A 144,179-nucleotide genomic window follows, 5' to 3' on the forward strand; every position below is an offset into this window, starting at 1 on the left:
ACTCTCTGCAGCAGGTGGGCCCTTCTTGGCATGGCTGGCTACTGTTGCTCTGGTCGTAGAGCTTCACAGGCAGGTGCAGCTGCCTCTTGGCCCTCCCTCCATCAGAGGCACCGCATCATACCACGGGGGTCCAAAAAGACAGGGTATATGAGACCCATGCCAGGTGACCAGTCTGCCTGCAGATTGCTGTTGATGCAGAGACAACCCTGCCTTGGCAACTGAGCTTTTGACAGTTCTCCCGGCAGAGTCCCTGATGCTCTTCAGTACCCACCCTTGCTGATAACCAACCCTCTCTTTCAGCAGTATGAGCGACCAAACATCTCACATAGCCGTTTGGTAACCCAATCCCACACCTCCAAACCCACGCAAATCCCTTGCTAATCCTCGGGGACCCCAAAACTACTTGCTGAGACTCTGAACCCCCTCTCAGACCCCCAGAGATCCAAACCCTGAAATTCCTTGCTGAGACCCTGAATCCCCTCTCAGACCCCCAGAGACCCTGACCACCCTTGCAGAGCCCCCGAGACCCTGAGATTCCTTGCTGAGACCTTGATCCCCCTTGCAGAGCCTCCAAGACCCAAACCCCCTTGAAGAGACCCTGAGACCCTGAAATTCCTTGCTGAGGCCTTGAACCCCCTTGCAGAGACCCCGAGACCTCACAGAGCAGAGCACAGCACACAGCAGTATAGTATGACAATGGCCTCTGAGCCCCCTCTTGCTCTATGCAGAAATGCTCAGGGCTTTCTCCCCATCACGGCACTGAAAACTTTCACCTTGGTGCTGCCAGGTTTTAACGGGCATGAACCTGAAGGCAAGTGAGTGCCGCCCACTGTCCACTAAATCAAGAGCCAACCATTTAATTGAGGATAATTAGATGTAAATGCATTAAAAACAACTGCTCAACAATTTAAAATAGCTTCCTGTCACAACAGGGCAGCAATACTGCCTTGGTGCTTTCCCACCGCTGATAAAATCCGGAACCGATGTCATGATGTTGGATGTCCGGGCGGATGGCTCTAACGTGATTTGCCATCCTCCCACGCCACTATTCCTGCTTTAAATAGCTACATTTAATTCTGCACAACTGCAGGGCTCTTTTAAATGGAATTCCCACAGGCAGCCTGATTAAAAGCCTTGTGGGTGAGGAGTCTGCTTCACAGGGCCAAAGTCTACAAGAGTAGATAGGTGTATTGGGGCAGTGAGAGAGATCATGGGGGTGAGGGGCAGAGGGAGGTGTCCCAATTGTTTGGTGCGGGTTGTTGGATGGTTGTCCGGGCAGCCTGGTGCTTGTGGAATGTCAGATGGTAATTTTGGTGGCCTGCCCATTGGGGGAGGGTCTGATGTTGGTCCGGACAGTCCCGATTCTGGGGGGCACGGGAGGAGTTGGGGTGGCGCAGACAGATCACAGGAAGGGGGCGGTTTACTGGATGGTTTGTTGGGCCTTGGGGAAGGACTCCTGCTTCTCCAGGCCCACAAGCACTGCTGTGAAGGCACTTACTGAAGAGATTCAGCCCCCTCACTTCCTTTAAGCTGCCGAGTTTCCCAACCGCCTGTGGGTAAAATTAGAATGGCTGTGAAAATGAAGGCATGTAGCTTCGTTATAATATTTAAATGATCAACCTGCTTCTTGCGAGTGGGTTGGTTGCCTGCCTCTCGCCTGCTTAAAACTGGAAGTGGGCCGGTTAGAAATTAGTTTGTTTCCTGTTCCAGATTTTTGCATTTTAACCTCTGACAGCCCTCCACCCAAGCATGAAGAAGCAATGGTTGTTGGCAGGCCATTTGACTACAGGGGTTTGTGGGGATGGGGTGGTGGTTACCACAGCTGAGCCCAATTCTGCTCTTATCCAATGGGCACACACACTTGCAGGTAGGAGTCAGGAACAGTAACACTAACTGATTTTTTTCTCATCTGAAGGGCACTGAGACCAATTGTAACATCATCTTGGCTGAGATCAGCCAACTCAGCACAGTCCAGTAATTAAATTTGGGACGTTTGTTACACTTTACGCTGCATTACACTGAATACTGTCTTTTACCCATTAGCCCATTGAGGAGTCTTACCTCAGCTTATTCTATTCTTTCCATTGCATATGTCTTCCATTTTATGATAGGTAATAAATGAATGAAGAAATCTCCAACTGGCATCACAAAGTTATGTACAAACGCAGTAGCTAAGCCTAGTAGGATTTATTTATTACCAATCCCTGGTACTGTATTGGCAGTGGGAGTTATGCTACTTCATAGTAATTGTCCATCTGTATGAATATTGTCAGTATGTGGTGGAAAATGATAAGACAGTCTCTTGGTGGCACTGAATCAATTGATTTCTGGTTGTCTATAACGAGAATGTCAGTAGATGCCTTCATGGTAGAGCTACATTTGTATGGAACACAGCTTGGGATTTCGATAAATAAATAGCTTTGTGAAAACCTATATTTTTCACCTTCTAAACCAAACTTTAACTCAAATGCCATAGAAAATTAGATTACCATCGTTGGACCTTGCAGCATATAATTAGATTCCATTCATGACTGGATAGACAAACAAATATTATTTCTTGTAAACCTTCAGAAAATAGACTAGGCTATTAAAATTCCCTTCCAGGCCTGTTAGATATCTGCCTACTCATTTGTCTGGTTTATCTCTGGTGTTAAGATGAAATAGTTTCAACTTAATCTCCCTGATTTGTACCTCCCTGGAGCTAATGTAGGTACAGCTAGAATATTCACACATTGTTAACTGTCTCTGCTTGTGGAAGATTGTGATGTAGAGCTAAAGAATAAGGAAGATTGCTAACATAGACAGTAAAACTTGGATACATTTTTGGCACATTTCCTTTCCTGTTTTATATTGGGCTAGAAATTGGTTAGTCCCGTTTTTTGGGCATGGGAGGTCATGATTCGCGACCTGCCTGCTCCTGTTCTGATTGAACTGGTCAACACGCATACTTCGTGTTCCCAGTTCATCAAAATAATTGTAGCATTGGCCCAAGTGGCCTTCTACTCCTGAACACTGCCTGCAGCCCTTGTGCACAGCAGGAGGGCCCAGCAGTATTGTTTGAAGACCCCATGTGGTACAGACAGCCTGCTCTTCGTAAAGGGAGGCTGCATCTTAAAGGGAAGCTACACAAAAATATTGCTGCAATGCAAGTTATTGCAATGTGAACATCAGTACAGACACATCATGATGGATGCAGTGCTGGTGGTGTTAGTGATGCAGGTGGGCATGAGGAATTACATCATGGATCTCTGGGTGGCTAGGAGGCCCTCAAGGACCACCCTCTAAAGGGAGTGGGGAGCAGGCAGTCAAGACGGTCAACTCCCGGAGTCTGGACCCGTGGCAGCTGTACCAGAAGAAGTTTAATGACCTCACGCAGGTGGTCAATGTCAGTGAATGCATCTTCACATGACACCTCCTACACACCACAACACCTGCCTCTTACGCTGCACCTCACCCCATCACTCACCCAGCAGCACTCCCTGGCATTCAGGACAGATGCCTAACATTCAAACACTCCACATCACCCTCACGCGCCTACCAGTGCTGTCAGCTTCACACCCACCCATCACTGCTCCACATACCTCCAATTTTTCAGCTATGGCAGGCAGATTGCCCAAACACAGAGCTACACAACCATTGCTTTCTGCCTTCCTTCTTGTAGGACAAGGTGGCACATAATAGAAGGGAACAGAGCAGAACTGGTGGGGTCAAGGATGCCTGCATCTTCTGAGCCCGTCGGAGGAGATGGTTCTCCGCATCATTGGGCCAGCCATGGCAGAGCCCCTGGCATGCGGCGTTGCTGAGAACAGTGAGAATGATGGCATGTTCCTGCCTTAAACCCCTTCCCAACTCCAGTAGACCCTCATCCTGCTATCTGGCATGATGAGCAAGTTGCTGTTGGTGTGACCATGGACCTCTAGCTCCCCATCCCACCCCCCCTTCCCTAACCCCAACCTTCCTCTTCTGATTTCTGCTTTCATTCACCAAGAACTGCCACCTGCCCAGCCACAGGAGTCCCAGGAGGAATAAAGAGAGCAACAGCACAACACCGTCATTTAATCTGTCACTCGCTGCCAGCTCAGATACTGGCACTGCACGTACCTTGGAGGCTACTATAAAGTTGAGATTAGCACATGGTGAGTCACAAGGCACAAGTAAGCTGCCGCCAGGCTAGGGGTAAAAGATGGCTCGTTTCCCAGCTCATCGGAAGGTGAGGTGGGAGACGAGTACTACTGGTGAGGACTTATGTGAGGACCTCAATGGGGCGGCATTGGTATCTGAAAGCATAAAATCAGCGAGGTAATGTTGGGGTAAAGTGGAGGGGAGAGGGCAGGAGGAGGGGGCAGGGGGTGTGAGATGTAAAGCAAGAGGTCCATGGTTGCATCATCGGCAGCTTGCACATCATGGCAGAAGCAGGGAGTTAGAAATGACATAAGGCAGTAAGGTACGATTATCCTGAATGTTGTCAGTGACGCTGGATGCTACAGGCTTTGTTGCAGCTGGTCCCATGATGCGCAGCACCATCTCCTCCATTGGCCTCGGGGGATGAAGAAGTGCCTGATCTCTCCCAGATCAGCTTTGCACCCTTCTATTGTGGGCTGCCCTGTCGTGCAAGAGAGGGAAGGATGTCAGTGATTGTGTTACACTTTGTTTGGATAATGTGCCTGCCATAGCTGAATAACTGGAGGTATGTGGGAGCAGTGGGAGGTGGGTGTGAGGCTGGCATCATTGGAATGTCTGTGAGGGTGAGGTAGAGTATGTGAATGTTAGTCCTGTGTCCTTAGTGCGAGGGATTGCTGAAAGGTGAGTAATGGCGTGTGGTGCCTTGAGCAGCGTGAGAAATTGTTGGAGCAGTGGGTATGGGATGTCCTATGAAGATGCATTCACAGACCTTGACCACCCGCCTGAGGTCATTGAACTTCTTGCAGTAATGCTGCCAAGTCTTCAGAGCCAGACTCCTTGCATTGATCTCCCTGCTGCTAGCTCCCATTCCCTTCAGAGGGTGTTCCTTGAGGGCCTTCCTGCACCCTGTGGAAACATGATCTCACTCCTCCTTTTGACCTCCACTGCTAAGGCCTCCAGCACCGCATCTGTGAACTTAGGAGCCCTTGTTTTTCTCTGGTGCTCTATTTGTGCAGCTCTTACTTGCAGCCAGTGTCTGTACAGGAATTCCACAGCAGCTTCCTTCCAATGAGTGCAGCTTTCTTTTAAGACAGACAGGCTGCCTTTAGGAGGAGTAAGCTAGCTGCACTACGTGCTATTAGCTCACACTGCTAGGCCCCCTGCTGAGCACGTAGGCAGGCAGCAACACAGGCCTGCTCACCCCAATGCTACAATCATTTAAATAAGAAGGCAGCATAAGGTTTGCATGCTGTCTGCCTCAATGGGAATGGGTATGGGCAGATAGTTGAAGCACAAATCCTACACCTAAAAATGGACCGGAACAAATTTTTAGCCCTATGGACTTACTGCATTGAATTATGAAATGGAGACTCCAAATTCAACTTGTTTTAATTAAAGGAAAGAAACTAATTTTCTAAATTCACACTCCAGGCGTTGAATGAATGTAAAATCATGGCGAGCACACCTCCAATTTCCTGATAAGTGCTCAGAGCTGCCAAGGTTCCGCACTGGGAATTCCACCCACTAGGACAATCATTCCACAATGTGTACGGCACTGGAAAATAGGAACATAGGAGCAGGAGGAGGACATTCAGCCTGTTTGATCATGGCCAATCATCTACCTCAACACTACTTTCCCACACTATCCTCATATCCCTTGATGTCATTAGTATTCAGATATCTATCCATTTCTGTCTTGAACATGCTCAATCATTGAGCTTCCACAGCCCTCTGGGGTAGAGAATTTCAAAGATTCCCCATCCTCTGAGTGAAGAAATTTATCTTCATCTCAGTCTTAAATGGCCTACCCCTTATTCTCAGACTATGTCCCTTGGTTCTAGACCCACCAGCCATCCTGACATGCTCTGTAAAAATTTTGTAAATTTCAATGAGTTGCCCTCTCATTCTTCAAAAGTCTAGAGAATACAGGCCCAGTTTCCTCAATCTCTCCTCATAAAACAATCCCACCATCCCAGGGATTAGTCAGCTGAACATCCTTAGCACTCCCTCAATGGCAAGTATATCCTTCCTTAGATGAGGGGACCGAACTATACACAATACTCCAGGTGTGGTCTCACCAGGCTCTATACAATTGCAGCAAGACTTCTTTACTCCTGTACTCAAATCCCCTTGGGATGAAGCCCAACATACCATTTGCCTTCCTAATTGCATGCTGCACCTGCATGTTAGCTTTTAAGTGACTCAAAAACAAGGACACCCAGGCCCCTTTGGACATCAACACTTCCCAACCTCTCACCTTTTAAAAAATACTCTGGGCCAGATTTTGCGAGATCGAAGGTGGGGGGAGGAGGGATGGCATGGAGTATCGCGATGGGTGGTGGTGGCGGGGGTGGTGCGTGGGTGCGGAGGGCCCGTCACCTCCCCGTGATGGCCTCATGATCTTCCTGGGTTCAGGATAGGCTGATGATGGCCTTCCTGCCTAGAGGCCAGTTGAGGGCCTTAAGTGGCCTAGGAACAGCCAACAAAGGGGCTCTTCCCGCCGCCACTGGGAACTTGCCAACAGCAGGTGGTAGGAGGAGTGGCCTCTGCCACGTTGGGAGGTCATCTTGTAACATGAGGTGCTGTCCCTCTGGGCTTGGGGGGAGGTCCCTCCTCCATGGGCAGTTTATGGCCCACGGAAGATCCCCACCAGGAACCAATTCATCCTCCGGGATCCACCTCCACCTGGACTGTAAGACCATCACCCAGCACCCCCTTCTGGACTGATCCCGGTGACCCCACCTCTTGTCTGGTGTTCCAACACTGGGCCTGGGTCTGAGGCCTCTGCAGTAGTGGCCACCACTCCTGCCAATACTACTGAGCTGCTGGTCCTCTGACTGGCTGGTAGCTCAGGGAGGCAGGATCCCTGTCTTTAAAGGGACAGGGAACCTGCCTTCTAAAACTTTGATGTAAAAAGCTCCGGTCGGTGCAAAAAAACAGAGGCGAGGTATCCTTGCCTTTTCGGCTTGGCACCAGGAGCCCTGCATCCAGCACAAAATCCAGCCCTCTGTGTATCTGTTTTTTCTACCAAAGTGGATCACTTCACACTTATTCACATTATATTCCATCTGCCATGTTCTTGCCCATTCACTTAACCTGTCCAAGTCCCTTTGAAATCTCCTTGCATCTTCCTCACAACTTACATTCCTGCCTAGTTTTGTGACATCAGCAAATTTGAAAATATTCCATTTGATCCCCACATCCACATCATTTATATAGATTGTCAACAGCTGTGGCCCAAGCACTGATCCTTGCGGTACCCCACTGTAACAGCCTGCCATCCTGAGAATGACCCGTTTATTCCTACTCTCTGTTTTCTGTCTGTTAACCAATTCTCAATCCATTGCCTTATATTACCCCTAATCCCATGTGCTCTAATTTTGTGGGACCTTATCAAAAGCTTTCTGAAAATCCAAATACACCACATCCACTGGTTTTCCTTATCTATAAGTAACATCCACAAAAAACTCCAACAGGTTTGTCAAACATGATTTCCGTTTCATAAATCCATGTTGACTCTGCCCAATCATATCATTATTTTCTAAGTTTCTCATTATCACATCCTTTATAACAGATTCCAACATTTTCCCTATTACTGACATCAAATTAACAGATCTGTAGATCCATGTTTTCTCGCTCCCTCCTTTCTTAAATAGTGGGATTACATTTGCTACTTTCCAATCTTCAGGAACCTTTCCAGAATTTATAGAATTTTGAAAGATAACCACCAATGCATCCACTATCTCTATAGCCACCTCCTTCAACACTCTGGGATGTAGCTCATCTGGTCCAGGGGATTTATCAACCTTCTATCCAGTTAATTTTTCAAGTACTATCTCTTTATTAATACTAATTTCTTTCAGTTCCTCAGTTTCACAAGTCCCTTGGATCCCTAGTATTTCTGGGAGATTTTCTGTATCTTCCTCCATGAAGACAGACACAAAGTAATTGTTTAGTTTCTCCGCCATTTCCCTATTTTCTATTCTGATGGTAGGAATGTGCAGCAGGACCACCAGCTATCTGTAGAGATCCTCCCTGAACTTCCAAGATGGATTATAATTATTTAAAGAGGAAGAATTGCATGTATATAGCGCCTTTCATGTACTCAGTACATCCTAGCATGTTTTACATCCAATTAATTACTTTGGAAGTACTTTGGAAGTGTAACCACTGTTGTAATATAGGAAATGCGGCAGCCACTTTGCGTATAACAAGGTCCCACAACTAGAAATGTGATATTGACCAGATAATCTGATTTATTGACATTGGTTGAGGGATAAATATCAGCTGGGACACCAGGGAGATCTCCACAGCTCTTCTTTTACTTATGCCAAGGGATCCTTTACATCCACCTGACAGGGCAGATGGGACCTTGGTTTAATGTCTTGTCCTAAAGGCCATCACATATGAATGACAAATTACCGCATAAACAGTGGGTTGCTTCTGGGAACTCACATACATGGAGGAAGGATGTATGAGCCCTGCTTCAAATGTTTAATTGATTGCAGCAGCCATCTAAAGATGAACACAGCTACTTCTGAAAAGATTTCTGTAGAAGAAACTTGAGGTTGCTGCAAAATTATAGAGCACCACAGCGCAATATTTACAATAAGTACTGACGCAGTGGAGGATAGTGATGCAGAATGTCTGGAAGAAGTGGAGATTAGAGTGAATGCTGTCTCTAATGCCAAAAGGACTTGGAAACAAATGTGAAAGAAGGTGGAAGACCTGAGCAAAGCTAAGTATACCTAACTGTTCCTTATAGGGAAAAATGGTTTAAAAAAAAAGCAGAATTAAAGGCTCTTTATCTGAATGCAAGCAGCATTTGTAACAAGATGGATAAATTGATAGCACAAATAAATGAGTATGATATGATAGCCATGACAGAGACTTGGTTGCAAGATGACCAAGGGTGCGAACTAAATAGTCAAGGGTATTTGACATTTCGGAAGGATAGGAAAAAAGGAAAAGGAGGTAAGGCAGCTCTGTTAACAAAGGATGAGATCTGTACAGTAGTGAGAAATGATTTTGGCTCAGAAGATCAAACTGCAGAACAAATTTGGGTGGAGATAAGAAATAACAAAGAAAAGACGTCATTGGTGGGAGTAGTTAATAGGCCCCTTAACAGTAGCTACACTGTAGGAGAGAGTATAAATCAAGAAATAATGGGGGCTTGTGGGAAAGGTACAGCAATAGTTGTGGTTGATTTTAATCTTCATGTCAATTGGATGAATTAAATTGGCAAAGGTAGCCTGGAGGATGAGTTCATAGCATGTATTCTGGACAGTTTCTTAGAACAATATGTTCTGGAATCAACCAGGGAGCAGTCTATTTTATGTCTGGTGCGTAATGAAACAGGATTAATTCATGACCTCATAGTAAAGGATCCTTAAGGCAAGAGTGATCATAGCATGATAGAATTCCACATTCAGTTTGTGGGTGAGAAATTTTGGTCTGAAACTAATATTTTAAACTTAAATAAAGGCAATTACAAGGGTATGAAGACAGAGTTGGCTAAAGTGGATGGGGAAAATATGTTTAAAGGTAAGACGGTAGAGAAGCAGTGGCAGACATTTAAGGAGACATCTCATAACCCTCAGCAAAGAAATAGTCCATTGACAAAGAAAGACGCTGTGGGAAGAATGAACCATCCATGGCTAACAAAGGCAGTTAAAGATGGTATCAAATTGAAAGAAAAGGCATACAATGCTGCAAAGATTAGTGGTAGGCCAGAAGTATGCGAAAAGTTTAGAAGCCAGCAAATAATGGCTAAGAAATAAACAGAAAAAATTAGAGTATGAGAATAAACTAGCAACAAATATAAAAACACATAGTAAAAGCTTCTGCAAATATATGAAAAGGAAAAGAGTAACTAAAGTAAAGATTGGTCGCTCAGAGAATCACACTGGGGAATTAATAATGGGAAACAAGGAAATGGCAGAGACCTTGAACAACTATTTTGTATCTGTCTTCACAGTAGAAGACACAAAAAGCATCCCAAGAATAGTAGAAAATGAAAAGGCAAAAGGGAGGGAGGGCCTTAAAACAATCGCAATCATTCGAGAAAAATTACGAAGAAAACCAATAGAACAAAAGCTGACAAGTCCCCTAGACTTGCATCCTAGGCATTAAATTCTGGAATAGTTCCAGCAGATTGGAAAACTGCAAATGTAACACCTTGTTCAAAAAAGGAGGGAGACAGAAAGCAGGAAACTATAAGCTAGTTAGCCTAACATCTGTCAATAGGAAAATGCTGGAATCCATTATTAAGGAAGTAGCAGCAGGACATTTAGAAAATCATAATGCAATCAGGCAGAGTTAATATGGTTTTATTAAAGGGAAATCGTGTTTGACAATTTTTTTGGAGTTCTTTGAGGATGCAACGCGCAGGGTAGATAAAGGGGAACCAGGAGATGTAGTGTATTTGGATTTCTAAAAAGCATTTGATAAGGTGCCAACATAAAAGGTTACTACACAAGATAAGAATTCATGGTTTTGGGGCTAATATATTAACATGGATAGAGGATTGGTTAACCAACAGAAAACAGAGAGTCGGGATAAATGAAGTATCTTCAGGTTGGCAAATTCCAGCTAGTGGAGAGCAACAGGGATCTTGGATGAAGGGACCGAGTGTGTTGTAGGCAAATTTGCTGACGATACAAAGACAGGTAGGAAAGCAAGTTGTGAAGAAGACACCTTGTGTCTCCAAAGAAATATAGCTAGGCTAAGTGAGTGGGCAAAAATTTCACAGATGAATTATAATGTGAGAAAATGTGAGGTTGTCTACTTTGGCAGGAAAAATAGTAAAGCAGAATATTATTTAAATGGAGAGAGATTGCAGAATTTTGTGGTACAGAGGGATCTTGGTGTCCTTATACATGAATCACAAAAAATTAGTGTGCAGGTACAGCAACAAGTTAGGAAGGCAAATAGAATGTTGGCATTTATTGCAAGGGGAATGGAATATAAAAGTAGGGAAGTCTTGCTATAACTGTACAGGGCATTGGGAGGACTGCATCTAGAGTACTGTGTAAAGGTTTGGTCTCCTTACTTAAGCAGGGATATTCTTGCTTTGGAAGCAGTTCAGAGAAGACTCACTTAGCTGATTCCCGGGATGAAGGTGTTGTCTTATGAGGAAAGGTTGAGCAGATTGGACCTATACCCCTTGGAGTTTAGAAGGAGAGATGAACTATTGAAATATATAAGATTCTGAGGGGGCTTGGCAGGGTAGATACCAAGAAGATATTCCCCCTTGTGGTGGAATCTAGAACTAGAGGGGTACAGTTTCAAAATAAGGGGTGTCCAATTTAAGATGCAGATGAGGAGGAATTTCTTCTCTCAGAGTGTTGGTAATCTTTGGAATTCTCTTTCCCAGATGTTATGATCAGGTGAGGAGGGGTTGAAAGGTGCCCCTCTTGTCCCTCTCCTTGTTTGACCACAACAGGGTTTATTTTTTTAAACAGTGGATATGTTTACCAATTCAATGAGTGTTTAATCCTTTTAGATGCTAAGATCATAAAAGAACCAATTGCACAGGTTTTCTTGAGTTTAAACAAGAGGTTAGTTTTTGTACTTAAAACCAAAACCCAATCTAAGAAAAATAATAAACTATGCTCTAACTTACACACACACACACACACACACACACACACACACACACACACACACACACACACACACACACACACACAAACAAATATGTTACAGAGTGAGGAAGAATTTATTGTTTGGATTAGAGTCTAGAACAATAAAATAGAATATACAGTCTGTGGAGTCTGGTAATTCAGTTGTCTTTCAGATGAACTCGTGGTCCTGAAGTTTCTGGCTAGTAGAGATGGCCACCTGGTTCAGGGTTTTCTCGGAGACAATGATGTAGATGATTTTCTCCCTGCAGTCTGTCTGGCACAATGATATACTTGGATATTTTACAGCCCACAGGAGGGTTTAAAACTTACAGTGTTGGCTGGAGAAAGATAGAGAGAGAGAGACAGACCCCCACTTGGGTCCTGCACTATTTAAAACTCAGATGCTGTCTGATATAGCCAAAAGAAACTCTAAGCTTTCACACAGATGGGGAGATTGTCACGTGATTGTCGCAGTGTATTGTCTTTTGCACTTTAATGAGATCCAAGTCTAAGAATTCCAATCTCTTTCCAATCCTATTGTTTCAGTTTTTACTCTTTGAGGTCCATCTCCGCTAGTGTTAATGTTCCAAGATGGCTTTGAATGTTTTGCTATGGAAGGCGATACCAGGTAGCTCATTCAAACTGCTCAAGCCATTGTTCAGGATGAGGGCTATTCAGACATGCGTCTCCACCTTGATACCTTGGAATGTGAGGTATTTCAATGCAAATTACGGTGGCCATCTTAGCTGCTTTCTCTTGAAAGGTTGAATTTACGTTTCCAGCTTTCTTTTAAAAGTTTAATTTAGGTTTCCAACCGATGGATTAAAACTCATCATTCAGCAAAGTATGGTTTTGTGACACAGTGGATGCTGAATATATTCAAGACTGATATAAATTTTTGTTCTACAAGGGAGTCAAAGGTTATGGGGGTGCAGGCAAAAAAGTGGAGTTAAAACCAAAACCCAATCTAAGAAAAATAAGCAGATCAGCCATGATCTTATTGAATGGAGGAGCAGGCTCGAGAGGCCAAAAGGCCTACTGCTGCTCCTATTTCTAATGATCTTACAAAATAAATGCCTTTCGTTACATGGTATAAAGTCTTCCACTAAGCTTGCTGAACCGTTATGCACAACCAAACACTTAACATGAATGTTATACTGCAGTACCACACACAGTCAAGCTACAACTTAGACTCGAATCTCTTGTTGCAGCAACAATTTTAAAAAACTTCATGAAAAATTCCTAAGAAAACCTAGCTGTGGCCAATTTTCATCTTCAGGTGTGAGTTTTTTTTATTCATGGGATGTGGGCATTGTTGGCTGGGACAGCATTTATCGCCCATCCCATCTTCCTGAACTGCTGCTGTCCCTGTGGGGTAGGTACAACCACAGCGCTGTTAGGAAGGGAGTTCCAGTGACAGTGAAGGAAAGGTGATATAGTTCCAAGTCAGGATGGTGTGTGGCTTGGAGAGGAACTTGCAGGTGGTGGTATTCCTGTGCATCTGCTGCTCTTGTCCTTATAGGTGGTAGAGGTCGTGGGTTTGGAAGATGCTGTCTGAGGAGCCTTGGTGCGTTGCTGCAGCGCATCTGCGTGGTTTGGCACTACTTCTGCAGCCACCTGAATCTCAAATGTAAATTGTACTTCATTCTTTAGTACTTAATTCACAACTCCAGGCGCAAACTCAGGTGAATCTAAGGATGGCACAATAATAGAAAAGGAAGATTTCATGTTCAGTGATAAAAAAGTGGAGACATTAACAGGGAGCATTACAATGGGGGTGGGGGTTGGGGGATAAAAATTCAGAACACTTCAGGGAAAGTTTTAACAGTTATCTCATACATCAACATCATTAACTGAGGCTGAAGGCAAGAAAATTAAGAAATACTTGGCATGAATGAATGAAGAGGAACTCTAGGTGCGTGTTTAGTTCTGCAGACAAATGACAGAGCAGTCCAGCACCCAGCCCACTGTTTGGAAGCTGTGAAGTTGGGTGATGTTGCATGAGCTGCTTGAGATGATGGCTGACCTCAATGTTGTCTCAGAGCACCTTCCATAGGTCAGCCCTGCAGCATTGGTTTAACATTTTTTCTCCTTCATGGCTGAAGCTAAAGTATTATCAAGGGTTAGGCTGAAGCCTCTTATGCATTCCCTTTGTGTTGGGCTGTACATACTCTGAAAGATTTTTGAATCATAATCACAGTCCCAGAATCCTGAAGCACGAATGGCATCCAACAGAGCTGTCCACACCTGCTCAGTGAGCAGGGCAAGCTGGATAATAACAGACAGGCTGTTCTGTACAATAAAATGTGCAAATGTCATGTGATCAAATGTCATGTGACTAAATAACGTAATCAAATATCACTTGGTCGAACCTCCAAGAATACCTCCAACCAGTGTAGGCTACCCATTCTCCAGCCGCCTGCTAACACAGCTCAGCTGTAAAAATCGGCTGGGCCTCCACACTGTCACTCCTGGATGTGCTGATCTCTCGCTAGGTTGCATTCCCACCTGGAACTTATGATCGACCCCTATGTCTTAAGCATACTAAGTTTATTGTGACAAATCCCATTTTGGATGTTTGTGATTTTATCTTTCCATGTGTAGTCGTGCAACGCAGAATAGATGGAAAATGTGATCATGAGCGAATATGTTGAAATCCCAGGTGAAATATGTAACTCACTACCTGGATGAGGAAACATTTTTAAACAACACAAGGGAAATGTTGACATTTTAGGTATTGATTTCTGAGCTGTGTCCAAATAGCGTGGCAATAGATAAATTTTGCTCTCTGGCACCTCAAATATTTACAACAATGCAATTCTCTAAAATTACAAGGCTGTGTTCTAACAAACAAAAAGAAAAGTGAAAACTAAATAAGGTAGGTTGCTCACTGAAGGCGTGCTATTGCTTTGAATAAAATTCTCTATGATGTACCATAACAACCAGAAGGGAACATTTAAATGAACACAAAACCTCCTGCTGCATCTGATACAAGTGCCTTTTTATCTTGAAGAAACTGCTAAACTGCTATTATAGACATGACAGTACAAAGTCTATTATTATTTTTCAAAATTAGCTCAAAGGATTTGTTTAAATTCCTTATTTTCTTGCAGTCAGTTTACTTTCTTAATAGTGATCTATTTATAAAGCCTTTAGCTATTTGCAGTTGAATCTATTGCAGCTGCATCAACATACCTTTGATCAAGGTCAATCTTACTTAGCTGAAGGCTAGGAATATTCTTTATTCTCTCAGAAGGACTCTGTATCTTTATGTGAGATAAGTGCCTGGTGTGTATACTTAACAATAAATGTGGAAAAGCTGCTACACTGGCACAGCTATGAGAGCTATCAGCCCATAGAGAAAAGTAATAGGGCAGGTGAGGGGGCAGGAAATTGAGCAGGACACATTATACCAGATTCCTTGCTCAATTTAATCTGTGTAGAGATTTTCCAGTGTTACTTCCAATAGGCACCAGACAGGTGGCAAGGTGACATCATGCATTAGATGCTCCATCATTACTATCTTGTTAATTCAAGTTGCTATTTATGCCTATACACAAAAAGTGTCCAGCATTGATAGATGATGAGCAACACATTAAACCATGTTAATGGCCTTAACAGTCAGTAAAATTAATGTAGGGGACAATCAGTCAATAATTCCACAGTTACAATTTTTCACATGTTTTTCAGAAGGACCAAATTATTTAATTCAGGGATGCGACGTGGCCATCAACCATTTCCTGCCCCATCCTGAGTGACAACCTCTGAATTGCACCAGGACTCCTAGACAATTATGGCAATGGACTTGATGGCAGAAAATTCACTTGGGTCAGCACCAATTACCTTGTGTTGATGGAACATCTGCCTCTTCACACATCTGTTGGTTATCGGGCTGGCACAGAAAACATGCTTTGTTTTACAGAGCTTAATGCAAGGCACAGAGGCATCATGACTGCTGCATTTCAGATGCCTCTGCCCCTGTGCTCCACTGAGCAGAGGTAGTGCAACAATGTGAGGTAAACCAATTCTCAATCATTCTCAAGCCTGGTAACTGACACATGTTGGCAGGGTGTGAATACCCAGTGTGAACTGTTCTTAAAGGAGGCTGGTTGTCCTTAAAAAGGAACTGCCTGCAAAATTAAAAATAGCAGAAGCAAGGCACAGAGCAATAAACAGAAAATTTCAATATGCTGTATTTCTGCCTCAGGGTGCATTTGCTCTGTGGTCCATAGGCAATGGTAAACAACAAGTACCAAGCATGCTACCCACACAAGATGCCTGTTACATGACGACACTCTCACATGAGGTGGTTGCATTTCTAGGCACTTAGGTCATACACACACACTTCTCGTAGATTCTCTAATGCAACATATGCCCGCTTTCTACCTAATTACCAGAGATGGCCATACATAAATGATGACAGTGAATGCAAACAGGATAGAGGTCACCTAAGCTGTGATCCTTGACTCCAAATGAATATAGGGCCCTGGAAAATTCTGGGCATGGAAATATCAGAGGTAGCCAGAGAAGGGGAAGTTGGGTGCCTCTTCCAAAAGCTCATGGCTAGTATCATCTTTTACTTTTCAATCTAATACTCACTCACTTACAGACCTCTTCACACCCTGAAATAGCCTGCAGCCTAATTCATGATAATGATGTCCTGTATATTAAAGCTAAATATAATAAAGCGAAATTTCAAGTGGTGTCTCTTTCTCTGTTTCTTTAGGTGGTAAAAGGTAGATGATGTCAAAGCTTAATGTGTAGTTTCAACTGAGCACCTCAGTTGCATCATCTACTCTAACAGTGGCAAGTAGCATCTGGGTGTTCAGTCACTGAGTTGCAAGAAGGAGCACTTAATGAAACAGTAAGTACAAGTGAGGAACAAATACAGGTAGAATTGTAAGAGATGCAACTTGCTAGCTGGAGAGTCAGCTCAAGGTTTCAATGCCTGCTGAGCCTACAAATTCCAAGGAGAGCCTGCCTGTGAGTGTAATTTGAAAGCTCAGCATCATCTGATGATGAAGCCATTTGAAAGTGTACCCAACAGGCTGTTTTGTGGTTTCTATTGAGGAATCCACATTCTGCATCTTTGCAGTGCTGCATGATCACTTGACCACCTGACCATAATGGACAGTGTAGTCACTTTAGGGACCCCCGTTGTGAAACTTCCCCCCTTTTCCCAGGTCCTAAGCTCAGATGTGGCTTTCTTCATGAATGCTTTGATTGTGCCCTAGAGACTTTGGGCTGCAATCCACAGCAGTCTGGATTGATCATGTTGGGGAGTCATAGGAACATAGGAACAAGAGTAAATCATTCAGCCTCTCAAGCCTGTTTCACCATCCAATTAGATCCTTAACTCCATCTACCAGCCTTGGTTCCATATCCCTTAATACTGTTGCCTAGCAAAAATCTATCAATCTTAGTTTTGAAATTTTCTATTGACCTAGCCGCAACAGCTTATTCGAGGAGAGACTTCATAATTTCTACAACTCTTTATGTGAAGAAGGTCTTCCTGACATCACTTCTGAATGGCCTAGCTCTAATTTTAAGATTATATGCCCTTGTCTTGGGCTCCCAGGTCATAGGAAATTGTTTCTCTCTATCTAGCCTATCAACACCTTCAATCACCTTAAACACCTCAATTAGACCATGCCCTATGCTTCTACACACAAGGGAATACAAGCCTAATCAATACAACGTAGCCTGATAACTGAACGCTTTTAGCCCTGGTATCATTCTGGTGGATCTGCACTGCAAAACTGAATACAGTACTCCAAATGCGGTCTAACCAGAGCGTTATATAACTGTAACATAACCTCCACCTCTTTGCATTCCAGTCCTCTTGAGATAAAGTCTAATATTCCGTTAGCCTTTTTAATTATTTTTGTACCTGTCCACGAGCTTTTAGTGATTTGGGTGCTTGGACCTCAAAGTTTCTTTGCTCATCCAGAGTTCTTCACTTCTTGCCAGTTCGAAAATGCTCTGATTTATTGTTCATAGGTCCAGAGTAGATGAGCTCAAACATTGATCTTTTAAAGCCCTTTGTATTCCAGCCCCCTTTTGAGACAGCTTAAACACAAAGGCTTCAAGAGCCTCACTGTTGCCTAGCAACTTCCTTCCAGGTAGATCTCTTCCCTTGTTGAGGGAATTCCTAGCAGAATGCAATTGCTTGACAGCATGGATGATAGAACTGATGCAACAGTCAAGCATGTTCAGGAAGAAGGCTGTTTAAACATGCAAATCGGGGTCCTATGCCAGTTGCAGGATCTTGACTGAAAAATTCAAGTACAAATGGGTCGAGGTACATTCTGCAAACTCTGCCCAGTTATAACAGGAGTACTTTGGCTAACCTGCATGAGACCGCTGGAGGCCACTCGGAAAATGAGCAAGAATATTTTGAGTTTTTATTTTTGTGGGCCCAGCAGAAGCAAGACTGCTGATGGCCCATTAAAGACCACCCCCTAACCCCATGGGATTACCTCCCCACTGCAGACCTGACCTAGCTGGTTTAGCATGGGAGCTGGCTGATTTCCTGTTTTCTCAGAACCAGTGATCTATAGCAGGGTGCACGTTTGGCACCTGCAATTCATCAATGGCATTTGAATCATTTGAATTTGGACTTCACTCCAGCACAAGGGGGTGGGTAAAGAGACTATTCTGCCAATTTGTACCCATTTGGGGCACAAGTTGAATTTTTTGGCCTATGCTTTTCTAAATACAGCCTGCAGTGCTTCCAATAGACCAGTGGGGGTAGAGGGAGAGATGTGTGATGGTGGGACGAAGGGTGGAAATCTCTTGCACAGGCAGAATTTAGGCTAAATAGCCCCCTTGTTCTTAAAAATAAATGATACAAGGATATTTCCAGTGGAAAACCCATTGCAATCTTATCCGAATGGGGAAGGGACCGAAATGGAAGCCCCAGAGTAGTCAGTGCATCATTAAATATTGAAGCTGTAGTCAATTATGATCAGATAGCTCTTTTAGGGAGACAGCATAGATGAATGGTCTGAACGGCCTCCTTGTGTGCTGTAAAATTCCATCATTCCATGATACAAAAAAACTGACAATAGAAATAAAGATTCTCACAAAAGATTTTGACAGTACCTGATGTGGCCCTTTAACTCAGTCACTGCCTAACAACACTGGATGTTTACTTAATAGGAGAGTGGCTATCTAGCATAAATAAGGTGGTGGAATGATGGAAGATGGGATTTTGTCACCACCTTATTACTGCATTTATTTACTTAAATGTGACAAATCACTTCCGCTACCAGGTGGAAGTTGATGCCAAAAAAATAGGCAAGTGGGAAAAAAGGGGATGTGTGTAATGGGTCCCTGCCCTGCCTGCCTTAATATCACCCAAAAAGTGGGTGATAGGAAGAGGACAATCCAGCCTTATGGTGATTGATATGATCTAAAGTTCCTAATTTTCAGGCAAGTAGAACTATACCAATCCCAGAAATAAATCATTTAATAACTTCACAATGCAGGTGGGCAGTTGGTTGTGTGACATCTCTAATGGGCTTTAAGTGAATATGACATTTTAAACTTACTTCATACCTAATACGATCTGACAGCACAAAGCATCCCTAATTCCACTTTAATTTCCCTGAAACAGGACGAGTTTAGAATTGGAAATGTAATATGGGTGCATTGATTGCACAATGCTCAGCAGCACTCGTGACTCCTCAGATACTGAGGCAGTCCGTGACCAAATGCAGTAAGATTTGGACAACATCCAGGCTTGGGCTGATAAGTGGCAAGTTACATTCGCCCCACACAAGTGCCAGGCAATGACCATCTCCAACAAGAGAGAATCCAAACATCTCCCGTTGACGTTCAATGACATTACCATCGCTGAATCCCCCACTATGAACATCCTGGGGGTTACCATTGACCAGAAACTGAACTGGAGTAGCCATATAAATATGGCTGCAAGAGCAGGTCAGAGGCTGAGAATTCTGTGGTGAGTAACTCACCTCCTGACTCCCCAAAGCCTGCCAACTAGCTACAAGGCAAGAGTCAGGAGCGTGATGGAATACTCTCCACTTGTCTAGATGAGTGCAGCTCCAACAACACTCAAGAACACCAGCCAGGATAAAGCAGCCCACTTGATTGGCATCCCATCCACCACCTTCAACATCCACTCCCTGTACCACCAACGCACAGTGGCAGCAGTGTGTACCATCTGCAAGATGCACTGCAACAACTCACCAAGGCTCCTTTGACAGCATCTTTCAAACCCACATAGAAGGACAGGGCAGCAGGTGCACGGGAACATCACCACCACTTGCAAGTTCCCATCCAGGCCACACACCTTCCTGACTTGGAAATATATCACCGTTCCTTCAATGTCACTGGGTCAAAATCCTGGAACTCCCGTCCTAACAGCACTGTGGGTGTATAACTAGACTGCAGCGGTTCAAGAAGGCAGCTTTTCAAGGCAATTAGAGATGGGAAATAAATGCCAGTGATGCCCACATCCCATGAAAGAATTTAAAAAAAAGATCTATCCCTGGTACTGGTTTGTAGGTAAACTTGTAGGAGCAACATAAAAGGACTTCATTCTACGTAAACCTCTACTGGGCCTGGAATCCATAATGTGGACACTGGTGGATGAATAAATAATAGGAAAGTGGCTGGAACTTTACCCTCGGCGGACAGGAGCCGTCCACTGACTGAAAAGTCAGACGAACCCTCCTCCGCCTGGCCTGAGGATCTGGCCCGCATTTTGTGGTCCCCAGACCTTTATTTTAACAGGTGGCTTTTCTTGCACCTGGGCCGCCTGACTGGCCAAGGGTAAAATCCTCGTGCCCACGGGCAGAGGCCCTTAAGTGGCCATTAATTGGCCACTTAAGGGCCTTGATTGGCCTGGGGCAGGTGGGCCGTTTTTCGCTGCCGCCGCCCTGCATGGGCCTCTTAATCCATTTTATGCTCCCCTCCACCACCCCCCCCACCCCGCCCCCTCCACCATCCTGCTCTTGCGGGGGGTTGTAAAATTCCAGCCAGTGTTTTGGATCCATTTATCCTGGTGAGTGCTGACTGCAGCAGATCTTCATATATGGCACCTGGCAGTATTTGTGTTGCCACCAGATTTGCCACCTCTGATGGGGGGTTGGAGGTGGGGGGAATGGCTGTAATGCCTGCAAAAAATGGTATAGCCAACAGCATTGGCAGAAGACACTTTTTTTTTTAATCCCCTGCATTGCCTAGTGCAGCCAGTCACAGAGTGCACTATACAAGACAGCCTTTTAAAATTCAATCCTCCCATCTGCAGCCTTGGTGTTACTGCACATTAGGACCACAAGACACTCTTGAGATCCAGCGTTGCTAAGGTATTAATGACATGATATCTGTCGAATTATATTTTGCCATCATTAACCTCTAATTTGAATACGCCCACCTATATATGGGCCAATGTGTTCAACGTTCCCCTGCATCTCTGGTGGGAAATGGCAAAAAGTACTGGTAGCCATGGAGTAGACAGTTGAACAGTGTCGTGATCCATCTTTTGCCTTTGATTTGGGATAGATGTATCAATATCTGCATTGTGATATAATTTGTAATTTTGCAAAGTGAATTGGAATTGGACCAACTTGGATTACCTTGGAGTTTAAATTCAATTTGAGCTCATCTCACACAGTATCTAGTCAGCACTTGCATTAAGTCACCGACATGCTAATATTGTTGGATACTAATGTGCATGCATTTTCTAAAATGTATCTGAACTGCAATTACGGGGCCCTGTTCTTCCATCATGCATGACACACAAGGGAAAATTGTGCCAATGTGTTCTCTATCAATGAGAACAAACTGTTCCAAAAATATAGCACCATGCTTTGATCCAGTACAAAGGCTTTCAGCTGAAGATGCGTGGGAAGTGGCCATAGTAACCAATGCAATTAAAAGCATTTGAAAAATAATTTGTCCTTCAACTGAAAACTGTCTCGGGTGACTGCAAGAGCAGACTTGGCCTTTGCGTGGCTGATCTAAGAATATCGCCTGAGAACACAGTGTGGTTAATGAACTAGTGTAACTGAGGACACACCAGCTTTCGAGCCTCAGCAGTTCAGTAAATTTACTTAAAATGATTTACACAATTCTCTTTAAAATTTATTTTTCTTTGTTATGTTCATGGTCTGGGTAAGGCTGCATTACAGTAGTATACAGCACAGTAAATTACCCATGTAAACCACAATACAGCTTACACCTGATACTGGACTGTGCTATCACTAGTGTCAATTAATCTGAACATTTTAATGAGAATTCATTGGTTTGGCACTACCAGTTGGAAGTAACACTTGGTAGTGCTGATTCTGTAACCTGCAGTCCCTTTGAATGTGGCTCTCCACTGGGAGAATAGAATTGGTGAATGATTACTGTATTTGTATAGAGGTAGAATTTCAGCATAAGTCCAGAAAAACAACATAAACAGCTGTTTTGATATCTGCAAGGTTTCTGCTGATCTTATGCTGAAATTCAGCAAAAGATTGGGATTTTACCCTGTAGAGTTTTGGAGTGATATGTTTGTGCTGTACATTGAGCATCAATGCCCTGAATTATACAGTGCAGTGATTAGAGGCCATCTAAGTATCTGATGTACACGAGTATGTCACCATCAAGCATACTTGAAAAATTGCCTCAAATACTTTTCATTTGTGACTGTTTCCTCAATGAATAAACGTTGTGCTTTACTTTGAGCAGAATTATGGGCATTTCTAAAGTAACACTTCTCTATTTGGAGGAGGAGAATAAAAAGGCAGAGGAGAATTGCAGAATGCGTAACATATCGGTACTTTTGCATCTTAGACACACAATAAGTGCTCATTTTACACCATCATCTATGTTACATGGCCAATATAGAAATTGAAAATGCTGGAAAGACTCAGCAGGTCAATCAATATCAGATAAACTGATATTTCAGGTGTAATGTTTCAGCAGAAACCAAGTGATTGTACCTGGACAAGTCTGAAGACACCTGTATGCAAAGACTGCAGGTCCTAAAGAGACCATTACAGAACTATGCACACTCCTGCAACCAGATTTAGGAAATCCTTCCAGAAGGGGGGCAACTTAATCACTGGCTGTGACAGTAACTGTTGCATTTAACTTAATATGGCAGACTCATTTCTAGCAACCATGGGCAGCTGCTACCACATCTCCCAACATTCAGCACACACTTACATAGCACAGATCAAATGATGCATTGTTTATCTGTCCAGTACATCATCAGCTTTCATTTGAAAGGCAGCACCAACATTAAAGACCTCTCTACTTCTACCATGTGGCAGGATTTTCCAGCGTGTACAGTGTTATTGGCTGCACCCATGTGGCTATCATGTCTTTACCAGTCCATTCATGAACAGAAAGGGGGGCAACTTAATCAATGGCTGTGACAGTAACTGTTGCATTTAACTTAGCATTGCAGACTCATTTCATGAACATGCAGCTGGCCTGAGACCATGAGAGCTAAAGTATGTATGTGAGTGTGCATTACTCCAGCAGCTGCCACGATTCATTTACACTGCAGCAGTTAAGTGCCACCATTCTTTGAAAGGCCATGCAGACTGCAGGGGTGCTGTTCATGGACCAAAGTTATGCAATATAGCTCTGGCTCACAACACCACTTATAATATCCAAGAGCATACCTTGAGGGCAAGTACAATGAGGCACACAAGATCTTAGTGAATACAGGGCTGGCATCCTAAAGGAATGATTCATATGCCTGAACAGATCTGGGGCAGTACTATAGTCTGCTGAGGTATCAAAGAGTATTTTATTCATTCATGAGCTGTGAGCGCTGCTGGTGAGTCCAGAAATTATTTCCCTTGAGAGATGGCGGTGAGCCTCTGTTTTGAATCACTGTAGCCCATGTAGTGATGGTACGCCAGGATTCCAGGGAGTTCCAGGATTTTGACCCAGTGACAGTGAAGGAATGGCGATATATTTCCAAGTCAGGTTGGTGTGTGACTTGGAGGGGAATGTGAAGATGGTGATGTTCCCATAAGCCTGTGGCCCTTGTTCATCTAGGTGGAAAAGGTCGTGGGTTTGGGAGGTGCTGTTGAAGAAGCCTTGGCGAGTTGCTGCAGTGCATCTTGTAGATGGTACACGCTGTTGCCACTTTGCACCAGTGGTTGAGATTGTGAATATTTAAGGTAGTAGATGGGGTGCCTATCAAGGGGGTTGCTTTGTCCTGAATAGTGTCGAGCTTCTTGAGTGTTGTTGAAGCTGTACCCATCCAGGAAAGTGGAGAGTATTCCATCACACTTCTCAAGAGCCTGTGAATAGCATTCATTAAGGAACCGATAACAAACCTTAAGGCCTCAGCCAAAGGGGCTCTGCTGCAGAGCGTCCTGGAATGACCACGCTCTCCAACCCTCCATGGTGGTCAGCAGCTTGGCCAGTTATGTAGCATGGTGCACATGCAGGACGTAGACTTCTCCATGGACATCCCCAAACCGCACATGCTACTTGGCAAATCAGTGAATTAACTGATGACAGTGAGCTAACAAATGTTTACAGGAAGGTTCTATGAGTTCAGCAACCTCAGGTACGTTTGAGTTGGCTTTCCAGCCAGAAGGTTGCAGCTCCTCCAAACCCACCTGCATTGGTTATCCTCACATCTTCTGAAATGAAAATTAAAAAATGCCAATAAAATATACAAACTGGGTGGTTTTATTTTAATAAAAAAAAGTCAACAGATGAAACTCTCCGCCGAACAAAGGTGTGAGGAGATATGCTTCTCCTTGCTGCATTAACTGAGCCTCACAGTGTAAATGTATCAGTGCTTTGAGGCACTTGGTAGAGGCTGAAGCTTGGGCTCTGATTCTGCTTCCTTTTGTGCATTTAGGGGAGTAGAAGAAGAACGTCTTTTAGAATGTTTGCAGTAAAATGCCATTGGAAACACAGCTTATTTGACAACATTATGGTGTGTTAGATTGCAATGCTGCAGCATCTCAGTGAATGTGTAAACAAATAAGCTAAGAAAGCATTAAAAAAGGATGATATTAGCTTCAAGCATCTCGGATATTTCACCCTGTCTCACTACCTCTATTGCTTTCATAACCTGACTCTTCATTGTGCTTTTTATTAAAGGAGTCAATGGTCACAGCTTAGATTATCCTGTGCTCTGTCTGCATTCATTGGTGTCAGTTATGTGTTAGCTGCAAACAAATAGAATAGGGATGTAATAAAAACAGAAGATGCTGTAAATACTCAATATGTTTAGCAGCATCTGTTGTTATGACCAGGTGAGAAAGTTGTCTCGGGGTCTGTTACTATCTTCATCTGGTCTTCTTGTAACAGGGTTTAATTTTAAACATACTGTGTTTTGAGCTCCCCCTTTGTGAATCCTTGTTCACAACTTGCCAATTATAAGGCAAAGAAATGAGCACAAACAGGCTTTCTTTGGTTTAAAGAAGAAAGATGAAATTTATTAAACCTTAAACCTACTCTCTTAGACGGTTAATGCCTACGTATATATGACGTGCCCACGCTAGCATGCACACATGCAAATAGAGACAGAAAAGATAAGTAGAACAGATTGAGGCAATATTTTGTCACTGTTTAATGAGCTCGCTGTAGTCCTTGTTTGAAGATATGGTCTTGCGTTTCGTTAGGGCCCAGTATTCTGCTTAAACCTTGCTCATGTAGGAGATTTTTCTCTCTTTGAGTTTACGTGTTTTCACAAGATTCAATTCCATGGGAAAGAGATGGAGGCTGACAGACAGGAGAGGAGATGTTCTCAGTCCATGAGCACACGGCTTTCTGATTTCAAAATCTGCTTTTCCAGTTTAAAACTCCCCTAGCTGGCCAGCAGGTGGTCATGTGACTGACTGGTGTGACCAGGTCTCTTCTGTGTATTGGGGGCAGGGACTGGTTCCCTTTGTTTCCACATTGTCTGGTACTATGTAAATGTCTTTCCAGTCAGGGGTTTGCAATTTTTAAGTTTTAATGTTCATATGGCGAAGTAATGTATGCCTCAGTCTTGGCAAGTGGCAGGTTTGCCTAGCACTGTGAAGGGAGAAACAAAGTTAATTTTAGGTTGATGCCCTTTCATCAGAACTGGAAAAAGTTAGAGATGTAACAGGTTTTAAGCAAGTGCAGAGGCAGGGGAAGGGGGAGGGGAAGAAAGAACAAAAGGGAAGGGTCTCTGATTGGTGGAAGGCAGGAGAGATTAAATGACAAAAGGGATGACGGTGCAAGGTTAAAGTGGGTGGTAACGGGACAAGTAAAGAAACAACAGATGGTTTAGAGGAGGTGTGAATAACAGCATCAATACTATTACCAGCATCTCCTGTCTGAAAAAAATGGGAGGCGTGGTTATAATCTGAAATTGTTAAACTCGATGTTGAGTCTGGAAGGTTGTAAACTGCCTAATCAAAAGATGAGGTGATGTTCCTTGAGTTTTCCTTGAGTTTCACAAGAACATGTAGGAGGCAAGGAACAGAGAGATCAGTGTGGGAGTGGGAGGAGAATTAAAATGGCAGCAACCGCAAACTCAAAGTCTGTTGTATATTTGGTTAGGTTAGCTAGGAGAGATTACTGAGTCTTCGGTAGGTTTAAACAATAGCTAGTTTATTACAAACTTAAGAACTATATACAGCTTTATTCAAGTATGACTGACTCCTCTGATGCCATGCTGCTTCTTCTCCAAAGTCTCTCTTATGTGTTCTCTTACATCATCACAGTGGGAGGCGTTACTCACACTGTCCCAGACATTAACCTTTTCAAACCTTTATACTACATCTTCCCCCAAGTCTTTGTCCATATGTTTTTTATACATTAATTTTTACTTTTACGTACTACCCATCTCCCCCCAAGTCTCTGACATCACAGATTCAATGTCAGGAGGCTTCACAACTCTCCCTGATCGTGTTGCTGTCAGGCACAGAAGATCAGTAGTCTTTGTCTAAACTCTTGTTTCTTGACTTGGACGGCCTTCATTGAGGTTTGTAGTATTCGGTGCTTTCTGAATTTCAGGTTCAACTTCTGGTTCGTCCGAATGTATGACTGATTGACGTCTTTGATGAATAAAAATAAGATTTTTTCTGTTTCTTCTTATTGTACTTTCTGAAGTATGTACTAAATAAGATCTCTGTTGTTTATCATCTCTCTGGATGATTACTCCTTCTCTGCTTTGGTCCCTTACCCATACCTTTTCTCCTTCCATCAGCTTGGGTAGCTTCCTGGTACGATATCTCCTGTTATATTTATAAGCTCGTTGTTTTCGATAAGACTTTTCTCTGTCTTGAACTCTCTGATAATCCTGGACCTCTAGCCCTGGAAGTAATTTTTTGGGTAGGATGGGAAGTTGTGTTTTGAGCTTCCTTCTCATCAACAGTTCTGATGGTGCTAATCCACATAGCAATGGAGTAGATCTGTAGTTTAGGAGTGCTATTTGGAAATCTTTGTTCTTCTTTAAGAGTGCATTGATAGTTTTGACTCCTCTTTCAGCCTCACCATTTGATTGAGGATATCTAGGGGAACTTGTAAGATGTTCAAATCCAAAGTTTTCAGCGAAGTGCATGAAGTAGTCGTTGGCAAACTGTGGACCATTGTCGGAAACAACCTGGTCAGGAATATCATGTGCTGCAAAGATCTCCATTAAAGCTCGAATGACTGTCTCAGTAGTCGTTGTGACAAACATTTGACATAGATCCACCTGGAAAATAATAAATAACAATCAGGTAGGATTTTCCATTAAACATGAATAGATCCATCCCCAGATGTTCCCACGGTCTGGTTGGAAATTGACTCGAGATAAGGGGTTTCCTCTGGTCTTGTCTGTGCACTGATCATACCTGGCAATTAGAAATCATTTATTCTATATTTCTCAATATTCCCGGCCACCACACTGACAACTGAACACTTGCTCTGCATTTGGAGATATCCATGTTGCCCTAGTGTATTTTTTCCAAGATGTCTGCAAGGAGTGAGACTGGAATCACCGGCCTCTCATTATATACCAGCAAATCATCTACAATAGTAAAGTGCTTTCTGTGCTCAAAGAAGATGTTCATCACCATGTCATTGGGACGCGCTGTGGCCAACCTTGCGTACAATATTGGTGGATACCTCATTCCTCGTCTTGCATCTGAGCATGACGAATTTCTTGGAGGCTTTTTGAACTTGCCGGCCATTGTGATGCAGTGAACTGAGAATATAACTCAATGTCATTAATAAAGTTAACATCCTGTTGTGTGGGATTGTCAACAGTAGCTCTAGACAATGCATCTGCTGTCATTTGCAGCTTGCCCTGTACATAATGCATTTCATGCATAAATCTCATTCGTCTCAACCAGAATCTCTGGATTCTTGGAGGCATTCTCATGAGTTCCATTTCATCACGGATGGAAACTACGGGTTTGTGGTCTGTCTCTATGACAACCTTTAAGCCGATGATATAATCTGAGTATTTTTCACAAGCCCACATGACTGCGAGAGGTTCTTTCTCTATGATGGGGTATCTCGTCTCAGACTCAGACAATGCTCAGGTTGCATAATAAACCGGTCTTTGACATCCATCTGCCTGTTCTTGACAAAGGACTGACCCTACTCCTGTAGATGAGGCATCTGCTGCAATTGTGGTCAGTAGTGAGAGGTTATAATGTGCTAAGATATCTTGCGAAATCAGCATTTCCTTGATCCTTTGAAATGCCTGCTCCTGATGTATATTCCAATACCATGCTTGAACTTTTCTTAATAGTTGTTTTAAGGGTTCAGTAACTTGCGCTAGATTGGGCAGAAATTTTGCCAGCTGATTAACCATTCCAAGGGATCATTGAAGATCTTGGACAGAAGTAGAAATTGGGAATTCAGTAATGGCTCTCGTCTTTTGCATGTCTGTCATTATGCCCTTACAACTGACAAAGTGCTCTAGGAAACAAATAGACGTTTTTGAGAATTCACACTTTTCATTAAGTGTTAGGCCTTCTTCTTGTAGACGATTCAGAACCACTCTAAACCTCAGGCCATGTTCTTCGATGGATTCACCATGGACTGAGGATGTCATCCATATAGCATATTACTCCTTTAAGGCTCTGTAGAATGTTTGACATAGTCCTTTGGAATATTTTCGGTGCTGATGTTATACCAAATGGTGAATGATTAAAACAAAATCTTCCGATCGGAGTGATGAAAGTTGTCAATGATCTTGACTTCTTGTCCAAAGGAATGTGCCAAAAGCCACTATTTGCATCCAGCTTTGTGAACATAGTACTTTTGGATAACTTTGCCATGCTTTCGTCTATTGAGGACATCAGATGAACTTCCCTTGCCATAGCCTTGTTAAGTTGAATTAAGTCAACACAAATGTGAAGAGTACTGTTAGGTTTAGGAACTGGAACCATTCCAGAGCACTATTCTGTAGGTTTAATGACAGGAGAAATGACTCCCATCCTGGTCATCTCTTCTAACTGAAACTGGACTTAGTGGGTGTGGTATTTTCCTAGGCATGAAAAGACATATAGGTTCAGCATCTTTCAGCAAAGTAATACTATGTTCGGACTTAAATCTTCCTAGACCAGTAAATAATTTTGGAAAGTCTTTTTGGAAGTGACTCCTGGATTCTTGCTGCCTACCTTCCTCCACTTCCCTGATAAGATTAAGGTCCATACAAGCTCTTCTACTTAAAAGAGAAAATTCTTGATTTTGTAGAACATACAGTGTTTCCAATATCTGCTTTCCCTTGTACTGGAGTGTTGCCTGGAGCTTTCCCTTGACTTTCAGTTCAATCCCACCTGGACCGTGTAACTGAGTTTCTGTTGGTTGCAGGCAATGCATTGATAACCATGGTTCGTTGTCTGATAAAACTGTTATATTTGCTCCAGTGTCTAGTTTAAAGTTGGTGATATATATATCTGCAGTACAGAATGCATTATTAGGGTCATTGATCTCACCAATAAGTTTTCTGATTTCTCTTCTGATGGAGATTGTTCAACTTCATTAATAGCTCTATGCATGAAAATGTTTCCTTTAGAACCTGTTAGAGGTTTTACTTTGGCACATCTTCCCAAAATAGCCAGCTTTCTTGCAGTGAAAGCATTCTGCTTTGTTTGCAGGACACTGTTCGCACCTGTGGGACTTTTTGGCACCACAGCAATGGCAGGGTTTCATGGCGTCTTGCACTTTCCCTTCTTTTCTGGCGCTTCTTTTAAGGAACTGCATGGTCATTGGAGGTTTCCTGAACCAAGGTTTTTCTTCACCTCTCAGAATTACTCTGTTCTGCTTTTGGACCTCTGCTTGTCTTACCAGTTGTATTGCTTTTTCTAGGGTGAGGTCTTCCTTAGACTGCAATAGGAATTCATCAGCAATACCTACTACAATGCGGTCTTGTATTAATTCTGATTTTAGGTCTCCATATTCCCATCCTTCCACTAGCCTGCAAAGGTCGTTAATAAAAGCATCTATCGGTTCTCCTGGTATCTGGACCCTTCTGTTGAATTTGACTCTTTCTAGAATCTTGTTATGCCTCAGGTTAAAATAATTATCAAAGGCTTTTAAGACTTCTTCAAGTGTATCTGATGTCTTATTAATGTCTTGTCTTGCAGTAACATCATCTGCTATTGCTCCAATGGAATAAAGTCATATGTTGACTTGTTCTGCTTCAGGCTTGCTAATTTTGAAGTCATTCTGTGCCACGAAAATCTTTTTCTCTAAAGTGACCAGTTTTGAGTTTGATCTGGTCCTTCCAAATGCCTCTGGTAGCATAAATTTAAGATCCTTGGCTTTCCTCAGCTTCGTAGGTAGTTTTTTTTGTTTTAAAATTTACTTCCAGTATTGAAAGTCTTCCAGCACTTCAGCCTTGCTCTGACTCCCATTGCAGTCACTATCTTTCCCGAGAAGTCTCTCTACTCGACTAGGAATTTAGTGTTATTTGAATAATCTCTTCACTCCCTTCCCCGGAGTATCAAATATTGGTGCCGCTTTTTTCTTTTTTGCCTCGCGGTTGCCACATGTAATGGTGACGACCTTAGATCTGCCCTTGTTAGGTATTTGGTTTTCCTGGTGCTGCCTGCCTAGTGTGCCATTAGAAACAATTTGCTATCCCTTTTAAGGGTTGTTCACCAGATCCCCAACCATTGCTTGGTTCTCTGACCCGAAACCTGCGATCGCTGGACCGGGATTTTTTCACAGATTACCATGCCTTGGTGTTGCAACCTGAATGCCTCTACAAGCTGCTTCCCTGACTCTCCATGCCTCCTTAGTCCACAAAGCAGCTCTGCAGCTCCTCACAGCCTCCTCTCGAGTTCTGCAGTTTGGGAGTTTTGCCGCCAGTTTTCTCAGGTCTGACTTTCCAAACTTTTTTTTTCCAAAGTTTTCTGGGTGTTGTATGGCAAGAACCACCACTGTTCACCATATTGTATGTTTGGTTAGTCTAGCAAGGAAAGATTATTGAGTCTTCGGTGGGTTTAAACAATAGCTAATTTATTACATACTATAGAACTATATACAGCTTCATTCAAGTATGACTGACTCCTCTGATGTCATGCTGCTTCTTCTTCAAAGTCTCTCTCATGTAATCTCTTACATCATCACAGTGGGAGGTATTACTCACACTGTCCCAGACATTGACCCTTTCAAACACTTATACTACAGGGTCAAGCTTGCAGATTGAATGGAGGTATTCAGCAAAGTGATCACACAGCCTGTGCTTGGTTTCTCCAATGTACAGGAGAACTCATTGTGCTCATTGTGATCAGTCAATACATTATACCAAATTGAAGGAGATACAAGTACATCGCTGTTTCACCTGGAAGGAGTGTTTGCGACCCTGGATGGTGGGAATGGAGAAGGTGAAAGAAAAGGTGTTTCATCTCCTGCACTTGCACAGGTAGGTGAAGTGGGAAGGTGAGTGGGTGTTGGGGCTGATTAAGGAGTTGACCATGAAATTGTGGAATGGTCCCTTTGGAATGGGAAAAAGGGAGGGGAAGATGTGTTTGCTGCTGGCATCGCGCAGGAGGTGGTGGAAATGGTAGAGGATGATCATTTGAATATGAAGGCTGGTGGAGTGGAAAGTGTGGACAGGGGAGCCCTATCATGGTTCTAGGAGGGAGGGGAATGTCTGAGCATATGTTTAGGAAATAGGACTGACATGATTTAGAGACCCGTGAACCATAGTGGAAGGGAATCCTCGATGGAAGAAACACTGGCATGGAAGCTGGCATTGTCAAAAGAGATGCAACCGAGGCAGATAAACGGGGCAAATGGGGTAGAGAAATTACATGAAGTGGGATGGGAGGAAATGTAATCCAGGTATCTGTGGAAGTCAGTGGGCTTACAGTAGGTATTTGTTGACAACCTACTCCCAGAAATTGAGATAGAGAAGTCGAGGAAGGGAAGGGTAGAGTGAGAGATGGACCATGTGAGCGTGAGGGAGTGGTGGAAATTGGAAACAAAGTTGATGAAATCTACCAGTTTGGGGCAAGAGCAGGAAGCAATGTACAGAATGAAGAGGTGGGTTGGGGGGAGACATCCCATGAAAAAACAGACATAACTAGCACCCACATTGATTCCCATAGCAACACCTTTGATTTGGAGGAAGTGAGAGGAGGCAAAGGAAAAGTTGTTCAATGTAACTAGTTCAGCTAAGTGGAGGGTGGTGGTGAATGGGAACATGCTGGGCCTCCATTCAAGGAAGAAGCAGAGGGCCTGCAGGCTGTTCTTGTGGGAGATGGAAGTGTAGAGGGACTGGACATCCATGCTGAAAGGGAGACGGTTAAGGCTAGGAAACTATAACGTGGTGGCAGAGTCACGATGTGGTTGGGAAGAGACAGGACAAAGGAAGAGAAAACAGTATCAGGGTAGTGTCATGAAGGGTGCTTCCATTACTAATATTTTTTGAGGACTCATGTTTAAAAGATTGTGAAAATTGGTTCATATGAAACACTGAGGATTTGTTTTTTTTAAAGGTTACTGGAAAGACACTGGATTTTTTTAATAAAACACTTACTGGAAGAGACAATAAAGGGCTAAATAAACATAAGGAGCTTTGCTGGCTATTGGAGTTGTTTACAGAGAAGTCACATGACCAGGTTTATGGTTGCCAGGAGCTTTTGCCTTTCTGATTTGGGTGTGGACTGTTTGAATGTTCAGTTGGTGTGTATCCTGCTAAGAGAGAAGCCACCCAACTCATCCTTCTCCATCTGCTTTGGAAAATCTTCTGAGAATCCAATATGATAGCTAAAATCACTCATACAGTAATTCTCCCAAAAAGCCTGCAAGATTACTGCTCGATGTCTCCTGAACAGAACTGCTCCAGATGTATCATAGTGACAGTGTCTACGTCTACCAGAGACCAGACCGAAAGTCATCTGGAACATTCCATATCTCATCCTTTTCCTTCAAGAATTGACAATAACTTGGCCAAAGTATTTTTTTTTAATTGATCTCTGCAGAGCCAGTTTTCTCATTTTTCTTTATTTGTTTCTTTGTTAGTGTGATTGTGTGTTGGTTATTTTAGAAGGGTAGATATTAAGACTTCCATATTTCAAACTCTGTGTTAATAAACTTTGCATCTTTATTGAATAAGTCTTGTTTTATAATAAATCAACACTTTCATTGTTTATGAAAGAAACCTGGTTGGTGGATTTTTATTCTGTAACTAATGTAGATAAAGTGGATAGAATGAAGGTGAAGGGCCTATTCACCTTTGCAGAGAGGTCAGTGACTAAGGGGCATAGATTTAAAGTGATTAGTAGAAAGCTTAGAGGGGAGATGAGGAAAACTTTTTCACTCAGAGGGTGGTGATGGTCCGGACCTCACTGCCTGCCGGATAGTTGAGGCAGAAACCCTCAACTCATTTTAAAGGAGTCTGGATAAGCATCTCAAGTGCCATAATTTGCAGGGCTATGGACCAAATGCTGGAAGGTGGGATTAGAATGGGTGGATCATTTTTCAGCCGGCACAGACATGATGGGCCTCTTTCTGTGCCTTAAACTTTCTATGATTATAAGTATATAATTGGCCTTATCGGTAACTGGGTAAAACATTTAAATATATGTTGTGACCAGTGGAGTAGTGGAACTAGAGAAAGATAGTGCATTCCTCCAACCTCGGTCTATAACAATAAGAAGAAATAAGTTCCATGGGGCAAGAACAGGCTGAAATGATGGGTCCACAAGGGCAGTCCTACTTGTGGATCTTGGGAAGGAGGTAGAAGCTGCTATATGGGGTTGAGGGACTATGGTGCTGAAGGTGTGGCTGGAAAATCTCCAGTGGAGATAAGGTGACAATCTGGAAAATGATGGCTTGGTTTTCAGTGGTGGGATTATGGACCAGGGGAGGTAGGAGGAGGTGTTGGAGCATTGGTGTTCATATTCTGCAAGGTGGAGGTCCATTTTCTAAACAGCAAGTCCACCCCTTGTCAGTAGGTTGAGTGACAATGTCACAGTTGGACTTGAGAGAACAGAATGCTCCAAGTTCAGAGGGAGGTAAGTTAGAGTGAGCCAGAGGATTAGAGGATTATGGCATTTAGGAAGGACAGGAAGCTAGGAAAAGGTGGAGGGGTAGTTCTGTTAATTAATGATGGTATTAGCGCAATAGAAAGGGATGACCTAAGTTCAGGAGACCAGGATGTAGAAGCAGTTTGGGTAGAGATGAGAAATCATAAAAGCAAGAAGTCACTTGTGGGAGTGGTGTACAGGCCACCTAACATTAACCACACTGTAGGACGGGGTAAAGGAAGAAATAATGGCAGCTTGTCAGAAAGGAAAAGCGATAATTATGGGGGATTTTAACCTACGTATAGACTGGAAAAATCAGATGGGCAGAGGTAGCCTAGATGAGGAGTAGATAGAATGTTTTTGGGATAATTTCTTGGAACTGTACATTCTGGAGCCAGCCAGAGAGCAGGCTATACTAGACCTGCTATTGTGCAACGAGATAGGATTAATTAATGACCTCATAGTTAAGGCACCCCTAGGTAGCAGCAATCATAATATGAATGAGTTTTACATTCAGTTTCAGGGAGAGAAGAGTGGGTCCAAGACTAGTATTTTAAACTTAAATAAGGGCAATTATGAGGGCATGAAAGCAGAGCTAGCTAAAGTGAACTGGCAAATTAGGTTAAGGGATAGGTCAATAGAGATGCAGTGGCAGATATTTAAGGGGATATTTCAGAATACACAGAATAGATACATTTCAACAAGAACTAAAAATTCCAAGGGTGGGACCCGCAATCCGTAGTTAACTAAAACAGTTAAAGATAGTGTCAAACTTAATGGTGGGAGGCAGGTCAGAAGATTGGACAGAATATAAAAACAGCAAAGAATGACTAAAAGATTGCTAAGGAAGGTAAAATTAGAGTATGAGAGAAAGCTAGCTAGAAATATAAAGACAGTAAGAGTTTCTATAGATATTTTTTAAAAGTAGAGTTAACAAAGTAAGCGTTGGTCCTACAGAAAGTGAGTCTGGGGAATTAATAATGGATAATAAGGAGATGGCAGATGAATTGAAAAGGCATTTTGCATTGGTCTTCACCATTGAGGATAAAAGTAACATCCTAGTATTAGCTGTAAGTCAGGAAATGGAAGGGAGGGAAGAACTCAAGAAATTTACAATCACCAAGGAAGTGGTACTGCACAAATTGTTGGAGCTGCGAGCTGACAAGTCCTCGGGTCCTGATGGAGTTCATCTTAAGGTGTTAAAAGTAGTGGCTAGTGAGATAGATGATGTGTTAGTTTTAATTTTCCAAAATTCCCTAGATTCGGGGAAGGTTCCGTTAGATTGGAAAATAGTGAAAGTAATTCCTTTACTCAAAAAAGGAGGGAGACAGAAAGCAGGAAACTACAGACCAGTTAGCTTAACATCTGTCTTAGGGAAAAAGTTAGAAGCTATTATTAAAGACATTATAGCAGGGCATTTAGAAAAAATCAAGGTAATCAGGCAGAGTCAACAGTTAAAGGGAAATGATGTTTAACTAATTTATTGGAGTTAGAACATAGAACATAGAACATAGAACAGTACAGCACAGTACAGGCCCTTCAGCCCACGATGTTGTGCCAAACCTTTAACGTACTCTAAGATCAAACTAACTACCTACCCTTCATTCTACTATCATCCATGTACCTATCCAAGAGTCACTTAAATGCCCCTAATGTATCTGCTTCTACGACCACCGCTGGCAGCACATTCCACGCACCCACCACTCTCTGTGTAAAGAACCTACTTCTGACATCTCCCCGAAACCTTCCTCTAATCACCTTAAAATTATGCCCCCTGGTGATAGCCCTTTCCACCCTGGGAAAAAGTCTCTGACTATCCACTCTATCTATGCCTCTCATCATCTTGTACCCCTCTATCAAGTCACCTCTCATCCTTCTTCGCTCCAATGAGAAAAGCCCCAGCTCCCTCAATCTTTCTTCGTAGGACATGCCCTCCAGTCCAGGCAGCATCCTGGTAAATCTCCTCTGCACCCTCTCTAAAGCTTCCACATCCTTCCTATAATGAGGCGACCAGAACTGAACACAATATTCCAAGTGTGGTCGAACCAGGGCCTTATAGAGCTGCAGCATAACCTCGCGGCTCTTAAACTCAATCCCCCTGTTAATGAAAGCCAACACACCATACGCCTTCTTAACAACCCTATCAACTTGGGTGGCAACTTTGAGCGATCTATGGACATGGACCCCAAGATCCCTCTGTTCCTCCACACTACCAAGAATCCTGTCTTTAAGCCTGTATTCCGCATTCAAATCCGACCTTCCAAAATGAATCACTTCACACTTTTCCAGGTTGAACTCCATCTGCCACTTCTCAGCCCAGCTCTGCATCCTGTCAATGTCCCGTTGCAACCTACAACAGCCTTCCACACTATCCACAACTCCAGCAACCTTAGTGTCATCGGCAAACTTGCTAACCCAGCCTTCCACTTCCTCATCCAACTCATTTATAAAAATCACAAAGAGCAGAGGTCCCAGAACAGATCCTTGTGGAACACCACTGGTCACCGAGCTCCATGCTGAATACTTTCCATCTACTACCACCCTCTGTCTTCTATGGGCCAGCCAATTTTGTATCCAGACAGCCAACTTTCCCTGAATCCCATGCCTCCTTACTTTCTGAATGAGCCTACCATGGGGAACCTTATCAAACGCCTTGCTAAAATCCATATACACCACATCCACTGCTCTTCTTTCATCAATGTGTTTTGTCATATCTTCAAAGAATTCAATAAGGCTTGTGAGACATGACCTGCCCCTCACAAAGCCATGCTGACTGTCTCTAATCAAACCATGCTTTTCCAAATAATCATAAATCCTGTCTCTCAGAATCCTCTCCAATAATTTGCCCACTACCGACGTAAGACTGACTGGTCTATAATTCCCAGGGTTATCCCTATTCCCTTTCTTGAACAAGGGAACAACATTTGCCACCCTCCAATCATCTGGTACTACTCCAGTGGACAGTGAAGACGCAAAGATCATCGCCAAAGGCGCAGCAATCTCTTCCCTCGCTTCCCGTAATATCCTTGGGTATATCCCGTCTGGCCCCGGGGACTTATCTGTCCTCATATCATTCAAAATTTCTAGCACATCTCCCTCTTAACCTCAACCTGTTCAAGCATATCAGCCTGTTCCACGCTGTCCTCACAAACGACCAGGTCCCTCTCACTACTGAATACTGAAGCAAAGTATTCATTTAGGACCTCCCCTACCTCCTCCGACTCCAGGCACAAGTTCCCTCCACTATCCCTGATCGGCCCTACCCTCACTCTAGCCATCCTCTTGTTCCTCACATAAGTAAAGAGTTCTTTGAGGGAGTTACATGTGCTGTGGATCAAGGGGAACTGGTGGAGGTATTGTACTTAGATTTACAGAAGGCATTTGATAAGGTTCCATATTAAAAGTTATTGCAGAAAATAAAAGCTCATGTTGTAGGGGGTAACATATTGGCATGGGTAGAAGCTTGGCTAGCTAACAGGAAACAGAGAGTAGGCATAAATGGGTTGGCAAGATGTAATGAGTGGTGTGCCACAGGGATCAGTGCTGGGGCCTCAACTTTTTACAATTTATATAAATGACTTAGATGAAGGGACCGAAGGTATGATTGCTAAACTTGCTGATGACACAAAGATAGGTCGGAAAGTAAGTTATGAAGAGGACATAAGGAGGCTACAAAGAGATATAGATAGGTTAAGTGAGTGGGCAGAGACCTGGCAAATGGAGTATAATGTAGGAAAGTGTGACATTGTCCTCTTTGGCAGGAAGAATAAAAAATAAGTATATTGTCTAAATGGTGAGAGATTGCAGAGCTCTGAGATGAGGGATCTGGGTGTCCTAGTGCATGAATTGCAAAAGGTTAGTATGCAGGTACAGCATGTAATTAGGAAAGCTAATAAAATATTATTGTTTATCGCAAGGAGAATTGAATACAAAAGCAGGGAGATTATGCTTCAGCTATACAGGGCATTGGTGAGACAACATCTGGAGTACTGTGTACAGTATTGGTCTCCTTTTTTACAGAACGATGCAAATGCGTTGGAAGCAGTACAGAGAATGTTTACTAGACTAATACCTGGAATGAATGGGCTGTCATACAAGGAAAGGTTGGACAGGCTAAGCTTGTATCTGCTGGAATTTAGAAGAGTAAGAAGCGACTTGATTGAAACATATAAGATCCTGAGGGGTCTTGACAGGGTGGATGTGGAAAGGATGTTTTCCCTTGTGGGAGAATCTAGAACTAGGGGTCACTATTTAAAAATAAGTGTTCGCCCATTTAAGACAGAGATGAGGAGAAATTGTTTCTCTCAGAGGGTCGTGAGTCTTTGGAATTCTCTTTCTCAAAAGGTGGTGGAAGCAGAGTCTTTGAATATTTTTAAGGCAGAGGTAGATAGATTCTTGATAAGCAAGGGGGTGAAAGGTTATCAGGTGTAGACGGGAATGTGGTGTAATAAGTTCAGCCATGAACATATTGAATGGCGGAGAAGGCTCGAAGGGCCGAGTGGCCTACTCCTGCCCCTAATTCGTATGTTCGTATGTTCATATGTCGAGAAGGTGCGATGGCCGATGTCATGCCAACAGCTTCCAGTGAAAAGATCTAGAGAAGGTAAGAGGCCAGAGGGAGGGGTCCAGGTGGAACAAGAATTCTGAAGACGGGAGAAAGGGTTCACTGGTAGAGAGAAGACACTTCAAAGAAGTGGGTGCGAAGATTAAGTCAGTTGAAAAAGAGTTCAGCAATGTGCCGAGCTTGAAATTCATTGAGGTGCACGCTGAAGGGAATGAAGCTAAGGCCTTTGCCAAGGACTAATAATTTGGAGTTAGAAGAGGAAAATATCAGAGGAGATAGTGCAAACATGGCAAAAGGTGAGATTGGAAGGAGGGATGGGGTAGGAGGAATTTGAAGGGGAAGAAGATCCAGAGGGGCATATGTGGAATAAACTCTGCAATGTTCCTTGAAGGAGGTACTGAAGACTGACCTGTGCATTATAATTTTACTCCATCTGATGGGGACTAAATTTCCTATTTGTTTATGACAACCAGCATGACCTAGGCAAGTTGGGATTGAAAATTGAGCAAGGAGCTATTCCATCGGTTCACCATCTTTCGAAGCCACTCATAGGATTTTCCTTCAGAAGTGACCTTGAGATATGGCCGAAGGTAAATAACATGAGCTTTTCTATGATATATTTCCAGTCATTAGCACCTTAGTGAAGCTGGGCATAAAATACACCATGTGATCAAACGATTGCACTAGACAAAGGGGAGCTTTCATGATAATCTTATCCTCATACAAGAACTTGGTTAGGCCAGGTTAGAATATTGTGTCCAATTTTGATCTCCTCATGTGCTGAGGAATAGTGAGAATTTGGAAAAGGTGTATGGCTGAGAGCACAGACCAAACTTAAAGTGTGCAAAGCCTTGTGCTTACCACCCTTCTATATGGCGCCAGCTCTTGGGTCCTATACCGCCATCATGTACACCTTCTAGAGCGCTTCCATCAGTGCTGCCTCCGCAGCCTGCTCAAGATCTGCTGGCAGGACCGCATCACAAATATTGAAGTCCTGGAAACAGTCAACATCATTAGCATCGAGACCATCCTCCTGCAAAGCCAACTGCGTTGGGCGGGTCATGTTGCCCAGATGGATAACAGTCGCCTGCCTAAGATCATGTTGTATGGATAGCTGACCACTGGTAAAAGGAGCAAAGGGGCTCCATGGAAACATACGAAGATATGAATTATGAGCAGGAGTAGGCCACTTTGCTCCTCGAGCCTGCTCCGCCATTCAATAAGTCCCTGGCTGAATTTATTACTCCACATTCCCATCTACACCCGATAACCTTTCACCCCCCTGCTTATCAAGAATCTACCTACCTTTGCCTTAAAAATATTCAAAGTCTCTGCTTGCACTACCTTTTGAGGAAGAGAATTCCAAAGATTCACGAACCTCTGAGAAAAAAAAATTCTCCTCATCTCTGTCTTCAATGGGCGACCCCTAGTTCTAGATTCTCCCACAAGGGGAAACATCCTTTCCATATCCACCCGGTCAAGACCCCTCAGGATCTTATATGTTTCAATCAAGTCACCTCTTACTCTTCTAAATTCCAGCAGATACAAGCCTAGCCTGTCCAATCCTTCCTTGCAAGACAGCCCGCCCATTCCAGGTGTTAGTCTAGTAAGCCTTCTCTGAACTGCTTCGTATGCATTTAAATCCTTCCTTAAATAAGGAGACCAATACGGTGCACAGTACTCCAGATGTGGTCTCACCAATGCCCTGCATAGCTGAAGCGTAACCTCCCTGCTTTTATATTCAATTCCCCTCACAATAAACGATAACATTCTATTAGCTTTCCTAATTACATGCTGTACCTGCATACTAACCTTTTGCAATTCATGCACAAGGACACCTAGATCCCTCTGCATCTCAGAGCTCTGCAATCTCTCATCATCTACATAATATACTTTTCCTTTATTCTTCAAGGACTCTCTGACACAGACCCTCTCTGTGTGCCACATCGACAATCGCCAGTGGGAAGTGTAGGCCATACATCGTGATGCCTGGAGATGCTGCATCAGGAGAGCTACAGCCACCTTTGAGACTGAGCGACGAACCAGCATGAAAGAGAAAGGGAGGAGAAGGATAGTTCCAATTGCCCCCAGCAGTGACTACACCTTCACTTGTATCCACTGTGGGAGAATCTGCCAATCACGGATAGGCCTGACTGGCCACCAGCAGGCCTGCAACTGATGACTATGACCTTCCCAAAATCTTAGTCTGCGAAGAAATGCCAAGAAAAAGAAGATGGCTCAGGTGGGTAGCGAGTGTTTGTATCATGATGTGCAAGTTTTCACAGTTGTGTGGGATAGGCTAGATGAACCAGAAGGTCTTTTCTTGTCCGTTAATTCCATATGTTTGTATACAAAAATATCGGCCACAGTTTATGTAAGGCATTCCCAGTGCTCTCCCAGCATACATCTGCTTGAGCCCCAAGAATTAGGCTGGGACCTGGATATATTAGATCCCAGCATTGGTCTCAGCTTCTGAGGGACATATTTGAGACAGAACCTCGGTTGCCTGATACATGACCGCTGTTGTTTGAGAGGCCTAGGAGGGTATTTCCTTGGCTCCAGCTTGCATTATGCCAGGCAGTTGGTGCACTGGGAGGAATTTGCTCGCGGCATTAATAGGCCTCATCTGGTGGTCCAGGCATGGATCCAGATTTGGACACCTGGAGAAAATCAAAAAACACCATTCAGACACTGTCCCTTCTAAAGATTACTGAGGCTGCCCAATGCCGCATTCCTTGCACCTCTGCTCTGGTGAACATTCAAGCTGTAACCACACTAATGATGGTGCCTGCCAGTAACAGTTAACTTAGGGAACCTCTCCTGACCTTGGATACTCTGGTGGGGCCAGCAGCAGTGGGTACTTACAGGCACACTTCATCATTATAAGGCCAATGTATTCTTCCTGAGATGAGGGGCCCAAAACTGAACAGAATACTGCAAAAAGGTGTTGTGCAACTGGAACATCACTTTCTCGCTTTTGTATTCCAACTCTCCTGAGATAAAAAACATTTCATTAGGCTTTTGATTACTTTTTGTGCCTGTGCACTAGCTTTTAGGGATTTGTGTATATAGACACATAAATCCATTTGCTCCTCCACAGTTCCTAGTCTCTCACCATTCAGAAAATATTCCAATTTATCTTTCTCTGATCCAAAGTTGATGACCTCACATTTTCGGGCATTGAACTCCATCTGCCACAGTTTTGCCCAGACATTAAGGGTAAAATTTTAACCTAAAAAAATTAGTAGGTTTGGGAGTGGGTGATTAGTTAAAAGGGCTGAAACTAACAGCACGTCGGGAAGCCAGCTGCAACCTACCCACTTCCGCCTTTAACAGCGTATTCAGCTGCCTGTGAGAAACCCCTTGAAAGAGGCGGGTTGCCAATTTAAATATATTAAAAGGCAATTAGCAGCTGTTTTAACTTGGCTTTTTGAATTTAACTCTGAATGCACAGATTCCTGGGCTTCCTAGAACTTGCCAGTGAAAGCAAGGTGAGAGGACAGTGGGAATTGAGGGGCTGAATGAATGGCAGCCAAAAAATCCTAATAGTATTCAGACATCACACCAGCTTCATTACCTAAGTAAAAAGGCTTTTGATCTCAGGAGTTGTTCTGAGACTGTGGCCGAAATTTTATGAGCCCTGTAGGAACAGGAATGGAAGTGGGAGGGGCCCATAAAATTGAGAGGGAAGGCATGGGTGGAGTGCCCGTCGCCTTCCTGACATCATGGAATTTAGTCCAGGGCGGGGAAGGCCGAGGACGGCCTTCCCACCCAGAGGCCGATTGAGGTCCTGAAGTGGCCAATTAATGTCCACTTAAGGGCAGCTTCGTGCCTCCGCTCCCATTTCACTAACGCTGGTGGGGTTTGCTGCCACGTGGAGACACTGCCAGATGAGACCTGGCAGCCTACTAGTGGGTTTGGGGAGAGGTATCCCTCCTCTGGGGCAATCCATGGCCGACAGAGGGCCCCCTTGTGGCGATGGCTGCCCCCAGGGAAAGACCCCCTGCCCTGCCCTCACCAACCACTCTGCCCAAGCCCCTCGCTGGGTTCCGCCTGACTAGCTCTGGCGACATCGACCCCACTTGCCTGGATCCTGGGGTCTCCTCCACGTTCGCTACTGCAGGCTTCCTGCAATTCTGGCAGTGGCCACCATTCCCAGTGGCGCTGTGCTGCCAGCCCTCCGATTGGTCAGCAGCTCTGGAGGCGGGTGCTTGTCCCTTCATGGAACTATGTCGCCGATGGCGGGCAGTTAATTTGCTGCCTGCCGTGGAATTTGGCCAGGGTCACACACCCCCCCTCCTTCTGGCCCATCACTGGAACCCCCGCCATCGAGGTAAAATCCAGACCTGTGTTTTCACTAAAATAAAAGCAAAATACTGCGGATGCTGGAAATCTGAAGTAAAAACAAGAAATGCTGGAAATACTCAGCAGGTCTGGCAGCATCTGTGGAGAGAGAAGCAGAGTTAACGTTTCGGGTCAGTGACCTTTCATCAGAACTGAAGAAGGGTCACTGACCCGAAACGTTAACTCTGCTTCTCTCTCCACAGATGCTGCCAGACCTGTTGAGCATTTCCAGCATTTCTTGTTTTTATTTCTGTGTTTTCACTACCTTGGAGGTGATTTTCATTATTACTATGTTGAAGTTTTGTGCATCTGACCTACAATTCCTATTTGTCAAACATCAGTTAAGCATGGTTGCCATTTTTGCAGCTTTACCTGGGACCTCTGATGAGAACCAACTTGAGAAGCAGCAGCAGCAATAGCACCAGCAGCAGGAGCAGCAGCTGTGTTCTCCTCAACCTGCTCCTCAGGGGGAGAAGGGATGAGCTCAGCAGTACAGCTCACAGCCGGTGACATATCCAACGCAGCAGAGAATCAGCTTCCTGGACATGTCCGAACACCAGTGCCTCAGGAGACTCAGGGTATCGCGCCAGGTGGTCACTGACATTTGCAGCTCCTGGAAGAAGACCTCCTGCCAAGCGGACCTGATGGGCATGGATTTCCAGTGCTGTCAAAATCACCACTGCCCTTAAGTTCTTCTCCTCTGGTTCCTTTCAGGGATGTGCGAGAGATATTTTCTGAATCTCGCAACCTGCTGCTCACAAATGCATCACACAGGTGATTGATGCCATGCTTGCTAGAGTTGGCATTTATGTACACTTTGTCGCCAATGTGGCCTGTCAGTAGTGCCGCTTCAGATGAGAAGGAGCAGGAGGAGCAACATGAGGAGAAGGAGGAGGAAGAGGATCTTAATGTGGCGAGGGCACCAGCTGTCGCCCACATAGCTACCTGAGATGTTCAGAAGACCTAATTCTGGCACGGTTCAGTTAGAGTAAACCAGTACCTATCTAGCAGCCACATCTGAACCCACTTGGCTCCCCCATTCCCCAACACAAAGCAGTCCTACAATCAATAAAACATTCCTGTCATAGACATCCATTGCTCCTCTTTAACTCTTGGCTTACAATTCATCACAAGTGAGAAGGCCGCTTGCCAGGCAGCAGATAAAATTGGTAATATGGGAAAATGATAAAAACAAATAAATTTAATCTTACGGAAAAATTAAACAGGAACATAACAATCCAACATTGTGTTAAACATCCAAGTGAATACCCTTGTGCAACTACGAATCTTTATTTTTCCCTTTGCTGCTACTCCTATGTGGTACAGCCCCTGTGACTTCAATAGAGTTGCTGCTCTGACTGCTGAGATGCTCTACGCTGATGACTCGGTTTTAGAACCCCTGAGGGCCCTGCCAAAGACTGCTACATCTGCATCGTTGCAGGGGAAGGCTCGGCCATCTGGACAGGAGGCAGCATGTGAGTCACTGACTGGGGTGACGTTGGGGCTGGTGGGGGGGAAAGGTGAGAAGTGGAAGGGGCTTGAACAGAGTTCCCACTTCTATGTCCCCTTTCTCCACCTTCCCTCTCACAGCCAACCCAGATTTCACTGCTAGCAATGAACGGGATGGAAATTTGTTGTACTTTGTGGGGTGCTGAAATGCCAAAGCTAGGTTTTCCTCAGATACAAACAGAAAATGCTGGAAATACCCAAAAGGTCAGGCAGCATCTGTGAAGAAAGATACAGAAGCCCAGATCTTCCAATGGCCGCGGAGGCAGGACCAGAAGCGACTGGGAAGGAAAATCACTATGGGATGGTGGCGTGCCAGTTTGTCGACATCTTCCTGCCTCTGGGCCATTTTCAAAGAGGTCCGGTTGAAGGCAAAATGGTTACCTGCCCGCAAGTGACGGGCAGCCAATTCAAACAATTAAGGGGCCGGTTGAGGCCCCGCTCCGCAACCGACTGGAATAGGGCCACCTGTGGTGGCTGAAACATGGCCAGTGAAAGGAGGCGGCCTCTTGGGGAAGACCAAGGGGCCAGTGCTCCAGAATAACTTAAAGACCCCCACCCACACTGCAGCTGGTGCAGAAAGATGGCCACAGTTGTGGCCACAGGCTGCAGGGATCCCACTCCACAATGGCAGTCTGGCAGCTATAGCCATTTTTATTTTCAAAACTTTTCTAAGTGCTGACAGAGCATCTCCATCTTGAGACGCCCTCTTTCCCCATTACCTGCATTGGCGTGCACGCCATCTGGCAACTATTTGGCTATTCCTTGGAAAATCGCGTCGGGTGACTATTTCCAACATAGTGCGGGATCAGGGCTTGCATTTGATCTTGGTGTCAGGGTCCCAACCGCAAAGCAAAAATCCTGCCCAGAGTTAACGTTTCAGGTCAACAATGAAATGTTATCGACCTGAAATGTTAACTCTGTTTCTCTCTCCACGGATGCTGCCTGACATACCTAGTATTTCCAGAATTTTCTGTTTTTATTTCAGATTTCCAGCAACCACAGTATTTTGCTTTTGTAGGTTTTCCTCAATCCTGTTTAAGGTGACATTCAGAGTGTGCAAGCCATTGGTGAGGGCCAGCAAGCACTTGTCTGACTGTCACGTTTGATGCTACATGCAGGTGGCCACTCTGTCCATGGATATAAACATCATGGTGAAGGCCTGTGACATCATGGCATTCAAGCTTGCAACAGACTCCTCTAATCTCTCTCCATGCAGTTGTAAAGGCTATCAGCACCTCACACATTTTCTGCTGCTCCAGAATTGTCCTTTTCATTGGTGGACCTCCTGGTTCAGCATCTGCATCCAGCTGAGAAGAGCTTGAAGGTCCTGTGCCCTGCTTCAGGGACTCTTGACTATTGTCCCTATCTCTGTCACCTGCTGTTGCTAACTTGTGATGTGTGAAACACCATGTGAGAATACAAACACCTGTATTGGCAGTCCAACCAAGATGTGTGTATCAGAACAGGTGGTCAGTGTGCATGAGCCCTGTGACAATGCATTCTCATAGTGAGTGACCTGCTCTGAGGAATCTTTGTCTTCCATCAACTGCTGCTGGAGGACTATCAATTCGGTGAAAGACGCCCTTTGGTCTGCCCGAAACTTGCTGGTCTTCCAGCGCAAAGAGTTGTCCACCACCGAATGTTGCAGACTGGCACATTCCAAGGTCCAGGACTACGTGCTGAGGGACGCACTAAAGCTTGGGGCAGCCGCAGCAAAGGCTCAATGGGGAAAGACCACAGTGTAAGGTTCCCCCACCAAGCTAGACTGAGGGGCTGGATCCATGGGAAACCCCTCGAACTGTATCGTTAATATTCTGAATTGCTGTAAATGTAAAACTGTAATTGACATGACAATTGAGAAACGGAAGGGTTGGGAAGAAACTCATGACAGTATTGAAGGAAACTGATCTCCCTTGCAATGTTTGTATTTTTTGGTGCTGTTTGGAAACTGTTTGGCAATGTAATTTTTACAGATTTTTATGAATAAAGTATATTTTGGAAATAAAAAAAAAAAAAAAAAAATCTTTGTCTTCCTCTTGCACAATCTCCTGTGGGACACATGATGGGCCTCCAGGAGATGAAAAGTCATCATTGGGCACAAAATCATTTTTCAGTGGCTGCTGTGTTGTATGTCATGTGGCTGTGAGATATTTAATTCTGTCACCAGGTTGCTGGGAGGCACCCATTTCTCCATCTCTGATGGCCAAGACTGTGCTCATCTCTGGCACCTCCTCCTTTGCAGCTATCAGTATGGACATGGCTGGAGGGCCACCACGGCCTCTCCCTGCTGTTTTGTGCTCTCTTCTCCTGCAGGGGAAGTACAGTCCTTCTGGAGGGAAAGAAAAGAACTATGAATGTGAGGGGGTCACTACTGACTAGAAACTGAACTGGATCAGCCACATAAATGCTGTGGCTACAAGAGCAGGTCAGATGCTGGGAATTCTGCCATGAGTAACTCATCTCCTGTCTCCCAAAGCCTGTCCACCATCTAACAGGCAGATGTCAGGAGTGTGATGGAGTACTCTCCACTTGCCTGGATGAACTCCGTCAACACTCAAGAAGCTCGACACCATACAGGACAAAGCAGCCCGTTTGATTGGTACCCCATTCACAAACATTCAACATTCACTCCCTACACCACCAATGCACAGTTACAGCAGTGTGTACCATCTACAAGATGCACTGCAGCAACTCACCAAGACTCTGTCAACAGCACCTTCCAAACCAGTGACTTCTACCACCTAGAAGGACAAGCGCAGCAGATGCATGGGAACACCACCACCTGCAAGTTCCCCTTCAAGCCACTCACCATCCTGACTTGGAACTATATCACCACTCCTTCACTGTCGCTGGGTCAAAATCCTGGAACTCCTTTCCTAACAGAACTGTGGGTGTACCTACACCCCAAGGATTACAGCGGTTCAAGAAGGCAGCTCACCACCACCTTCTCAAGGGCAATTAGGGATGGGCAATAAATGCTGTCCCAGCCAGCAATGCCACATCCCATGATTGAATTTTTAAAAAATGCAATGTGTTGTGTGGCTGGATGGATGACATTTGTTAGGGGTCAGTGTGATGGATAGGTGTGACATTGTATTAAGATGAGGGTGAGTGTCAGTTGTGGATGGTCAGATGGGGATGTGAAGAGCTGCATAGACACATAGACAGAGAGGGATGGGTGTACCTGTAAGGTAAGTTGGTATGACGAGAGATGTGCAGGAGTAGGTTTGGGAAGGCAGAGTGAGGGGGGTTGGGAGTAAACACATATCAGGAAATATTTGAATGTGCCATTGCACCCACCTTTCCTGACATGATTAGGTCATTAAACTTATTCCATCCTGGTATCCAGGAACATCGCACCACAACCTGCTGCTTACTGTCTCTTCTAATCACACCTTCCTGTTCTCTAAGGCAGGCCTCTACCTCCAGTCAACAGTAAAGAGAATCTCCTTGCAGGGTCTTACAGATCACAACATCAGCTCTAATCAGTGGCATCAGTAAAGTGTGGTGCTGCCTTGCAATATTGTGAGTCCATTGCTGAAAATTTTTCCTCTGTTGAAACTCGTGAACAATTCTTCAACTTTCATCCTAGCAAGGTCCCTTTAATTACTTCAGCTGAAATTGACTCATGCATGTCGGCTTGACACCTACTCGCACTAATTAGTCAGGAAACACAGACAACAGATGTTACTGCAATGGATTGGTTAGAAAGCCGCTGACAAATGAGTTGCTGAAACGTCTGGGCTCCCCCTGCGCTACTGGGCTCCCCTGGTGCCAGTCAAACAGTTAAAATCCAGCCCTAAATATGCCAGTGCCCTATTGCAACTTCCTGTTCCCATTTACACAACTTACTGTGCCTCCTAACTTAGTGCCATCTCCAAATTTGGATATACAACTCTTTTTAGTCATTGCAAAAACGGTGAAACTTTGAGGTCCCAGTAGAGATTCCTGGTGAACACCACTGATCCATCCAAGCAATTAGAATGCATTCCCTTTATCCTTACTCTTTGTCTCCTTCCTTTCAACCAACTACCAATTAATGTCACAAGGCTTCCTCCAATTTTGTGTGTTTTCATTTTTGTTAACAACTCTTCTGCGGAACCTTATCAAGGAACTCCATATAGACAATATCCATAGAAAGTCTCCTATCCACCACGTTAGGGAGCTCCTCAAAAAATTCAACTACTTTAATTTTATTGGAGGTTTTAGAAGGCTTAAAAGTGGACAAATCTCTCATCCTGGGACGATTTGTGTCCCAGGATGCTGTGGGAGGTGAGGGTGGAGATTGCAGGGGCTCTGACCCTAATTTTTAATTTTTAATTCCTCTCTGGCCACAGGGGAGGTCCCAAAGGACTGGAGAACAGCTAATGTGGTCCCATTATTTAAGAAAGGTTGTAGACATAAGCCAGGGAACTGCAGACCAGTGAGTCTCACGTCAGTGGTAGGGAAACTATTGGAGAAAATTCTGAAGGAGAGAATCTATCACCACTTGGAGAGGCAAAATTTGATTAGGAATAGTCAGCATGGCTTTGTCAGAGGGAGATCATGCCTAACAAATTTGATTGAATTTTGTGAGCATGTGACCAGGTGTGTAGATGAGGGTAGTGTAGTTAATGTAGTTTACATGGATTTCAGCAAAGCCTTTGACAAGGTCCCACATGGGAGACTTATCAAGAAAGCACATGGGATACAAGGTAACTTGATAAGGTGGATTCAAAATTGGCTTAGCTGTAGGAGACAGAGAGTGATGACAGATGGCTGGAAGCCAGTGTCCAGTGGCGTACCAATGGGATCTGTGCTGGGTCCCCTATTGTTTGTCATTTATATGAATGACATAGATGACTATGTGGGGGGTAGGATCAGTAAGTTTGTGGATGACACAAAGATTGGCTGAGTGGTTAACAGTGAGGTGGAGTGTCTCAGGTTACAGGAAGATATAGACAGGATGGTCAAATGGGCAGAAAAGTGGCAGATGGAATTTAACGCTGAAAAGTGTGAGGTGATACACTTTGGAAGGAGTAATGTGACACGGAAGTATTCAATGAATGGCCTGACACTGGGAAGTTCCAAGGAACAAAGGGACCTTGGCGTGTTTGTCCATAGATCTCTGAAGACAGAAGGGCAGGTTAATAGGGTGGTGAAAAAGGCATATGGGACACTTGCCTTTATCAATCGAGGCATAGATTACAAAAGCAGGGAGGTCATGTTGGAGTTGTATAGAACTTTGGTAAGGTCACAGCTGGAGTACTGTGTGCAATTCTGGTCGCCACATTATAGGAAGGATGTGATTGCATTGGAGGGGGTGTAGAGGCGATTTACCAGGATGTTGCCTGGGATGGAACATTTAAGCTATGAAGAGAGGTTGGATAGGCTTGGGTTGTTTTCACTGGAGCAGAGAAGACTGAGGGGTGACCTGATCGAGGTGTACAAGATTATGAGGGGCATGGACAGGGTGGATCGGTAGCAGCTGTTCCCCTAAGTTGAAGGGTCAGTTACTAAGGGACACAAGTTTAAGGTAAGGGGCAGGAGGTTTAAGGGGGATTTGAGGAAGAACTTATTTACCCAGAGGGTGGTGACGGTCTGGAATGCCCTGCCTGGGAGGGTGATAGAGGCGGGTTGCTTCACATCCTTTAAAAAGTACCTGGATGAGCACTTGGCACGTCATAACATTCAAGGCTATGGGCCAAGTGCTGGCAAATGGGATTAGGTAGACAGGTCAGGTGTTTTAATGCATCGGTGCAGACTCGATGGGCCGAAGGGCCTCTTCTGCACCGTATTATTCTGTGATTCTGTTAGGCATGAGTTACCCTTCACAAATCGATGCTGACTCTCTTTTAGTAGCTTATACTTTCCAAGTGCTCCAGCATTAGAACAAAATTGCACCTGAGTTGCTAAACATGATATAGGATCAGAAATTTACATGTTGTAACTAGGTTCCCACCTGTTTCAGGCATGAGCTGTTCCCTGGCCCACTCCAAATTGTTGGCAGGAATGGGTCAAGAAGTTCTTCGCCATGACTTTCAGCCCACTACCAGCCTGAAAATGGGAACTGAAATTGCTCTGACAATCGCCGTTCATTTTGTTGTGTAAAACCTCCAATGTCTGTTAAATAATTTTACTTGCAGTACTTTTAAAAAGTCAAGTTCTATTGGCCTGTTCTATTCCCAAAATTTCCAGAACTGCCAGACAGAATGAGAACTCATGGTGATCAGAATTCCCAGAGACCCATAAAATGTTACATCACACAAGGGAACCATTTGGCTTATCATGTTCGTACTGTCTCCTTGCTAGACATTTTCAAAACTAATCCTTCTACCCTGCTCTCTCCCAATCATACTTTTAACATAGTTTTGCAGAAACCTATATCTTCACTTTTCAAAATTAAAAAATAATCACAATTTAGAAAATTGCTGAGAAATGCTGATGGTAAGCAGTACAGTGATTGCTTGGGGTTAATAAAATCTCAGTTAGGTTGTACTGCTGGCAATCATTCATTCTGCAGAGAATTCTGACTGCAGGATAGTGGGGAATAAAACACATCAGCCTCAAAAATCTATGGGGCTATTTGCACCAACGTTGAATGCAGGAGGTGGCACTCCCACTCGATGATCCATTCTAGTGCTGGCCTCACTTCTGGGGTTAGGTCATTTATATATATATAATGGCAATAGCTGAGCATATCCCCCATGTAACACAGAAATGCCCTGGGTGGAATGCAAGTTGCTGGTACAAGACTTTTAAAAAGCTAGATTGTTAAAGATTTCAGTAACGGGAGGTGGAGGGGATTGAACAGGAGGAAAATGATGAGGAAGACAAGGATTAGAGAGAAGAACATTTGTTCTTGTGGACTGTAATGATGACAATGAGGATGATAATAAAAAAGAAGATATCGAGGACAAGATCCTGCTCCATGTTTCTCTGCCTGAAAACCATTGATGCTACACCCTGCGGCTGGGTGAGGGGGTTGATGGAGGATCAGTGGGTGAGGAGGTTACGGGAGGGTCAGTGGGTGAGGAAGGGTCAGTGGGCGAGGAGATTGAGGGAGAGTCAGTGGGTGAGAAAGGGGCAGTGTGTGAGGGGCGTTGAGGGAGGGTCAGTGTGTGAGGGGATTTGAGGGATGATCAGTGATTGCATGAGGGGATGAGGGAGGGTCAGTGGCAGGGTGAGGGAGGGTCAGTGACAAGGTAAGGGGGATAGGAAGGGTCAGTATGAGAGCATTGAGGGAGGGTCAGTGGCTGCATGAGGGGATGAGGGAGGGTCAATGGTGGGTGGTGGGGTGAAGGGGCAAAGGAGGGTCAGTGACTGGGTGAGGGGCTGAGGGAGGGTCAATGTCTGGGTGAGGCGATGAGAGAGGGTCAGTGGCTGGGTGAGGGTCAGGGGGTTGGTGATGAGTAATTACTGGAAATGGGGAACAGGCAGGAAAGTGGAGTTGAGGTAGAAGATCAGCCATGATCGTATTGGATGGTGCAGCAGGCTTGAGGGGCCGAAGTGCCTACTCCTGTTCCTGTTTTTTATAGTTATGGTCCTGCTTTCTCACTCCCATGCACCAGCTCAAAAACATCCACCTGTGGGAATTAAATAGTGTAAGTGAGGATGTCGTAACGGGTGATTCACTGAGCACAAGGGAGGTGGAGGAGTGGGGAATAGGTAAAGATGTGTCACCTTTCCAATAGAGGCAGCGCAAATCCAGCTCTATTCAGGGGTAAGGATAAAAAACACTTAAAAAGCTTTTCTGTTACTCCAGCAATCTCTCCTGAAAGTTTCTTCAGGCTACAGGCTCTAAAGTAAAGCGCTTCCACCAATCCCAGTGAATGCTGGCAACAGGTACGCTTAATTTATATCAATTTAACTTATCACGGTGCATTGCAAGCGTAACTTATGGGATATGGAAATGCCAACACCACCGCCTTCATTTACATATATTTAAAGTAGCTGCCTGCAGAATTGTCTGACGGATTGAGGGGAAGCAAATTATATCATTTATTAGGCAGTAAAACAGCAGAAACTGGCCCTACCCTGGAATCCATTACTGAAAATGGTGACGAGGCCTTGGTTTAACATTACAACCAAAAGACAGCACCTCCAACAGTGCAGCATTCCCTCAGTACTGTATTGGACTATCAGCCTTTATCATTAATAATTTCGGGGTTAGATTTTTGTACTCAATTCTTGACTTGACTCCACAACTTCTGACTCAAAGGCAAGAGTGCTACCCCCTAAACCACAGCTGACATGGGCACAAGTTGTTGTTATGCTGAAATAGCATCCCAGAAACACCAATAAAAATAAATAATTTTGGGGTGATCCATTTTAACAGTAGCCATTGATGTCATTGTTGGGTGGAATGCCAAAGCATATTCACATGGTATCCCTGTACAATTCTTACATTGAAATTGTTTTGGGATTCATTAAAATCCAAGTCTGAGTGATAAAAAAACAAATTTATTAAGATTTAAGACATATTTGGTCAGACAATACCTTGAGTACTGGGCCAATTCTAGCCCCAAGGAAGAGTTTCAAACACTGGAAGAGCAACAAACGAGAGCCATGAGCTGATCCCTCATCTTAGTGGTCTCAGTTATGAGGAAAGATTAGAGAAACTTGATCCCTGATTTTAACCTAACTTGCCTGGCAGTAGAGCTACAGATTTGGATTGCAGCCTGTTTTACAGTGCATTCGATTTTATACTCTATTGACTGTAATGGGGCTTAAGATCAGGCAAGTGTAGAACAGGCATCCAACCCAAACTTGCTCCATTCCCACTGGGTCAGTTAGATCAAAATCAAGGCTTTGGGCTTTTCAACCCTGAATGGGATGTCTAAGAGCTGATCTTGTAGAGAGGAATACAAGATCGTAAACGATAAGAAAATGCTAAATCTGGAAAATTACTTTGAAGTAAATTGTGAGAGAAATCCAAATGGCCACAGGTTTAAACTGGCAAAAGGCAAATTTAGAATTGCTATCAGGAAGTTCTTCACACAAAGAGTGATCAACACAAAATCTACTCCTGCAGAGTGGTGGAGTGAAAACTCTGGACTTACCTAAGAATTAGTTGGTTGCTGCAATGAAGCGACTTTAGGGCCAGAATCAAATAGGGCCACAGTGAAAAATAGTGTGAAGAGGACAAGCAATGTTAAAAAGACAAACCTTAAGGCTTTGTGTCTTAACGCGCGGAGCATTCACAATAAAGTGGATGAATTAATCGAGCAAATAGATGTAAACGGGTATGATAGTAACATACAGCAAGTAACATTCGCGCCACACAAGTGCCAGGCAATGACCATCTCCAACAAGAGAGAATCTAACCATCTCCTCTTGACATTCATCTGCATTACCATCGCTGAATCCCCCACTATCAACATCCTAGGGGCTACCATTGGCCAGAAACTGAACTGGAGTAGCCATATAAATACCGTGGCTATAAGAGCAGGTCAGAGGCTAGGAATCCTGAGGCGAGTAACTCACCTCCTGACTCCCCAAAGCCTGTCCACCATCTACAAGGCACAAGTCAGGAGTGTGATGGAATACTCTCCACTTGCCTGGATGGGTGCAGCTCCAACAACACTCAAGAAGCTCGACACCATCCAGGACAAAGCAGCCCGCTTGATTGGCACCCCATCTACAAACATTCACTCCCTCCACCACCAACGCACAGTGGCAGCAATGTGTACCATCTACAAGATGCACTGCAGCAATGCACCAAGGCTCCTTAGACAGCACCTTCCAAACCCGCGACCTCTCCAACTAGAAGGACAAGGGCAGCAAATACATGGGAACATCACCACCTGCAAGTTCCCCTCCAAGCCACACACCATCCTGACTTGGAACTATATCGCCGTTCATTCACTGTCGCTGGGTCAAAATCCTGGAACTCCCTTCCTAACTGCGCTGTGGGTATACCTACCCCAAATGGACTGCAGTGGTTCAAGAAGGCAGCTCACCACCACCTTCTCAAGGGCAATTAGGGATGGGCAATAAATGCTGGCCTGGCCAGTGACGCCCACATCCCATGAATGAATAAAAAAATATATAGTTGGGATTGCGGAGACATGGCTGCAAGGTGACCGGGGATGAGAAATGAACATCCAGGGATATTCAGTATTTAGGATGGACAGACAAAAAACAAAAGGTGGTGGAGCTGCATTGCTGGTTAAAGAGGAAATTAACACAATAGTGAGGAAAGATATTAGTTCTGACATTGTGGAATCTGTATGGGTAGAGCTGAGAAACATTAAGGGGCAAAAAATGTTAGGGGGGGTTGTATATAGACCCCCAACCTGTAGTGGTGATGTTGGGAATGGTATTAAACAGGAAATTAGAGATGCATGCGATAAAGGAACATCTGTAATTATGGGTGACTTTAATTAGATTAGATTAGAGATACAGCACTGAAACAGGCCCTTCGGCCCACCGAGTCTGTGCCGAACATCAACCACCCATTTATACTAATCCTATACTAATCCCATATTCCTACCAAACATCCCCACCTGTCCCTACCACCGACCTATACTAGTGACAATTTATAATGGCCAATTTACCTATCAACCTGCAAGTCTTTTGGCTTGTGGGAGGAAACCGGAGCACCCGGAGAAAACCCACGCAGACACAGGGAGAACTTGCAAACTCCACACAGGCAGTACCCGGAATCGAACCCTGGTCCCTGGAGCTGTGAGGCTGCAGTGCTAACCACTGTGCCACTGGGCAAATCAAACTAGTCCCAATACCATAGAGGAGGAATTCTTGGAGTGTATACGGGATGGTTTTCTGGACCAATACGTTGAAGAACCAAAGAGAGAACAGGCCATCCTAGACTGGGTATTGTGTAATGAGAGAGGAATAATTGACAATCTAGTGGTGCAAGACCCCTTGGGGACGAGCGACCATAATATGATAGAATTCTTCATCAAGATGGAGAGTGACGTAGTTGATTCTGAGACAAAGGTCCTGAATCTTAGTAAAGGAAACTACGAAGGTATGAGGTGCAAGTTGGCCATGACGGATTGGGAAACATTACTTAAAGGGATGACGGTGGATAGTGTTGTGCCTAACAGACACTTACTCTTAAAGAATCCATGGAATCCGATTGGTGAAAGATATATCAATATTTTATTCACACACTAAATCATCAAATACAAGCTCTCACTACTTGTACAGTATCAAAAATCATCAAAGTACAAGCTCTCGCTACTTGCACAGTATACTACCCGTCAAGACACGAGGTGATCAGTCTTGGACTTGCAGCTGCTCTTCTGTTCTCTGAGCCCCTGGCTCAGGGTATCTTCTCGAGTGTTCTTCCCCAGGGTTCTCGTACCTTCCTCAGTTTCAGTCATGGGTTAAATCTTGTTTCCAAGACCCGCCCCTCTTACTTACTCATAGGGGTCTGGTATAATGATATAATGATAATTCCTTATTTGGCTCAGTGAGAACCTGTTCAAAACTTCACAGTTTCCCATTGTCTATTCTGAATTTAATCATATCTGGTGTCCATGACGACTCCTAGTTTCAGGGATCCTCCTCAATACCTTTTCTATAATCATATCTACAATTCCTCGTCTATCTGTGTGCTGTGTCCTTTTGTACTCATCCCGCTTCAACACACTGTTCATTGTTGTGTTACTGGCACCTTTGTTTTAATTAAGTTCTTATGTGTTTTGATATATGTGTTTTTACTGTATGTGTTTTCACTGGGTCTACAATAGGCTATGGCAAACATTTAAAGAGCGCATGGATGAACTGCAACAATTGTTTATCCCTGTCTGGCACAAAAGTAAAACGGGAAAGGTAGCCAAACCATGGCTTACAAGGGAAATTAGAAATCGCATTAGATCTAAGGAAGTGGCATATAAATTTGCCAGGACAAACAACAGACCTGAGGATTGGGAGCAGTTTAGAATTCAGCAAAGGAGGACCAAGGGATTGGTTAAGAAGGGGAAAATAGAGTATGAGAGCAAGCTTGCGGGGAACATAAAAAATGACCATAAAAATTTCTATTGGTATGTGAAGAGAAAAAGATTGGTGAAGACAAATGTAGGTCCCTTACAGTCAGAAACAGGGGAATTTATTATGGAGAACAAAGAAATGGTTGACTAACGAAATGCATACTTTGGTTCTGTCTTCACAAAGAAGGACACAAATATCATACAAGAAATGATGGGGAACACGGGGCTTAGTGAGAGAGAGGAACTGAAGGAAATCAGTATTAGTAGAGAAATGGTGTTGGCGAAATTAATGGTATTGAAGGCCAATAAATCCCCAGGGCCTGATAGTATGTATGCCAGAGTACTTAAGGAAGTGGCCCGAGAAATAGTGGATGCATTGGTGGTCATCTTCCAAGATTCTATAGACTCTGGAACAGTTCCTACAGATTGGAGGGTAGCTAATGTAACCCCACTATTTAAAAAGGGAGGTAGAGAGAAAGCAGGGAACTATAGACTAGTCAGCCTGACATCGGTAGTGGAGAAAATTCTAGAGCTCATTGTAAAAGATTTTATAGCAGAGCACTTAGAGAACAGTGGTAGAATCAGGCAGAGTCAGCATGGATTTATGAAAGGGAAATCATGCTTGACAAATCTACTAGAATTCTTCGAGGATGTAACTAGTAGAGTTGATGAGGGGGAGCCAGTGGATGTGGTTTATTTGAACTTTCAGAAGGCTTTCAGCAAAGTCCCACATGAGAGATTAGCGTGTAAAATTAAAGCGCATGGGATTGGGGGTAGTGTATTGCGATGGATAGAAAATTAGTTGGTAGACAGGAAACAAAGAGTAGGGATAAACGGGTCTTTTTCTGAATGGCAGGCAGCAACTAGTGGTGTACCGCAGGGATCGGTGCTAGGACCCCAGCTATTCACAATATACGTTAATGATTTAGATGAGGGAACTAAATGTAATATCTCCAAATTTGCAGATGACACAAAACTGGGTGGGAGGGTGAGTTGTGAAGAGGATGCAGAGAGGCTTCAGGGTGATTTGGACAAGTTGAGTGAGTAGGCTAATGCATGGCAGATGCAGTATAATGTGGATAAATGTGAGGTTATCCAGTTTGGTAGCAAAAACAGGAAGGCAGATTATTATTGGAACGGCTATAAACTGAGAGAGGGGAATATGCAGCGAGACCTGGGTGCTGCCATACACCAATCGCTGAAGGTAAGCATGCAGGTGCAACAGGCGGTAAAAAAGGCAAATGGCATGTTGGCCTTCATAGTGAGAGGATTCGAGTACAGGAGCAGGGATGTCTTGCTACACTTATATAGGGCGTTGGTGAGGCCACACCTGGAATATTATGTGCAGTTTTGGTCTCCTTATCTGAGGAAGGATGTTCTTGCTATAGAGGGAGTGTGATGAAGGTTTACCAGACTGATTCCTGGGATGGCGGGACTGACGTATGAGGAGAGATTGAGTCGGTTAGGATTATATTCGCTGGAGTTCAGAAGAGTGAGGGAGATCTCATAGAAACCTATAAAATTCTAACAGGACTTGACAGGGTAGATGCAGGAAGGATGTTCCTGATAGTGTGTGAGTCCAGAACCAGGAGTCATAGTATAAGGATACGGGATAAACCTTTCAGGACTGAGATGAGGAGAAATTTCTTCACCCAGAGAGTGGTGAGCCTGTGGAATTCACTACCAAAGAAAGCAGTTGAGGCCAAAACATTGGATGTTTTCAAGAAGGAGTTAGATATAGCTCTTGGGTCTAAAGGGATCAAAAGGTATGGGGCAAAAGCAGGAACAGGCTACTGAGTTGGATGATCATAATGAATGGCAGAGCAGGCTCGAAGGGCCAAATGGCCTACTCCTGCTCCTATTTTCTATGTTTCTATGTCATGAAATGGGCTGAATCAATGCTCGAGTGTTGTAATCCTATCTTTGATCCACACTCTCTTTGAGTATGGTTCCCCATTGGGAGTGTAGAATTGGTGAATTTACCCATAAAGCTGCTGATACTGATACCAATTGCTTACTGAGCTGGATACATCTGCTTGTTAACACCCCCTACCCTCTACCTGGTATAAGGGGCATTATCATCATGAAACTTTGCACTGTGCTTTCTTTGTAGCTGTGGGATGGGACTTCTGTCTATCCCACATTTTCCTGGGTGAGAGATCATTTGCTACACAGGGGGGGCTCCTGGCAGAAACTCTGCCACCAAGAAGGTGCAAAATTCTGGTGCCACTGCAACAGCAGAGGAAGCAGTTGGGAATTTAAAGGAACATAAAAGCCCCAAAGAAGAGAAAGGAATATTTATTTTCAAGTTTCAGCCAAAACCAAGGGCTTGGCAGGGTCGTACAGGATAGTACTGCTAGACCCTCTGCCTCCATGTCAGTCTATCCGTGTCATTACTGCCACTACGCCAAGCCTACTGACAACATCCACCCAGTCCCACAGTCCCAAGCAATGACGATAAGAAAGGCGGATGTGAGCGAAATGGATTGAAAGGTCAAGCAGCAACGCCTTCTGGTATTTAATTGCAACAGAGGGGGGAGCAAGGGGTGGTCAGTGACGGCCTTAGCTGGGGGGGGGGGGGGGGGGCAGGGGGGTGTAGGGAGAGGGAAATTTATTTTTGGCAGAATGCAGCGTTAGGCCTCACTGTCCTGTTCTGGTTCCCTTTCCCTCATGATCCTATTGGAGATAGAATGGGGTTTCAGAAGACAATCTAACCCATGATTTAGAAGCTGCAAACTGGTGAAGTTGGTAATTGATGGATAAACAAATTGCAATGTTAATTAGACTTGGGATTCAAATTCAGAGTCGCACAGATCCAATTCTCCACAACTGGAGCTAGAAGGTCATCACTAACATGATAATTTATCAAAGGATTATTTTCTATGCAAGAATGACTTCATCAGGTGTATGAGAGATTTTATTTATAGAGGCTGAGTTCTTTGTAATACTCTGTGTCCTGCTCACATGCTGCAGACACTTCAAACACTGACATTTCCTGACTAAAGATCAATTTTTAGTCTGTTTAATTTAATCGTGGATGTGAAAGTTATTTCTGGCAAATAAAATGTCACATCCTATTTGCAAGTCAGTAAATGTACTATCATAATAAAACTTAAAGGTTCACATGATTGCTCCACTACGCAGCATGGAACTGAGTCATACAAACTAGGAATGCTGAGGATTCAATCATTGGTCAGTGTTGAATTAGTTGATCTCACCTAGGTTGGCAGTAGAAGGCTACGATGGCTCTCAATACTTTGGGACAAGGGAGGGAAATGAATTGATGAGTTAATTGGTATTGTTCTGGGTAAATGCAGATATAACAGGAAATTCTCTGTAGTTTACTTTTACTGTGCTTTATTTGGCTTTTCCAGTGACTTTTTTGCATTTTATGGATTTGATGTGAGTTTTATTAATAATCTTGTTCCAATTATTTAGAGTGATAGCTATCAGAAAATAAACCATCAGACCATGTTTGGTATTATCTCTTGGTAAAACTTTCATAATTGTTTGTAAAGCATCTGCAATGGAGGATTCTTTATTCTTTGTGACCTATTAACCTTACCTGTCAATTAACATTTATTGTAATAAAGCCAGGTGATATTTCCCGAGATCTGTCATGACAGGCTTTACTCCCTTAATGCCAGGTGCTAGATAAACACAACACCTGAGTAGGATTGATGTAATAGCTACCAACGCACAAAGCTTTGACTCTTCTACTTCATGTTATTGCATACTGAGAGCACTCCACTGCTTTATAATATATATTTCTCCCACTGCGTAAATTTTAGAGGGTTGTTTTCCTTTAGTATTTTGTGAATGGTGTTTTATGGTTTTGTGATGGTTAAGATTTTGTTTCCATCCCCCTCTCTCAAACAGTTGCACTGATAGGGTAGTTCTACTTGGTGCTGCTACATCAAGGCACACACAAAGAGACACACGTGCTTATCCTTAAGTTCACTGTGCTCGGGTCAATGATGTCACGGAGCAGCTGCAGGAGATTCTGAAGGGGGAGGGGGAGCAGCCAGAGGTCGTAGTACATATTGGTACCAATGACATAAGTAGAAAAAGGGATGATGTCCTGCAACAAGAATTTAGGGAGCTAGGTAGCAGATTAAAAAGCAGGACCTCTAAGGTTGTAATCTCTTGTTTGCTCCTGGTGCCACGTGCTAGTGAGTTTAGAAATAGGAGGATAGAGCAGATGAATGCGTGGCTGAGGAGATGGTGCAGGAGGGAGGGCTTTAGTTTCCTGGATCACTGGGTCTGTTTCTGGCAAATGTGGGACCTGTACAAGTTGGGCAGGTTGCACCTGAACCAGAATGGGACAAGCATCCTTGCTGGGAGGTTTGCTAGTGCTGTTGGAGGGGGCGGGGGGGTTAAATTAATTTGGCAGGGGGGTGGGATACAGAGTGGAGGTACAGTAGGGGGTAATATAGAACAGAAAGTGAGTTTGTCTGGAAGGCAGAACAAATATAGACCAGTAAGGCACAAGTGAAAAATGCATGGTTGGATTGCATGTATTTCAATGCAAGGAGTCTAACTAGTAAGGCAGATTAATTGAGGTCATTGATTAGCACATGGGATTATGATATTATTGCTATCACAGAGACATGGTTGAGGGAGGGACAGGACTGGCAGTTCAATATTCCAGAGTATAGAATCTTCAGGCGCGACAGGGGAGGGGATAAAAGAGGAGGTGGCATTGCACTGTTGATCAAGGAGTCAATTACTGCAGTAAGGAGAGATGACATCTTAGAAGGTTCCTCAAATGAGGCCATTTGGGTAGAACTTAAAAAAAAAAAGAGGGCAATCACTTGGCTGGGTGTCTACTTCAGGCCTCCAAACAGTCAGGAAGAGATAGAGGAGCAGATATGTAGGCAAATCTCTGAGAGGTGTAAAAATAATAGGGTAATAATAGTAGGGGATTTCAACTTCCCCAGTATTAACCGGGATAGTCTTAGTGCAAAAGGCTTAAAGAGGGCAGAATTCTTAGAATGCATAAAGGAGAGCTTTTTGAGCCAGTATGTAGAAAGTCCTACAAGAGAAGGGGCAGTACTGGACCTAATCCTAGGGAATGAAGCTGGTCAAGTGGTAGAAGTTTCAGTGGGGGAGCATTTCGGGGATAGTGACCATAACTCTGGAAGATTTAATGTAGTTATGGAAAAAGACAAAGATGGACCAGAAATAAAGGGACTGAATTGGGGGAAGGCCGATTTCAATATGATAAAATAGAATCTGGCCAAAGTGGACTGGGAGCAGCTACTTGCAGGAAAGTCTACATCACATCAGTGGGAGTCATTCAAAGAGGAAATTGTGAGAGTTCAGAGACAACATGTACCCGTTAAGGTGAAGGGTAGGACTAATAGGCCCAGGAAACCTTGGATGTCAAGGGATATAGAGGATTGGATCAGGAAAAAAAAGGAGGCTTACGGCAGATCCCAAGCACTGAAAACAGCGGAGGCCCTAAAGGAGTATAGATAGTGTATGGTGGTACTTAAAAAAGTAATTAGGAGAGCGAAGAGGGGACATGAAAAAACACTGGAGGGCAAGATAAAGGAAAATCCTAAGGTGTTTTATAAGTATATTAAGGGTAAGAGGATAACCAGGGAAAGAGTAGGGCCCATTAGGGAGCAACGTGGCAATCTCTGTGTGGAGCCGGAGGACATAGGTGAGGTTTTAAATGATTACTTTTCATCGGTGTTCACTATGGAGAAGGACGGTGTAGGTGTAGAGATCAGGGAGGGGGATTGTGATATACTTGAACATAATAGCATTGAAATGGAGAAAGTATTAGCTGTTTTAGCGGGCTTAAAAGTGGATAAATCCTCAGGCCCAGATGAGATGCATCCCAAGCTGTTATGTGAGGCAAGGGAGGAGATAGCAGGGGCTCTGACACAAATTTTCAAATCCTGTCTGGTCACAGGAGAGGTACCAGAGGACTGGAGGACAGCGAATGCGGTACCATTATTCAAGCAAGGATAAGCCACAGGCTGGTGAGTCTAACATCAGTGGTTGGAAAAATATTGGAAAAAATTCTGAGGAACAGGATTAATCTCCACTTGGAGAGGCAGGGATTAATCAAGGATAGTCAGCATGGCTTTGTCAGAGTGAGATCGTGTCTAACTAACCTGAATGAATTTTTCGAGGAGGTGACTAGATGTGTCAATGAGGGTAAAGCAGTAGATGTAGTATACATGGATTTCAGTAAGGCTTTTGATAAGGTCCCGCATGGGAGATTGGTCAAGAAGGTAAGAGCCCATGAGATCCAGGGCAATTTGGCAAATTGGATCCAAAATTGGCTTAGTGTCAGGAGGCAGAGGGTAATGGTCAAGGGCTGTTTTTGCAATTGGAAGCCTGTGACCAGTGGTGTACTACAAGGATCGGTGTGCTGGGACCCTTGCTGTTTGTAGTGTACATTAATGATTTAGATGTGAATACAGGAGGTATGATCAGTAAGTTCGCAGATGACATGAAAATTGGTGGTGTTGTAAATAGTGAGGAGGATATCCTTAGATTACAGGGAGATACAGATGGGCTGGAAAGATAGGAAGAGCAGTGGCAAATGTAATTTAATCCTGAAAAGTGTGAGGCAATGCATTTTGGGGGGACTAACAAGGCAAGGAAATATACAATGGATGGTAGGACCCTTGGAAGTACAGAAGGTCAGAGTGACCTTGGTGTATTGGTCCATAGATCACTGAAGGCAGCAGCACAGGTAGATAAGGTGGCTCGGAAGGAATATGGGATTCTTGCCTTTATTAGCCGAGGCATAGAATATAAGAGCAGGGAGGTTATGATGGAGCTGTATAAAACGCTAGTTAGGCCACAGCTGGAGTACTGTGTATAGTTCTGGGCACCACACTATAGGAAGGATGTGACTGCACTGGAGAGGATGCAGAGGAGATTCACCAGGATGTTGCCTGGGCTGGAGCATTTCAGCTATGAAGAGAGACTGAAAAGACTAGGGTTGTTTTCCTTGGAGCAGAGAAGGCAGAGGGGGAACATGATTGAGGTGTACAAGATTATGAGGGGCATTGATAGGTTAGATAGGAAGAAACTTTTTCCCTTAGCGGAGGTGTCAAGAACCAGGGGGCATAGATTTAGAGTAAGGGGCAGGAGGTTTAGGGGGGATTTGAGGAAAAAATCTTCAACCCAGCGGGTGGTTGGAATCTGGAACATACTGCCTGAAGAGGTGGTGGAGGCAGGAACCCTCACAACATTTAAGAAGTATTTAGATGAGCACTTGAAACGCAATAGCATACAAAGCTACGGGCCAAGTGCAGGAATATGGGATTAGAATAGTTGGGTGCTAGTTGGCTGGCACAGACACGATGGGCCAAAGGGCCTGTTTCTGTGCTGTATAACTCTATGACTCTAATATCCCATGAGCCACAAGGGTCTTTCAGTATTAGTTGCCATTTAGCCCCTTCCTTGATGGTTATTTCTTTGCAGCACCAAGGGAGATTGCTGCAATGTGTGCTATAGTTCAAACTGAATCTTTTTGTTATTCAAAGACTTTTCCAAGTGAGTATAATGCAAGAACAAAGAACAAAGAACATTACAGCACAGGAACAGGCCCTTCGGCCCTCCAAGCCTGCGCCGATCCAGATCCTCTATCTAAACATGTCGCCTATTTTCTAAGGGTCTGTATCTCTTTGCTTCCTGCCCATTCATGTATCTGTCTAGATACATCTTAAAAGACGCTATCGTGCCCGCGTCTACCACCTCCGCTGGCAACGCGTTCCAGGCACCCACCACCTTCTGCGTAAAGAACTTTCCACGCATATCCCCCCTAAACTTTTCCCCTCTCACTTTAAACTCGTGACCCCTAGTAATTGAATCCCACACTCTGGGAAAAATCTTCTTGCTATCCACCCTGTCTATACCTCTCATGATTTTGTACACCTCAATCAGGTCCCCCCTCAACCTCCGTCTTTCTAATGAAAGTAATCCTAATCTACTCAACCTCTCTTCATAGCTAGCGCCCTCCATACCAGGCAACATCCTGGTGAACCTCCTCTGCACCCTCTCCAAAGCATCTACATCCTTTTGGTAATGTGGCGACCAGAACTGCACGCAGTATTCCAAATGTGGCCGAACCAAAGTCTTATACAACTGTAACATGACCTGCCAACCCTTGTACTCAATACCCCGTCCGATGAAGGAAAGCATGCCGTATGCCTTCTTGACCACTCTATTGACCTGCGTTGCCACCTTCAGGGAACAATGGACCTGAACACCCAAATCTCTCTGTACATCAATTTTCTCCAGGACCTTTCCATTTACTGTATAGTTCACTCTTGAATTGGATCTTCCAAAATGCATCACCTCGCATTTGCCCTGATTGAACTCCATATCTCTTATAATAAATTAATTTTCCCTACCAGGTCAAAACATCTGCTGGAACTACATCCTTGGGAAAAATGGGAGCCCAGTTGCTGCTGGATTATTCCTGGAGGGAGAGGAGACCACAAACATAATGATTGTTGGAGCAACAGCTCTGGGTCAGTATGGCTATACCCATGAATCCTTGACCCAGAAGATCCTCATATTAGCACCTTACAATTCAATGAAAGGCCAAATACAGAACCAAATAAGAAATGTCCATTTAGCCTATTAAGCTTGCTCCTTTCACAGACCATGTAAGATTTTCAATGAAAATAAATGTAAGTCTGCAAGTCTCTCCAAAATTTAGAATTGTCAGCCCAAGAATCACTCTGCACAACACAACATTGATTCCAAAAATCCACAGCCTGCAAAACATTAGGTGAGAGTGCAACAGAAGGCTTTAGAAATCAGCCAAACACAGATAATCTGGGTGCAACTTCTGCTGCTACTTTCCATGGGGGCTTGCTGCGGCAGAACTTCCATCTGCTGCAAACAAGGTCCCCTGCATTAGAGGGGAGTTTCCTCAGCCCCAGCCTGAGATCTGTTGGGTAAATGGTATGTCAACTGAAAGGAGATGTTCACTGAGATGGTAGTGAGGAGGTGTATGGCGTAAGGGTCAGGATCAGTGCTTTGTAGGGCACTTACTTTTGTCACTCTCCTTAATCCTGAGTTCTTTTTGCGGATTTGCTCCCTTGATCAATGGACATGGAAGATGCATTCAGTCTGTTCACCATCTGCCAAGCCATCCATGTGAGAGATCTGTTAGGATGATTCCCATTTGCCTCAAAAATAACTATTTTCCTAACACTACTTTGAGGAGACCCTCCAAGCTCCCCTCCTTCCCTCACCTCCTTTAACTGTCTCCCTTGCACAGTCATCAGCCTCCATCAAAATGGTATAATTTTTTTTTTATTTCCAAAATATACTTTATTCATAAAAATCTGTAAAAATTACATTGCCAAACAGTTTCCAAACAGCACCAAAAAATACAAACATTGCAAGGGAGATCAGTTTCCTTCAATACTGTCATGAGTTTCTTCCCAACCCTTCCGTTTCACAATTGTCATGTCAATTACAGTTTTACATTTACAGCAATTGAGAATATTAACGATACAGTTCGAGGGGTTTCCATTGGATCCAGCCCCTCAGTCCAGCTTGGTGGGGGAACCTTACACTGTGGTCTTTCCCCATTGAGCCTTTGATGCGGCTGCCCCAAGCTTTAGTGCGTCCCTCAGCACGTAGTCCTGGACCTTGGAATGTGCCAGTCTGCAACATTCGGCGGTGGACAACTCTTTGCGCTGGAAGACCAGCAAGTTTCGGGCCGACCAAAGGGCGTCTTTCACCGAATTGATAGTCCTCCAGCAGCAGTTGATGTTTGTCTCGGTGTGCGTCCCTGGGAACAGCCCGTAGAGCACAGACTCCTGTGTTACAGAGCTGCTTGGGATGAACCTTGACAAAAACCACTGCATCTCTTTCCACACCTGCTTTGCAAAGGCACATTCCAGGAGGGCAAAATGGTATAATACCCCTTTAAATGCAGTAGACCTTTAAAAGTTACTGTACTTCAACTTTCCTATGAATTTCCCTTTCAGGTTATTCAGTGCTCCATATTGTCATGCAGGCCCCCCACCTGCCAAGAATGAGGCACACATTATTTCGCCACATGAACATTAAAACTTAACATTGCTGCTGGGAAGAAAAGAGGGCCTATCACAAGGAATTGCCAGGCCTCTCGCCAGGAAGAACATTTTTGCATACTGGCAGACAGTGTTGGAACAAAGGAGCCAGTCCCTACTTCTCCAACACATAGAAGACCTAGTCAGGCCAGTTTAGTCACATGACTAACTGGCTGTTTGAATTTGAACTTGCCACAGACGATTTGAAAGCAGAAATCTGTTTGCTCCTGGACTGAGAACACCTCTCTCCTACCGAACTGAAGACCCATTGAAGACACATGAACCCCAAGAGAGAAAAGTCTCCTATAGTGAACAAGGTTTAAGAAGAAAACCTAACGAAAAGCAAGACTACCTACAATCAAGGACTCTACAGTGAGTTTGAAGCACAGTAACAAACCTCCTTCAGAGATTGCCTCAAACATTTTCACTTTATTTTTCTGCTGCTCTTTTCTGTCCCTATTTGCATGTGTATCGCTCCTGTATGCTAGTGTGGGGCGCAGTGTGTATCTGTAGGCGTTAACTGAATTAGAGTTTAAGTTTTAATAAATTTCACTTTTCTTCTTTAAACCTAAGAAAGCCTGTTTATGCTCATTTCTTTGTCTTGTAATTGGAAAGTGGTGAGCAAGGATTCACCAAGGGGGAGCTCATAACACAATGTGTTTAAAATTAAACCCTGTTACAATAAGACCAGTGAAGATAGTAATAGACCCTAGACACTTTTCTCACCTGGTCGTAACAATGTGCACATCAATAATATACAGGGACCTTAAGCATATTAATTAAACAAACTGAACCCACCAATCACACAACCAGCATGGTTCTGTCTGTAAGCATTGCAAGTTGAGGCTATTCTTCTGGCCCAATTGTGGAATCAGCCTCCATAATTCAAACATGGCTTGATCAATAATCTGAACAAGATGCAGTTATATTGACATTTGTGCATCACTGAAAAGTGATTTTTTCTTAATCTGTAATGCAGATGCAACAGTATAACTCCAGAATGAGTCCCAACTTGACTCTGGAATACAACAGTGTACCCTAGAGAAGGCATCTAACATTGCTTGGGCCTGTTACTGCATGGACTACATTGTGAGGCTGGGTTTAAAAAGTGTTCAGGGTGCGCACTGAATTTACAGGCACTTTATAAACTGAAGTGGAGCTTTTTTTTTTCCTCCAATGTTTTGAGAAAGTGCCTGCCCTGCCTGAGCTCTCATACATACAAAATGTATTAGCCAGGAACAGAGCTCTGGCAAAACATATAAATGCTTACAACTCTCTTCCAGCTACAAGAGTGCAATTCTGGAGAGGCAGTGTATATCTAGTGTTGCCAGCTGCAAATCAATTTTCAAATTGGCTCATCTGCTTAATTGGTGCAGATCTTTCAGAATGCTGTTTATCTCCCTTACACCTGGCACCTGCCCACATAGCATAAAATCATCTTCCAAATCATTTATAAATATTATGAACAGTAGGGACTGGTGACCAGACCTCCAAATAAAGCCTCTATCTATTCCCACATGATGGAGCTTATTGTATTGATCACTACTTTCTGCTTCTTATTTCCAAGACATTATGCAATCACCTTACCTAATTTTCCAATAATCCAATGAATTGCAGCAGATTAGCGAAGCACGATGCTGATTGTTTTATGGATCTATATAATGCTTGCTAAGCACTTTCCCATCATTCCTTTCAACAATGGGGGCACATGACCAAAACCATAGACACTTTAATTTACTATACATAACAACATGATTACTCAAGTCACCTGATGTCAGTTGTTGTAATATCTATGCAATTTTAATGAATTTAGTGCATTGGTTGTGGTTCCTCACGTTTTAATGCTATTTTTATTCTACCTGTAATGTGAATTGTAATTTAGGCTCTACAATTCTGTGGGATGTTTTACCCTGATGATGCATTGCAAGGATAACTCTTGGACCTATTTCTGCACTGATTCTGCTGAAGAACATAGGATCAGCCTATTTGCATACCCACTAGACCTCCAGTACGCAGACTCCAAGTGTCACTACGTGCTGAGGTTTTATCTGTCCCCGGTGTTGCGAAGGATGGGCCTGGTCACATTGCCGCGGAACGCTCCATCCAGTTGGACTGTGCCGTACCACCTATCCTTCGTGGAGCAGTTTCTGCGGAAAAACACCTTTGACCACCGATCCATCAGGCAGTGGTCTGCACGGAATGTCCTCAAGGCCCTACGGGAAAAGGAGATGGTGGATCCTGTCGGATGGTTCCCTGAGCAGACTGCCAAAGTCATTTGGCGGAATGCCTCATCACCAGAACTTTCAAACAAGCACCAAGATGTAGCTTGGCTGGTGGTGAGAAGAGCCCTCCCCGTCATATTCTTCCTGCATGCCCGAAGTTTCACCCCCTCCGCACAATGCCCTCGCGGTGGCTGTGGTGGGGAAGAGATAGTTGACCTCCTCCTTCTGGAATGTGTCTTTGCAAAGCAGGTGTGGAAAGAAATGCAGTGGTTTTTGTCGAGGTTCATCCCAAGCAGCTCTGTAACACAGGAGTCTGTGCTCTACGGGCTGTTCCCAGGGACGCACACCGAGATAAACATCAACTGCTGCTGGAGGACTATCAATTCGGTGAAAGACACCCTTTGGTCTGCCCGAAACTTGCTGGTCTTCCAGCGCAAAGAGTTGTCCACGACCGAATGTTGCAGACAGTCACATTCCAAGGTCCAGGACTACATGCTGAGGGACGCACTAAAGCTTGGGGCAGCCGCAGAAAAGGCCCAATGGGGAAAGACCACTGTGTAAGGTCCCCCCACCAAGCTGAACTGAGGGGCTGGATCCATGGGAAACCCCTCGAACTGTATCGGAAAAATTTTCGTTTGCTGTAAAATGTAAAAATGTATCTGGCATGACAAATGAAATGGCAGGGTTGTGAGGCAACTCATGATTGTATTAAAGGAAACTGGTCACCCTTCCACTGTTTGTACTTTTTGACTTGATGCTGTTTGAAACTGTTTGGTAATGTATTTTTTACAGATTTTTATGAATAAAGTATATTTTGGAAACAAAAACTGCTGATGGTTAAGCACAACTATCAAGTAACATGGGAGCACTGTGCAGGGACAAAGGAGTTTGGAAATTGCAGGGAGAGCCTTTAAATAGTTAGGAATGGCTGAAGATTTTCAAGTTAGGCTGAGGGAGCTGCAGGTAAGTAGTGAACCTTGTGCAAGAATTAATTTATTGGTAGGTAGTTCAAAAAGAAGACTCGTGTGAGACTTTAGAGTAATAGGGCTGGATTTTACAGACCCCCGACGTCGGGTTACGTGGGGGGGGGGGTACGGTGGGGGTAGGAAAATGCTCTGGGAGAGGGCCACCTGATGCCAGGATGGCCTGACCTGATATTGCTAGCAGTGACGAGGCCTCATGGCGGCCCCCCCCCTCAGCTGCTCGGTGACAGGACCCCCATTTGCATATTTAAATAAATTAAAATTAATTAATTATACTAAGGCCACCGCCTTCCATCCCGCTGCGATCTTCCTGCTGCTGGCCGGCACTCCCGCACCTTCAGATCCCTGTCTGGGGAAATGAGGCGGAACACTTGTGGGGAGGGGGCAGGAGGTAAGTTTCTCAGTGCAGGGGCAGGGGGTCAAAGTAGCATCATTGGTGTAGGGGATGGTGGGAAGGGTTTGAGGTTAATGTTTATGCACTTTGCGGTGAGGGGGGGAAGGTCAGGTGGACAAGGTAAGTGTTTTGGGGGGAGAGAGTCAGTAATTAATGTTATGGTTATTGAGGGGTGGGAGAGGGGCAAAATAAATGTTTAATTGTTTTTATTCACTGTATCTTTAAATATTCATATTGAATGGTGGTGCTCAAAGCCCTTTAAAAATGGCATCAGTGCCTGCGCACAGGCAGCTGAAGCCATTGCCGGGGATGGACAACCCGCCCCCTCCATGTGATAGGGCCTGTAACTGCCCCGTCTATTTAAATGAGCCGCTGTGCTTAGGATCGTGGGGGCTCCGTGACGTGCGGCTCGCGCGGGCGGGCCGCCATTGTTTTCAGCCCATAGAGTCATTTACGGCACAGAAGGAGGCCATTTGGCCCATTGTGTACATGTCTGCTCTCCACGGAATATAGTCAGTCCCACTCCCCTGCTTGATCCTTGTAGCCCTGCAAATTTAATTCCTTCAAGTGCCCATCCAATTTCCTTTTGAAATCTTTGATTGTCTCTACTTCCACCACACTCGTGGGCAGTGAGTTCCAGGTCATTACCACTCGTTGCGTAAAAAATGTAACCTCCTCATTCCCCTTGCATCTCTTGCCCGAAACCTTCAATCTGTATCCCCGAGTTCTTGTACCATCAGTTAATGGGAACATTTTTTCCTTGACTAGCTTATTGAAGCCTGTCATGATCTTTTACACCTCTATCAAATCTCCTCTCAATCTCCTTTGCTCCAGGTTTTGTGGTACTTTTAAGATGAAGCTAGCGAAGAAGTGGGCAGGTCGACCTGCAGCCTCTTGGATGAAATACAACAAATGAGAGAAAGGCTTTGGGTGTCTTACTTCTGGGAGGAAACCTGAAAAAATGTCTCACGTACCAAGTGGAGCTGGATGCCATCAGCGTGTACGTGAAAAATAATCTCATGTCAGTGGATGATGTTGACAAAGGTCACATTTGAGCTAAAGAAAAGAAGGGGGCCAAAGATGGATATGGAAGTAATGATGTGGGGGTGGAAGAGAAGCTATTGCTGGCAATGTTCTGGAATCTGATCAGAAAAGTAACAGTGAAACCAAGTGAGGATATTCCCACTGAACTGGACAACAGAGGAGAAGTATTGGGGGACGATGTTCCAGTTACCCATGTCAAAGACTGCAGGAAGGTTGAGGAAGTCAAGGGCGAACAATATACCATGCTCACAGTCACAGAGGATGTAACTCGTGACTTTGCTCAGGGTTGTTTTGGTGCATAGTAGTATGGAATCCTGATTGGAGAGATTCAAACAGGAAGTCGCATTAAAGATGAGGACAAATTTGGGAGGTGATAACACATTCAATGGAGGTTGACGATGCAGCAGCAGTTTGCACAGGCTGTGGGGCTGAGGGTGTGCTATTCGAGGAGATGTGGTGGTGATGATAACTTTGAAAGGGAGAAGGGCAATATCTAAGGAGGGAGAAGCATTTGAAATGTCAATTATCAAGAAGACCAGGAACGAAAGTTGGGGGTAGGGATGTCAGCATTTTAGTGGGAATAGAAGTAAGGGAGCAGGAAGCATCTCATGGGTGAGATGAGCTCATAGAAGACTTGGAGGGAGATAGGAGAGAAATTAGAAAATAGGTTCAGGGCAATGGCAGGTTGGAACCTGGGGGCAGGTTGGTTCAGTGGGCAGGGAAGCAGTAAAGACAACTGAAAAGGATAGTCTTAACCTTAGTAACAAAGAAGACCGCAAGCTGCTTTTAAAAAAAGGTTCAAAAATTTCTCTTGTAACTGAAGCAATCTGTCTTCAAAGCTTCTGTAAGCTACAAACTTCAAAGTAATCTGCCAGTATCAGGTGATGCTGACAACAGGTATTGCTCTTCTCATTCTATATCTTAAATTCCCCTTGGTGGATTAGAGTGTAAGTTATTGGTTTTGATCAGTCCTATGTTAAAATGACGTCCCAGTAATATCAGCTTGCAGCCACATGGAAGGTCTTAGAGACCTGCGCAACCAACAGAATTGGGTCCTGCGGCAAAATGGATCCTAAAAAAAATACCACTATACTGTATTCATGACCCAAACTCACTGCAAAATGCAAGTATATTCAGGGTCAAAAGTTCTTCAGCTCCTGCTAAACCAATACTCTTGAAATTGACATCTTACTTGACAACATGTCATGAATGAATGGACCTCGTGTTGCTCACACTTATCACTGGGCCTTCAAACATTCATTCGATTATTATATTTTTTGAATGCCTGGTGTACAAATATTACCTCAGGATCATAGCTGGTACCTTGATTTAGCTCAGATGTGTGACTACATTGTAATGTCACATTTCATCTCAGGCCAGTGGTCTCTCAGTAGCAACATTCCTTGTTTCCATGAACTCAGCAAATTAATTGATAAAGTTTCAGATCACTGTTGAATCCTGAAAATACCCTGTGGGATACCATGTTTGTCTGTAATATGTTTTTCTGAAATTCACCTTTCTGCTATTTTTGCAGAGATCATTAACCCATTTATTTTAAACTAGCAGAGACCGGCTAAACATTTGTGGTTAGATTACTATCTTTATTGCAACAGTACTTCTTAAATACAGGTTTTCCAGTTATTCTTTCATCAAAGACTTCAACAGAATCGAAATTTCTCACTCTAGAAAAAGCTACATAAAGCTGTTCATGTGTAAAAACAGGCCTCAGAATATAAATACAAATTTTGTCAAGAGTCTGGCTTTGTGACTTGTTTATAATCCTGGAATATGAAAGTGCGAACTGTTTTCTCTTGAGTTGAAAAGACGGGTTTATATCTGATGGGCTCAATGTTATTTGAGGATTTTACACTCTATTTCCTTGAAATCTGCCTGTTATAATTTCAGCAACTATCATCGAAGGAAACAGCTTCCTATCTACCAATCTTGTTTCATGACAATGTCCTTGTTTGGGATTCAAGTTCCATAGCAACATTATAACTGCTCCTTGAGTCTAAATTTGTGCGGTGGCATGCCCATTTGAGTTAGTCTGTGTAGAAACTCTGGAGGATATAAACTGTTATTATCTTCTTTATTTATAGAGTCAAGGCTGATGTATTTTAAAATTCACCTGACAGCTTTTCTAAAACTTTTTCACATAAATCTAGTGAATCTTCATCTTTAGCACAAAGAATAGCTTTCGAATAATAGATTGTATCACAGAATTTTCCCTGCCATTTTTCCACTCTTAATCAATTCCATCATCTCATCCTCCTCTCCCATGACATTCCATCTTTCCCATGCTAATGTGATGTCCCTGCTCCGGAAGGGAGGGAGACAAAAAGCAGGAAACTATAGGCCAGTCAGATAACATCGGTCATTGGGAAAATACGAGAGTCCATTATTAAGGAAGAAATAGCAGGACATTTAGAAAAGCTTAACGCAATCAAACAGAGTCAATATGGTTTTGTGAAAGGGAAATCATGTTAGACAAATTTGCTAGAGTTCTTTGAGGATATAACAAGCAGAGTTGATAAAGGGAAACTGATCGATATGTATTTAGATTTCCAGAAGGCATTCGATAAGGTGCCACAAAAAAGATTATTGCACAAGATGGGAGCTCATGGTATTGGGAGTAATTCATTAGCATGGATTGAAGATTGGTTAACTCACAGAAGACAGAGAGTCAGGATTAATGGGTCTTTTTCAGGTTGGAAAGATGTAACTAGTGGAGCGCCACAAGGATCAGTCCTCGGGCCTCAATTATTTAATATCTATATTAAGGACTTGGAGGAGGGGGCAGAGTGTAGTATATCCAAATTTGCTGATCATACAAAAATAGGTGGGAGGGCATGGTGTGATGAGGACATATGAAATCTGCAAGGGGACATAGGTAGGTTGAGTGAGTGGGCAAAATCTTGGCAGATAGAGTTTAATGTAGGAAAGTGTGAGGTCATGCACTTTGGTAGGAAGAATCAAAAGGCAGACTATTATTTAAATGGAGAGGGGCTCCAAAAAGTACAGCACAGAGAGATCTGGGTATTCTTGTGCACGAAACACAAAAAATTAGCATGCAGGTGCAGCAAGTAATTAAGAAGGCAAATGGAATTTTGGCCTTTATTGCTAGGGGGTTGGAGTTTAAAAATAGGGAAGTCTTGTTCCAACTGTACAGGATGTTGGTGAGGCCGCACCTAGAGTACTGTGTACGGTTTTGGTCCCCGTATTTAAGAAAGAATATACTGGCATTGGAGGCAGTTCAAAAGAGATTCACTAGGCTGATTCCTGGGATGAAGGGGTTGACTTATCAAGAACAGCTGAACAGGTTAGGCCTTTATTCATTAGGGTTTAGAAGAATGAGGGGTGATCTTATTGAAATGGACAAGATTCTGAGGGGATAATAAAAGCAAAATACTGCAGATGCTGGAAATCTGAAACAAAAACAAGAAATGCTGGAACCACTCAGCAGGTCTGGCAGCATCTGTGGAAAGAGAAGCAGAGTTAACGGTTCAGGTCAGTGACCCTTCATCGGAACTGACAAATATTAGAAAAGTCACAGGTTATAAGCAAGTGAGGTGGGGGTGGGGCAAGAGATAACAAAGGAGGTCTAGATTGGACCAGGCCACATAGCTGACCAAAAGGTCACGGAGCAAAGGCAAACAATATGTTAATGGTGTGTTGAAAGACAAAGCATTAGTACAGATTAGGTGTTAATACACGGAATATTGAACAGCAGCAAGTGCAAACCTGAAAAAAAACAGTGGGTAAGCAAACTGAACAAACTAAGATGAAATGAACTAAATGCAAAAAACAAGATTGTAAAAAATGTAAAAAAGAATGTAAAAAAAAAAGGAAGAAAAAAAATAACTAAAAATGAAAGTAAAATGGGGGGCTGTCATGCTCTGAAATTATTGAACTCAATGTTCAGTCCGGCAGGCTGTAGGGTGCCTAATCGGTAGATGAGATGCTGTTCCGCGAGCTTGCGTTGATGTTCACTGGAACACTGCAGCAATCCCAGGACAGAGATGTGAGCATGAGAGCAGGGGGGAAGTGTTGAAATGGCAAGTATTTCTGAGGGGGCTTGACAGGGTAGATGTTGAGATGTTTCCATTAGTGGGGGAATCTCGAACTAGGGAACATAGTTACAGAATAAGGGGACACTCATTTAAAACTGAGATTTTTTTATTTTGAGATACAGCACTGAAACAGGCCCTTCATCCCACCGAGTCTGTGCCAACCAAGAACCACTCATTTATACTAACCCTACAGTAATCCCACATTCCCTACCTACACTAGGGGCAATTTACAATGGCCAATTTACCTATCACCTGCAGGCCTTTGGCTGTGGGAGGAAACCAGAGCACCCGGCGAAAACCTAAGCGGTCACAGGGAGATTTTGCAAACTCCGCACAGGCAGTACCCAGAATTGAACCCGTGTCCCTGGAGCTGTGAGGCTGTGGTGCTAACCACTGCACCACTCTGGTGGCCTTCTCTCAGAGGGTAGTGAATGTCTGGCATTCTCTACCCCAGAGAGTTATGGAGGCTAGATCACTGAGAGGAGGTAGATAGATTTTTGAAATATCGGGGAATTGAGGGCTATGAGGAGCTAGCACGAAAGAGGAGTTGAGGTGTGGGGCAGATCAGCCATGATCCTATTGAATGGAGGGGGAGGCTTGAGGGGCCGAATGGCCTACCCCTGCTCCTATTTCTTATGTTTTTGTTATGTTCTTATGCTATTCTTTCCATCCCTCCCATGCTATTCCTTCCATCTCTCCCATGCCATCCCCATCCCTCCCATCAATTCCATCCCATCCCTCATGGAATCAATCTCTCCAGCCAGGGTAACTTGGTGGTTGAGCTCCCCTTACCTTCCACTGTATTTGTTCTTCACCAACACCCCCACCCTGCCATCATTGCTGCTACTAACCATTGGCTGACCAATGTGCGTCATGTGCTTCAGCCCTCCACGTGCCCCATGTGCCTCTGCAAGTGCCAGGCATCGCCCACCAAATCAACCCACCAACAGAACCCCCCCCCCCCACCCCTTAAACTGACCAATCAAAATCGTCCAAACAGACAAAAACTGAATATTATTATGGATGGGTTGGTACATCTACCAATATAGCAAGTGCCCGTGACAAGTCACAACTTAAATAATAACTTGCATTGGGTAATATATCAAAAGGGTCATTTTGACAATGCACAGCTACAAATAGCTTTTTGGCTATTGATAAAAAAAATTGTGGTTGTACAGTGATAATTTATTGAATAAGTAAATTCTCACACATAATCAGCAACAAGAGTTAATCAGTTCAAAAATTCTGATTTCACATAAATGAATAATACATGAATGTTCATACTGCTTTGAGTTTATTGTTTAGACATTAAAAGAAATATCGAAGCTACTTGTTTTGATGATTAAATAACTAATTGATGCCCAAAAATATATTAGTTGCTGATCTTAGTGATTACTAAACTCTTGCATGAGAATACAATGCAAATAAACAATTAGGAGTTTTGAGTAAATAATGTTACTGCTGTAGTTTGTCAATAGCTGGCATGGTAGGTGGTGAGGCACAATCAATTACTATAGATTTACTAATTGATTCCTTTTGAAAGAACCATTTATCACTCCTAAATTCACTCCTTTGCAGTTGTGTGGGTGTGTGAGATGTCTCTAATTTGAGAGGCTGCATTTCTGTCCTTCAGCGTCAGGCTGAGGCAGGGTTGCTGTGGTGTGGCCTCAGTCACAGGGTGCAGGACCTGATCTGAATGCTGTTATGCCTGGCCAACATATTCTCCACCTTCAGGCTTAGCATCTGCTTCACAATATTTGTTGATCTCAGAAGTTCTAGTTTTAGAGATACAGCACTGAAACAGGCCCTTCGGCCCACCGAGCCTGTGCCGACCATCAACCACCCATTTATACTCATCCTACACTAATCCCATATCCCTACCACATCCCCACCTGTCCCTATATTTCCCTACCACCTACCTATACTAGGGGCAATTTTATAATGGCCAATTTACCTATCAACCTGCAAGTCTTTTGGCTTGTGGGAGGAAACCGGAGCACCCGGAGAAAACCCACGCAGACACAGGGAGAACTTGCAAACTCCACACAGGCAGTACCCAGAATTGAACCCGGGTCGCTGGAGCTGTGAGGCTGCGGTGCTAACCACTGCGCCACTGTGCCACCCTGATCATGACAGACCCTGTCAGTGTGCATTAGATTGGGTCCAATTTTTCCTACCACTCCTTTAAGAATCCCTCCTGCAGTTGATCTTGTTGCCCACACAGCTCCCTCCCTATTATTTGGTGGTGTTCAGACCCATATCCTGCCCTGTAGTCTGAGTTTTACACTTAACTGGAGGAATTTCCAAGCATCATACTGGCTGGTCTGGCATTAAACAGCAACTTTCAGACAGACCCACAGGAAATGATTGCAGAAAATAACTTGTGGATTTTTTTTTTTACAAAATGGCACCAAAAGAGAGCAGCTTCATCAGAAATGTCAGTCTGAAGTTGGGACTGGAGGACACATTCGAAATGTCAAAGTCAGAACACTTCGGAGGTCTGTTCACTACTACAAATATTAGTTTCCCAATACAGCATTTGTGTGTTTCTGCCATTTCAAACACCATCTACATTTTGAACCTAATCCAAACTGGAAATCATACCTCCCAGAGAATTGCTGTTACATAAGGATGCTTCTCCTTCTGCTTAATCCTCTTAATACTTCCTTAAAGTTTTCCGATAGGAGTACCAGTGGAACATCCAGTTATGTCATGTTATTATATTATTATGTTATCCAGTAATTATGTTTACTGGGGCGACACAGTGGCGCAGTGGTTAGCACCGCAGCCTCACAGCTCCAGGGACCCAGGTTCAATTCTAGGTACTGCCTGTGCGGAGTTTGCAAGTTCTCCCTGTGACCGCGTGGGTTTTCGCCGGGTGCTCCGGTTTCCTCCCACCGCCAAAGACTTGTGGATTGATAGGTAAATTGGCAATTGTAAATTGCCCCTAGTGTAGGGAGGTGGTAGGGAATATGGGATTACTGTAGGGTTAGTATAAATGGGTGTTTGTTGGTCGGCACAGACTTGGCGGGCCGAAGGGCCTGTTTAAGTGCTGTATCTCTAAATAAATTTAAAAAAAATGTTACATGTGGCACTTTAGCTGAGCATGAAGAAAGGAGAAATTTCCCAAGTTACCCATCAAGGATGTAGGAGTTGATCACCCCATGTTGTTTAGACATCACTAAACAATTACACAACCTGTTCAAGGTTAAATTTCTCACATTCTATGCTAGAAATTTAAATCTCTTGGACAAAGGCAATGAAAATTCTGGGCTGAATTTTACCAGCCCTTTGGGAATGGGCTGGGTGGTGGAAAGGCTGGCAAAATGGCACAGGAAGGCATCGAGTGGCACGCCAAACGTCTTCTCACTGCCATGCCATTTTGACAGCGGTGGGAAAGATGACCCTCACCTGAGCCCAATGGAGCCAATTAAATGGCCAATTAAAGGCCACTTCCTGCCTCTGCACCACCGCATGGGAAAACCATTCAGTGAAACCTGGCAGCTTTTCAGCAGGCTCTGGATGTTGGGGGGGACTTCCTTTTTTGGCACCTTTGGCCTGTGGAGGGGCTCACCAGTGGCAATGGCTGCCCCACAACAGCGACCCAATGTGTCCACTGAGACCGCTCTCCCCCCACACACCCCCCCACGATTGCCATGGCCTGCCTGGCTACCCCCAACCCCACTTACCCCTCTTTAAGGACCTCCAGCCATCAATGTACCCTCATCCTCCAGGTGCAGCCCCAGCAATGGCCACTGCTAAGGGTGGCGCTGCTGAGGCTATTATACAACTGTCCCTCTGATTGGGCTTGCAGCTCTTGGTGGGGTGGGGAGGGCAGGCCGCCATCTTAATAGGGACGGCAGCACTGGTGGCAGCCACTTAATTAGCTGGTGCCAGCCGAATGTGACCCCGGGTGCTGCTGCCTGCCGAAGTGGGCTTGCTGGCCTCCACCGACAAATTCCGGCCTGTGGCTTTTAATGAAGGGAAGGTTGTTCTTCTGCTTAACAGGTCTGCTAAAGATCTTGATCTTAATGTTAACCAGCTTTTTGCAGTTGTCAGCATACAGGTCAACTGTTAGTTTTTTAAATTGATAGTGTTTCACTCATATGTCAGATTGTTAGCATTTCACAAGAGAAATCATTTTTATTTGATTGGGATTGAAGATTAGCAATAGGAACCAATTAATAAAATTGGAAGACAGGTCTACAGCTTATTAGAACCAATAAAACTGGTTGTAGGGTGTGGCTTTGTCTCTCAGCTAGTTGGATTGGCTTGAGGATGGGATTGGAATCTGTCAAGTCAATCAATCAATCAATCAATTGATCAATCAATCAAATTAAATTCTCCTTTCTCAGTATTGGTTACACACGAGCCTCAGGAATATCAATTTCAAAATAAGGAGTATTACTTTTGTATTTAACCCCCAACACATTCTGTGGATTGGTGTGCACTATCACGATGACCAGCTTGGCACAAGTTGTCTAAAACAACAACTCACAGTGTCACTTGGCAGCTTCACGTGCAGCACTTGTAGCAGAATCTGCCTCTCAAGGATTGAGCTTCACAGCCATCAGCAAAGGTGCACCAAGAGAAGACACCCCACCTAAATGTATTGTTTGCTGCATGTCCATCATCTTTTGTAGATGGAAGAATGCCAACCAACCATTAAACTGCAAATGCAACTTGTAAAAACTTTTTATTTTCCTTTAAGGCACTTTCTGGGGCATGCTATTTTATGTGAAAAGTTGTTTTCTGCAAGACTAGTTGAACCAAATTTCTCAGTTAAAGAGAATGTTTTCTTGTGTAAATGTCAACCATGGGTCAGTAGTAGCATCCTTGCCTCTCAATTAGAAGGGTGGGATTCAAGTCCCACTCTAGAAATTGAGTACATAATCCAGGCTGTCAGGCAAACCCCCACCTGCCAAGACTGAGGCACACATTATTCCGCCACATAAACATAAACTTAAAATTGCAAGCCCTGATTGGAAGGACATTTGCACAGTACCAGACAATGTTGAAACAATGGGGACCCAGTAGTTGCTTCCCCAATACACAGAAGTGGTCAGACCAGTTTCAGTCACATGACTAAGTGGCTGTTACAGAGATTTTGAACTTCCAACAAAGGATTTGAAGAGACAAAGCCGTGTGCTCATGGAGTCAAGAAGGCTGTGCTCCTGGAACTGAAGCAGAACCCTCTCTGCCTGCCTCCATCTCTTTCCCATGGAACTGAATCTTGTGAAGACACGTAAACTCAAAGAGAGAAAAAGATTTCTACGTGAACAAGGTTTACGAAGAATACTGGGCCCCACCAAAACGCAAGACCATAACTTCAATCAAGGACTACAGCGAGCTCGAGTAACAGTAACAAGAGATTACTTCAAACTGTTCTACTTATCATTTCTTCTGCTCTTTTCTGTCCCTATTTGCATGTGTGTTTTGCGTGTGCATGCTAGATTGGGCACGTCATATATCCATAGGCGTTAACCGCATTAGAGTTTAAGTTTAAGGTTTAATAAATTTCATATTTCTTTAAACTAAAGAAAACCTGTATGTGCTAATTTCTTTGCCTTATAATTGGAAAGTTGTGAACAAGAATTCACAAAAAGGGAGCTCAAAACACAGTGTGTTTAAAATAAAATTCTGTTACAATAAGACCGGGTAAATACAGCAAAAGGCCCCGAGATACATTTCTCACCTGGTCGTAACAAGGCTGACAGACTACTGAAGGAGTGCACCATCGCTTGAGGTGCTGTCTTTCAGATGAGATATTGAGCTATCTGCTCTGTTGTGTGTAAAAGATCCTGTAGTCCTATTTGAAGAGCAGCAAGGCAATTCGCCTCATGTTCTGGTCAATACCTATCCTTCAACCAACATCACTAAAACAGATTTTTTGGTCACTTATCCCAGAGCTATTTGTGGGACCACATGTGGATGTCATGGAAGGTGCTATATAAATGCAAGCTCATTCATTCTTTCCTTGTGTAAATGCTGTAATGGACTTTGTTACTGCCACTGCATTTGCAGATTTGCCTAGACTGGGGAAAGAAAATAGGGAGTGGATTGGATTGGATTGGTGGTGTTCTAGGCAATTGAAAAATTACATTGACATTCCCATTTTAGATTTTACTTCCATAATATTTGATACAACATGTTGGCCTGTTTGAGCTTGAATTGTTGTGCCCACCTATGTTTTGTAATTGTGAAAGCTGTTTCTGTTTTGTTATCTGCTGTTACTGGTGATTCCTTTATAATCAGACATTAACTGGAGAGAGAGTCTGCACCATCCATATTAGAATGGCCACCATTTGTGGGGCAATGTGAGAAGTGACATTAATACTCAATAAGGATATAATAGAGAAAAAGCCTCAGACTGCAGGCAATCACTCAAGTGCCCAGAAACACCTTGTTCTGCAAACCACAATTTTGATGATTGCAGTGGGGAATGACTTTTAATTCCAATTGAAGAAAATAAATCTTTTTAACAGGGCCAAAAAAAATAACATTGGCTGGAAGTTACTGCTGACAACAGAAGAAGATAATATTTATTTTAAAAGCGTGAATGACTGCAAAAGTTGGCTCTGTAGTACCTGGTTGTTCGGTGCAATGGGGGTTGTTTGGCCTCCAAAATGGTGTCTGTGGCGTCCGTGCACAAACGTCTGGTGCTGGCTGCGGCAGATACTATTTTGATGATGGCATCGATGTGTATGCAAGAAGCATCCACTGGAAGTATGCAGAGTAGGCAGATTGCGGGGTCAATCAGCGTGTAATGTGGCTTGACAGCAGTGTTGCCATTTTGTAGCTCAACGCTCCAGTTAACACCCTCTCTTAAATACGCACAGCTGAACATGCATTCAGTAGGAAGGATCCCCCACCAGTACTATTTAAAGGGATCACCAATGACATTCAGGTTTGTTGCTGATTGATTTCTACTGGCAGTTGTTGCAATTTTAGAAGTGTTTGGTGATTTCCAGAGTTGTTTAAAGTTGCTGAAATCTACAGGGAATGCGGTGGCACGAGGTGTAGGACTTCTGCAGAATACCTGAAGTCAGGTCAAATGATTGCTCCTGACATGGATGCAGTAGTTTGTATCTGCTTTGGACTGCACCATGACAGGGAGAATGAGAAGAGGTGACACAGAGCAGGACAAGCTACTTGAAGACAGAGGAGGAGGAGGGGTAAAGGGCTGTCAATAGGAGGACATATCCACCCAGAATGTTCGAGGAGCAATTCTCCTTCCTGAACCTTAGTGAGGAACAGTGTTCCAGATGACTCTGCTTCACTAATAAGTTCCTCACTGAAATCTGCCACCTGCTGCAAACACAGCTGCAACCTCAGAGCAAGGTGTGCACGGCATTGCCGGTGAATATGAAGGTGACTGTGGCAATGAACTTTTGTGCACCTGGTTCCTTCTAGGCTGGAGCAGGCAATAGTTGCAACATCTCCCAGTTTGCCATCCACTGTTTCATAAGGGAGGTCACAGAAACTCGGTATTCCAAGATAGCTGAATACATTTTTATGCTCTCTTGCCAGAGAGAAGCAGGCAGAGCAAGCACTCATCTTTGCGAGGACAGCAGGCTTCCTGGTGGTGCAGGGTGCCATTGACTGCATGCATGTTGCTTTGTGGGTGTTGCATATCAACTCTGAGATGTACCACAACCGAAAGGGATTCCACTTCCTCAATGTCCAGCTGGTGTGTGACAATATGCAACACATCATGCAGGTCAGTGTCTGATAGCCTGCCAGTGGTCATGATGCCTTCGTTCTGCAGCAGTCTACTGTACCATCTGCATTTGAGCTACCACATAAAACCAGAGGGTGGCTACTGGGCAAATGCTGACCGCATGACTCATGACCCATGGACACGTGAGTAGCATGCATGTAACAAAATGTGACTGAACAGACCATTGGGGTGCTTAAACAATGCTTCTGCTGCCTGGACTGTTCTGGACGAGCCCTGCGGCACTCGGTACACCATGTGTCAAGGTTCGTCATGGTCAACTACATGCTGCACAACCTCACCATCATGAGGACCAGACCTTGCATGCAGCTATACAGCGACCAATACCATCACTTTCTGGCCTGGCTGTCCGTGATTGACTCATTCAACTGTGGTAGAGTGAATGCAATTCCAATTGATCAGTCATCAACAGTCACACACCTTCATTTCCCTAGGTTACTGACCATTACAACATCCACTTGGCCACAATGCTAAAATAAAAGCAACCACAAAACAAACATTCCAAACCAAATTTATAAATTAAACCTTGCCATATTGCATACAACTGTCAACTAATCATCTTTGTGCAATCCCTTTGTGCCTTCTCAGTGTGCTTTTGCCTGTCCTAGAGTTCCCACACAGTGCTACCCCAGTGGCTGCAGCATGGCTGTTGGAAGGTTGCTGACGGTCACTGGGGGAGACTGCAGATGGCCATGTAGGATGATCTTGGGCAGCTTTGGCACTAGAAGTTCTGGCCTCAGACTATATCATCTCGACATAGGGAGCATCAGTCTGGGGTGACTGGTCAATAGGCAACAGCAAGGACACTGGTAGAGTGGCAGTGATGGGAGGACTGAAACTATCAAAAATGAAGGTATCCTGTAATCCTGAGGACAGCAGGTTCATGCTCCATGGTGTCACTGCTACTCCCCCAGGTTGGTGCCTCAGCAATCCTAGCAATGTGATGGAGCACAGATTGTTGGACTACTGTGACACTCTGCAAGCCCCTTTGAAAACTGGTATTCGCAGCTCTGATGGCAATAGTCTGAGCCATCCTGGCAACAAGCTGAATTTGCATGACTTCTATCCGAGCTTCCAGTGAAGCACCCAGACCTCAGGTGGCTTCTGATTGTGCTGCAATGAAAGCTGAGACATCAGCCATCAGACACTGCATCATGGGTGGGTCTGCAAGTGTTATCATAGAGTTGGCCACCATTTCCACATTGAAGAGGATTTTTAAAAATTATTTGTTCATGGGATGTGGGCATTGCTGGCCAGGCCAGCATTTATTGCCCATCCCTAATTGCTCTTGAAAAGGTGGTGGTGAGCTGCCTTCTTGAACCACTGCCGTCCATGTGAGGTAGGTACACCCACAGTGCTGTTAGGAAGGGATTTCCAGGATTTTGACCTGGCGACAGTGAAGGAACGGTGCTATAGTTCCAAGTTAGGATGGTGTGTGGCTTGGAGGGGATGGGCTACAACCTCTGGGCAAAGCCCTGTACCAAGTTGGTGCTGACTCCTCCATGCTCCAACATTGACAGCAAGCTATCTGGCAGACTTGCCAATGCATCAAGCATTTCAGTGGGCATACCCATCAGCCTTTTTTGTAGCCAACCCCCCATTGAAGTCCTCACCTGATTCCTCTACAGCAAAACTTCTATTCAGCCTTGCCCTCCTATGAACTGGTACCTGTGCTATTCTAGTTCCTGTGTTGGCTGCAGCCGACTCACGCCCAGTGTCTCACCAGATTGCATATTCCCCCCTCGAAGCTATTATCTAAGGTACGCACAGTGTCAGTACCTGAGCTAGTAGCTGTGAGTGAGAGTGTTCTTCTCCATCACTGTCTTCCTGCTCTTTCACCACTACCTGGCCAGGTGGCAGTCCTTCAGTATCTGAAAGGAGAAAGGCACAAGGGTAGTATTCTGGTGTGGAGAGGAGGGGAAAGCAAGAGGTACATGCTTACACGATCTGCACCTTGTAAATCAGAATAGATTCTGAGATGAGGGGGAAGTGGAATGTGAGAAAGAGGATTATGTATGAGGATACCTTCATTTTTGATAGTTTCAGCCCTGCCACTGGTTATGGCCTCAGTCATGGCCAGTCCAATGGTGGCAAGCACCGTCTCCTCCATGGGGATAAGGACATGGAGGAGCATGGCCTGTTGGGTGCTGCTGCCTTCGGTTATGCATTATCTTGTGCTGCAAGAGAGAGGGAGTGTGTCAGTGGCTGTGGGACAATGTGTTTGCATGATGTGGCTGTCATGGTTGAATAACTAGCAGCATGTGCCAGCTATGAAATGTGGCTGTGAAGCTTTCAGCAATGCTACGTGTGTGAGGATGAGGTGAAGCTATGAATGTTAGATATGACTTGTGATTGATAAAAATTGTTGATAGGTGAGGGATGGGAGTGTGGTTTATTGAGCAATGTGAAGCTATTGGTGCAGTTGGTGGGATATGGCATTGGAAGATGTATTCACTGACCTTGATCACTCATATGAGGTCATTGAATTTCTTGCGGCACTGCATCCAGGTTGTTGGGGCTAGACCACCACAGCTATCTGGTGACACTAACTTTGCACTGTCTATCTGGAGGGCCTCCTGGCACCCTGTGAATAGATGAAATCTCTCCTGCTCTCGTGTGATTGGTAAAAGCTTTTCATTCCTTTTTCATTTATCTAAGTTAAGACTAAGTTAAGCTTAAGATTAAAAATGGCAGGAGATCTCAGACCCGTGTTATGCTCCTCTTGCTCAATGTGGGAGCTCAGGGACACGGCTGATGTCCCTGACTCCTTCATGTCTTGGAAGTGTGTCCAGCTGCAGCTCTTGTTAGACCGCATGATGGCTCTGGAGCTGCGGATGGACTCACTTTGGAGCATGCGCGATGCTGAGGAGGTCGTGGATAGCACGTTTAGCGAATTGGTCACACCGCAGATTAGGATTGCTGAGGGAGAATTGAAATGGGTGACCAAAAGGCAGAGAAAGAGCAGGAAGGCAGCGCAGGTGTCCCCTGCGGTCATCTCCCTCCAAAACAGGTATACCGTTTTGGATACTGTTGGGGGAGATGGCTCACCGGGGAAGGCAGCAGTAGCCAGGTTCATGGCACCGTGGCTGGCTCTGCTGTTCAGAAGGGCGGGAAAAAGAGTGGAAGGGCTATAGTCATAGGGGATTCGATTGTAAGGGGAGTAGATAGGCGGTTCTGTGGTCGAAAACGAGACTCCCGAATGGTATGTTGCCTCCCAGGTGCACGGGTCAGGGATGTCTCAGATCGGCTGCAGAACATTCTGAAGGGGGAGGGTGAACAGCCATTTGCCGTTGTGCACATAGGCATCAATGATATAGATAAAAAACGGGATGAGGTCCTGCAAGCAGAATTTAGGGAGTTAGGAGCCAAGTTAAAAAGTAGGACCTCAGAGGTAGTAATCTCAGTATTGCTACCAGTGCCACGTGCTAGTCAGAGTAGAAATGAAAGAATAGTCAGGATGAATGCGTGGCTTGAGAGATGGTGCAGGAGGGAGGGGTTCAGATTTTTGGGACATTGGGACCAGTTCTGGGGGAGGTGGGTCTATTACAAATTGGACGGTCTACACCTGGGCCGGACTGGAACCAATGTCCTTGGGGGTGCTTTTGCTAACGCTGTTGGGGAGGGTTTAAACTAATGTGGCAGGGGGATGGGAACCAAATGAGGAGGTCAGTGGACAGTAAGGAGGTAGTAACTAAAGCCTGTAAGGAACTAGATAATGAAGTCAGCGTGACCAAGGGGAAGAGTAGGCAGGGAGCAGATGATGAACGCAAAGGGACTGGTGATCTGAGGTGCATTTGTTTTAATGCAAGAAGTGTAGTAGGTAAGGCAGATGAACTTAAGGCTTGGATTAGTACCTGGGAGTATGATGTTATTGCTATTACTGAGACTTGGTTGAGGGAAGGGCACGATTGGCAACTAAATATCCCAGGATATCGATGCTTCAGGCGGGATAGAGAGGGAGGTAAAAGGGGTGAAGGAGTTGCATTACTGGTCAAAGAGGATATCACAGCTGTGCTGAAGGAGGGCACGATGGAGGACTCGAGCAGTGAGGCAATATGGGCAGAACTCAGAAATAGGAAGGGTGCGGTAACAATGTTGGGGCTGTACTACAGGCCTCCCAACAGCGAGCGTGAGATAGAGGTACAAATATGTAAACAGATTATGGAAAGATGTAGGAGCAACAGGGTGGTGGTGATAGGAGATTTTAATTTTCCCAACATTGACTGGGATTCACTTAGTGTTAGAGGTCTAGATGGAGCAGAATTTGTAAGGAGCATCCAGGAGGGTTTTCTAGAGCAGTATGTAAATAGTCCAACTCGGGAAGGGGCCATACTGGACCTGGTGTTGGGGAATGAGCCCGGCCAGGTGGTTGAAGTTTCAGTAGGGGATTACTTTGGGAACAGTGATCACAATTCCGTAAGTTTTAGAATACTCATGGACAAAGATGAGAGTGGTCCTAAAGGAAGAGTGCTAAATTGGGGGAAGGCCAACTATACCAAAATTCAGCAGGAGCTGGGGAATGTAGATTGGGAGCAGCTGTTTGAAAATAAATCCACATTTGATATGTGGGAGGTTTTTAAAGAGAGGTTGATTAGCGTGCAGGAGAGACATGTTCCTGTGAAAATGAGGGATAGAAATGGCAAGATTAGGGAACCATGGATGACAGGTGAAATTGTGAAACTAGCTAAGAGGAAAAAGGAAGCATACATAAGGTCTAGGCGGCTGAAGAAAGACGAAGCTTTGAAAGAATATCGGGAATGTAGGACCAATCTGAAACGAGGAATTAAGAGGGCTAAAAGGGGTCATGAAATATCTTTAGCAAACAGGGTTAAGGAAAATCCCAAAGCCTTTTATTCATATATAAGGAGCAAGAGGGTAACTAGAGAAAGGATTGGCCCACTCAAGGACAAAGGAGGAAAATTATGCGTGGAGTCAGAGAAAATGGGTGAGATTCTAAACGAGTACTTTGCATCGGTATTCACCGAGGAGAGGGACATGAAGGATGTTGAGGTTAGGGACAGATGTTTGATTACTCTAGGTCAAGTCAGCAGAAGGAGGGAGGAAGTGTTGGGTATTCGAAAAGGCATTAAGGTGGACAAGTCCCCAGGTCCGGATGGGATCTATCCCAGGTTACTGAGGGAAGCGAGAGAGGAAATAGCTGGGGCCTTAACAGATATCTTTGCAGCATCCTTAAACACGGGTGAGGTCCCGGAGGACTGGAGAATTGCTAATGTTGTCCCCTTGTTTAAGAAGGGTAGCAGGGATAATCCAGGTAATTATAGACCGGTGAGCCTGACGTCAGTGGTAGGGAAGCTGCTGGAGAAGATACTGAGGGATAGGATCTATTCCCATTTGGAGGAAAATGGGCTGATCAGTGATAGGCAACATGGTTTTGTGCAGGGAAGGTCATGTCTTACCAACTTAATAGAATTCTTTGAGGAAGTGACAAAGTTGATTGATGAGGGAAGGGCTGTAGATGTCATATACATGGACTTCAGTAAGGCGTTTGATAAGGTTCCCCATGGTAGGCTGATGGAGAAAGTGAAGTCGCATGGGATCCAGGGTGTACTAGCTAGATGGATAAAGAACTGGCTGGGCAACAGGAGACAGAGAGTAGCAGTGGAAGGGAGTTTATCAAAATGGAGACGTGTGACCAGTGGTGTTCCACAGGGATCCGTGCTGGGACCACTGTTGTTTCTGATATACATAAATGATTTGGAGGAAAGTATAGGTGATCTGATTAGCAAGTTTGCAGACGACACTAAGATTGGTGGAGTAGCAGATAGTGAAGGGAACTGTCAGAGAATACAGCAGAATATAGATAGATTGGAGAGTTGGGCAGAGAAATGGCAGATGGAGTTCAATCCGGGCAAATGCAAGGTGATGCATTTTGGAAGATCCAATTCAAGAGTGAACTATACAATAAATGGAAAAGTCCTGGGGAAAATTGATGTGCAGAGAGATTTGGGTGCTCAGGTCCATTGTTCCCTGAAGGTGGCAACGCAGGTCAATAGAGTGGTCAAGAAGGCGTACGGCATGCTTTCCTTCATCGGACGGGGTATTGAGTACAAGGGTTGGCAGGTCATGTTACAGTTGTATAAGACTTTGGTTCGGCCACATTTGGAATACTGCGTGCAGTTCTGGTCGCCACATTACCAAAAGGATGTAGATGCTTTGGAGAGGGTGCAGAGGAGGTTCACCAGGATGTTGCCTGGTATGGAGGGCACTAGCTATGAAGAGAGGTTGAGTAGATTAGGATTATTTTCATTAGAAAGACGGAGGTTGAGGGGGGACCTGATTGAGGTGTACAAAATCATGAGAGGTATAGACAGGGTGGATAGCAAGAAGCTTTTTCCCAGAGTGGGGGATTCAATTACTAGGGGTCACGAGTTCAAAGTGAGAGGGGAAAAGTTTAGGGGGGATATGCATGGAAAGTTCTTTATGCAGAGGGTGGTGGGTGCCTGGAATGCGTTGCCAGCGGAGGTGGTAGACGCGGGCACGATAGCGTCTTTTAAGATGTATCTAGACAGATACATGAATGGGCAGGAAGCAAAGAGATACAGACCCTTAGAAAATAGGCGACAGGTTTAGATAGAGGATCTGGATCGACGCAGGCTTGGAGGGCCGAAGGGTCTGTTTCTGTGCTGTAATTTTCTTTGTTCTTTGTTCTTAGTTCTCTCCAATTCCCAAACAACGCCTCCAGTGGCCTGTTGGACTCTGCCATGTTGTGCCATTCTTGTGTCTTTCCCAGGTCAAACTCACTTTTACAATTACTTCCAGCATCTGCTCCAGTGCAAATGCACCTCCCTTCAAGAGGTGCCAGCTAGCTTTAACACATGCTAGCCTCTCATGATTTAGCATCCATTGCTCAGGCGTACAGCTACTCAACAGTGTGCTTAGCGCTGGCTGCATGCTACAATCATTTAAATGAGCAGGCAGCATGAAGTCATCATCCAATGTCTCTTAAAATAACCTATAAAGGAATGTTATGCCAATGTGTTAAGTATTCATTTGCTTTTATTACAGTAATAACAGTAATTTCTGGCATCGTGATTTTAAAGGTTTTAAAGCCAAAAAGGCCCCAAAAAATTCTTAGGATATGATCCTGATGCATATGTTGGAATCACACATGCTTATGTTTGCAATGCTAACTCTGCCAGAATATGTGGGTTTAGTGGGAGGCCACCTAATTTGCATGGTGCAAATAATGACCCTCTCCCTGGATATTGCCTGAGGCTGAACCAGACCATTTGCAACCTTGGCATCCTATTCGACCCTGAGATGAGCTTCCAATCACACATTCATTCCATCACCAACATCTTCAGAAATACAATGGGAGAGTGGTGGCACGACTATGAATATTCAATGTCAAAATATTTAAAATGTATAACATATGCATAAGAACTATATTCAGAGCTATTATTGAGCTGTTTCATTGACCAATCTCTCTCTGGGAAAGAGAAGGAATGTGAAAACAGAGGTTCTTTGGACTCGAGGTTATTTCAGTTGTTACTACCAGGCAAGAAAGGTGTTTAAGGTTCCCTTTCAGTGTTCACCTGGTCTTACTGTAAGAGGGTTTTATTTTTAAACACACCGTGTTTTTAGCTCCCCCTTGGTGAATCCTTGTTCACTGCTTTCCAATTATAAGGCAAAGAAACCAGCACAAACAGTATTTCTTAGGTTTAAAGAAGAAAAGTTGAAATTTATTAAACTTAAACTCTAATTCGGTTGATGCCTATGGATACACGATGTACCCACGCTAGCATGCGTATGCGATACACACATGCAAATAGAGACAGAAAAGAGCAGAATAAAAATAAAGTGGAAAGGTTTGAAGCAATATCTGAAGAGTTGTTGTTACGGTTCTTCAAATTCACTATAGATTCCTTGATTGTAGGGAGATCTTGTTTTTCATTGGTGCCCATTATTCTTCTTAAACCTTGTTCACTGTAGGAGACTTTTCTCCCTCAGGATTCATGTGTCTTCAGTGGATTTAGAGGCTTGTGAGAAAGAGATAGGAGCAGACAGGAGAGATCTTCTCAGTCCAGGAGCAAACAGACTTTCTGCCCAAACTGTACAAATTTTAAAAACTCAGGTTGCCCAGCAGGTTAGTTATGTCACTAGCTGGTTTGACCATGTCCATTTGTGTATTCAGCCATCTTAGCAGTCAACCTGGAATGTGAGCTCCCCCACCTTCAACGTCTAGTGATCAAAAATCCATTGTGGGTTGAATGTGTCCGGGAATGGCTGCTTTGTCCTTCCAAACACTGTCTGTTAATATGCAAATGTCTTTTCTCGCCATGGCTGATCTGCTTAACAAGTCCTTTCTTCACTCCAGTAACAGTTTAAAATCAATGTTTATGACAAAATTTATTTTTGGCAGGTGGGGGCCTAGCATGACACAATATAGACACTAATACAAATGCAAAATACTGCTGAAGCTGGAAACTTGACATGCAAGAGAAAAATAAAAGCAAAATACTGCAGATGCTGGAAATCTGAAACACAAGCAAGAAATGCTGGAAATACTCAGCAGGTCTGGCAGCATGTGTGGAGAGAGGAACACAGTTCCTCAGAACTGGAAGAGGTTAGAGGTGTAATAGGTTTTAAGCAAGTACAGAGGCAGGGAAAGTAGGGAGGGGTGGAAAGAACAAAAAGATAGGCCTATTATAGGATGGAAGGCTGGAAAGATTAAATATCAAAAGGCATGATTGTGCCAGGCAAAAGGGGATGGTAATGGAACAAGAAACACAAGATTGGTCTAGTGAGGTGTAAATGGAAATAGCAGAATCATTACCAACAGCTGCTGTCTGAAAAAAACGGGAGTGATGATTATGACCTGAAACTGTTGAGCTCAATGTTGAGTCTGGAAGGTGTAAATTATCTAATCGAAAGATGTGGTGCTATTCCTCAAACTTCCATTGAGCTTTATTAGAACAATGTAGAAGGCTAAGGACAGAGAGGTTATAATGGCAGAGGGGAGACAAATTAAAATGGCAGGTGACCAGAAGTTCAGGGTCGTGTCAGCAGACTAAATGGAGGTATTTCACAAAGCTGCATTTGATCTCTCCAATGTAGAGGAAAATGCATCCCAAGCTCTGGGAGGGAGACAAAGGGGTGAGAGCTGAAATGCTGGAAAGGGGACAAACTTGGTCAAGCACAGTGAAGGGGACCGTGCTGACTCAGCTGACAAAAAGGGAAGACATATTGGAAGCACTGGTATGGAAGGTGTCATTGCCCCCCTCCCCCCAATCACCCCTAAACCCTTTCCCAAGGCACCTTCCCGTACAAGTGCAGGAGATGCAAAACCTCCCCTTTAACCTCATCTCCTCTGACTATCCGGGACCCCAAACACTCCATCCAGGTGAAACAGTGATTTACCTGCACTTCTCTAGTGCAGTATTCCCTGCACATGATGCGGTCTCCTATATAATGGAGAGACCAAACGCAGAGTGGGTGATCGCTTTGTGGAACACCTCCGTTCGGTCTGCAAGCATGATATTGAGCTCTCTCATTTTACTTCTCCACCACACTCCCACTCTGATCTCTCCGTCCTCAGTGCTCTCAACATAAGTTTGAGAAACAGCACTTCATCTTTCAATTAGGCACTACACAGCCTTCCAGACTCAACAATTTCAGATCATAACCTTTGTTCCTATTTTTACTGACATCAGTTGTTGGTGATGATTCTATTGTTGCCATTTACATCTCCTCTAGATGCATCTTTTGTTTCTTTACTTGTTCCATTACCACTTTTGCCTTGCACCATCATCCTTTTTGTCATGGAATCTTTCCTGCGTTCCACCCTATCACAGACTTCCCTTTTGTTCCCTCCTCACTTCCTGTGCCTCTGTACTTGCTTAAAACCTGTTACATCTCCAACTTTTTCCAGTAGTGATGAAATGTCATTACCCTAAAATGATACTTTGTTTCAATCTCTCCACAAATGCTGCCAGATTGGTTGAGTTGTTCCAGCATTTTCTTTCTTTTTTCCAATATAAACATGCCAAGCCAATTCTCTGTGGCAGACACAGTAATTCAATACCTGTACCAGGCAGATCCATAACACTTCAGGGAATTGTTAATGATCAACTGCCAGCTGGTTTACTGATAGAACTTGTAGGGCTTGTCCCTTTGGGGTGAAGCATCGGCATGATTCTTGGAACTTTTCTTCAGATAACTTTGCAAGCTAATGCACTAACAGGTACAGTGGGTATAGGTGAATGAACAGTGGGCTGGATTTTGTGCTAGAGGTGAGGTTCCCGGCGTGGGCCGAAAAATCGGGGGGAACCACGCCTTTGCATTTTTTCTGATCCCCGGAGCGATCCTCTGGTCTATTGGGGTCAAAGTTTAAGGAGGCGGGAACCCGTCTATTTAAACATTTAATAGGGACAGGGATCCCGCCCCCAAGAGCTGCTGGCCAATTACAGGGCCGGCAGCTCAGCAGTATTGGCAGCACCACTGGGAGTGCTGGCCACTGCCGGTACTGCAGAGGCCTCAGACCCAGGCCCAGCAGTGGAACTCTGGACAAGAGGTAGGTGAGGAGGGGTCACCGAGGCCAGTCCAGGCCCCGGCGATGAGGGGTAGGCATTCGGTCCAGGGGGAGGGGGGAGGGTCCCAGGGTGTACATTTGTTCCCGATGGGGGTCCTCTGTGGGCCACAAATTGCCCACAAAGGAGGGACAACCCCCCAAGCCCGCAGGAGGGCACCTCGTTTTCCAAGGCGTCCTCCCCGCTCGGTAGAGGCTTTCCCTGCCACTGGTAAGAGCCCAGCGATGGCGGGAAGAGGCCCTTATTTGGCCTCTGGGCGGAAAGGCCATCGGCAGCCTACTCCACTCCTGGGAGAATTAGAATTGGGAATCCTGGGTTCCGTGGCAGGCGATTCTGGCCCGATTTTCCGGCCCCACACCCCCACCACAAAACCCGCCGTCGGGATGAACACAAAATCCGGCCCAATGTTTGTGAGTGTACGTGTGCGCACATGTGGCATTGTGGAGTACGGGGGGGGGGGGGGGGGGGAGTGTGGGTGCGGTGGGGGGTGGGTGTGCCATGATGGGTAGTGTTGGTGGGGTTAGCTGTTTTCTTGGAAACTCTTAAACATGGTGGTGAATCTCCAGATCCGTCAGCCATCCGTCACCAATCTTTTTTTGAAGCTGTTGGCCAGCTTAATCTAATTTTGCAAGTTGGCATATAGGTGCAAACCAATCATCAATGTGCCTGTGTATTTTCTCCCCACTCCCACACAATAACAATAATGCCTGTAATACTATTTGCATAGAGCTCCAAAATAGACATGTGACAATTCCTCAACCTCTATTAGGTCTCATTTCAATGGGGTGGTGATCCCTTTTCCGACACAAAGAATTATTTTGGTACCTTATCAAAAATATCTTTAATTTTGTGAAGATATGGGCTGCTGCAACATTAGCAACATCTTCAGGCTTACTTGAACTGCAAGACCACCTATACCATCAGTTGGCTGCACAATTGTGGAGAATTAATTACGTCAGCTAAAGGACCTTGATTTGTATAAAGCCTTTCCTTCCCATTAAGCAGATTAAAATTTCATGATTACCAAACTAAATGAGTCAGAAGCAGTTACAACAAAAACAGCACATTTTGCAGCTGTGTTATAAATACTACTTAATAATGGGGAGGTCGAGTATGGCAAGTCTTTTTATCTATCTGATTTTCCTAATAATTAAGCTGCCATGCCTAAATTATCAAGCAGTTTGGATAATCTACTGTCTAAACAGTGGCAAAGAACATGTGACTATTCTTGAAACCAAAACCTATAATTTCATTTTACACCCCCTGCTGATTCATACGTAAAACTCCATGTGAGAAATAACCTTCTCTGTCTGAAGGTTAAGTTTATATTTGGTTATTCAACTTAGTGGTTCCAAACTTTTTTTTAAGTTTATCTATAGCATCAGTCTTGGAGTCATCAACTCCACAACCTTCTCACAGATTGCCATGTATTACTGTCCTAAGCACTTGTCTGCAAACAGTGTGAATTTTCACTTCTAACATATTCCTTCTAACTGTTAATTACCACCCAAGAAAACTTTTTTTAACTGAGAAATGAAGCTGAAGAGCCATAATCCATAATGGAGGACATTATCAAGATTGGAAAGAGTAGAAAGGAAGACAAGGCAAATTAGGAAATAGTCATGAAATGACACAAAACCTAACTTCTAAAATCATGTAATTGTAGGAGAAGAAAATACTGAGATGTAAAGAAGCTGCACAGTTCTGAGATCCTGGGAAAGAATGAGCTACAGTAGGAGATGATTCTTGATTTCAACATTGATGGGAATATGGTCAGGAGGAAGGGCATGTAGGATGATGCATTTGGAGCTTAGAAGGAATAAGAGTGAAAAGTTCAAAGGAATGCTGACTATAACAGGAAAAAAAAGAGAATGTTTATGGCAAAGAGATTAAAAAGACATTGCCTTTTCAAGTGATGACCTCACCATTGTTGCTCTTTCCTGATGGATGCCATCATGTATTAATAGCACATACCACAATCTATATTACCTGAGTGATTTCAAGATTGTAACCTTACCTCAGGGCTCAAGAAAAGAGAATGAACTATTTTAACATCACCTATAATTTATAATGTCACAAGATTACTGTTTTGTAACCGCTCCCAGATATCCATTGTGTGTTATTTAATGATAGGAGCGTTGTTTAAGCTGATCTCACACTCTGCCTATTTTATTTTATGTTTACAAATTATCTAAACGCCAAGCATCCATAAGCAGCTTTGAAATTCTTGGAATTGGATTAATTTGTAATGGCTGACTGCAGTGCTGAAAATGATGACTGGATATTGTATTAAACTTAATATTCTTGAGGGATTTATATCATTTTTACAACAGTTTCCAGCAGTTTCTGACAGCACAATTTTTTCTTGTGATTTGTTTTTTGCTATTAAGGTTAAGGATATCAGTGCTGAAAAATGGAACTTTTTTTGCTTAGGGCATCTAATACGAACATAGAGCAATCCTCAGTCTGATGATACCAATAATAGGTGATAAAAGTGGGAAAAGGTATTCAATTTTCTAGCACTAACATCTCTCACTGTGAAGGGCAAAACAAAAAAAGTTACCTAAAACACCAAAAATGAAACAAGGGGATGAATTTCCTCACCATTTCTGGTTTATTTATGGTATTGGAATGGCAAAAAAAAATCCATTTCAAACAAGCAAACATGGGTGGAAGTAATTTCTGCCATTTGTGCACCTCTAAACTGCGACCAGTGCAATTCCCTGATCTTTTTTGCCGCTCCCACAATCTGCTCGACAAGCCCCCGGAGCAGACCAATGTTCATCAGCCAATGGCACTACAGACACTCTGCACTCCGGCATTCAACATTCCCACATCTCTTCAAGGGGAAAAAAAACATATGAATGGATGGCTACTGGGCCACAAGGCATATCTCCTTGCTGCCATGTCTGAAGACCTTACTTTGACTATATGGAACATGAGCAGTCAGGCAGTAGAATAAAGTCCATGCAGCTACCAGGACAGTGGTTGGAGAAAAATGAGGTGCTCAAGGCAAGCTTTTAATGCCTGGGTAGGTTGGGTGGAGTTCCCTCGGGAGTGCCAGGAAAGGTCTGCAGAATTACCATCAGCTTCTGTGCCCTTAACAACGTTGCCACCCTAAAAAGTCTGCAGCTTGTCGTGACTGAAGAGGAGGCGCCGGCTCCATAAGATCCTGAACTGCAGGGACCAGAATAGGGCTCTCTAGTGCCATTTTGTAGGCGCGAGCACCTAACAAATGCTGGCAACATGCAGAATAGGCATGTTATGATGTCAATCAGTTTGCAATGCACAAGGGTTTGCATAGATTATAGGCTTCCCCATGGTGCAGGTTGCCATTGACAGCACACACATTGCTTTATGCCTGCCTCATGTCACCTCTGCCATTTTTCTGAATCAAAAAGGGATTCCACTCCCTCAATATGCAGCTGGTGTGTGACCAGAGGCAGTGCATCATGCAGGTGAATGCCCATTATTCTGGCAGTAGTCATGTTTGCTTCATTCTGCGGCAGTGCTCTGTGCCAGCTGCATTTGACACATCACGGCAAGTCAAAGGCTAGCTACCGGGTAACAAGGGTTATCCACTGATGACATGGCTCATGACTCCAGTCTAGAAGTCATGCACACGTGCACGGTACACATAGCTATGCTGCCACAAGAAACATTATGCAGCACACCATCAGCATCCTCAAGTATCATTTCCGCAGCCTGAACCACTCTGAGGAGCTCAGCAATACTCAGCTGAGCGGGTTGGAGAGAATTGAGGCAAATGCTGCATGCTGCACAACCTGTCTGTTTGTGTGAGAATAGCCCTTGCCACCACCTATCAGACACAAAGCTGAGGAGCAAGAGCACAAGAAGGAGGAGAAATTGCAGCAGGAAGTAGAAGAACAGGAGGCGGAAGGGAGGCTACAACATAGACAGCCCCTTTGTGTCTGGGTTCTAGTTGGTAGAATAATTAATGAGCGATACCAATAACATCAATCATACATCCCCATTCACCGAGTCCCATGTTCCTTACCTCGCCACTAGAACTGACCATCACATTGTCCTCTTTCCAACAACACAAAAATAAAAACACCAGAAAATGCACATTCCGATCCAAATTTAAAAATTCAATCATGACATAATGCATTCAACATTAAGCTATTCACCGTTGTGCATTCCTGTAGTGCCAGTCTTATGCCAGTCTTATGTGTGCCTTTGCCTATCCCAGTGGTCTGATAAGATGCTTTCCCAATGGCTGCAGCATGGGTGGTGGAAGGCTGTTGACCTCCAACTGAGAAAACTGTAGATGGCTTTGAAGGTCAACCTCGAGCAGCTCTGAACCTAGAAGGCCCAGCTTCAGACTGCAACATTGCGGCCAGGCCTGCAGCACTCTGGCTAACAGGCAACAGGAAAGGATCTGAGGAGATAGCAGGGGTGGGAGCAGGAAAAAAGGCACTCTGAGAAAGGGCAGCAGGTTTGTGCTGCAGGGAATAAATGCCACTTTCCCTATGGTGTGTTACCTCAGCTTTCCTCCAGACCTGCTGAGGAACAAATTGATGGACTGATGTGAGGCACTGGAAGCCCCCTTGAGCAGTGGTATCCAGAGCCATGAGGATAGCATTCTGAGTTTCACCGCAGCACTCAGGTCTTTGATGGAAACTACTAATGCTGCAGTGGAAGCTGTGACTTCGGCCATCAGGCTTCATGGTGGGTTCCACAGATGTGCTGATGGAGGTGTTCCACATTGGAAAGGATGGGTTCCAACCTTTGCACAAAGACCTGCGTCGTTAGTGCTGGACCTCTCCATGTTCCTTGACATTGAGCGCAGACTTTCTGGCAGTCTTTCCACTGCACCTGGTACTTGGTTATTTACAACTATTAATTTACTTCTGTAACCTGGTCCATCAAAGTCCTCATTTGAGTCCTCCGCAGCAAAACTGGTGTGTGACCTCATCCTCTGGCAAGCTGGCACCTGCACTCTCCTTCCCCCCTGCTCTGGCACCTGTGCACGTGTGCCTGATGTCTCACCATGTGCAAATCCCTTCTCTATCCGAGCCTCTAAAATATGTGCAGTGTCAGTGTCGGAGCTAGTGGCTGCAGCTGCAAGATTGAGTGACAGTGTCTGTTCATCTTCACTGTCTTCTTGCTCTTCCTCCACAGACTGGGCAGGTTCAGTTCTTGGGTATCTTAAATGAAAAAGGAACAACAGTTGGGTTGTGGTAAGGGAAGAGGAGAAAGTAAGATGTCCATGCCTACACCAACAGCATCTTCTCAGTCACAAGATTGAGAGATGAAGGAGAAGTGGGATGAGAGAAGGAGGACTAGGTGTACTGATACCCTCATCATCAGTCGTTTCACCTCCACCAGTGGCCACAGCCTCAGTGTTGTCCTTTCTCATGATGGCCAGCACTGTCTTCTGCATATGGTGGATGGTGGTGGGGGAGGGGGCCCAACATGCAGACGTGCTTGTCCTCCTCCAATTCATTGCTGCTGCCTACTGTTATGTGCCACTTTCTCCTGCAAGAAAGGGGGAAGTGTGTCGGTAAGTTTCATGCAATATGTTTGGGTGATGTGAGTTGTCAGGGCTGAATAATTGCCAATGTGTGCGAGCTGTTAAGTGTGGGTGCGAAGTTTGCAACAGTGCTACGTGTGTGAGAGTGAGGTGAAGCATATGATTTGTAGGGTTGAGTACTGTTTGGTAGAGCTTGTTGGTAGGTGGATGATGGGGGTGTAATGAATTGAACAGTGGATGAGGCTGGTGTTGCAGTTGGTAGGATGTGCTATTTGATGATGAACTTACTCACCTTGGCAGTTCATGTGAGATTATTAAACCACTTCCTGCATTTGATTCAGGTTCTAGGAACATCACACCTGGCATTGGCTTCCATCACTACTTCCTCCTGAGCATCTGTCTGGAAGGCCTCCTGCCCCACAGCAGATGCAGAACATCTCTCCTTCTTTCCACCTCTTACATCAATACCTCCAGTGCATTATCAGAAAACCTTGGTGCACACACTCTCGCATGTTCAGCCATTGCTCAAAGCATCAGAGCACTGATTGCATTTTCAAATAAACCCCACCATTTCCTGCAGCGACAATGCACCTCCCCTTTAAGAGTTGCAGACTGTCTTTAAGTAGTGTTAGCCACTCATGATATTGGGCCTCCTGCTGATGTGTGTAGTCAATGAACAGCATGGATAGCGCTGTCTGCATACAGCAGTCATGTAAAGCAACAGACAGCATAAATTTACCATGCTGCCTGCAGCCCCAGGTTAATCCTTGAGGGCATGGGTTAATGACCTCATGCAGTCTGCCAGGTGAGTGCACCACTCATTGCTTTCCTTACAACCTTATATGTGACTAGGCGTGAAGGCTAGATTGGTAGAAAGGGAATGCCCACTCAGTCACTTGCAATGGCCAGACGGAAGCATTGCCTGCCAGGGGCAAGGCAGTCTCTCCACGAAGGGCCCCGGTCAGTCAGAGATGACTCCTGCACTGCTGCTTCTGAGTGGCCACATGCAGATCACATTCCTCTGGCACCATCATGGACAGTCAGGCTGCCACCAACACAAGCATTGTGCTTGTCTTTGGCTTGCAACTAACAATGGATATTTATGTGCTTGCAGGAGAAAACTACAGACAACACTGAGGAAAGGGCCAAGACCGGTGGCGGCATCCCTTATCTGACCATCCTGATGCCTATGGAAGAGGAGGTGCTGGAGCTTGGAGAACACTATGGGGGCTATTCCACAGCAGATGCTGAGACAGGAGTGGAGACACGTGAGAGTGAATGGCCTTGTGGCTGGGCACAAGAGACCTCCGGCGAACACTAGGCACAGTGCTCATGTGTTCACCACTGATAACATGGAGCTCTACACTTGGAGTGGACTGAAGGATGTAATGGATTGTGCTTAAGCAGCTAATTGATTTTCTCTCTCACGCAGGTCAAAGACATGATCGGACGGCTCCAGTGACCGGGCGACACAGAAGGAAGTGGAGGGGTCCTCAGAGGATGCACCATCACATCAATCCCTGTACTCTCCACCACGCAGATACTGTCATGTCAGGAGGTATCCAATTGTGCGTAGATTTGAGGTCACAACCTGGAGAGCACAGCACAGACGAGCCCAATCAGCTGACGGAGGTTGTGACAGCTGAGGCCACTGACACTCGGAGGACTGTGGAAGGTCAGGGTGATGCTGAGGCTCAGGATGATGACATTCCTCTGGAGTCACCAGCAAGGCAGCAGATGTTTTAGCTGCAGCGTGAAGTGCGGGAACATCTGGCAGAACCCCTGGAGGCTATGCTCACCATGGCACAGGCAATGAAGGAGTCCTTCCAGGCCATGAATACCGCCATGTCTCTGGCATGTGCGCACAATTGGCTATTCTCATGGAGAGTCATATCCAGCAGACCACTCAGTGGATGCCGGGGATGTGCATGGGCCTGCTTGCCATCGCCACATCCATGAGCATGGTGGAGCAATGACTGGGTAAGGGGGCGGGCAGTGGGTGAGGCACCTGAACTCACCACCAGGTCTTTGGACTCCTCGGGTGAGCAGAGAGATCCAAGTGTGTCCTTTGGGGGCTCCTCTCAGGGTGCTCCTGGCATGGATAGCGGCTCCTCAGCCACTCTATCAGTGACACCAACTCCTCACTTAGCCGCGATGGCAGACAAGTGCAGGTAAATGGTAAGGGCAATGAAGGAAATGGCAACAGAACTTCAGAATGCAGTAGCTTTATTGGATTCATAAATCTTTTAGTAAGCATCATCTGAAATGTGCCTGTATTAGCACGTCCCAAGCCTCCATTGTGCATAATCTCATTGCGCCTTGCCTGTGTTCCCTGGGTTTCTTCAACATGCAACACCTAGTCATCATCTTCCTCCATTTCCTCGTGATCGGAGGAGGAATCACGTTGCATGATATCTCCATTGTTCAAAGCCTCTCCCCTCTGTAGTGCCAGGTGGTGCAGAGCATAGCAAACCACCATGATAAGTGAGACCCTTGCTGGGGCATAATAAAGGGCTCCACTGGATCGATCGAAGCATCTGAACTGCATCTTCAGAAGTCCTATGGCCTGCTCAATGGTCACTCGTGTTGTCCTGTGGTAAGTGTTGTAACTCTCCTCTGCATCATTGCTTCGGTTCCTCACAGGCATCTTCAGTGTATAGCCCTTGTCACCCAGTATCCATCCTTGAAGGCACACGGGGGTGGGTGGCTGAAAAGGTCTGACACCTAGGACTGCCTTAGTATGTAGGCATCATGGCTGCATCCTGGGAATCGTCCATACATCTGCAGGAACTGCTTGCGGTGGTGCAACCAGTTACACGTTGATCGAGTGAAAGCCCTTCTTGGTGATGAAGGCTACAGCCTGGTCTGTGGGAGACTTGATGGCCACATGCGTGCAGTTGATGATACTCTGTACCTGAGGGAATACAGTGATGGCCCTGAACCCTGTGGCCCTCTCAGCTTGACTGTCCGAGTTGGTACAAAAGCACATGTATTGGCTAGCCCTCTTGAAGATGGCATTGCTCACCAGCTTGATGCAGCGATGAGCGTATCTCTAGTGGATGCTTGGAAAGATCCTGAGGCATAATAGCTCAATGACACAATGATGTTCAGCACTCAGTGGCACTGGGTGGCCACCAATTCCTATTGGGCTCAGCTTGTCCTCCATCATGGCACACAGCTGTGTGACAGCTTCCCTGGAGAGGCGGAGTCTTCAGTGACACTGCTCCTATGACTTTTGAAGGTAGCTGAGCCTCAGATGCTAGACCCATTCTGGAGGGTAACCTCTTCAGTACACAGGAGGCTGGTTACTTGTCCCTCTGTGCCCTTATCCAGCATTCCCCCCACTGTCCCCAACACCCCGAGGCTGGAGTCGCATTGGCCCTCAGGTTTCTGCTGTTCCACTGCCTGTGGCTGCAGTTCTTTCCCTCTCTGAAGCTCCTCCTCACTGGAGGTTGCAAAACCTGAACAAAGGAGGCCCATGGCAGATATTTGCACTCAGCCGCACCACCCCCCCGCCATCCCCGGCTTTACTCGAAACAAGTGCCACTTCTGAGATGGCACTATAGCAATTTGCCCCCGTGGTGCTGTCAACTTTGTCTCTGCTCCCAAATGACACTGCCAATGCTCGCGCTGTGTCACCCTCTAGTGGGACGAAATGAATGAACAAAAGGGAAGGTGTGTGATTGAGTGGAAGTCAGGAGAGATTAAATGACAAATGGGATGATAGTGCAAAGCAAAAGGGGGGTGATACTGCCCTCCACTGCATACTGTGAAAAGAAACAAAAGATGAGTCTAGAGGAGCTGTAAATGACAACAGCAGAATCATTACCAACAGCTGTTGTCCAGAAAAAATGGGGACAGTGGTTATGACCTGAGATTGTTGAACTCAATGTTGAGTCCAAAAGGCTGTAAAGTGCTTAATTGAAAGATAAGATGCTCTTCCTTGAGTGTCCATTGAGCTTTATTAGAACAGTGTAGGAGGCGAAGGACAGAGAGGTTAGAGTGGGAGGGGTTCAATAATTAAAATGTCAAATGATCAGAAGCTCAGGGTCACGCTTGCAGACTGAATGGAGGTGTTCTGCAAAGCAGTCACCCAGTATGCGTTTGGTCTCCCTAATATAGAGGAGACTGCATCTTGAACAGTGAATACAGAATACTAAATTGAAAGAAGTAAATCACTGTTTCATCTGGCAGATGTTTTTGGGGCCCTAGATAGTGGGAATGGAGGAGGTGAAAGGGCACCTGAAGTACTGTAATCTGCAAGGTTACAAACCAGGTGCTGGAAAGTGGGATTAGATTGGGCGGCTAGATCTTTTGGCTGGCGCAGACACGATGGGATGATTGGCCTCCGTCTGTGCCATAATTTTTCTATGGTTCTATGGTATTGCATCTCCTGTGCTTGCATGGGAAGGAGCCTTGGGAAGGGGAGGGAATGTTGGGAGTGATTCAAGAGTGGGCCAGGTTGTCAAGGAGGGAACGGTCCCTTTGGAGTTCTGAAAGGGGAGGACAGGGAGAGATATGTTTGGTGGTGGCTGGAGGTGATGGAAATGGTGAAAGATGATCAACTGAATCTGAAAGCTGGTGGGGTGGAACGTGAGGACAAAAGACACCCTATCATAATTCTGGGAGGGATGGGAAGGGGTGAGAGCAGAAGTACAGGAAATGGGATGGGCACAGTGCGAGCCCTGTCAACAATTGTGGAGAGGAATCCTTGGGCAAGATGTACTATAAGCACTGGTATGAAAGGTGGCATTGTGGCAAAGGTGGCATTGGGGCGGCACAGTGGCGCAGTGGTTAGCACCGCAGCCTCACAGCTCCAGCGACCCGGGTTCAATTCCAGGTACTGCCTGTGTGGAGTTTGCAAGTTCTCCCTGTGTCTGCGTGGGTTTCCTCCGGGTGCTCCGGTTTCCTCCCACATGCCAAAGACTTGCAGGTTGATAGGTAAATTGGCCATTATAAATTACCCCTAGGATAGGGTGGTAGGGAAATATAGGGACAGGTGGGGATGTGGTAGGAATATGAAATTAGTGTAGGATTAGTATAAATGGGTGGTTGATGGTCGGCACAGACTCGGTGGGCCAAAGGGCCTGTTTCAGTGCTGTATCTCTAAAAAAAAAAGATACGACGGAGATGGAAAAACCAGAAGTATAGAGTCCATCTGGCAAGCAGGCTTGGAGGAAGTATAATGAAGGTAGCCATGGGGAATCAGTGGGCTTACAGTAGATAAGCCACTATAAGCCCATTGACTCCAAGCACTAAAAAGGTCATAAAGATTATTGGTGTAGGAAACAAACAAATTCACAGTAGCATAATAGGAGGCACTTTTGCGAGGGTTGTGGTTAAAAAAGAATTTTTGGTGAGAATGCAGGAAACTTTGTTGTGAATACAGCCTGTGTTATAATTTAAACTGGGAGTACTCAATGAGTGCCAGAAATGGAAAAATGTTCCAGTGTTGACATCCCTCGTGTATGTTCTCATTATTGACATCCTTCTTCTTGATGAGAGAAACTAAATTGAATCCACTTGGAAAAAAAGTGCTGGCAGAAGTAGCTTGAAATTGTTCCAAGAGCAATGCAAATCCCTGAAGAAAAATAATTTTAATACAGAATGATATAAAATGAATCAGGTGTGCCAGCAACATCCATATGGAATGAAAATATATGAAAGCCATCTGAGGTACCATTTCTATTGACTCATTACAGAGTTCATTTCATTCTCAGCATAAAAATGTTTGATTGTTTAACAAGAACATTGAAAGCAATGATCCGTCTATTGATTTGGATATAGCATCTTGACAAATCCATTTAGAACATTGCAACCAATTTAATGGTGTCCCAGTGCTTGAAGTTTTCAGACGTTATGGATCCCAAGTTCATCTTTTCACATCTGTTGCTTGTGCAACCCACATTTCCTAAGTATCTTTCATTTTAAGGTTCTAATCATGCTAAGCATTTCTTGCTTCTGAAGAACTCCGTGAAAAGGTATGATTTCTCATCTGCATTTTGCAGGAAATATTATTTTTAACCCCAAATTGTGTCCACACATTACATCATTATCTTCACAAACAGAACAGCTTAGCCAGGTAATTGACAACATCTCTTTCAGCACAATCCACTTGTCAATTTTAAGTCTGTTTGACCACCGCATCAACAATCTGCCAATGGATACAAAGCCATCACTTCACAATCTCTGCCACTGAAATAAAATTAGGGCCCAAATCTTGCGGTCAGCAATGAAGCAACAGTGCTCGCTGCTAACCTTGAAGAAAGATTCTCATAAAGATCTGGCGATCTCTGTGGCATGGTTTCCCCTTCTCTGACAGCAATTTAAATTGGGCACCAATCAATGGGATGTATTGGCATGCAGCAGCAGTGATGTCAGCAAGCAGAGTAAGCAGCCAATCACAGTGAAGTATTCACACACAGCAAACCAGGAAGTTAAAAGCACTTAATATCCTTCATTTTTAATTTAAATTTTCTGATAGCGAAGTAAAGGATTATGATTGGATTAAGACAGAAGCTAAATAAAGATAAACAGACATGTTAAAAAAAATACTATTTTAAAAATGTGAAATGCTTTAATTCTGAAGTTAGTATGCTGTTAAAAACCTAGATACACCTCATTCATCAAGCTGTAACTTTTACAGTGGTTTTTACAGTGAGACTAACAGTGTATGAAAAGAAATTCTTGTCAATTCAATTGATTTTTGTTAAGCAAAGATATTAAGGGATATGGGCCAAAGACAGGTATATGGAGTTAGGCCACAGATCAGCCATGATCTCATTGAATGGTGGGACAGGCTTGAGGGGCTGAATGGTCTACTCCTGTTCCTATCTTCCTATGTTCCTATGATTTATATTCATTACAGTCTGGGGTGGCCTCAACAGTGCACTCTCTGGAGAAGCATAGAATCACTGACAGCAACTTCTGGATTTCCGCGGGATTTTGTGCATGCACAGTGGAGTAATGACAGTGAACGTTGACAATTGTGCTGTCATTAGCACTGCAAAATCTGGGCCAATAGATAAAAACAAAGTAGTGTGGATTCAGTAATTATATAATTCAAAAGGAAACACCTTGTTTCTTTTTCATATATTTCAAAATGGAAGTTCCAGGAAAACAGATACCATGGGCTGGATTTTAAAGAGCCCTCGATGTTGAGATCCTTGGTGAGGGGAGGCCTGAAGATGGCCCTGGATGAGGCCCACCACGGACCTCATTGCCGGCAGGGCCCAGCCCGATCTTCCCAGTGGCGGCAGGGCATGTGGCGGCCCCCCGCTGCCGCTCAGCGACGGGAGCACAATCACCACATGCAAATAAAGTAAATTAATAGATTTGCCTGTACTAACCATTCATCCTGGTGTCCCGCTGCGATCCTCAGACCGGCACTCCCGTGATTTCGGATCTCTGACTGGGAAACAAGGCGCAACACTGGTGGGGAGGGAGGAGGAGGTAAGTTTCTCAGTGTGGGGGTGGGGGGGATGGGGTCAAATAAATGTCATGGGTGTAGGGGACGGTGGGAAGGGTTGTAGTTTAAAGTTTGTGCTCTTTGGGGTGGGAAGGTCAGATGGTAAAGGTAAGTGTTTTGGGGGGAAGGGCAAATAATCAATTTAATTCTTATTGGGGGAAGAGGGGAAAAAGAGATGTATTTTTAATTATTTTCATTTAATCTTTCTTTAAATATTTGAATATGGCATAAGGGCAAACAGCCCTTTAAAAATGCCGTCAGCGCCTGCGCACAGGCAGCTGACACCATTGCCTGGGACGGACAGACCGCCCCCTCCATGTAATCTTGGAGGGGGGGGCGTGGCCAGCCCCGGATATTTAAATGAGTCGCCGCGCTTGGAATCACAGCGGCTGTTTGGCGTGCAGCTGCCGATTTCAGTGGCGGGCTTATAAAATTCAGCCCCGTCATTTAAAAAAAAAATTGCTTCTTTGTTCACATCTTCACATAATACACCTTTACCTTCTTGTGGCATGTCCTTTTAAAAATCAATGCACAATATTAGTTTAGCCTGTTATTTCTTAAACAAGCCAATGTACCATCACAACAAATAACATTGGAGACCTTTAAAGAGTGGTCCCATGAACACTACACATTTCCCTTTCATTTATTGTAATATTTCTGTAAAGCAAAAGTAGGCAGCAAATTTACAATCAGTTAAGGGCAGTCATACAATCTATCATTTACAGTACATTATTACATCTCCACTTCTTGTAATGATTGCATTTTACTATTATCTTGGGGTTCTGTTTATAATCTAAAACATAACAAGTTCCTGCTGCCTCCTGTGTTTATTGAAAACTTGATTTTTCCAATCTATTCTACTCTGTGTCTAATTGTACAGATTATTTTTCTGTAAGTTTACTCCTCAGTGTCATTTGTCTGTAGTTATGTTACACTTCTGGAATCAAATACCTCTAGTACTTCATTATGGTGGCCTTCTCATTTGATATCAGCTCCCCTGATGTAATGTCAAACATTTTTCTCTAACAAACGAGGGAAAAAAGAAACTTATTTACAGAGATAAACGGGATGAATTATGCATATGTGTGACACTGGGATTCATCACGGCTTTTGAATTTGCTAATGTGGCTTCTGAGTCAAAACCATTTGGTGATCCTTGTACAGTCTTGTAATTTATGCTCAACAATTTATTACCTCTGGAGTTCCAGGAATTTAAAAAAAATTAAGGAATAGGTATTTGGTGAAATCATTCTATTGCAATTATAATACAATGCAAAGCATATACATATCTGATCTGTTTGCAATCCACTCTCACTTTCTGGTGAACTGGTGATGGCCAAGCCAATATAAGTAATTACTCAGTTAAAAAGAGAACAACCTTTTTCCTTTGGTACCTGTGATTGACCTGGTTGAGTGAGAGACATTTTGAGGAAACACTGGCTGTAAATGAAGAGTCAGTATGGTAACATTTCTGAATGCAGGATACCAGTGCAGAAACTCACCTACGAGGGGCATCTATCAGGAAGTAATGTAAGTACATCCCCTTACTTTTGAACAGAAAATCATGAGCTGCACACCCGTGGGGTTTCCCAATATGTGCTCCTGGTGGATAAGGTGCTGCATCAGGAGTGCTCAGTTAGAAAACTTACCCTTGTGTCTCAATGGTATCTATCCACTGACTTCAAGCAGAGGACATACAAAGGTCATTTTAATTAAAGGAGTACCACTTACCAAATATATTTTCGTGAAAATATTCTCTCTTTAGCTTAGCGTGGAAGAAAAATTGAGAGAGCTGTGCAGTATTTTGTCATGACAGCATTACATATAAAATAATGCAATATTATTTTTGCTGCAGGATATATCAGGTGTTTGCAAATGAAATCCAGTAAAGGTAATGGAGTGCAAAAAAAGCAGTAGAGAAAATTATAGCAAAACATGTGTGGGGAGTGAGGGCGGGGTTGGGGGAGGTGTAGAATATCAGGAGACGGAGGCCTGGGATAGGCTATATTTTTTGTGGGTCCGTGATAAGAATGGCTGCTCCTCCTAGCCCCACCAAAAAAAACTTCAATATTCCCTGCACCATTTTGGTAACAACCTCCAGCAGCCCGTCTACCCATTTGTACCTTGAAATGGTAATTGGGCTCCGATCATATGACCCATTTTCTTTATTTAATGAGGCTACGCCTGATTCAGATGTGTGCCTACATCAGACCTCACAACTTTAAAAGATAATTATGCAAGAATAATTGGAGATGGCAGGGAAAATAGTTAGATTCATTAATGGTTATTTTCTGGAGTACTCACCAGGGAGCAAAATATTATCTGCAGCATAATTATTATGCTATAACAAATACCATAAAATATTTTGAAATCAGTGAGGCCCAGGCTGCTCATTCAGGCCAAACCAGATAGTATTCTGTTCGCCCCTCCACCTCTGGAACATCTCCCACTTCCTCCTTGACCTCACTCCCACTGTTGCCTAAACCTTTTTTCATACTTTTATTCATTTGAGATTTGCCAACTTCAATTCATTCTCTGCCATTATCTTGAGCTCCAGTCTTTACAAACTTCAACCTGTCCCACATAGAGTTCCAATAACTCATCCTGCCCATCTTTACCAATCTCTATTGGTTTCCTGACACCCCCACCCCCATAACCCCACAAACATATTCATTCAAATTTCTCATCCTCACTTACAAAGCCCTCCATACCCTCACCTGACCCTACTTCTGCAACCACCTCCAGCCTTTGGTCCCAGTATGTGTCCTTCAATCTCTGACTCTGGGCTGCCATGCAACCTTTATCCCACTGCTGTATCATCAATGGCAGGGCCTTTAGAGATCTCAGCCTGACTGTCCAGTATTGCATCCATCAGGCTGCCTCTTGCCTCATCTTTATAAGTGTCCTCAAAGCCTAGTTTTTTAACATTCTTATTGATATTTCTGCTAATTCTTCCACTTCTGCTTGATGTCCTATTTTCTTCTGTGAAACCCTGGGGTAGTCTCTGTTAAAATTGCTATGTATATATACATTTGTTAATAATATAATTATCTTACCATATAAAACAATGTATCCCTCGACTTAGCTTGATTAATGTTATGCAAGGTCTGTTATGTAGTATATTTATGAAATACAATGCAGTGAGTAATTATTTCATGCAAAACTCAGTATACACACATTTCTGCAACGTATTATTTTAAATAAAAATAAGACATGTAACCTTAATAGTTTAGTAGTGGATCAATGTTATTTTCAGGCACACCATTTCTTTTTGCAAAGATTTTCATCAGAGGCAAGACAGACCCAAAGTAAACCTTAGAACCCTTTATATAACAACTAGGGTCATTGAATAAGATGCTTGTTAGAAAGAAAACTATTCTTGATGATTGTCCTGCTGGACATTAAGGTGAATCTGAGAGGCACAAGCACTTCCGTACATATCACAGACTCACGTAGTCCATTGTAGGTCAATAGACAGCTAGTGTTCATGTTTCCACTGTTGTCATTTCTTTTTCAGAAGCTTTACATGCTGGTGCTTACACAGGCTGATACCACCATGACATTACTGAACCCTAACTCATAGACACAGCTGCAAAATTGTCCCAGGTGGTGACATTAATATTACATTACCCGATGTTGTGCTTGAGCATGTCATATCTCTTTTGCTGCCCGCCCTTCTTCTGCTAGCCCTGTTACAGCTCACTGAACAAGATTCTTTTTGGCATTTTGGTGTCCTCCATATGGTCATGGCCAGAAGAGTGTAGCCATTCTCATTGTAACTTAATGCTGTTGCTGTTGACACACTCAAGGTTCTTGCAGTCGGTATTTCTTTTTCTGCCACTTTATGTGCATCATAAGCTATTGGAGGTGGAATTTGTCAAGCTGTTGAATGTAATGACAGAAATACATTGAAGACTCATATCCACCCACATAGGAGGGTGGTAATGACTACATCCCTGTATACTTCCAACGTTGTTTTGAGCTTGATCCCCTGCTGCTTCCAGGCATGCTTTTTCAATCTTTTGAATGTAGAGCTGGTGTTCTTGATATGACAGGGCACTTCATTCTTTATTAGTACATCATTTGACAACATGCTACCCAAATAGGTTAACCAGTTGATAACATTCAGTGTAATATCACTAACAGATGACATGCTTTCTTAAGGCTGGCTGATACATGACCTCTGTTTTCTTCAGGCTTGATGATAAGGTTGTAGTTCTTTGCTGCTATGCCAAGCCTGTTGCTAATGATTAATGAATTACAGATCCTCCTGAGTGTGTACCTCTAGGGTATAGTTAACTGCAAACAAAAGCTTACTTATGAATTCCTCTGTGATCATTTTCAGGTTGAAAAGCCTTCCAAATATGCAGAGGCACATGTGAACAACCTGATCTAAAGGGACTAGGTGCAAGCATACATCCTTGTTTGACTCCATTGGTGATGAAAAATGCTCACTTACTTTATAAAGCATTCCATCATAAAGCTCATGCACAATCTGGACAAATCTCTCTTTACACACAAAGTTGCACAGCAATTTCCATTGATCTGGTTATCAAAAACCAAGGACTGCGTAACGGGTTTATTGTTATGTTCATTTCCCCTAAATATGTTGACTGAGGAGAACATGCCAGTGATGCTGTGATTTTGCTCTGAAGCTTTATTATGCCTCTAGGTGGACTGAGACAATGATATTTTGAAGCAGATGATTGAGAAGCAATCTCGCAAGTATTTTCCAAAATATCAAAAGGAGCATAGTTCCACCATACTTACTGCAATTGCTCTTCACTCCTTTCTGCTTACAGATGGTAATATATCGGTGCATCATTCAGCACTTGTTGTATAGTGACACCTCTCCAGATGCATAGCTGATCAGTGAGAGCCCTACAGCTACACTTGTACATCTCTGCAGGGATCCCATCTGGTCCTTGAGTTTTATCTATCTACAGTGCCTTAATGGCTTCACTAGTTGGCAAATGTGGGGCTGTCATCATGTTATTTTTCAGTGGCCTCTGTGTGAATGTATTGAGGGCTTCATCCATAATGATGGACAATCTGTTCAGTAGTTTCTGCAAGTGCGTGCACCATCTCCAAATGGCCTCAACTTTGTCTATGATGGGGGTGCCAGCATCTACACTCTGAAAAGTGATGTATTGGTATACTTCAGGGTGTAAACCACCTTTGGTGCATTATAGGAACACAGAAGTATACCATTTCAGCTCAGATTGGCCCCAGAGTTCAAAACCAGAAAACACAATTTGCCAGCTATTTTTCTCAATTAATTTTCTCCCTAAATTATTGTCCAAATCTCTCTTAAAATTACTTACATTGTCAGCCTTGATCTCTCCCCGGACAAGCCATTCCAAACATTCACCATCCTTGCCATTTCACTTTCCTTCTTTTGAAGTTCATCCCATGTTCTACTTTTGTCATTCTTGAGGCCATGGTAAACAGATTCTTGACTCTTTATTCATTACGCTCTTTGTGCTCTCTAGCGATACTTTGAAACTCTGATCCCTTCTCCATCTTGATCCACCTGTTATCTATAAATGCACCTTCCTTCACAGTGTTCCATGCACGTACAACTAACTCACCACACTTGTCCATTCTTGCTTTTTTGCCCCTTAGGTAACCTGGTGGGCTGGATTTTACCAAGCCCACAACGTCGGTCTCTGTGGCGGGGAGGGCCGAAAAATGGGGCTGGCAGCAGTCCGCCACAGAGCCCGACATTGAGAGGGCCCAGCCCGATCCTTCCAGCAGTGGCGAGGCTCCGTGACAGCCTCCTGCTGCTGGGTGACGGGACCTGGATTTCACTATTTAAATTAATTATATGCAAGAATTTAAATTGACTTATTTTCAATCTTCCATGCCCGCCGTGATCTTCGGCACGGCAACCAGCACTCCTGTGCCTTCAATTACCCATCCAGGGAAAGTCGGCATGACATTGGTGGGGAGGAGGGAGGAGTTAAGATTTTCAGTGTAAGGATGGACAGGGTCAAATAAATGTCATGGTGTAGGGGATGGTGGGAAGGGGGAGAACTTCAAAATTTGTGCATTCTGTGGGGAGGCTGGAAGGTCAGATTTGAAAGGTAAGTGTTTTGCTGGGGGTGGGGGGACAGGCAAATGAATATAATTGATATTGGAGGGTGGGAAAGGGGTGTTAGAAATTTATTTAATAAATGTTGAGTGGGTGTATCTTTAAAAATTCAAATTGACCGGCAGAGCTGGCTGCCCTTTAAAAATGGCGCTAGCGCCTGCTCACAGGCAGCTGACGCCATTGCTGGGGATGGACAGCTGCCCCCTCCACATGATTGGGGGTGGGCAGGGCGGGCGGGGCGCCCCAGCTATTTAAATGAGCCCCCACGCATAAGATCGCGACGGTTCTATGGTGAATTTTTTGAGCTCGCCGCTGAGATTGGCGGCGGGCTCTTAAAATCCAGCCCATGGTGTCAAACACTTGTTACAATAGATTGCCCAGCTTTCACAGGAATACTCATGGTCTTCTTCTCTCTCATAGGAGAAGGTGAACCATATTCAGCAGGTATCTCAGACCAAGGTCGGTGGATCACCCCCACAGTAAACTGATCCCTCAGGAAGAAGCCTTGGAGATTCTGGGGTGCCATGTAGCTACACCTATTGGGATGGAGATGTAGGAGGGCATTTGAAGCACACCTATATAATGGTTTGGGAGTGCTTGAAATATGATCATGTGCATTTGAAAGCTAGAGAGGAATTCCCATATTATAACCCTGCTTCATGCTGGTTTCCTCTTGGAAAATATAAAGCTAGTTGCCACTGAGGAAAAGAAGGACAGACGATATGAAATGGGCTTCCACTTATGCCCCACCAACCACCTCCTTATTTATGTAATCATTTATTCTTTCTCTCTTGCTCACCAGTCCAGAGAAATCCATTCAGTTGAGGGTGGGATGTAAGTAGTTCTGATGAGGGTTTTTCACTGTGTGAGACACTGTACACCTGGAGTCAGAGGACAAAATAGTATCTTGACAGTGGAGGGCAGAGACTCTGAAGAAGTGAGGCCCTGGCTCCTTATCCCACAGACTCAGGTATTTAGAGTCCTGTTCTAAAAAGCAGGATTCTGGATGAGCATCACACTTATATGGAGGCATTGTCAGAGGACCTGTGACAGATGGCGGGGGTTACAGTGGATTCCAATGCCATCCTCAGTGTCAATATCTGAGAAGGACTCATCACAATGCAAAACTAATTTGAGCAGGTGGTGGGATCACAAGCCAACAGAGAAGCCTCCAGACCAATCAAAACATCCTGCAAGGATGTTTTAGCCACTGGCCTTGAAGCTTTAAGTTACCATTTGGAGAGATTGATGGCAACCAAACTTTTGAGAGATTCATAAAGACATATTTCAGAAACTGCAGAATCTAACTGATACCATCAGGTCTGTCCTCCTGCTGATCAGTAAGCACTTAGATCCAGCACAAGTAGCATGGCTAGAATCTACCTTCATAATGCTCTCTTCTGGTGACAGCTCAAATGATGTTTCCAGTCCTGCACATGTAGCTGTTTGGATATAGGATTTGCGCCTGCAGCTTGCTGAACAGGCTTCTAGGAATTCTGAAGCCCTGAGATGAAGGTTACCTTGGTTCCAAGGTCTCATGATAAAACAAGTGCCCTTAACCTTCAGGTTTCACCTTGGTGGATCGCCAAGATAGGTTTAAGAACACCAGAAGAAAGAACTTGCATTTATATAGTGCCTTTCACAGCGTCAGGACTTTTCAAAGCACTTCACAGCCAATTAAGTACTTTGAATTGTTGTAATGTCATGAAACACAGCAGACAATTTGTGCACAGCAAGGTCGCACAAATGCCAATGAAATAAATGGCCAGATAATCTGATTTAGTGGGAGGTTAGGCAACTGGGAGAACTCCTTGGTTCTACTTTGAACTGTGCAATGGATCTTTTATGTCTACCTGAGAGGGTAGACAAGGTTTCGGTTTAGTGTCTCATCCAAAAGACGGCACTTCCAACAGTGCAGAACTCCTTCAGTACTGCACTGAAGTGTCAACTGAGATTATGTGCTCACATTTCTGGTTGTCACTGGGATGGCAAATGCTTCTTCAACACACCCTGAAACTCAACCGAATTTATGACGGGTGCGTCTCAGCGAATCCCTGGAATACATTGGCTCCATAAGAATCTCCTGGCCCTGCAAAGGAACAATTACAACCTATAGCCTCCACCAACCCAGGAATTTCAGGGGCCATACCTGAAATGTGGTAACAAAATCTGGACATCGTGGAAGAGAAATTAGATATCATGGTGTCCATTTTTCAGATGTGAGTTAGGCAAAATGAGGTCCAAGATATGTTGTGATCTTCTGTGCCTGATTGACTCCAGAAGTGCGCTTCATGTGAAATTGAATCAGATGATTTTTAGTTGCCTATGGCTCCCACCAGAAACAGTTGACGTGATTTGTTTATTCAAAGCAGGGTCTTAATGCCATTGGACAGTAACTAGGCTAAGCTTGCACCGAGCAAGCTCCATCTCATTCTTCCAGGTCTAGTGTGGCTTAATCAGTGGTCCTTAATAATTTGGTGTGAATCTCAGATACACCAGTTCTACATCATTTAATCTAAGCAGAAGATTGGGGTCAGGGGAATGGACGCTTCTTCTGTCTACAGCTAGGGAACAATTTGTAGTTGTGTATTTGGGACATTCTTGCACTACCCAGGAATCCCACCAACTGCGCCCTGGACAGGTCCAATGGAACTTACATCTGCTGAGCCCAGAGAAGGCCCCAGTAGTTAAAACTCCAAAGGTAGACAATCCCCAAGAGCTTTCCACCATCAGTAAATAAATGATAGATTTTGGTGTAAGTCAATTTTCAAGTTCTGATGAAGGGTCACTGACCTGAAACATTAACTCTGATTCTCTCTCCACAGATGCTGCTAGACCTGCTGAGTATTTCCAGCATTTCTTGTTTTTATTTCAAGTTAGTCTGTCCTCTGGCTTTCCCATTCAAACTAGCAGGAAAATTGCACTGCTTCCATGGCGTGGGCATCTTTGTTGTAGGCTAGGCCTTTCTTTTGTCATGCAGGATTTCTCCTATAAAATCTCTACGCTTCACAGTAGCGTTCATATGCTGTTGGGGGCTGGTATACTGGTATGGGCTTAAATAGTATTCATTTCTCTTAAGGTGCTAATACCCTATAATTGTGCTTCTGAGTGGCTGTTAAACAATAATACAAGTGACTTAGCAGCTTCTCAATGCTAACCAGTAATACTAGCACCATTTTAAAGTTTACACAGTACTTCAGCTTAATTTTTATAATACTACAGGACTAAAAATGCAAGACTTTGCTGCCATAGGGAAGCCTTGTTGCATATGAGTGTATACTGCAGACTGGGACTACACTGTTGTAGCCCTATTTGCAATCCATGCTTGTGTCTAGTGAGGCTCTGCACTGGCAGTGGAGCCTCGCAATTTCTGGCCTTGATGAAAAATACATTCATGGGCCAAGTACACTCTGTGAAAATAGCAGGAATGGTTTTACTGTGAAAATAATGTTTTGCCATACATCATAGGGAGTGTCATCATCAACTTTAACTGTAAGTCAAAGTAATGGCTTTGAAATTCTAAGGACATGCTGCTGGTCACCTGCAGGAGATACAGCAAGAGACTGGCAGAAAATGATGGAGACCTCATTTCAATGGAAATGAATATCAGGCAGTTTCTATAAAAGGCAGTTGATCTGCAACTAGTTTTATGTCCAGACAACAAGTTCTATCCCATGGTCTGAAAGCAAGTTGGTCAGATAATCTTTTTCTGTTCCTAAAATTTTCTAGTTCATCACGAAATCGGCACAAGACACACTAAGCTTGTGCAAAAGGAAGTATCAAAGGTGTTGGGAAATGTCAAAGGAGTGAATTAACTTGATTTGAAATGCCTGAGAACAATTGAGACATAGAAATAAGCAAAGGACCCGAGCTTCAAAAAAGGGGTTATTGAGAATGGAGTTTAATGGAAACCTAGGACATTTTGAATTGTTTTATAATTCAGATAAGACTTTATTGCAAAATATTGAAAGTATTCACATAAACTAGTACTTCAATTAAAACATTTCTTTTTACAGTTCTAATCAAATTATTTCTGTATTAATTACTATGGTACACAAAATTGCTCCAGTACTTACAGTATAATGGTTGCAGTGTATCAATGAGTCAGTGAGTGGACTGTAACTTCCGTTCTGAAAACCTAGCATATCCTAAAAAAGAAAATGTATGCCAATGAATGAGCTGGAGGCAGTTACACAAATCACAGAGTTCAGGTAATGTAGTTGAAGCTTTGATTGTGTAACTGCTTAACTACTGACTCATAACTTTCTATTACATATGCTGCTTTCTCAAAAAGAATTCAACTGTCAAAGTGCTGATCAAAAGATTTGCTGTGCAAATTATCCACAGCCCTTGTATTTTTGATAGACTGTACAGGTTAAGTGCTTTGTATATTGAGGGTAACTTCAGCATCTCTTGTAATTTAACTTGTTTTAAAATAGAATTTGCTTCTTCTGGTTCTCTACTGGTTGGAGCTGATGAATCACCCTCTCTCTGCTCTTGTGCTAACTCTGACACACAGAAAAATCCCACCCACCCCCCACTATGTAGGAAAATACAATGAGCTTGATTTTCAATTCGGGGTCGGGAACCCGACGCCTGGATAATTTCCGGGTCCCAACACCGCACTGCGATCATCAAATGTGAATGCCTTAACTGAACCAGAGCCAAGCTTGGCAACTAATTAGTGGCACTGAGGATTACCAGTCCGCAGAGCATGAGTGGCAAAGGCAGATGGCAACCATGATGGGGCCTGTTACTACAGCGTAGGGCCAGCAGCCTCACCATGTACAAAAGTGGGCAAACTGCCAGCTGAAAGGTACTGCACCCAATCCAGAGCAAGATCTCACAGGTCCTAAAAGTTTGCAGCATAAAAAGAAACCCGCATTGGACCTGACAGCTTTCCACGAACGTGTACCAGGTTGGTTGGGTTCGGTGATTTACAAATTGAAAAGTGCCTTGTCACCTTTCCCAGCCAGTTAACAAGCTCCTCAAGGAGCTTCACAGGCCTTTAATTGGAGGCAAGCGGGTTCCCGACATAGCCCTCAATGTCCTCACTTTGAAAATGCGAGTATGTCCTGGAGGCATCAGGACACAGACATGCCATCCGGAAGCACTATTTTTAAAGTGCGTCTGCTCCTATACGGACAATGTCCCAGACACTGCCATCACTATCCCCGGGTATGTCCTGTCCCACCGGCAGGATAGACCCAGCAGAGGTGGTAGCACCGTGCTATACAGTAGGGAGGAAGTTGCTTTGGGAGTTCTCAACATCGACTCCGGACCCCATGAAGTCTCAGGGCATCAGGTCACACATGGGCAAGGAAACCTCCTGCTGATTACCACCTACCACCCTCCCTCAGCTGATGAGTCAGTACTCCTCCATGTTGAACACCACTTGGAGGAAGCACTGAGGGTGACAAGGGTGCAGAATGTACTCTGGGTGGGGGACTTCAATGTCCATCACCAAGAGTGACTCGGTAGCACCACTACTGACCGAGCTGGCCGAGTCCTAAAGGACATAGCTGCTAGAATGGGTCTGCAGCAGGTGGTGAGGGAACCAACAAGTGGGAAAAACATACTTGACCTCGTCCTCACCAATCTGCCTGCCTCAGACGCATCTGTCTATGACAGCATTGGTGGGAGTGACCACCGCACAGTCCTTGTGCAGACAAAGTCCGCCTTCACCTTGAGGATACCGTCCATTGTGTGGTGTGGCACTATCACCATGATAAATGGGATAGATTTTGAACAGATCTAGCAGTGCAAAACTGGGCATCCATGAGGTGTTGTGGGCCATCAGCAGCAGCAGAATTGTACTCAACCACAATCTGTGACCTCATGGCCCGGCATGTCCCCCACTCTACCATTACCATGAAGCCAGGAGACTAACCCTGGTTCAATGAAGAGTGCAGGAGGGCATGCCAGGAGCAGCACCAGGCATACCTCAAAATGAGGTGTCAACCTGGTGAAGCTACAACACAGGACTATCTGCGTGCCAAACTGCGTAAGCAGCATGCGATAGACAGAGATAAATGATCCCATAACCAACAGATCAGATCTAAGCTCCGCAGTCCTGCTACATCCAGCCATGAATGGTGGTGGACAATTAAACAACTAACATGAGGAGGTGGCTGCACAAATATCCCCATCCTCGATGATGGGGAAGCCCAGCACATCAGTGCGAAAGATAAGGCAGAAGTATTTCCAACAATCTTCAGCCAGAAGTGCCGAGTTAATGATCCAACTCAGCCTCCTCTGAAGTCCCCAGCATTACAGATGCCAGGCTTCAGCCAATTCGATTCACTCCGTGTGATATCAAGAAATGACTGAAGGCACTGGATACTGCAAAGGCTGTGGGCCCTGACAATATTCCGAAAATAGTACTGAAGACCTGTGCTCCAGAACTTGCTGTGCCCCTGGCTAAGCTGTTGCAGTACAGCTACAACACCGGCATCTACCCAGCAATGTGAAAAATTGCCCAGGTATGTCCTGTACACAAAAAGCAGGACAAGTCCAACCTGGTCAATTCAGTCAGTCTATTCTGAATCATCAGCAAAGTGATGGAAGGTGTCATCAACAGTGCCATCAAGTAGCACTTGTTGAGCAATAACCTGCTCAATGGTGCTCAGTTTGGGTTCCACCAGGGTCACTTAGCTCCTGACCTCAATACACCCTTGGTTCAAACATGGATAAAAGAGCTGAACTCAAGAGGTGAGGTGAGAGTGATTGCCCTTGACATCGGACAGCATTTGATTGTGTATGGCATCAAGAAGCCCTAGCAAAACTGAAGTCAATGGGAATCAGGGGGAAAACGCTCCGCTGGATGGAGTCATACCTGGTTATGGTTGTTGGAGGTCAATCATCTGAGCTCATCTAAGGAGATAAAAACAGAAAGTGCTGGAAATACTAATAAAAGCAAAATACTGCAGATGCTGGAAATCTGAAATAAAAACAGAAAGTGCTGGAAATACTGAGCAGGTCTGGCAGCATCTGTGGAAAGAGAAACAGAGTTAACATTTTGGGTCTGATGAAAGGTCACAAACCTGAAACATTAACTCTGTTTGTCTCTCCACAGATACTGTCAGACCTGCTCAGTATTTCCAGCACTTTCTGTTTTTATTTCAGATTTCCAACATCTGCAGTATTTTGCTTTTATTAGTATGAAAGGAGACGCCTACTGAAACTGGGTGAAGGTTTGAGTGAGGAACTGCGTGTTTGTAATCTTTTTATTCTGTAAAATAAATTCACGAGTGAGTAAAGAATGGCTCCAGCATAATCCTTCAACAACAAGCTTTCTGCAGTATAACACAGTATGTGCCAGAAAGAAAATAAATTGCAGCAGGAGGAAAAAAGTTCTTCCAGAGCATTATAACCATCAGAATGTTCCGCTCCTCAGTAATACAGACAAAAGCATTCATTTACAATAAATTTGTTTTCTTTCTTATTGACCACCAGAGGTCTGAATCTTGCTCATGCTGAAACTTGAAGCTATCTAGATAATGTGAAGAATTTGCTTATGAGTTGTTTTTACATACAAGCAAATAAGATTTAAAAGCGCTATTTTCCTATTTTAGAAAATGAGTATCTAAGGGTAGCACATAAAATATGACAGATGTTCCACTTTATGTGAGTAGAGGAAGTCATAATCACAGTACAGAACCAGTGCCAACTCTTGCAAAATGATTTGTTTGCTCCATAATATGTGACACCAGGCAGGATTGATGCACATCATACAGGAACAGTAACTCAGGCCTATGTATGGTAACTGCTCAGAATGATTTTTCCTGGAGTGCTGTTTATTGTACTTGAATTTTTAATGAAGGTTTTAATAAAACTGTGACTTCATTCATAGAGTGAAATAAATCAATGACAGGAACACTAAAGTGAAGAAGAAACTGAAAGCAGTCTTATTTCTGTGAAATAACATGATTTCATAGACAGTACTTGCCCAATTTCAAAGAACCGTACTACAATACATGCTCGTGTTGTAGCAAACACTGAAATAAAATTCATTGGAGTAATGGGTCCTTTATTTCAGTTGTGTAGTCGAATATCTACTTATTATGTGACAGCACTCTTTTAGGTACTGTTTCTTAAAATATTGATTTCAATTTGGCAATGTACTGTACTAGACAGCAACAGGAACCTGGTTAGTGAAGAACATAAGAAGTAGGAGCAGGAGTAGGCCAGATGGCCCCTCGAGCATGTTCTGCCATTCAACAGGATCATGTCTGATCAGATCTTGACCTCAACTCCACTTTTCATGCCTGTACCATATAACCCTTGACTCCCTTATAGTTCAAGAATCTGTCTATCTCACCCTTGAATATATCAAATGACAGCCTCCACAGCTCTCTGAGGAAGAGAATTCCAAAGATTCGTGAGCCTCTGAGAGAAGAAATTCCTCCTCATCTCCATCTTAAATGGGAGACCCCTTATTCTGAAACAATGCCCCCTAATTCTAGGTTCTCCCATGAGGAGAAACATACTGTCAGCATCTACCCGGTCAAGCCCTCTCAGAATCTTATGTTTCCATAAGCTCACCTCTCATTCTTCTGAACTTCAATGGGTATAGGCCCAACCTGCTCAACCTTTCCACATAAGACAACTCCTTCATCACAGGAATCAACCTAGTGAATCTTTTCTAAACTGCCTCCAAGGTAAGTATATCCCTCCTTAAATAAGGAAACCAAAACTGCACACAGTGCTCCAGGTATGTTCTCACCAACATCCTGTACAGTTGTAGCAAGACTTCCCTACTTTTATACTCCATCCTCCTTGCAATAAAGGCCAACATTCCATCTGCCTTCCTAATTATTTGCTATACCTGTAAAGCTAACTTTTTGTGATCTATGCACAAGGACACCCAGATCCCTCTGTACTGCAGCATTCTGTAGTCTCTCTTCACTTAAATAATATTTTGATTTATATTCTTCCTACCAAAGTGGATAACTTTACATTTTCCCACATTATACTCCATCTGCCAAATTTTTTGCCGACTCACCTAACCTATCTATATCCCTTTGCAGACTCTTTGGCCAGAAGTTTACGTCCCCCAAACAAGCGGGCTGGTAGCAGGGGCAACGGAAAATTGAGTGGGAGGTTGGGGGGCCTTCCCGACCCCCTCCTGCCCCCGCTGCAATTTTATGCAGTGCAGCAGCGGCGAGAAACAGCCTGCCCACCCCAGGCCAATCAAGGTCCTTAAGTGGCCAATTAACTGGCACTTAAGGGCCTCCTCCCGCCGCTAAGGGTATTTTATCCTTGGCAACCGGATGGCAAAAGCCTCAAGAACCCTGCCTGGTAAAACCAGGCGGCCTTCTTGCGGGCTGGGGGGTGGGGCCCTCCTGATCAGGCACCCTGTGCCCCACGGAAGGCTGTTCCCGAAGCCCCAACTGCACCCTCCTGCCCCCCTAACTGACCCCCCCTTGCCTCGCCAGGGCACGGCCAATTGTCCCCGGTGAGGCCCAACAAATTACCTGTCTTCCGGGCCATCCTTCACTTTGCTTGCAACGGCTAGGTGTAGTCTCAGCAGTGGCCACCGCTCCCAGTGGCGCTGCTGGGACTAAGAGCTGCCGGCCACTGAATGGCCAGCAACTCCATTAGGTGGGACTTCCTGCCTCAAGGAGGTGAAAGTCCCGCCCAAGACCAATTAAGGGCCTGGGAGTGAAAAATCCCAGCCTGGCTCCCTAGGTCCGGTAGAGGTGGGCTCATCACTGACTTTTCGGTCGGTGGGTGGGGCCCAACGAAAAATTCAGGCCTTAGTGTCCTCTTCACAGCTTGCTTTCCTGCCTATCTTTGTATCATCAGCAAATTTAGCTGCAATACACTCGGTCCCTTCATCCAAGTCATTAATATAGATTGTAAATAGTTGAGGCCCCAGCACTGACCCTTGTGGCACCCCACTAATTACAGTTTTTCAACCTGAAAATGACCCATTTATCCTGACTCTCTGTTTCCTGTTAGTTAGCCAATCATCCATCTATGCTAATATTTTATCCCCAATATTATGAGTTCTAATCTTGGGCAGTTGACCTTTTATGTAACGCCTTATCGAATGCCTTTTGCATCTACTGGTTCCCGTTTATCCACCTTGCACGTTACATCCTCAAAGAACTCTAATAAATTTGTCAAACACTATTTTCCTATCATAAAACCATGTTGAATCTGCCTGATTGTATTATGGTTTTCTAAATGTCCTGCTACTACTTCCTTAAAAATTGATTCCAGCATTTTCCCAATGACAGATGTTCGGCTAACTGGCATTTAGTTTCCTGCTTTCAGTCTCCCTCCTTTCTTGAATAGGGACATTACATTTGAGGTGTTCCAATCCAATGGGACCGTTCCAGAATCTAGGGGATTTTGGAAGATTACAACCAAGGCATCCATTATCTCTGCAACCACTTCTTTTAAGACCCTAGGATGTAGGCCATCAGGTCCAGGGGACTTGTCAGCCTTTCGTCCCCTTAGTTTTTCTAGTACTTTTTCTCTAGTGATAATCATTGTGATATTGCTTTAACTGCCTGAATACTAGTTAACATATTACTGAATATGTAAATACTGTAGTTTAGTGTACATCATCACAGGAGGTGAAACAAGCTAAAATGTGACACAGTAGTTGGAGCAGTATTAGTCAGCAGGTAGCATGTGTATTGATGAGCTCTACTGTAATTCTGTTATTCTGTAATAAGTAACCCTTCATTTAACTTACTCACCATCCTCATAGCATTTGATATGTTTGTGTTAAAAACTAACAACACAGAATGATGGCAGCGGAACAGAACAGGGTAGCAGCGATGTAGAGATGCGCAATGTATTAGCAGCGGTGTTGGACACTGTGCAGTGATCGCTAGTGCAACATTGTGTACGACGGTTTCTTCCATGCAAAGCCATAAAGGCCTGGGACAACACTGAGAACAGCTAGAGGAAACAGCAGCAGCAACTGTAGGTGAGATAGCCAAGACACCTTGACAGGACAAGTGTGGTCTAATGCATCAGCCACATAACTGTCCTGCATTCAGAAATACCTGCAAGGTGTGTGGTCTCAAGGAACACTGGGCAAGATTGTGCAGAAAACTTAGCAGTGAGGAAGTGGTCAGAAGCCACAGCAAGCCAAAGCTCAGTAAAAAAAGATGCCTTCTAGTGGCAAGAACAAAAAAAGGGATCATCAAGCACCAGTCCAAGCACAGGCATGTCCACGAGGTAGGCAAAGACCAGGACAGTGAAGAAAGCACTGAAGGTGAACAAGACTTCTATACAGTGACAGTCACACAGCACATGGATGCAATCACACAACTGGAAGCCTTCACCACAATTGAAATTATATGTCACAAATAAAGAGGCAAGCACAAGCTACAACTGAAGATAGACACTGGGGCAAATGCCAACATTTTATCACTATGGATACTTAAAGACATGTACCTAGTGAAGTGGGAGCCTATGTTACAGCCAACAAGAGCTAGACTCACTGCAGATAATGGTTCACCAATCTACTGCATGTGAGCATTGACATTGAAGTGCAGATATGGAAGTTCTGCATGGTCACCACAAGTCTTCTATGTTGCTGACACCAATGGTGACACCAGCAGTAGCAGGACTACCAGTATGCAGTGAACTCCAGATAGTTACGATTCACAAGATCAGTAAAGCGTCAATGCCAGATAATGAATGCAAGTGTGACCCTATTGAGTCTATTCAAGATCTGCAACAGAGGTACCTGGATAAATTTGACACCGTGGGCAGTTTTATAGGAGATACTGTTCTTCATCAGAAAAGGGCAAGGCTGAGCTTGACACAATGGAACGTCAAGGGATTATTCACCGTGTTCAGCACACACTGACTGGTGAAGCTCTATAACCACTGTCATCAAGAAAGATGGTGCCATCAGAGCATGCCTAGATTCCAAAAGGTCAATCTGAGCACTCAAAAGCTGTCCCCACAAGATTCTTGCTTTAGAAGAGCTCAACCCAAGGTTTGTGAGAGCTAAATTTTTCTTAAAATTGGACGCGAAACATGGTCAGTTCACCTTTCTGAAGATTCACGGGAACTAACAACTTTCAGAACACCATTTGGAAGGTATTGCTTTCGATGGTTACCATTTGACTTGTGAGTGAGTCAAGACCTATTTCAACAGAATATGGATTGCATTATTGACAGTGTTCCTGGATGTTTGCATTGTGGATGACATAGTGGTCATGGGAAGTACCAAGGAAGCGCATGACAAGAATCTTCACATTCTAATAGAGACAGCTAGAAGAGAACGTCTCGTGTTTAATAGAAAAATATGTGCTATCAATGTGAGCCATATTCAGTTTTTTCGATTCACTCTATTCTAAGATTGGAATATGACCTGTTCCCAGTAAAGTTGAGGATGTCCAATCAATGCCTACTCCTCAAGACAAGGAAGATTTACAGAGATGTTTGGGCCTGTTTAACGTTCTAGCACCATATATCTCGAATTTTTCTGAGAAAGCATCATCACTGTGGGAACTTGAAAGACAGGCTGTTCTTGTGGCATGAAGATCATCAGCACGTATCTGATTCATTAAAAGTCACTTTCTGCTGAAGCATGTTTACAAAATAACAACCCAAGGAAAGAAACTACACTTAAGTAGATGCTTCACAAAAGGGTCTCAGAGCATGTCTATTACAGGAAGGTAGACCAATTGCGTTCAGTTTTAAAAGTTTGTCACCCACGAAGGCGAACTATTTGAACATAGAATGAGAAACATTGGCATTAGTGTTCGGTATTACTAGATTCCACACATACCTATTTGGCAAACACTTTGTGGTCGAGACTGATCATAAGCCGTTGGCAATGATTTGGCAAAAACCACTCACCAGCACGTGACATCAATTCCAAAAGGCTGCTAATCAAGGTATAGGGGTATGATCGTGAGGTTCAATATAAACCTAGAAACCTCATGGTTACGTCTGACACTTTGAGCAGGCTACACAACCTCAAGAAGACTGAAGATGTACCATTAGATGTACAAGTGGACGAAGTAGATGTGGAGCTAAAAGATGTGTGCAACATTGATCTAGTGTGATTTGGACAGAGAAATGCGAAGAACTCCAAGAAGAGACTTCCTGTTCTAAGAGTATTATGGCAATTCATTATCAGTGGAGGACAGACATGTGCAAAAGGTTCCCACAAACTTCAGAACCTTTTGTCCATTTCGTGACGAATTAGGGATATCAAGTGGTGTCATTTTCAAGGACAGACAAGTGTTAATACCAAAAACACTTCATCAAGATATCCTTACACAATTACATCAAAGTTACATGGGCATTGAAAAGTCAAGACAACTTGCACATGAGACAGTTTATTGGCCAAGGATCAATAATGACATAGAACGAGCAGTGAGGATGTGTGATGCATGTCAAGAGCATCAACCGAGCCAACACAGAGAGCCACTTCATCCTCATGATGTTCCATCACATCCATAAGAACATAACATAAGAACTAGGAGCAGGAGTAGGAAATTCAGCCCCTCCAGTCTGCTCCTCCATTCAATACGATCATGGCTGATTTCATCTTGGCCTCAACTCCACTTTCCTGCCCTTTCTCCATAACCCTTCAACCCATTTCTAATTAAAAATCTGTCTATCTCCTCCTTAAATTTACCCAATGTCCCGGCATCCACCACACTCTGGGGTAGTGAATTCCACAGATTCATGACCCTTTGAGAGAAGTAAATTCTCCTCATCTCTGTTTTAAATCTGCTACCCCTTATCCTAAAACTATGACCTCTCGTTCTAGATTGCCCCACAAAAGGAAACATCCTCTCTGAATCCCCTTAATCATCTTATATATCTCAATTAGATCTCCTCTCATTCTTCTGAACTCCAGAGAGTAAAGGCCTAAACTGCTCAATCTCTCTCCATAAGACAAGCCCCCCATCTCTGGAATCAATCTAGTGAACCTCCTCTGAACTGCCTCCAATGCAACTACATTCTTTCTCAAGTAAGGGACCAAAACTGTACGCAATACTCCAGGTGCAGTCTCACTAATGCCGTGTACAGTTACAGCAACACTTCCCTACTTTTATACTCTATTCCTTTAGCAATAAATGCCAAAATTCCATTTGCCTTCCTTATCACCTGCTGTGCCTGCAAACTAGTTTTCTGGTCAAGAATAGCTACTGACTTATTTGCTGTTAAAGTGATGATTTTTTACTCATTACTGACAACTTCTCCAAATTTCCTATCATTCACCAACTGAGGGATACATCAAGCGCATTGGTAGAAAACACGATGAATGCAATTTTCAGTCCTCTTGGTTCCATGGAGGAGATAGTGTCAGATAATGATCCACAGTACACTGGTAAGCCATTTCAAGACATGTGCTCAAAGGTGCATGCAAATACGTTATGTCATCTCCACACTATCCAAGGTCAAATGGACTAGCAGAAAGGATGGTGTAAATAGTAATGTCACTAATCTTGAAATGTAAAGAGACCAATCAAGACATTCAAATATCAATGTTGCACTTGCGAGTAACACCACTAGATACGGGATTACCATCCCCAGCAGAGACCATGCTCGGAAAGCAAGTCAGGACAACTCTTCTGAGTCGTAATTTGATCAGATCATCATCAGTCCAAAATAAATTATTGGAAAGACAAGACAAGAAAATCACACATGACATGACACATGACAAACACACAGGCGTGGAGTTATCTCCTCTGCAGATCAAGCAAAAGGTCAGAGTGATCCACCCTCAAGAGAAAACATGGTTCCCTGCAGAAGTGTGCAAGATCTGTAATGAGCCATTGTCGTATAAGGTAACCGCCTGAATGGAGCAACACTGAGAAGAAATAGATGTCAGTTGAGAGAGTTATCCAACAGCATCATACTAATACTCCTGCAGCATCAAGAACACATTCAAGTTCTGAGAGTGGAGATAAGGAAGATGACACATATAACACTCAAATACAAGATAATTGTCAGTCTAGACTTACGAGTCAAGAGAAAAGAATTGACAATTCCAGATCCCAGCAAAGTTTCACTGTTACCAGATCAGGTTGAATCAGCATACCACCTGTACGTTTCAGAGACACTTGAATAATTAATGTGAGAATCCATACATATGTAAATACTGTTCACAATTATCCTATTTCATTATGTACATAGCTTATAACTTATTTAACTTTTCTATTTAAGAAAAGGGGGATGTGGTGATATTGCTTTAACTGCCTGATTACTAGTTAACATACTACTGAATATGTAAACAGTTTAGTATACAACATCACAGGAAGTGATGCAAGCTAACATGTGACACAGTAGTTGGAACAGTGTTAACAGGAAGGACATTGTTCCGGTCAAGTGAGGAGGAGTTGAAGGGCTTTCCTCTTTTCTTTCCCTTTGTTAGATCACAACAGGTTTAATTCTTTCTTAAAGTGGATTTAGGGTAAGGGGCAGGAGGTTTAGGGGGATTTGAGGAAAAAAATTTTCACCCAGAGGATAGTTGGAATCTGGACGCACTGCCTGAAGAGGTGGTGGAGGCAGGAACCCTCACAACATTTAAGAAGTATTTAGATGAGCACTTGAAATGCCATAGCATACAAGGCTACGGGCCAAGTGCAGGAATATGGGATTAGAATAGTTGGGTGCTGGATGGCCAGCACAGATACGATGGGCCAAAGGGCCTATTTCTGTGCTGTATAACTCTATGACTTTATAGCAGTTAGCAGTATTTCTCTCTTGCAAAAAAGAATAAGCAGTTCCTTTAAACTTCCTGGATCTTAGTTCTTACTGGGAAATTAGCAGACATTTTGTCTCCCTCCTCACAGTCCTTGCAGTGTTGCAAATTAAGTGACCATCCTAAGCTACTATCAAAGTCTTCTTTTTAAAATGTCTTTTTAAAAATGTCTTTTTTTTTTAAATGCAAATTCAGATCTCCAGTCAATGGATTGAAGACAATTATTATTCAACAAAACAAATTGGCATAACAACATTTATTGAAGAGCTCTACCGTTATTCTGTTATTCTATAATAAAGAACCCTTTGTTTAACTTACCAACCATCCTCATAGTGTTTAGTACGTTTGTGTTAAAAACCAATAACACAAGTTCCTCCCTCCCTTTTGCCCACTGATTTTCAACTATTAGTGTGATGCATTCAGTGCCTTCTACCATGAAGACAGATACAAAATACTTGTTCAAAGTCCCTGCCATTTCCTTCTTTCTCATTATTAATTTCTCAGTCACATCCTCTAAGGCACCAATGTTTACTCTAACTACTGTCTTCCTTTTTATATAATTGTAGAAACTCTTACTGACGGTTTTTATATTTTTGCTAGTTTACATTCATAATCTGTTTTCTTCCGTTTTTTTAGTCATCCTTTGCTGGCTTCTAAATTTTTCCCAATCTTCTGGATTACCACTAATCTTCACAACATTGTATGGCTTTTTGTTTCAAATTGATACTTCCTTAACTTCCTTAGTTAGCAGCAGATGGTTCATCCTTCTCATTGAGTATTTCCTTCTCAATGGGATATATCTCTATTGAGAATTATGAAATATCGCCTTAAATATCTGCCACTGTTCATCTATTGTCTTACCTTTTAATCTATTTTATTTGTTGCAGACCCAGGTTTCTCACCCTCAAGCTGAATGTGAAATTTTATCATGTTATGATCACTCTTCCCTAGAGGATCCTTTACTATGAGATCATTAATTAATCCTGTCTCATTACACATTACCAGATCTAAAATAGCCTGTTCCCTTGTTGGTTCCACTGCACCAAGCAGATGGTTAAGTTGCCAGTTTAACTGCTATAAAGTTGCCAGTTTAACTGCTATTTAGTTGCTACCATTGCACCTGTTTTGTGTAAGAGTGAGGTTTTCTTCAAGCATCAATTTTTAGTTGTGCTGTAAGAACTCAGATCAACAAAATGCCAGTGATAGTATTTCCAATGCAGCTCCAAGAACTAAATGCCGTGAGATTTATATTTTCATGTACATATGCTAGATCCCAAGAAATGTAGCATTTTGCAAGATCCCCATTACACTGGAGTGTTAAAGTACCCAGAAATCCATAGTTGTAACAATGTGATTCTGTTGCAACTATTTATTGGACTACCAAATTAAAGGTGTTTGAATTCTTTCTTTAATTCTTTTTAGTACTACACACTACCATCAAGACACACAGCTTGAATTTTAAGTACTGCAATTGCAGCATATGTAGATTTGTTTTAGATGCAATGCACATAAAATTATATTTTGTTGTGTCAGCAGGGAATATAATATATTGCACTTTGTATATGGAAACCTGAGCCACGGAAAAGCACACTCGAATAACTCTGCTCCCGTGTATGTCTTTTCTCTCCCACTCAGACATGTCAGCTATGTCTGTCTTTGTAGCACTCTTTCTTCTGAGTTAGAAGGTTGTGGGTTCAAGTCCCATTCCAGAGACTTAAGTACAAAACTTTAGGCTGACACACTCTAGTGTACTACTGAGGAGGTGTTGATTTTCAGACGAAACGTTAAACCAAAGCTCTGTCTGTCCTCTTAGGTGGAGATAAAAGATCCGATGGCACTATTTTGAAGAAGAGCAGCATAGGAACAGGAGTAGTCCATTTAGCCCCTTGAGCTTGTTCTGCTATATAGTGAAATCACGACTGATCTGTGACCTAACTCCATATACCTGCTTTTGCCCCATATCCCTTAAAATCTATGTTCTATGTTCTAAAAGCTTTAGTTAGTATAAAAACAAAGAACAAAGAACAGTACAGCACAGAAACAGGCCATTCGGCCCTCCAAGCCTGCGCCGATCTTGATGTCTGCCTAAACTAAAACCTTCTGCACTTCCGGGGTCCGCATCCCTCTATTCCCATCCTATTCATGTATTTGTCATGATGCCTCTTAAACGTATCCATGGTACCTGCTTCCACCACCTCCCCCGGCAACAAGTTCCAGGCACTCACCACCCTCTGTGTAAAGAACTTGACTCACACATCCCCTCTAAACTTTGCCCCTCTCACCTTAAACCTATGTCCCCGAGTAACTGACTCTTCCACCCTGGGAAAAAGCTTCTGACCATCCACTCTGTTCATGCCGCTTATAACTTTGTAAACCTCTATCATGTCGCCCCTCCACCTCCGTCGTTCCAGTGAAAACAATCCGAGTTTATCCAACCTCTCCTCATAGCTAATGTCCTCCAGACCAGGCAACATCCTGGTAAACCTCTTCTGTACCCTCTCCAAAGCCTCCACGTCCTTCTGGTGGTGAGGCGACCAGAATTGCATGCAATATTCTAAGTGTGGCCTATTTTTATACTCTATGTCCCGACCGATGAAGGCAAGCATGCCGTATGCCTTCTTGACTACCTTATCCACCTGCGTTGCCACTTTCAGTGACCTGTGGACCTGTACGCCCAGATCTCTCTGCCTGTCAATACTCCTAAGGGTTCTGCCATTTACTGTATACTTCCCACCTGAATTAGACCTTCCAAAATGCATTACCTCACATTTGTCCGGATTAAACTCTATCTGCCATTTCTCCACTCAAGTCTCCAACCGATCTATATCCTGCTGTATCCTCTGACAATCCTCATCACTGTCCGCAACTCCACCAACCTTTGTGTCGTCCGCAAACTTACTAATCAGACCAGCTACATTTTCCTCCAAATCATTTATATATACTACAAACAGCAAAGGTCCCAGCACTGATCCCTGCGGAACACCACTAGTCACACCCCTCCATTCAGAAAAGCACCCTTCCACTGCTACCCTCTGTCTTCTATGACTGAGCCAGTTCTGTATCCATCTTGCCAACTCCCCTCTGATCCCATGTGGCTTCACCTTTTGTATCAGTCTGCCATGAGGGACCTTGTCAAAGGCTTTACTGAAGTCCATATAGACAACATCCACTGCCCTTCCTTCATCAATCATCTTCGTCACTTCCTCAAAAAACTCAATTAAATTAGTGAGACACGACCTCCCCTTCACAAAACCATGCTGCCTCTCGCTAATAAGTCCATTTTTCCAAATGGGAGTAAATCCTGTCCCGAAGAATCCTCTCTAATAATTTCCCTACCACTGACGTAAGGCTCACCGGCCTATAATTTCCTGGATTATCCATGCCACCCTTCTTAAACAAAGCAACAACATTGGCTATTCTCCAGTCCTCTGGGACCTCACCTGTAGCCAATGAGGATGCAAAGATTTCTGTCAAGGCCCCAGCAATTTCTTCCCTTGCCTCCCTCAGTATTCTGGGGTAGATCCCATTAGGCCCTGGGGACTTATCTACCTTAATGATTTGCAAGACACCCAACACCTCCTCTGTTTTGATAATGAGATGATTGAGACTATCTACACTCCGTTCCCTAGGCTCATCATCCACCAAGTCCTTTTCCTTGGTGAATACTGATGCAAAGTACTCATTTAGTACCTCGCCCATTTCCTCTGACTCCACACATAGATTCCCTTCTCTGTCCTTGAGTGGGGCAACCCTTTTCCTGGTTACCCTCTTGCTCTTTATATACGTATAAAAAGCCTTGGGATTTTCCTTAATCCTGTTTGCCAATGAATTCTCATAACCCCTTTTAGCCCTCCTGACTCCTTGCTTAAGTTCCTTCCTACTGTCTTTATATTCCTCAAGGGATTCGTCTGTTCCAAGCCTTCCAGCCCTTACGAATGCTTCCTTTTTCTTTTTGACGAGGCTCACAATATCCCGCGTTATCCAAGGTTCCCGAAACTTGCCAAACTTATCCTTCTTCCTCACAGGAACATGCTGGTCCTGGATTCTAATCAACTGACGTTTGAAAGACTCCCACATGTCAGATGTTGATTTACCCTCGAACAGCCACCCCCAATCTCAATTCATCAGTTCCTGCCTAATAATGTTATAATTAGCCTTCCCCCAATTTAGCACCTTCACCCGAGGACTACTCTTATCCTTATCCACAAGTACCTTAAAACTTACGGAATTATGGTCACTGTTCCCGAAATGCTCCCCTACTGAAACTTCGACCACCTGGCCAGGCTCATTCCCCAATACCAGGTCCAGTACGGCCCCATCCCTAGTTGGACTATCTTCGTATTGTTTCAAGAAGCCCTCCTGGATGCTCCTTACAAATTCTGCCCCATCCAAGCCCCTAGCACTAAGTGAGTCCGAGTCAATATAGAGGAAGTTAAAATCACCCACCACCACAACCCTGTTACCTTTACATCTTTCCAAAATCTGTCTGCATATCTGCTCCTCTACCTCCCACTGGCTGTTGGGAGGCCTGTAGAAAACCCCCAACATCGTGACTGCACCCTTCCTATTCTTGAGCTCCACCCATATTGCCTCGCTGCATGACCCCTCCGATGTGTCCTCCCGCAGTCCAGCTGTGATATTCTCCTTAGCCAATAATGCAACTCCCCCACCCCTTTTACATCCCCCTCTATCCCGCCTGAAGCTTCTAAAGCCTGGAACATTTAGCTGCCAATCTTGTCCTTCCCTCAACCAAGTCTCTGTAATAGTAACAACATCATAGTTCCAAGTACTAATCCAAGCTCTAAGTTCATCTGCCTTACCTGTTATACTTCTTGCATTGAAACAAATGCACTTCAGACCACCAGTCCCACTGTGTTCCGCAACATCTCCCTGCCTCCTCTTCCTCTTAGCCTTACTGGCCATATTTACTAGTTCCCCCTCATTTATTTCACTTGCTGTCCTACTGCTCTGGTTCCCACCCCCCTGCCACACTAGTTTAAACCCTCCCGAGTGACGCTAGCAAACCTCGCAGCCAGGATATTTGTGCCCCTCCAGTTTAGATGCAACCCATCCTTCTTGTGCAGGTCCCATCTGTCCCTGAAGAGATCCCAATGGTCCAGATATCTGAAACCCTCCCTTCTACACCAGCTGTTCAGCCACGTGTTTCGCTGCACTATCTTCCTATTTCTAGCCTCACTGGCACGTGGCACAGGGAGTAATCCCGTGATTACAACCCTAGAGGTCCTGTCTTTTAACTTTCTACCTAACAACCTCTGGCTGTTCACCCTCAACCTTCAGAATGCTCCCTGTCTGTTCAGAGACATCCTTGACCCTGGTACCAGGGAGGCAACAGACCATCCTGGAGTCTCTTTCACGTCCACAGAAGCGCCTATCTGTGCCCCTGACTATAGAATCCCCAATAACTATTGCTCTTCTGAGCTTTGTCCCTCCCTGCTGAACAACAGAGCCAGCCACAGTGCCACTGCTCTGGCTGCTGCTGTTTTCCCCTGATAGGCCATCCCCCCCAACAGTATCCAAAACGGTATACTTGTTAGAGAGGGGGATAGCCACAGGGGATTCCTGCACTGACTGCCTGCCCCTTCTAGCCGTCACCCATCTATCTGCCTGCACCTTGGGTGTAACCACGTCTCTAAAACTCCTGTCTATGATGCTCTCTGCCACCTGCATGCTCCTAAGTGCATCCAGTTGCTGCTCCAACCGATCCATGCGGTCTGTGAGGAGCTGCAACTGGGTGCACTTCCTGCAGATGTAGTCATCCGGAACGCTGGAAGCGTCACGGACCTCCCACATCTCACAGGTGAAGCACTTCACCCCTCTAACTGACATTTCTAGCACTAATTAATAAATTAATATAAAATAAATAAATACATTAAATCCTTACTAAATTGTTATAATTAACTATATGGTCCCGAGTGCTAGATTTCTACTATAAATATTAAATGCTAACTAAATACAGTAATCTCCCTCTGGTTTAGCTGCTCTACTTATTAATTCGTTAATTAGGGTTTTAATCAATTTTTATCAATATTTTATTTTCAGATTCAGTACAAATTCCCTACCAGCCAATCAGGTCACAGCTTTCCTCTGACATAACTTTTCAGTTTTTTTTACCAGAGGTAAGTTTTTTATACTTACCTGTCCGGAACTCCGCCCTCCGAGTCTTCTCCGTGAATGTAGGCCGCGAATCCCCGAGGTAAGTTTTTTCTACTTAACAGTCCGGAACTCCGCCCTCCGAGTCTTCTCCATGAATGTAGGCCGCGAATCCCCGAGGTAAGTTTTTTATACTTACCGGTCCGGAACTTTGCCCTCCGAGTCTTCTCCGTGAATGTATCTCAGAATCAATCTCAGATTTAAAATTAATAACTGATCCAGCATCAATTGTCATTTGTGGAAGAGTTTTCCAAACTTCTCCCACTCTATGTGTGTAGACGTGTTTCCTAATTTCACTCCTAAAATGTCTGGCTTTAATTTTTAGTTTATGCTCCCTAGTCCTAGGGCTAGATTTTCAAAATGGGGTCAGGAGCCCAACGCCTGGGTAATTTCCAGGTCCTGACACCTCTCCTCAATTGTGTTGCTCAAGTGACGCAATTTTGAAATATAAATACCTTAATTGGGCAGGAGATGGGAGCTGCCTGCAGAGCACGGGTGGCAAAGGCAGACAGCAGCCATGCTGGGACCTGCTGCTGCCTTGCCAAAGAGAGGAGGCAGCTTCTTAGAGGGCCAGCAGCATAAAAGAATAAGACAGTGTTCAAACATTCAAAACTGAGGTAATGCACATGATCCGGTACAAAATCCCTGAGGGCCCATAATTTTCAACCTCAAAAAAAAGTTGCCCTTCACCCTACTGTGAACCCAGAGACTGTTCAGGTTCGCTGGAATCCCATTTGAAAATTGCAGTCCCAATCTCCCCAGCCCCTTAACAAGCTGCTCTAGGAGCTTAATGGGCCATTAATTGAAGGCTAGCAGGTCCCCTGTTCCCCCCCACCCCCACCCCCACCTCACCCTCTCTTTAAAAATTGGAATCTGTCCCGGAGGCATCAGAATCCAGTGACAGCCTCTGGGACCACAATTTTTAAATTCGGCCTCTAGACTCCCCAACCAGTGGAAATAGTTTCTCTCTATTTAACTTATCTGGTCCCCTTAATATCTTGAAAACTTTGATCAAATCACCCCTTAATATTCTAAATTGTAGGCAATACAACCCTAGTTTGTGTAATCTCTCCTTGTAATTTAACCCAAAGAGTCCAGGTATCATTCTGGTAAATCTAGCAGTATACTCCCTCCAAGGTCAATATATCTTCCTAAATTGTGGTGCCCAGAACTTCTCACAATACTCCAGCTGTGGTCTAACCAGGGCTTTGCATAGCAGTAGCATGCCTTCTAACCTCTTGTATTCTAATCCAGTAGATATAAAAAAAACAGCATTCCATTAGCTTTTTTGATTATTTCCTGTACCTGTTCATGGCATTTTAATGATCAATGTACATGGACTCCTAAGTCTCTTTGAATCTCCACTGTTTCTAGCGTTTTGCCATTTTGAAAGTCCCCAGGTTCTATCCTTTTTAGGTCGAAAGTGAATGACCTCACATTTGCCTACAGTGAAATCCATTTGCTATAGTTTTGCCCTTAATCTATCAATACTTCTTCATAATTTAATTCTTCCACCTACAGTGCTTACAATGCCACTTTGTGTTGTTACCAAATTTGGATATATGGCTTTCTATTCCATCGTCTAAGGCGTTAATAAATACTGTAAATAGTTGAGCCCCAACATTAGTCACATGCTGCCAATTAAAGTACCTGCTCATTATCCCTAACCTTTAACTCCTACCAGGGGTGACAGTGGCATAGTGGTAATGTAATGTCACTAGACTAATAATCCAGAGACCCAGGCTAATACTCTGGGGACATGGGTTCAAGTTCCACCACAGCAGCTGGTGGAATTTAAATTTAATTAATAAATTCAATTAATTAATAAAAAATCTAGAATTTAAAGCTAGTTTCAGTAATGGTGACCATGAAACTACCATCGGTTGTTGTAAAAACCCATCTGGTTCATGAATGCCCTTTAGGGAAGGAAATCTGCTGTCCTTACCTGGTCTGGCCTACATGTGACTCAAAACACACAGCAATGTGGTTGACTCTGAACAATCCTCTGAAATGCCCGAGCAAGCTACACAACAGTTGAAAAGGAATAAAACTGGACGGAACACCCAGCATCGACCTAGGCACTGGGAACGGGGGCGGCACAGTGGCGCAGTGGTTAGCACTGCAGCCTCACAGCTCCAGGGACCCGGGTTCGATTCTGGGTACTGCCTGTGTGGAGTTTGCAAGTTCTCCCTGTGTCTGCGTGGGTTTTCTCCGGGTGCTCCGGTTTCCTCCCACAAGCCAAAAGACTTGCAGGTTGATAGGTAAATTGGCCATTATAAATTGTCACTAGTATAGGTAGGTGGTAGGGAAATATAGGGACAGGTGGGGATGTTTGGTAGGAATATGGGATTAGTGTAGGATTAGTAAAAATGGGTGGTTGATGGGCGGCACAGACTCGGTGGGCCGAAGGGCCTGTTTCAGTGCTGTATCTCTAATCTAATCTAAACGCCAATGGCAAACTCAGCCCTGTTGACCCTGCAAAGTCCTCTTTACTGATACCTGGGGGCCTGTGCCAAAATTGGGAGGCATGTCCAATAGACCAGTCAAACAACAGCCTGACATTGTCATACACCCAATGTCCCAGACACCGCCATTGCATTCCTGCATATGTCATGTCCCACCAGCAGGATGGACTCACCAGAGGTGCTGACACAATGGTATAAAGTCGGGAGGGAGTTGCCCTAGGAATCTTCAACATTGTCTCCGGAACCCATGAAGTCTCAGGGCATCAGGTCAAACGTGGGCAAGGAAACCTCCTGCTGATTACCACCTACCATCCTCCCTTAGCTGATGAATCAATGTTGAACACCACTTGGAAGAAGCACTGAGGACGGTAAGGGCACAGAATGTACTCTGGGTGCGGGACTTCAATGTCCATCACCAAGAGTGGCTCGGTAGCACTACTACTGACGGAGCTGGCCAAGTCCTGAAGGACATATGTGACTGGGTCTGCAGCAGGCAGTGAGGGAACCAACAAGAGGGAAAAACCTACTTGACCTAGCCCTCACCAATCTACCTGTTGCAGATGCATCCGTCAATGGCAGTATTGGTAGGAGTGACCACCGCACAATCCTTGTAAAAATGTCATCACACTGAGGATACCCTCCATTGTGATGTGTGGCACTACCACCGTGCTAAATGAGATAAATTCAGAACAGATCTGGCAGCTTAAAACTGGGTATACATGAGGCACTGTGGACCATCATCAGCAGCAGGATGTTTCTTTTATTATTTGCTTCATGGGATGTAGGCGTCGCTGGCCAGGCCAGCATTTATTGCCCATCCCTAATTGCCCTTGACAAGGTGGTGGTGAGCTGCCTTCTTGAAACACTGCAGTCCATCTGGGGTAGGTACACCCACAGTGCTATTAGGAGGGGAGTTTCAGGATTTTGACCCAGCGACAGTGAAGGAACGGCGATATAGTTCCAAGACAGGATGGTGTGTGACTTGGAGGGGAACTTGCAGGTGGTGATGTTCCCGCTTATCTGCTGCCCTTGTTCTTCTAGGTGGTAGGGGTCACTGAGTGGCCTTGGTGAATTGCTGCAGTGCATCTTGTAGATGGTACACACTGCTGCCACTGTGTGTTGGTGGTGGAGGGAGAGAATGTTTGTGGATGGGGTGCTAATCAAGCAGGTTGCTTTGTCCTGGATGGTGTCGAGCTTCTTGAGTGTTGTTAGAGCTGCACCCATCCAGGAAAGTGGAGATTATTCCATCACACTCCTGACTTGTGCTTTGTAGATGGTGGACAGGCTTTGGGGAGTCAGGAGGTGAGTTAATTGACACATGATTCCTAGCCTCTGACTTGCTCTTGTACCACAGTATTTATATGGCTACTCCAGTTCAGTTTCTGGTCAATAGTAACCCCACGATGTTGATAATGGGCGATTGAGCGATTGTAATGCTGTGGAATGTCAAGGGGAGATGGTTAGATTCTCTGTTGTTGGAAATTATCATTGCTTGGCACTTGTGTGGCGCAAACGTTACTTGCCACTTATCAGCCCAAGCCCAAGAAAATTTGGAATTAAAAGCTAGTTTAATGATGACCATTGTTGATTGTTGTAAAAACCGATCTGGTTCACTACTGTCCTTTAGGAAAGGAAATCTGCTGTCCTTACTTGGTCTGGCCTACATGTGACTCCAGACCCACAGCAATGTGGTTGACTCTTAAATGCCCTCTGAAATGGCCTAGCACACCACTCAATTCAAGGGCAATTAGGGATGAGTAATAAATGCTGGCCTAGCCAGCGACGCCCACTTTCTAAGCACGAAGAAAAAAAATCAAGAAATGGCTGATGGCACTGCAAAGGCTATGGGTCCTGATAACATCCCGGCTGTAGTACTGAAGACTTGTGCCCCTAGCCAAGCTGTTCCAGTACAACGACAACACTAGCATCTACCCGACAATGTGGAAAGGTGCCCAGGTAGGTCCTGTACACAAAAAGCAGGACAAATCCAATCTGGCCAATTACTGCCCCATCTGTCTATTCACAATCATCTGCAAAGTGATCGAAGGTGTCATTGACAGTGCTATCAAGTGCCACTTAAACAACAACGACCTGCTCACTGATGCTCAGTTTTTGTTCTGCCAGGGCCTCTCGGCTTCTGACCTAATTTCAAACTTGGTTCAAACATGGACAAAAGAGCTGAATTCAGAGGTGAGGTGAGAGTGACTGCCTTTGAAATCAAGGCAGCATTTGAACATGTGTGGCATCAAGGAGCCCTAGACAAATTGAAGTCAATGGGAATTGGAGGAAAACTCTCCCCTGGTTGGAGTCATACCTGGCACAAGGAAGGACGGTTGTGGTTGTTGGAGACAAATCATCTAAGCCCCAGGCCATTGCTGCAAAGTTCCTCAGGGTAGTGTCCTAGGCCCAACCATCTTCAGCTGCTTCATTAATGACCTTCCCTCCATCATAAGGTCAGAAATGGGGCTGTTCACTAAAGCAGTCTGTGTTCACGTGCAGCAAGACCGGGACAACATTCAGGCTTCAGCTAATAAGTGCCAAGTAACATTCACCACACAAGTGCCAGGCAATGACCATCTCCAACAAAAGAGAATCTAACCATTTCCTCTTGACATTCAATGACATTACGATCACTGAATCCCCCACCATCAACCTCCTGGGGGGGTACCATTGACCAGAAACTGAATTGGAGCAGCCACATAAATACTGTTGCTACAAAAGCAGGTCAGAGGCTGGGAATTCTGCGGTGAGTAACCCACCTCTTTACTCCCTAAAGCATGTCCACCATCTACAAAGCACAATACTGTCCACTTGCCTGGATGAGTGCAGCTCCAACAACACAAGAAGCTCGACACCATCCAGGACAAAGCAGCCCGCTTCATCAGCACACCATCCACCATCTTAAACCTCCCCCACCGACACACAGTGGCAGCAGTGTGTACCATATACAAGATGCACTGCAGCAATTCACCACGCCACCTTCGACAGCACCTTCCAGACCCGCAACTTCTTCTACCTAAAAGGCCAAAGGCAGCAGATGCATGGGAACACCACCATCTGCAAGTTCCCCTCCAAGCCATACACCATCCTAACTTGGTAACATATCGCCGTTCCTTCAATTCTGCTGGATCAAAATCTTGGAACTCCCTCCCTAACAACACTGTGGCTGTACCCGCACCAGATGGACTGCAGCGGTTCAAGAAGGCAGCTCACCACCACCTTCTTGAAGACAATTTGGGATGGGTAATAAATGCTGGCCTCCCATGAAAATGAATAAGAAGAACTCAGCCAATTTCTTAACCAGGTCAATAACTTTCCTTCAATTTTATGTACTTCAACTTTAGCGAACAGTCTCTTTTGAGGAGCTTTCTCAAAAGCCTTCTGGACGTCCATCTTAATAACACCCATAGACTTGTACACTACTTTAGTCGCTTCTTCAAAAAATTTAATCCGATTCATCAGGCATGACCTACCCTTTGCAAGTCCACTCTGGTTGCAGTGTGCTGGCAAATATTTATCCCTTAATCAACATCACTAAAACAGATTATCTGGTCATTATCACTTAACTGCTTATGGAAGCTCACACAAATTGGCTGTTGCATTTCCTACATTACAAGAGTGACTACACTTCAAAGTACTTAACTGACTATTAAAAACACTTTGGGACGTCCTGAGGTTTTGAAAGGCGCTATGTAAAAGCAAGTCTTTCTTTTTTTCTTTATCACTCCCAGATTCTGCACCCCATAACACATTGTAGTTTGCAGGATCCATTTCCCATTTCCTTCCGTGGTAAAGGACAGTGTGCTCTCATTTTATTTCCATTTCTGACTGTATCCTTTCTTTCCCCTTCTTTTGATGAGCAGTTAGTGAAATTCTTACTAGCCATTTTTGTGTTTGGCATTTGTGGTTGTAGTGCACGGGAAATGTGGTTTTAATAGCTTTTGCTGAGTTAGGGGTCTGGTGATGATACATTAAATGCATAATTCCATGCACCATGGGCTGTAATATTACATTACCATGTTAATTTTTCCAGCAATTTCTGCAGGGTGCCTATTCTAGTGTACAGGCATTGGTTTTGCTGATCTGTGGTGCCCTCTATCGTACATTTATTTCAAAGAATTTTTGTAATTTCAGGTTCATGTCATACATTTTCAGAGAATATAGATGAACTCTTTATTTATAATTGCAGACTTTTTAAATACAGGCTTGTAAATGCAAAATAATTAATATGTTTAGTGCAGTGGCCTGTAATAATTATCTTAAAGGAACAACGAATACAATATTCGACCAAATAAATGTCAGCAGCAGTGTGAATTATTAATGCACTATTAATGTTAGAAAATTAAGTTAAGTTTAAGCATTTTATAATTTTCTGCACACTAAGTGAGGAATATTGAATTGAGCTAATAATAGTAAAGTTTGCATTTGAATGGGAATCTTCATTTTTCAATGTTAATGCAAAATAAATTACTCGTGAGCTTTCTTTTGATTAAAATTGAAAATAAAACTGTTCCCAACATTAGCATCGCTAGTAACTATACTTATTCTAAAGTTTAAAATTTCAATCATGGTATTTCTTTGTAATTTTTTTCAATAGGTATCTATTACAACTTCCAACAGTCAATTATTCTAAAGCCCAAATACACTTCATTGGATAGTTTTGGATATTAATTGGCCATGTAGGGTATGGCCTCAGCCTGCAGTAGGTGCAGGCCCATCGCTGACATTTATAGTAGAGAGAAGGAGGAATCCCTGACCATCCCAACTCAATGTCCTGCTGCAGAGGCCATGGGGTATCCAGATGCAGGGGGCACACCATGAAGTTGGTGTCAAGCTTGTACTGGGGATCACTTTCAGACCTGAGGGCTTTGGGGGCCTAGCAGCAAGCCAAAGAGGACCACAAAAGTTAAGTTTCAAAACTTTTATTTCTTACTAAGTGGATCTTTAAGTGTTGAGGTCTTCTGGAAATGTCTTATGCCTGATTTTCCTGCCACAAAAAAATACTTGCTCCAATTATGTACTAGAAATTTCCCCCAAATTTTGAGGAATTCACCTCAAAGGCTCAAAAGTTCCAGAGGTTGTACAAGTTTCCTGCCTTAAGTGTGGTCTGTTGATTGATGGACTACTCAGGGAAATGGGGGAACCCTTCTAAAAGATTGCAGATGCTGGTTCAAGTGAAATTTTCAAGAATGAGTTCGACTGATTTTTATTAGGTAAGGATATCAAGGGATCAATGGCAGATACCTATCACCCACGATCTAACAGAATGGCAGAACAGGCTCGAGGGGCTGAATGGTCTACTCCTGATCCTATGGTTCTTATGTCAGGTTTTCCTGCAGCTTCTCACAAAGCAATGATTGGCAGTGGGCAGAGCAAAGTATTGGATGAGTTTAAATTTATGGAGGGTGGAAGCTGGGTGTCCGTCCAGGAGAGCTCTAGAAAAGTCAAGCCCAAAGATAACAAAGGCATGGATGAGGGTTTCAGCAGCAGATAAGTCAAAGCAGGGGTGAAATCGGGCAATGTTATGAATGTCAATGAAGGCAGTCTTGGTGATGGAATAAATATATGGTCGAAAGCTCATGTCAGGGTCACATATGACACCAAGCTTGCCAACAGTCTGAATCAGCTTCAGACAGTTCCCAAGGAGAGAGGTGGAGTCAGTGGTGAGGGAGCAGAGCTCATGGCAGGAACTGAAGACAATGGCTTCACTCTTTCCAATATTTAGCTGGACTAAATTTCAGTTCATCCAGTCCTGGATGTTAGACAAGCAGTGTGAAAAATCAAAGAGAGTGGAAAGTTGAGAGGTGGTGTGAAGGCAGAGCTGGGTGTCATCAGTGTACATATGGAACAGGACCAGTTCTGGAATACTGGGGCAAGGGGCAGCATGTAAATGAATAATAGAAGAAAGCCGAGGATAGATCCTTGGGGGATTGCAGAGGTAATGGTGCGGGAATGGAATGAGAAGCCTTCTCAGGTGATTCTCTATCTCTGACTAGATAGATAAGAATGGAACCAGGCGAGTGTAGTTTCAGTCGGCTGGACAACGGTGGAGAGGCATTGAAGGAGGATGGTGTGGTCAACCCTGTCAAAGGCTGCAGACAGGTTGAGAAGGATGAAGAAGGATAGTTTACCACAGTCACATAATGATGAAATGGCATCATAAATCACATTTTTGTCACTATTGCCTTTGTAACACTGAATGTTAATTATGGCTACATTTATAAGGGGCCCAATGTTGCTATAGGAGGCAGCATTACAATACGATTTTAAGGCAGAGGGATAATAGACTTAGGCACAGTGGATTGGCAACTCCAGAATTTTGCCAATTCCTTGTTGCCCGAGGGAAAAAAATCTTCATAGTTGCCTGCCCCTATTGCATAGGCCATTTCCAGTCTGTCTTTAACCACCTGCTCCCCACTGTGTCTCCCAAAGTGGCAAGCAGGTGGAAATCCTTGTTGGAGCTTGCTGAGAATATTGAAGGAAGGATAATACCAGAAACCTCGCTGGAGTCAGTGGCGGCTTAGTCAGGCAGTTGCAAAGTCACTGCTGCAAATTGCCATGAGTCATACTGCTGAGCAAAATTCACACTTTCCACATTTATGTTCTTAAACAGACAGTGTGTGAAACCACCATTATTATAGGTGCACCATGATTGGCTGCTTTTCTGTAATTCTCCACTATCTATTTGTTTTTTTATGAACAAAATTGTAGAAATATTGCCACGATCCATAATTTTGATTGACAGCTAGAAAAATATCATAACAAAACTTTTCTGCTTAAAAGAGCAAAAAATTCCTACATTTTAAATATACTACTTTGGGAAACATAAAATATTAAAATTCAGAACTTGAGCTCAGAGGAAATGTTTCGAGATAAGATGTTAATATGTTTGATGTACGATGCTTGGTTTATCTGGGATGGTGGTCCATGAGGAAATCTTTTTGTGCTCACAAGTAGTTGTGCGGAGCAATTTTTTTTTAAAGGGGCGATTTCCAGCCAAGTTCACATGTGGAGGAAGATTCCTCTGTGTACCATATGTAATAAAACTCATTTATAAAGATAGGTACATCATATTGTTACATATAGCACACAAAGGAAATCTTGCACCATTATTCCTAGCCTCTGGATATCCAAATATCATTAGATGCCCCATCTCTGTTTCATTTGCATT

The sequence above is a fragment of the Heterodontus francisci genome, chromosome 5 (genome assembly GCF_036365525.1).
Source record: "Heterodontus francisci isolate sHetFra1 chromosome 5, sHetFra1.hap1, whole genome shotgun sequence".
NCBI lineage: Eukaryota > Metazoa > Chordata > Chondrichthyes > Heterodontiformes > Heterodontidae > Heterodontus > Heterodontus francisci.